Source organism: Balearica regulorum, chromosome 11, assembly GCF_011004875.1.
Source record: "Balearica regulorum gibbericeps isolate bBalReg1 chromosome 11, bBalReg1.pri, whole genome shotgun sequence".
Lineage (NCBI taxonomy): Eukaryota > Metazoa > Chordata > Aves > Gruiformes > Gruidae > Balearica > Balearica regulorum.
Window position 1 is genome coordinate 11,939,558 of NC_046194.1, and position 135,272 is coordinate 12,074,829.

At 51.6% G+C, this 135,272-nt stretch overlaps 3 protein-coding genes and 1 long non-coding RNA gene across 18 annotated transcripts; 1 reads left to right on the forward strand and 3 right to left on the reverse strand.

The window, feature by feature from the left end:
- Positions 1-4,375: 4,375 nt before the first annotated feature.
- Positions 4,376-6,029, reverse strand: LOC104633028 (thymosin beta-15A homolog). The gene is made up of 3 exons (XM_075763408.1): positions 5,879-6,029; positions 5,355-5,459; positions 4,376-4,873 (listed from the first exon to the last, which is right to left on the reverse strand). Exons 2-3 carry the CDS (start codon positions 5,452-5,454, stop codon positions 4,836-4,838), a joined length of 138 nt encoding a protein of 45 aa, XP_075619523.1. The 5' UTR covers positions 5,455-5,459; positions 5,879-6,029; the 3' UTR covers positions 4,376-4,835.
- A 4,939-nt stretch (positions 6,030-10,968) lies between these two features.
- Positions 10,969-23,878, reverse strand: PRPS1 (phosphoribosyl pyrophosphate synthetase 1). 2 transcript variants are annotated; one of them, XM_075763406.1, is made up of 7 exons: positions 23,499-23,878; positions 20,468-20,651; positions 20,044-20,142; positions 18,118-18,242; positions 15,466-15,639; positions 14,617-14,776; positions 10,969-12,981 (listed from the first exon to the last, which is right to left on the reverse strand). In XM_075763406.1, exons 1-7 carry the CDS (start codon positions 23,618-23,620, stop codon positions 12,889-12,891), a joined length of 957 nt encoding a protein of 318 aa, XP_075619521.1. In that variant the 5' UTR covers positions 23,621-23,878; the 3' UTR covers positions 10,969-12,888. The 2 variants fall into 2 exon arrangements, with proteins under 2 accessions (XP_075619521.1, XP_075619522.1); XM_075763407.1 differs by lacking the exon at positions 10,969-12,981 and adding an exon at positions 13,129-13,606 and having other exon boundaries at positions 23,499-23,784.
- A 264-nt stretch (positions 23,879-24,142) lies between these two features.
- Positions 24,143-27,774, forward strand: LOC142603355 (uncharacterized). Its single transcript, XR_012837274.1, has 2 exons — positions 24,143-24,662; positions 27,016-27,774. It is a non-coding gene; the product is annotated as an uncharacterized LOC142603355 (long non-coding RNA).
- A 12,693-nt stretch (positions 27,775-40,467) lies between these two features.
- Positions 40,468-105,916, reverse strand: FRMPD3 (FERM and PDZ domain containing 3). 14 transcript variants are annotated; one of them, XM_075763391.1, is made up of 18 exons: positions 105,638-105,916; positions 105,150-105,247; positions 81,773-81,893; positions 80,914-81,075; positions 74,910-75,067; positions 74,560-74,662; positions 74,143-74,188; positions 72,777-72,881; positions 71,608-71,715; positions 70,926-71,057; positions 70,257-70,376; positions 69,975-70,111; positions 69,028-69,151; positions 68,230-68,319; positions 66,520-66,699; positions 55,361-55,505; positions 44,734-45,555; positions 40,468-43,914 (listed from the first exon to the last, which is right to left on the reverse strand). In XM_075763391.1, the coding sequence occupies exons 5-18, from the start codon at positions 75,058-75,060 to the stop codon at positions 41,060-41,062; spliced, it is 5,118 nt and encodes a 1,705-aa protein (XP_075619506.1). In that variant the 5' UTR covers positions 75,061-75,067; positions 80,914-81,075; positions 81,773-81,893; positions 105,150-105,247; positions 105,638-105,916; the 3' UTR covers positions 40,468-41,059. The 14 variants fall into 14 exon arrangements, with proteins under 14 accessions (XP_075619506.1, XP_075619501.1, XP_075619503.1 ...); XM_075763386.1 differs by having other exon boundaries at positions 74,910-75,072; XM_075763388.1 differs by lacking the exon at positions 105,150-105,247 and having other exon boundaries at positions 74,910-75,072.
- Between the last annotated feature and the right edge of the window lie 29,356 nt (positions 105,917-135,272).

Consider the following 135,272-nt stretch of genomic DNA (forward strand, 5'->3'; position numbering starts at 1 on the left):
GTCAGGGTCAACCCACCACATGCAAAGCTGCTCCCACCTGCACCCCGCACTGGCAACAACCCAGACAAATGCGGGAAGCGCGGTGGGTTGTGGGGTGGCTCAGTGCATAACTCCCCAGCTTTATTTAGACCTGAGTGCTGGCAGGACCCCGGTCCTCACTGGTGCCCTAGAGGAGAGGCCAGGAAGCTCTGGGCGTTCCTGCTTCATCATTACTTGGGCTGAGCCCTTGCTGGCAGAGGATGAGTAAGCTCCTGCTGGTAAACCTGACCTCCTGGGCATTATCTCAAGAGCAGCAATAACTTCTCTGCTGCTAGGGAAGGTGTTGCAGCCTGCAGGCGAGTTTACCAGTGTGAGTGTCTGGAGATGCCTGGCTCGCTGTGTACCTTTACACTAACTGATCAGGGATGGTGGCTTTCCTGCCCCATGGCCATGGAGGCTGTCTGGCACTGTGCTGCTAGCCACTGCAGGATGGTGAGAGCTTGTCTGTTAATCCTCCCCGTGTCACTGAGTGTCCCCAGGGAACGGTCAACAGTGCCACATCGCACACCGTCCCACCCCATGGTGGCCTCCCATCAGCTCCATTCCCAAAGGACCATGGTCGCAAGCTCGCACACCACTTTCATTTCCCTGTTACTGCTCACTCTTCTGCTTTCCCCTTTTACAGCCAAACATGTAACTACCCACGTGCACTCGCACACATATGTATCCTCCCCAACAACTTCCTGCAGAGGTTTTCCCTGGCAGCTCATACTCCCTGCCCCCTCGCCTCCCCTCTCCACCACTGCCACCACGGGGTTTGAGCTCTATACTTGGCAGCATGTCCACGCAGGCAGGGGAGACCTGGTGGGGAAAGGCTGACCCGAGTGAGGCAGGGGCAGTGACACATTTTCTCCACGGATGCAGGGACTGGGTGGGGGTAACGGACCCACACATGGAGGAGCTGCAGCTTATGCTGGGACGCACAGCCTAGCTTCGCCTTATCCTGTTTGCTCTGGTGATAAACTCACACTTTCTAAGGGGGTGTTTGCTTGGACTGACTGCGGTGCAGGCTGGGGCTGGTGATTTCCTGCTATCCAAACGCCAGGCCCTGGTCACCGCCACCTCTCGGCTCTCACCACTTTCTGCTGCAGCTCTGGGGGCTGCCAGGTGGAGAGCAGCCAAGGGAAAACCCCAGCTGCCATTGTGCAAAAGCCTCCCTTGCACTGAGTGATCTATGCTGCAGATCTGTGCTGCAGAACACTCAGTGCTGCAAATCAGCATGGTACCGTGGGATGTGCAGAGGGTGCCACAGCCTGGCAGGGTGGGTGAATGGTCGGGAGGAGAGGGACACTGGGGTGCCTGGTGCGGGGCCATGCACGGGCTGACTCAGGCACCTCCTACAAGAGATGGGATTATGGTCCTCCACACAAGTGAATATGGGGCCAAATCCTCTTCCGACTGAGTCAGAGGGGATGGAGCAGGGGCAGACGCCCATTCCAGCTGCAAGCCCTGAGCTGAATTCACTCCATGCTGCTGATCACCAGGTATTTGCCCAAATTCCTCCTGCCAGCAACTGAATCTCTTCTTCCCTCCTCTGCAGCGCCAAAACTGCCCTGGGAGCAGCAGGATGGGTCCAGGTAGGGGAGAGGCATGGGTATTGTCAGAAGGAGCTGACACGTGTAACTTACCTGGTGCCTGGCAAGGGAAGGCAGCACTGAGCCCTGCCAAGAAGGCCCAGCTCCTGGGATGGCATCCTCTGTGCATAGGTGGCTGCTGGGGCAGCCAATGCTGCTAAAGCTGCCACATTTCTAAGGGACATCAGCCTGGCAGGTGTCCTGGCCTCCCACACCACTAGCAGCCGTGTGCCCATGCATGCCAGGGTGAAAAACAGAAGGTCCGGGGCAGGGAGGGAGGGAACGTGTTGATACAACGGGCTTTTCTGTAATGGCTCTCCCCTTTCCAGCTAATCCTCTGCTGGCAACAGGGACATTTCAGGCACTGAGCTGCAAAACGGCTTTCTCTTTATCCTGAGACCTGAGGATACAGGGTTTGGACAATATGTCCAGTACTTCCCTGTGCACCATTTTGGCAGGGATGTGGGTGGGAGAAGTGCCTGGGCTGCCCTCATTTTGGGTGGACACAGCCTCATGGGCCATATGCCCCACTGAGATGGGTTTACTGGGGCTGGGGAGCTGCCCCCAGCTCCAACCGATGTCCCTGGGGTTGGGCTGGGGCTGCCAGCCCCTGGAGTGGCTTCCTTGGGGCACAGATCTGGCTGTGCAAACACTTAATCCCATGTCTAAACCTGCATTGCTGCGTTCCCAGGGTGGCCACAGTGAAAAAGCAACCCAAACCCAGGTGCATCGGTGCCCCCGTCCTCACCCCACAGCTCCCCGGGATGCAGCAAGGTGGTGCCATGGGCCGGTTCCACAGGCTCAGGATGAAGGAAGGCTGGATCGTCAGCATGAAGTCACCAGAAACGCTGCCATTTGGGGCAACCAATGGGGAGTCGCAGCCCTTGCCCCAGCTGGCCAACCAGTCTGCTCCATAGGAAGGGGGCGTGCCGTCGACAGGCACCTGGGACACCTGGCACCCCGGGGTAAACTCTCTGCTGCCTGCATTTGCAACACAGGGCAAGGGGGAGGTTTTTGTGTGTACGGTGGTGCTGGGGACAGGACGCTCCTGCTGTGACCTTGCACGGGTCCGAGTGACTCAGGGAGAGATAAGTCGACCAGTGGTTTTCCATGTCTGCAGAGTGGCCCATTGCAGGATGACTAAGAGCACGCAGGAGGGAGAGGCATCAGGGCTGTGTCAGGAGCAGCCAGGGTGCTGCAGGCAACCACCAAGACCTCCCTATCCCTAGAAGCCCCACTGAGGAGAGGGGATCAGCTTTGCCACTTTGTGTCTCCATTCCAAAAGCTTCATTTGGTTTAGCTCATGCTCTGGCTTTTGGGAATGGGGAAGGGCTCAGGCTGGCATTACCTCTGGGTTTGATCTGACTCCCTGTCTGGGTGCATCAAGTGGCCAAAGGATTGCAAAGCCTCTCTGCAGGAGGGGAAAATGCTGAAGCAGCGAGAAGGTGCTTAACCACTCCCAAGCCCAGCTCCTGCTGATGTGACCTTTTCTACCTTCTGCTTTCACAGAAGGGTCCGAAGAGGATAGGGTGCTGTCCTGGGGACATCAGGGTGTTGAGGTGGAACAGCTGCCCTGGCATGTGCTGAGTTTGCCAGTGCTCAGCCCAGCACAGCAGCAGCCACCCCAGCTGTGCCTCAGCATCACTCCCCACCACCCTCACCTCACAGAAAACACTGCACACTGCCCTGACAGCACACAAACACCAACCTCTTAGCTTCAGCTCTTTCAATCCTGCTTTTTAAGGGGTAAAGGCAGTTGCAGCCACACAAGCAGCCTTATTTGCAGCCCTTGGCAGGCAGTGTGGGTGGAGGTACTAGGCAGATAAGCGGCATGTCCAGACAGGCACAACAGACCCCATGTTTGTCTCCAGGCTCGCTAAGGGCACTGGCCAAAACTGTTAGTTGGCAAGTCTGCCTCCATCTCCTCCATACACAGCCTGTTCAGTGATCTTGCAGACCAGGTGGAGGTGAGGAAATCTTGGCAGCACCCAGGAAGCCTCAGCATAGACCTGGAGGCACTATCAGACCCCAGCTCCCCCCTTGTCCACACTGTGCTGGAGGCTGACTGCAGGACATAGGGACCTCCACTTCTGCAAGGCAGGGCTAGGATCAGCCTAGGAGGTACCCAAGGAGTCTACTGCATTAATCCATCCTTACAAGGTTGCAAAAAGCTCCTTCAACCAAAGGCCGGGGCAAAGGTTGGCTCAAGGTGAAGAGAAGGGCTGTGCCAGGCAACAAGGGGAGAGCTCTGGTCTGAGAATTGGGTAAACAGAGTCAGCCTGGCCACAGCACCAGCAGGGCCCAGGCCAGCATCCACATTGCTGGCACAGCCACCTCCAGCTGTGCAGGCAAGGAGCCAGCCCAGTTCCACAACTGATGTTTTAGGCCAGGGAAACCAACTCCTCTGAAGGAGCCTTAGCCTTTAGGTGGGCGGGAAGGTCCAGGTTAGCCTCTACTTGAAGATGTACCAAGAAACCACTATGGTGGTGGGATTGCTGGTGGAACACAGCAGCCTCAGCCAGCTGAGCCCCCAGCACTACATCGGCAATGCTCCCAGCTCTGGTCTCCCCCAGGCCACCAGGAACTGAGCCCTATGCAAACACAAAGCTGTACTCACCCTGCACGGAACCATCCCATATAGCCCTTTGAGCAACACCAAACCACCACTGCTGCTGCAGCACCAGGCAGAGACCTTCCCATCCCCCAGGGCAAGCCAGGTTGCAGCCTGAACCTTTGTCAGGGAAGAAGCCACAATCCATAGGTAGGTCATTACATTTTTTATTTTATAATAAACTTCTCATTCCCCCTCCCAAGGAAGACAAAAAAAACCAACTGTGTGAGGCTACAGAACACTGTCAGTGAATAGTACATGAGACAGACCTAGGCCACGGGCCAGGCCAGAAAGGATCCCCACTCCTCAGGCAGAAGGGATCTGTCCCCAGAAACCTCCATTGCCCTTGCTCATCTGCCCACTGCATTAGAACAGTGTCAACAGGAGTCAGCTGAGCAGCAGAGATGGGGTTGGGTCAGGCTATCGATGGATTGAGAGGGGCACACTATGTTCCTCCCACCCACCAAAGCTGCCAGCAAGGTAGGACAGTAGGTTAGGTGATGCAGGTATTTTCTATATATGTACATGATATAAATTTAAAAAAACACCCACATTATTTAATTCAAAACAAAAAAATCAAGTGGTAACTCTTCCTGCCAGGCCATCTCACTCTAGGAAGACTTCACACATTCCTTCTCCTGCTCAATAGCTGCAAGAGAAGAGAGGTCCATTAGTGTCCGGTACTATTTTTTTGTGGAAAGATCCACTGGAAAAGGTTGCAGAGCAACCACTCAGGCCCTGGCACCCAGCTTTGTGGTTTGACCCCAACCAGGGTAGACACACTTCAAGTCAGACGGTGATGAGACACACACCAGTGACAGCAAGTTGGGCACGTGCCTTCAGCTCCCCTCAGGGAAGTCATGCCCCGAGGCAACAGCTTGGAATAGCCCTCCACACACCATTATGTCTGTTGCCCCAGAGGGCAACCCTTCACCTCTCAGTCAGCGGTCTTCTCTGGGTAAGAGCCTAACTGCCCCAAACTGCCCCTCTCCACCAGATGCCTCGGTGGCAAGATCAGTACCTGAGGACACCGGCTCTGCTAGCTGTGACCAATGCGTGCCTCCTGTGCAGCCAAACGCCAGGGCCCCACCCCGGCCCCTGCCAGCCCCTCCGCCTAGTGCTGCACTCACTCTCCTTCGAGGGCAGCGTGTTCTTCTCCTCCGTGTTGGTTTTCTTCAGCTTCTTCTTGTCGAATTTCTCCACCTCCGAGAGGTCTGGCTTGTCACACATTTTGCCTGCCAGACACCCCCCCGCCCGAGGTCAGCCGAGGTCCCCACGGATGGTGATGGGCAGACAAAGGCGGCCCGCCCCAGCTCCCCCACCCGGCCCCCGCCGCGGACAATAGCGCAGGGCGGGGCGCGCCACCGCCCCGGGCACCACACCGCTCCCCAGCTCCGGGCAGCCCCGCACCGTCTGGGCGGCCACCTGCGGCACCCCCCCCGGTGCCCGCATCCTCCGGGGGAGACCTCTCCGCCCTCGCCAGCAGCGCTCCCCGCGGCACGCAGCCCGTCCCTCCCCAGGACCGCCCGGAGCCCCCGCCCAGAGGCGCCCTGGGGGAGCGCCTCCTCGCACCAGCTCTGCGTGCGGACCCCTCCCCAGCGCAACCCGGACCCGCCGGCACGGCAGCCCCGCGACGAGAGAGCTGGCGCCCTACCTGCCGCTGTCCCTAGCGCTGCCCGCACGCTCCACAGCGCTCCGCTCCCAGGTGAGGTTAGAACAAGCAGTGTGGGGCGGTGCCTTATATAGCCCGGCCACCGCCCAGCCCACGCGCCCACTGGCCTGCTGGGAAGCGTAGTCCGCCCGCTGGCTGCTGCGACTGCGCGACCCCCGGGAGAACTGCCGCTCCCAAGGTGGCCCGCGGCGGGGGGGGGGGAGCGTCGCTGTGCGGGGCCTCGCGCCCGCGGGGATAGGGGAAACCGAGAGGCACAGGGCGCGGTCGGGGGGCGCGCGTGTCACTGCGAGCGAGCGTGTTAGCAGTTATAGGAAGCCACGGACACAGCTCCCACTGCCCCCCGCGCGCACACACTCACACCCAGCCCTGCACACTCCCACCGTGCGCACATGCACCTTTTGCATACGCATGCCTCCACGCAGCCACCCTGCATACTCACAAATACACACCCCACATCTGCACGCTCAACACATGCACACAGTGCAGAAGCACATACATGTACTACTCCCAGTTCTACACACACACCCCCCAGCATCACACACACCCCTGCTGCCACCCCTGTTCCCCACACCAGGGTGCCAGCTATAAGGGGCAGCAGGGTGGTCCCAGGGCCACTGTCCCAGCCCCAAACCCTCCCCAGAAGCAGGTGCCACACAGCCACGGGGGGCAGCTGCACCCTGCACATGTGCCCCGGGATGCACCCTGGTGAAGCAGAACTTGTTTGAGAAAACAATCCCTTGGGATAAAAATAGTACCATATTTTCACAGCTGTGGGAGATGCTTTGCCACCATGCTCAAATGGTGGCCACACTGGCTGCAGCCACAGTGCTTCCTGGGGAGATCCAGTCACTAAAGCAGCAGCATGGGTGCGCAAGGAGCAGACCATGCTCACAGGCAGAGGCTTTCGCTTGGCCATAGCAAGGCAGGGTGCAGAAAGCCTGCCAGCATATGCCAGACAGGCTGGGGTGCATGTAGAACAAATACCTTTGGGGAGAAAAAGCTGAGTGTAACTGCCTCTCTGTTGCCAGCTGGGCTGGGGGGCAGGAAGGGTAGTGGCGGTCCAGGGGACACCTGCATCCTGGCCCTCTGACCACGCCATATCCTGGTAGCCAGCATGCCTGGGAAGCCTTGTTGAAGGAATCAAGAAGGAAAAAACCCAACAACCTGATCCTCATGGCAGGCTTGCCAAAACCGTTCTGCAGAGTTCCTGTGTTGGTGTTGCAGTGAGCAAGAACTTGCTGTAGAGTGCCAGGGGTAGTACCTGTGCTGCAGCAACTCTCATATTCACCTCCACCTCTTTTTTTTCTTTTTTTGCAGAGAAAATCCCCAGCAAGGGGAAATGAGGAATCAGGAAATGAGGAAACATTTGCTTTGTTTTTTAGCCGGACGACTAGTGTCTTGGGAGGGCTTGGTGCTCTCCAGCAACAGCACGTCTTGGCCAGAGGTGACCCTTAGCAGCAAGCCCTGAGGACACAGGCACCTTCCTGTCCAGCCAGCAAGTAGGCTCTGAATTAGAGAAATGCCAGTGATTGGTATATGCAGAAAAGGCAAAGGCCAAGATCTAAGGCCAAGCCCTAAGATGTGGTTGCTACTCAGAGAAGTCTGGATGGCAAACAGCCCCCTAGGGCAGGGAAGTTGAGAAGAGGAAGAGGCTGCAGGCAAAGCCTCAGGCCAGGCTGCTCCCAGAGCAGCTTTGATTGGGGCTGTGGCCCCACAGCAGGGCCAGGTTTGGAGGGCACCATATAGCCAGGAGCAGCAAGCCCAGGCCAGGCTGCCTTCACAAGCATCATTCAAACACACCCTGCAGAGCTGCATCACAAAGCCCACCCCAAGCTGAGAAAGGTCTCACTTTTCCTGCAAAAGGAAACATAAACCACAACCAGTTTCAAAATGAAAGCAGGAAATCCTTTTTGCCTTTATGCAAATAGTCAGACAAGTGTTCTACCATGTGTTTACTCTTCAGCTGTGCCCACCTTCCCACCAGCTTCCCCCTTTCCCTGCCTGTTCTCCACATGCTTCTCCTTTGCGGATGCTACACAGTCTGCTGTAGCTTTTATCCCCAACAGGCAGCAAGTGCAAAAGGACCTGGTCCCCCCCCATCCTCCCAGTGCACAGCCCTCCACCAGCATCAGCTGCAGCCATCCCAGCCAAGGCACAGCTCCTGTGCGACATGTTACATCTCCTTGATGTTGCAGTGCTTTGTAAACCCCGGAGTCTTTGTCTGAGCACAAAGCCTTCATGGTGGCCGCGCATGCCACGGAAGGGGAGCTCCTCCTTCCCTGAGGCAGCCGCAGCCATGCAGGCAATGCCACGCTCCTACAAACCATGGATGGAGCAGCTTTAAAGCTATCCCTCCAAATTTCCAGCAGGCAAGGCATGGGGCTGCTGCTTAGGGAGCTTTTAAAAAAAATCCATCTTGCACAAAGAACAAGGAGCTTATATCCCAGCAAAAACTTTTTCCTCTGACTAATTTGCAAAGCCTCCCCTAACTGCACAACCTGCTTATTTCTCATGCATTTTGGTATTTCTGCTTTCAATAATTTGTAACAAAAGAACTGAGACATCAACAGATTGGGAGAAAGCAAAAACAGCCCTGAACTGAAATAGAGAACTGCCAGCCATTTTAAATTAGTTTTTTAATCTCCCAAAGAACACGACCGTTGGGGCTCAGATAGAACCTTGCTGATGGCCATTTCCAGGAACACTTTATTTTCTTCTACAGGAAGGAGGCAGGAGGTTTTCTCTATCTGATCAGAGATTTGTTTTGCCTCTTGCCTACTGATCCTCCTGCCTGCAGGGCACCAATGCAGCCAGCCAGGACCTGAGCTTTCAGCCACCACTGCCTAGCTGTGAGCCAGTCCTCCCTATTCCACAGGGCCAGTTTACTTTTTCCTGATAATTTTTAACCCCAGCCTCCTGCCAAGACCCTTTCCTTCTACTGGGGCCGAAGCAGAGCCCCAGGAAGGCAGCCAGCACACTCAGGCCTTTGTGTCTTACACCAGGGCTCATTGCTCCCATGGATTTTGCTGCTCCTTGCAGTTTAAAGGGTGGCTTTATTAACCCTTACTACTTTCCCATTGCCCAACAGCAGCAAAGCAAGCTGCTGCTTCCTCTAGATCAGAAACACCGACTCCAGGAGATGAGAAATACTCTGTACACTAGTAAGGCACAGGGAGAAGCAGCAGGACAGAGCTGATGACAGCAATTTGAGATTTGTCTTGTTTTGCTCCAAACAGCAGACAAGTCCTGTTGCCTGCAAGGCACCAATGGGAAGCCCAGCTTTCACAGTGGCTTACAGTGGCCATCCTGCACACTAGCTTCCGCTACCCAGGCAGGTGAGCTGGGCTAAGATGCAGGACTTTCAATTGAAGAGTTCTCTTCTACTGCTGCTTTTACAGCAGGCAAAGACAGTTACTGGCACCAGTATCAGCATCTGCACACCTGCAGCCATGTTCCAGCTGTGTCTGTAGCACAAGCTACAGCAGCAAGCTGCTGTAACTCTGTCCAGCTCTTCCAGTACTTCAACTACAAAAGCACAGTAAATTACTTGCTTGGGATTTTCTCCTGGGGAAGTAATGACTTGCTTTCTATGGTATTTCTTCAGTAGCTGTGAAGTCAGTCTGAGAAGACACCGCACAATTCACTTCCAGACTACCCTGCATGCTCTGTACCCACTCCAGCATCTCTCCAGGACGGGCTGGAGAATCACCTCCACTACCGCAGGTAACTCAAGATAGCACAAGCACTTCACAGCACGACTGATGTTGCTGGAACTGAACTTGCCTGGGCTAAGGGATGAGCGTCCCTGCATTATTCCCAAACCTGGAGGGCACTGGAGGAACTTGACTCCCTGCCATTCACACCTCAGGGGCTGGTTTCCTCCCATGGCTGCCTGGTACTACATCCATGGCTGTCCTGGCCAGGGAAAAGTACTTTTACTACATGCATGTGTTAAAGGCAGCCATGCTTACTCTAATAGCACAACAGTCACTTCTGGTCAGTCACTCACAATCTACCTATTGGCTTAGTAATTACAAAGTATTTTTTTTTTAATTTAGGGAAGAAGCTTTTGTAAAGTGTCCAGTCCTTCTGATCTGAGCGAGGTTTCCAGAGCAGAAGAGCTTTACCTCCTTAGGACAGTTCTCATACCCTGTGTATCACCCATCCTTTTAAAAGTACAGTGCTGTCATACAGCATTTTAAATCTGTGCGCTCCCCCACTCCAACCTCTAGGTTTTATTAAAAAAAAGAGTATATACACACCAATAGCAATGGTCACCTTTGTACAAATTTTTGGCTGCAAACCTCATGTTGTTTCTTCTCTAAGGAAGGTGAAGTCTGCTACGGTGCCCTGACATGGCACACATCACCCCTCTGCTATTTGAGGAAAAAATACAATAGTTCACTTCTCCATTTACCAGTACTGAAAAATGTTTTAACAGATGAATGACAGTAGTGATCCTCAGCAAAAGTCTACCTGAAGTCTTGTTTCCTGAAGCAACATTCAATCTAGGCCTGGAAGCCCATTGTAAAGCCAAAGACCTTTCTAGACCTGCTATCTCATATTTCTGACTTAATTTATATTTTTCCAGTCTACAATACACAATGAGAGAGGATCATGGTTTAGTTAGAACAAGCGCTTCTCAGGACATAATCCTGCTGTGTGTGATCATTAGTTTGTGCAAGACACTTTGCAATTCTCCATCTGTACTTGCTAAACTATTCAGGTTTTCTGCTACTTTAACATTATGTGAACAGATCTGCTCAGATACATAAGTTGAACAGTACAAGAGAAGCTGCATTACCACCTCTAACAATTAAGTCGAGGAAATCAGATACAGACAAAAGCTACTACCCACTAAGTAGCTTGGTCCCAAGCTTTTTCTTCCATGCAATGTGAGCATAGCCAAGCTGAACCTCACAGTCAGTCCTGCTGCAAGAGGGTTAAACCAGAAGACCTTCCAAGATCCCTTCCAAATAACATTACTCCATGATCCACTTTGCAAGTGACCCAACTCAGAAGATGCACATCACATTCGTAAGGTTTTTAGAAGCATTTATAGGCAGAGGCCATTTTTTTTAAAATAAAAGTTTAATTCCTTCATCAGGTCTTAAGTTTAAACACAAATGCTGCTGACAATCCTCACATGGCTGCTCTGATGTCCTGGCTCTTGGCTCTCAGGGTACTGGCAGTGTGGCAGCATGGGCTCCAATACAGGAGGCAGGAATCAGACTCTCGGTAGAGCTCAGTGGCAGGATGCAAAGCAAAGAAGCAAGAGACACACACTTTCCGGAAAAACACTAATTCTTACACAAAAAGAAAAACCCAACAGTATTAATGTTGTCACAGGACAGGAGTTCTAGGAAGGGAGAGAAGTCTTCAGTAAAAGGCACAACTGAAGAAGTATGCCCCTAGATCTTAAACAAGTCTTTCCGTTATTTCTACTTATACTGCAGCTCCTAGTCTCTCAAAGCCATGCTGGTTACTATAGCAAGTAATTTCAACTTCCTTCTTTTTCCCTTCCTCCAGCTCAAAAACAAATAAAAAAGGAGTGCTTATGAAAACAGAGCATAAAACAGCTTGGTCTATAACCCCCTAAGAGTCCAGAAGAGACTTACCAGTTTACCTTAGATTGTCTGGTACAGTTACTAAGCATTCAAGTTTCAGATGATACTTATTACATTTGGGAGCCTCAGCGGAGCTCCGGTTTTGGTATTTCTTTCAGGCACTTTGCTGCCTGTTAGGTTGGTGTTAAATCTACAGCTTTCCCAGTACTATGTATCACCAGCCTCTTCAACCCATTGCCGTAAGCACTCACTAACAGCATCAGACCCACTCCAAGGGCTTCTTCAAGTCCTGCAACCTCCTATGCTCCTTGTTAAGATCTTTTGCAAGGAGCAACACTTTCAAGACAAGGCAGAGTGACCAGGACAAGCAACCAGAACATGTTAGTAACTTACAGGACAACAGGATTGCAGGCAATGAGAGGCTAAGACAGCTGGACACAAAGCTGTTGTGTATTAGGTTACCCCAGCATCTGAGCAGGCACTTCCTAGATGCAACAAGCTACTATGGGATAAAGAGGCTCAGTTTACTAGTGTACTGGGGATTTGCACAGCAAGTCAAGGTGCAGCTATAGTACATGACAGCAGTTCTCTAATTGCCAGCAAGGCTAACAGTAAGCTGTGAAACTGAGGAACTGGTTTTAGCCTACACTAGAAACTAAAGCACACAACCACCATGAGTCCTCTACGTAAGAGGGAGAGGAATGCTTGTCCAGGATGCACCTTCACCACAAAGTTAACACAGCAAGGCAGTACTGCACAGACTATGCTCTCACCTTCACTTTGCTGTGTAGCGTGCTAAAGAGCATTTAAGTTCATCAATAATTAAGATGAATTCAAGTTTGCAAGCTACACTGATCTGCTTTGATAGGAAGGAAGCTGTAGCAGAACCACCTCCCAGGTGTCCCCCAGGGCTTCACCTAGGGTCCAGTTTGGCCAAGATACAAGACTTCCTCATCACTCATGAAGGGCTTCTGTCATGTATAGAGTGGTAAGACAGCCAGCAGTCTCTCAGGCTCTTGGTGTAGATCCAGATCAACATGTCCTAGAGAGCTCTACTTCTCAAACAATTTAGGGTGTGCATGCCAGATCATTTAACCCTTGCCCACAGACAAACCCTCCCCCCCAACCCCAAATAATAGTGGCAATTAGCCATATGTCAGTCCCGCTCTCCACAGATCTGCAGAATTCAGTCAATACTACTGATGAGCCCCAATGCACAGGGCTGCTGTTGGAGGCTGAGTGTTACAGAGATGAGCTTCCCCCTCCCCCAGCCTCCCAGTGTTGAAATCAGAGCCAGTAAGCCTGGCTTAAGCAGGAGGAGCTGTGGAGAACTGCACTGGAACAAGCAGAGTCTTCTACTGAACTTTAAAAGCTGAACAACTTTTGGTTTTAAAAAAAAGCCATACAAGCAGCAGCTGGCATCTGTTATAAAGGGACATGGCTGAATAGGTAGGAGACAGATTCCCCATTATGAGTCCTCCTGATGGCCTCTGCCAGGATCATTGAGATGTCAATCACCTGGAGGGGAAGAAAGATGCATCAACATCACTGAGAATAGATATCAAACCTGGAAGAACAGTTGGTAAGTTCAGAAGAACTTCAAGAGTAAAGTCATCACCCAAATTTATAACATGCCAGATGCAGAGAAATGACTTCTACACAGGATTGGGATTTAATTACATATAATTCTGAAGATATTCTACATATAGCACTAGAAGTATTATTTTGCTATTGATCTTTGTCACTGTCATCTTTCTTTGCTGAGACTCTCTAAACTCAGTTTGTTTACCCTAGGACTATCTTATTCACTTTGTGTAGGCTGCAGAGAAGTTACGGGAGACTAAATCAAGATCAGATCGCTTCCCTTGAGTCATGAGGTTTTACCATCACTGCCAGCAGACTAAGAAAGATGAAGCTACTGTGCTGCAACTCAGCTCCCAGTCGCTGTGCTGGCTCCACCTGGTGGGGTAATCCAGTTAAAAGGAGGGAAAAGCACCTCTCAATCAAACTCTAGCTCTGAATCCCAGCAGCTAAAGCATTTTGATATGCATAGTCTCAGTAAGAAGCACCATGTTCATGGTGCATAAAGGAAACTAAGTGAAATCCATATTAAATATTTTCTTTCTTCCAGACAGTTTGCCTCCTAAGGAAGGAAAGAAAAAAAATTAAGAGCTGCAGAGCGTGAAACTTATGACAAATCCTGTAGTTCTGTATTTCTCACTCAACATCAGATGTGTAGTGTAGAAGAGTGCGGCGTTATGTGAGAGCCTGAAAAACTACTCCACTGCAATCTTTGGCTACAGCTATTTACATACTGATTACCAGTTTAACATTTTGCCTACATTAACTGTAGTGTGTGGCCTGGAAAGAAGTTGAAGCATCAGACATCTTTTAGATGTGCTCAGTTGCAGGAATATCATCCAGAAGTTAGTGTTGAAAAAAAATGCAACTCAATAACAGTTGCAATCAGCTTAACTTGCTTCCAAATGCAGCTTAAAATTCACTGCAGCTTCAAGCAGTTGAGCTTCCTTTTCACCAGAACCCCAGTACCAGGGAACCTGCTACACTCATAACACACTTTCCAGAACTTCTCCAAATGCGTGTGTCCTATATATCTGTGCTGTGAAGCTAGTATTTAGGATGTCCTTGGCTGTGTGTATGCTATAGCAGTACCTGAAGCTTCTGATGGACCTATTATACCTGAATATTCAGGTAAAGCTTGCAGCTGTCCATTAATACAGGAAATCCTCAAGTTCTGCCTAGCTGAAGTTGTACAGCCAATTTTTTTCCTTCCAGGAAAGTCAGCCTCAGCTTGGGAAACAAAATGCCACAATACTTTTCCTAAATGGAAAAATCCAAGACAGAGTGACCATCAAGAGACCAGCTTTTAGCTTTCATATGGATGGCAAAGTGGTTTTGTTTGTCTCTCACAAGTTACTGTGTGGAGCTGGATTAGAAGGTGCATTTTATCATTGTAACAGGTCTGTTATCCCACAGCAATAGGAACGAGAGAACTTAGTCAACACTGTCACTGATTCCAGTGCCAATGACACTGCTGCAAGCACTAGACAGTATTACGGGGTTTTCCCCACCAAGAGGGCAGAAAAATGCTACCACCCTCCAGGAGTGACAGAAGAGAAAGTAGATGCTCACCTGGATTTTAGGGCACTGCTTCATCTTGTCCTCCTGGGGTATTGTATTTGTGACTACAACTGCCTCAAAACACGCATTGTTGATCCGAGAAATTGCTGGCCCAGAAAAGATCCCATGAGTTAAGATGGCATAAACTTTGGTGGCTCCAGCTGACACAAGCCTACAAGGGGGGAAAAAAGGAGAAGGGTAAGAAATTGCTAGCAAACATTAAACTGACATTAGTGCAGGGCACATGGTAAGTGTGAAAGGAGACAATGCCACATGCTTAGGGGACAAGCTACCTTTGATTCCACCCTCCAGACCACCACTGATTTGGAGGAAGAAAAACAGTTTAATGAGTACCATAAAATCCACCACAGACAAAGTATACATTGAAAAAAATATTATTCTTAGCCCTGGCACATTCAGACTAGATCATACAAATTGCCTTCCGTGATTTTTGTCAACACAAGGTAGCAGATATTTAATACTGACTGTTGGATATGCTAGTGTTTCTAGTGTAGAAGGCCTGAAAGATATCAAAGCTTGAAAAGCTTACTTCTATTAGAAATTCATATGTATGACCTTAAGCACTTAGTTCTGCCTAGCATAGTCAGTGATGGTCTAGTGGAAGGCATACTTTCAACATAAGCATTTTTCAAATAAAAAAAGACGCTATAGTTGTCTAGCTATTCCCACTGTGAGATCTTTAACAAGGCTTTTTACTTATTTTGTCTGACATGAGATAGAAAATCAAGAAACTGTGTTACTTTGTGAAACCTGACATGCAGATAATCTGATTAACTCATTACATAGCATCCACTAACAATAGGTTTCTGATTTAGGAAAGAATCAGTCAGCCCTACTCACTTGTCTGCAGCATGACAGATGGTACCACATGTGTCTGCCATATCATCTACCAGAATGGCCACTCTGTCTTTCACATCACCCACCAGCACCATGCGATCTACTTCATTGGCCTTCTTGCGCTCCTTGTGAATGAGGGCGAAGTCTACATTCAATCGATCTGCAATGGAGGTCACTCTGAAGAGAGAACAGTTTCCAAACAACATTTAATTCCACACAATAGCTTCAATTGAATCTTTTAAAACTACAAGCACAAACTGCTACTGCAGTAAGAGAAGCTGTCATCACATCTGTTACCACTCCCAAGCAGTTAATAGAAGATACTCTGCCACCTTAGTTTCCCTTCAAGCAGTTAAACTGCAATCTCTAATCTAATCTCTCCCAATGACATCAACAGATAAAACAGTCTTTCATCCTGACCACTGTAAATTAATTTGGATTTAAAGCTCAAACCAAACCTTAACCAGCAGGTTTGGCAAACTTGAAGTGATCAGAATGCTTGGGAAGTTGTTGTCTTTATAATACTACACTGGAAAGGTTTAAGTTCTGCTACAACAGGGATCTACTCGCACTCATAGAAGCATTCAACTGTCATGCATACAAGTGCTGGCACAAGGACAGTGGCAGGAGTACACATCCAAGTTCATCATTGCACATTTACTTTGGTTAAAGTGACCGCAGAACAACCTTACTAGAGGGACCTAAACTTTATATATTGATTCTGAAGAATAGTAGAGAGTTTAAAAGCATTAGGAGCAAGATGGAACAAAATACACATGCCCCTAAGAAAGTCTACGCTTGAGATGAGTAGACTCCTAGCCTCAGTAAATAAGATTCATCACCCTGGGAGTCCTACACAAGATCATTAACTAAACTCTTTACTGAAGTATTTAGTTCTGTGGTATCTCCATAAAACATTGCACTGGCTAAGACTGACACATTTCAGTTTAAGTGACTTTTCCAGGAGCTGGCTGACTTGGCATTTCATATACTGCATTATGCAACAAGCTACAGAAGCAGCTGAATATACAAAAGCTCTTGTCTAATACATGGGCCATAACAAAGCTACAGGAAGACATACAGCAGCCTGCAGCAGTAGTATCTCTTGGCTGTTTGTAATTGATAGCTTAAAACACTTTAAAGTACATGAATCAGGTCAGCATGCACCAACATTTTGGTGTGACGGTCCTGGATTAAAGAATACCTGTGTCCCCTTGCTGTTCACATGTAGCCCTTATACAGAAGCATTAGTTTCTCCTAATAAGCACCTGAGAACATTTTGAACTGTCCACAAACTGGCATGTTTATCTGCAGAAAGATGGGAGATTGTCATACTATCATAGTAGAAATGTACTATAAAATATGCTGCTGCTTTTTGGAAAGAAATCATCTATCTTTCTTGCTCTTAGGGAAAAGGAGTAGCAGCAGGAGGCTTAAATCCCAGCTAGATATTCAAATCAAGAGTAATTAAGTAAGAAAATACCTTAATAGACTAAGCTTAATACTGCAAAGAAAACAGTCTGGATAAAAATTTATCATTAACCAGCAACAGTAACCTTGTCTTGGCATAGGGTATGAGCTATGTGATTCCCTCCTTCAACCTGTATAATTATGCTTCTACAAAAAATTGTTGTACTCCAAGGGATGTAGTAATTGCACAATTCCTACCTATGCAACTGTGACTTTAGAAGCTACTTAGTTATCCATGTAGTCCAAGAAATCTTCCAAACATTTCCTAGACGAATATCTGATCACTCTTCATTAGCTGCCATAGACTGTTTTACAGAAGGCAGGCTGGCAGAGGGAACATTTGTAAGGCCCTGATAGCAAGTGAATGTCGCAAATATCCATCTCAACCCAAGCAGGGACAAACTGATAATGACAGAATGTTGAGGGAATGTCGAGGGAATGGCACATCCATCTTGGCCAAGGACAGAACCTGCGGAGGCAGGATACTGTCTTGTGAGCCCCCTTCCCTATTCCTGAAACATGTAGACAAAACACCATCTGTGTCCTGTGCATGCATGCCCGTGAAAGGCCATTACTCAGTCAACCCCAAAGCAGGGGCACAGTGAGACCCCCAAGACCCCCACAACCCACCGACTCATTTCTGGATCATTCCTGAGCACATGCTGCGCCTGCTCAGTGATGCCAGAGCCCTGCCTATGCGGAGCCTTTTGGGTTATAAAAAGAGGAAACACAAGCTCTCGGCACACGCCCACCACCTGAGGACTACAACTACAAGCAGAGAACATAACTGGATCCAAGGGTGGTGGTATCTTTTATCTCTCTCTCTTTTCCTCTCCATCACTCTCTGTATCTAACTTCATTTTCAGCACATTAAGATAATATCGTCACAAGTTTTGCTAAGCCATTACCTTTCGTAGTTCTGCTAAGTTTTAAGTATTGTCATAACTTTTGCCAAGCCACTATCTTTTGTAGTTCTGTTGAGTTTTAAGTAAATTTGTGGTTTGTTTGAACCTCTAGAGTAATTGTCATTACTCGAGTACCACGCAGAGAATTAAAAAGTTAACCTCACCCTAACCCACTGAGTGGAACGGGACAACATGTGTCTTAAGAATAAGGTCACAAGCACTCTCAGGAATTCAAGAAGATATAGAAGCAGCACCTCAAGCTAGCTGTCTGACAGCTTACCTCTTGGCTCCACCAGCATCTGGTGAAACAATGGTGCAGTTCTTCCACTCTGGAATATTCTCTTTGATCCATTTTAGTACAGCAGGCTCAGCATATAAGTTATCAACAGGGATATCAAAAAAACCCTGCAAGGAAGACAACAGGAACAGATGTAGCTGAATGTCACATTCCAAAAAACAGCTGGAAGAAGCCTTCTATATGATCAGGCATGCAGCCACAGCCTTTCCACAGCTTTCAGCTGTCCTTTCTACTTCCCTTAATGCAAGGGCAGTAGTCTTTGGGATACACATAATAGTAACATAAGAAGTCTTCAGAGCCAGAAATAGTTTAGCAGCATAAAGAACACTTTACATCTGACTCCTTCACAACATGGAACTAGTTCTGTCCTAAGGGGGTGCAGAAAACCAGCATCAAACACACTCATTTTCAGAGCAGCTAGCTGCTTGTTTACAAAGTCAATCTTTAAAGCTCGTTACCTACAGCTTGCATCTACAGGAAACCTATGAAAAAGGTTTGAGTAACATTTGGTTTTGAACTAACACAGCTAGTTCCACAACTTTAGTCTTTTCCAGCAGACTACTCCAGGTAAACCTCAAAGGTCACTAGAAGCCAGAACTTAATCCTGGTCAGGGTGTAATAGGCAGGAGAGCAGGGGCAGTTACTCTAGAGGAATGCTTCAAAGTATAGGAGTAACAAATCCTTCCTACAATCATTCCTTTTGCACTCAGCAACACAGCAACTACAAGAACCAGGTTGAAACCAGTCAGATGCTGGAAGCTTGAATACACAAACGCAATTATTCCATTAATCTCACCATTGCTGCTGGTGAAAGGTCAACCCTATGGCACAACTCCAAGCCTCCTATGGAAGAGGCATACCCCCTTGGGCTCTGCTCTTATTTCATGATCTTTCTGAAAGTCTTCTCAGCTGTGCCCCCATAGATTTTTTCCAGCTGAAACAAAGTATTTCTGGCAAAGTATGAATGGCTGCATTTTCAACTGTCAAAATGAAAGCCAGCCCACCTACTTCACCAGGCAATACACATCTTGGCCTTCTGGATTCAAAGTATTTGCAGCAACACAATAGATATCCTCTCCTCTGCCACATCCCTCTCACTGAGTTGGTTTCTTGGCCTCAGAGCACTTGCTCAAGGTGTAAAGAGACAAGACTGATAATTTAACAGCTTGCTGTCCCTCCTCTCCCTGGTATATGCTCTTGCCACTTCTCTTACATAGCTCTGGTCAAGACTTCAATCGCTCTGTGAGATTATTCTGTTCACTAAGCCAGCAAAACCCATGAATAATTTTCAATTCACCAGCAGCTTGGGAGAGAACCAAAACCAACTTATGTGGAAGGGTGCCACTGAATGGATACAAGTAGGACTGCCCATCTTGTCAGCAGCAAGCTATCAGATCACTATCCTGGTCAACTGAACCCTCACAAGCAGCTATGCCAGTACATCTGGGGGCAGGGCTAACCTCAGGGCAGCAGTATTATCAGCCACTATGTCAAACAGCACTGTTCACTTCTCCCTGAGAATTCAGTAAATATCAGAAAACTCTACTCAATATTTAAGAACACTCTTGATAAAGCCATTCTCCATCTCAAACTACTCAAAGGACCAGTTAAGAATACACAGTGTCACTGTGTGGCAGTGAAGTTGCACAGATCTTTTACTAGCTCAACATTCATTTCCACAGGACTCTTTATGCTTAGTCTGATCAAGAACAGCTATAATTTCATTTACAGATGAACCTGTTACCCATCTCCCCATCCTCTTCTGACTGATTCTGCAAGTCCCATCCAGTCCCATGTTCCCAAGTCCTGATCACTGCTATGTTGAGTGTCTTTCACTGAGAAAACCTGCAAGGCAGTAAAGAGGCTCAGATTGGAACAGGTAAGTACTTCCCTGATTTTAGCTCCTACCTGAATCTGAGATGCATGCAGGTCCATGGTGATAATATGATCTGCACCTGCCACAGATAGCATGTTTGCAACCAGCTTGGCAGAGATTGGAGCTCGACTCTAGTACAAGAAGAAAAACAATATTTAAGACAAGTTCAACTCCTTCATCAAGATGTCAAATGATTCACAAGCAGCTACTAAAAGGACTACTCATTAACACTGCATCTTTTCATCAACCAGTGATTACAGCTTGATGTATTTTCAAGATGAACTAGATCTTTATGAAAAGATAAATTTGCAGGCTGATGCCCTGAGGTTTAAAGAAATTAAAATAAGTTTTATCTCCTTGTCTACATACTCAACTTCATCTAATCCCTATCCAGCAGTCAGGACTTTCAAGGTGTGCATTCATCTTCCAAACAAGAACCTTTACCACATCCCTTACCTTGTCCTTTTTGTCCTGCCGAGCATAAGGGAAGCAGGGTATGACAGCTGTGACTCTGCTGGCTGAGGCAATCTTACAGGCATTTATCATGATAAGGAGCTCCATCAGATTGTCATTGATTTCACCACAGCCACTCTGCACAATGTAGACATCCTCCCCACGTACACTCTCGCCTATTTCCACACTGGAAACAGATGAGGAAAGGAGAGTTGTATCCAACCACAAATTAAAACACAGCCATTACATATGCCTGCAAAGCAACCAAGGGATCACATTCCCAATGGTCTGTGGGTGACAGTTTCATAAAATCAAGGGTGTTGAGCAAGAATACTGCTTATTTGTTAAGTAACTATTTTACATTGCTCACTGGTCAAATTTAATGGTTCAGTAAGGCTAAAAGCACTTAGCCTGTACTCTTGAGCTCAACACAAGCTGAGCATGTAAAACCCCCAAAACAGGCCTTGTTCTCCCTGAATCAGAAGTACAACCACCTCAGCTAAAAGCGGCAGTGTACAAAGGAAGCAAGGATGATGGCGAGTCAGCAAAGAAAGCCAAGCCAAACTTCTACCAGAAGCTATGCTGCAGCCAATTATCAGATTTAGACAGCTATTCACTGGCTTGAACAGAGATGCCCTCCAGCATTTCACTTTGGAAAGGCTTTTGGGGTTAATTTCCTCCTGGATGTAATGCACACTAATCCCTGCTGATGAAGGGACTGAATCAAAGCCAAAGGTCCTGTATGCTAGCGGCAAACTGCCAGCTTCAGCGCATGTACCAAGACACCTGCACCAGAGGCAGAGCTGGAAAGAAAGGAGTAGTATTAGGTTTAAGGTTTCATACAGCGCAATGCTGCATAAGGCCTTTTGTAGGAATGTACTGACTACTAAGTACTTCCAACATTTCAGTTTAGAGAAGCCTGCCACAGATTTGGAAGTAACCAGAAGTCAGTCTCCTGAGGACAAGGCTCTTCCATGGCTGGTTTCTTCTTGCACTGGAGGGAGATGCTCACCCACTCTGCAGACTCTGCCACATCAAACTCTAGGAACAAGTAGACAGACAATCATCCAACCCACTCCTAATGGCTTAATTTATAGAGCACCTTAGGGTAGATTTCCAATTTTCATATTTCATTCTCTGATCTTCCTCTTCTCTTCAACATGTTTTTGGTGATCGTTAGGTATTTATAGTCTTACTGCTCAATATCCATCAGCAAACTACTGTCATTTTTATTGCACGCTGACTTACAGCATACACCCATCTTTCACGAAGAATTTCAGCCAGCATGAGAACTTCTTGCTAGGTAAGCGTCTGAATTAATAGTAGTTAGTATGCAAGTGCCATCTCCAACTGTACTTATTATCAGTTATTAAATTGATTCAAGAAATATTTTGTACCTAAGTATCAATCAACTCTTCTGTTAAAACAATCTTGCTTTTTCTTGGAAGCACCTGCTATCAGTTTATTAGGGTAAGATGTCTATTAGGTCTTAAAGTCACATTACCTGCTGACATAAGAACCTGCTGGCTAGCCAACTGGATGGATAAGAGCAGTTAATAAAAAGCACTGAGAACAGTACGACGGCTGTAAATCAAACAGACTCTTTTTACAGCTCTCCTCTACAACTCTTTGTACTACCTCTGAAGTTTTCAGTTACAATCAATACCTATCCAATGGAAACATGATATTCTATGTCACATGTATATTCTGGATTCTCCTGGAAAAAATTACTGCCTCCAGGACTGGGTTGAGGCAATCGTTCAAGGTTCTTTGTTTTACACTGTGTGGTGTGTACATGCTTAGTGTACTTCTCTAAACCAAGCTTTAAGAGCTCTGAATAATTTTAGCCTCTCCTTTCTTTTAGCTTCTTCAAGTAGAATGGCAAGAAGACTTATAAAGCATCAAGACAGAAAACGAGACGAATCTTAGGTTTCAGAGCTTGAGGGAGAACACAGACTGCAAGACTAACTACATCAAGGGCTGCAAGGTGGTGTCAGCCTCTGACCTTTCCTGAATAATTTTATCAATACCTTTTAAGACTCTGATGCTCTTCAGAGTAGTTTAAAGGCACCAGCTACAACCTAAGCACAAAACTGTCAAGCCTCAAGTCACCACAGTCTAGACTGAGCATGGAAGAGACTGATCAATGCAAGTGAAACCCCAGGAGACGCATTTCCATCAGCTCCTAGCTTTGAGGGTAGTGGGGGCAAGGTCCAGCGGGTAAATTCTGTCACTCCAAACTCTGTCATAGCAGCCGGGTGACACAAACCCTCCCCTCCACGTGCAGGAGCACTGAGGTGCCGTGAGAACATTAAAACCGGTTGCCGGAAGCCCAGCACACCGTGGCACAGCCCGCATGGGAGAGACGCGTTTCGGCGGAGGCCGCTAGAGGCATTGCCAGGGCCGTGCAGCCGCCCCAGCACATGGCTCCCCGCCGCCAGGAGCTCTCCAGGGAGCACCAGGGCCTTGGCCTCTCCCCATACGAAAGCCTGCTACCCGGGGCTCCGCGCTCCCCATGGTGTCACGCTTTACCGGGCCAGATGTTTCCGCTCCCTGTCACCCAGCACTCGGTAAACCCCGGCCCGGCGCCCAGCGTCACGATCGCGATGCCGCCCCATGCGTTGCTCCACAGAAAAGGACTCCGGGCGGGGAGCTGCTCAAGCGTAGCCAGTGGCGCTGCACGGCGGCCCCTTGGCTGAAAAAGGTCCCCCCCCAGGGGCCCCTTGGGAGACCCGGCCCCAGCCCCATCTGCGAGCTGCGCAGAGACTGTCCGCAGGAGAAAGGGGTCATGTCTCTGGCCCATTAGGGCCCAGGCAGAAGAGCTCCGCGCTCAGTGAAGGTCTCCGAGCGTGGCCCCCGTTCAGCCGCCGCTCCCGTCCGCAAGGCCCCGGGCGCCCAGGCCACGGCCCCAGCGCCCACCCTGAGCCCCGCACTACAAATCCCAGCAGCCCCTGCGCGGCGGCTGTGCGGACCCCAGCGCGGAAGCGCCCCGTGGCCCGCCGGGAGCGGTAGTGCGGCCCCGCGCCCATCTCACCATGTCTCCTGGTTGCTGAACTTCTTCGTGACCACCTTGCCCAGCTCCAGGCCGAGGCGGTCGGCGATCTTCTGAGACAGATCCTGGTGCGAGCTCCCGCTGAAGATCTTGATATTGGGCATGATGGCGGCTGCGCAGCTCTCCTCCTCGCCGCTTCGCCTCGCGCCGCCAGCGACTGCCGCACAGGGACCCACCCGCCTCCTGCGCGGGGGCGGGGACGCGGCACAGTGAGCGCGAGCCACAGCCACCCGCGCCTACTCCGCCATTTTAGCCCTTCCCGCCTGCCGCGCGGGCTCTTTATAGGCTCGTCGCCCCGAGGACACGCCTCTGCGCGCTTCCCATTGACTCCGTGGCGGCCAGGGGCGGAGCCCTGCCCGCCCCCCGCAATGGCGCGAAAGGGTGGTGGGCGTGGCTCAGAGGTCTCCCTCCTGCCCCGCGACCGCCTCAACAATGGCCCCTGGTGGGGAGAGGGAAGGAGGTGCGCGCGGCCGCTCGCTAGCCCCTCCAAGGGGTAGGGCGGAGGGCAGGAGGAGGCCTGCGATTGGTTGTCGCCGGGCCGCCTGGCCTGCGGTTGGCCAGCGGGGCCGTGGAGGCCGGAGCTGGCCGACAGCCCTGACCCACGTGGCCCTGGGCGGGATGGGGAGGGAGGGGGAACATACGGCGTTCGTTGGTCGCGTGATTGGTAGTCGACCCCCTTCCAGCGGCCGTGATCGCTCGCCTCCTTCAGGGGAGGCCCCGGGGAGAGGCCGGGCGGGGTAGAGAAATATGGCTCTGCTCTCCCCGCAGGGTGCCGTGGCCGCGTACCCCAACCGCAGCGGATGAGGAGGTCTGCCGCCGCGGGACGAGGGTTACCTCAGCATGCCGGTGTGTCTGTGCCTGCTGGCTTCTTCCTCCACCGCCGCGGGATGTCAGGGCCTGCCCTGCGCTAAGCAGGCGTCACCTCGCTGGGCCGCACTGCTGCGGTGTAATGCAGTATCCCGGTGGCATGCTGTACGGCATCACCTTGCCCGGCTGCGGTACCGCCGTGTCACACTGTACAGGCGTCACCTCACCAGGCTGCTGCACCCTGTGTAGCGCTGCACAGGGCTCACCCTGCTGCGTCTCGGGCAGTGCTGCACAGCGTGTCGCTTCGCCATGCTGCTGGATGCTGCCTGTCGCACCGCGGTGAGTGACTCGGGGTGCCGCGGCACCGCAGTCGAAGCCCCACGCTGTGCTATAGCTACCTCCAAGCAAAGCCCCGAGTTGTGCGGTGGTGGCCTGCGGAGCCCCTGGCGTGGCAGTGCCCTACAGCAGCAGCAGCACGGGCTGGTCACCCACCGTTTAACATTTCTCTCTGATTTTCACAGCGAATATGTTCTCATTAAGAGAGTTGTAGCTTTTCCAGCACAAATAGAAGCCCAGGCGCCTCTGCTGCCTTATCAGCCGTGCCCAGACTGAGCCAAGCGGTTCGGACCAGTCTGTGGCTATTAGGTTCAAAGGTTGGGATTACATGTTGATGTTATCAAGTTGGAGCAAGTTTTTAATTTTTGAAGGATAGTGCTTATCTTCTTCACTTGAAGATAAACCTTTTGCTTTTTTGTCTTGCAAATTTATAATCTACAAAAATACTAATAATTTATTTTCTTTGGCCTTTCCTTCAAGTATGCTATGCTCAGTCTCTTCCTTTGGCTGAATTGTGAATTGATCCATTTCAAAAGTGAAATGATGGTAGCAGGCTTTATGTGTGAAGAGGTATTGACTTCTCACATATAAAGCCACTATGACTGGGCTCACTGCAAACTCAATGAGAAAAAATTAAATGATAGCTGTAATTAACATTTTCTGCACTTGACCTCAGAATTTGGAGCAATAGTTTCTGCTATTTATTTTTCTGTTGGAAATAGCCTTTGGCCACATTTCGAGATTAAAAAAAATCATAATCTTGGTGGATACTCTGAATTGCAAATACTGAGGTGTTTTTTTCTGTCTTCTGGATCATTGTTAAAACACACATGGGTACTATTTTAAGAGGCTGTTTTAATTTCTGAGGCTTTTTTTAACATTTATAATTGGCGTTTTGTACCTAATTAGTCTGTGAACTTTCAGCCTGTATGTGATTACATTATGCAGATTAATTTCGCTTTTGCAAAAATATTATTTAAAGGTTTTTAAATATACAAAGTAAGCCACAAACAGCTTCTTCAAGATTTGCATGCAGTCATGTAATTCCTACTCTTTTACTTGACTGTCTCATAGATAACAAAATTCTGTGATGAATTTGGCATTGATAAATTGTTGCTTTGAGTCCTTGAGAATTCAACCTGAAGAAATAATCTGTAATTCACAGAGGCTGGCCACCTTTTCTTTATTTTGTCTTGCAATTATCCTGGCCCAAAATGCTGCTGTCACTATTCCCAAAGGCCAGTAAACTAATGATTATGAAATCGTACTTTGAGGAGGTTTTCTGTAACCCTTTGTAAGGTGTCATTAAACTTGGAATTCACCTAGATTAAAATATATATTAATTCCCATACTTAGCATTGATGGGAATTGGAATATCAATGTATGATAATTTTGATTTTTTTTTTATGTGTAATTGTAGCAGCTTGTGAAATGCTGTGACATTCAGCAAATCCAAGGAATGGGAAAGGAAGAATACAGCTGTTTTCTTCTAATTAGTTGCTAAACATTACTCATTTTAATAACACAGAGGAAAACTTCACTATCAGATGGCTACCTGGTGGTTCCAGTGACGGGATTTGTGGATACCTCCCAAATTTCTAGCAGCCATATTCTTGCACAAAATCCACATCACTGTAACCACTGCCTACTAAAGACTCCTATACTTTTGTCTGGAGGACACCTAAAAAAAATCCAGCAATTTTGTTGGCATTCTTATATGGGCCTTTCACAGTTCACAATGTTTTTTTCAAATGATAGTTTTGGATAATTGCAAGTTTGCAATGGCTGTTCTGTACATATTTTTCAGTGATAAAGCTATGTAGTCTGAAAATAACTTCAAGGCCTCTCCTCCCTGCAAAGCACAGACTACAGAAGGTTTGTTGCTGCTATTGCAGTTTGAAGAATTTGGAAGATGGGTAAGTTCTTTCCAGCCCCCCAAATACTTGTTTCTGGTTTTGAACCATTTGCTTCAGTCTCGGTTTAAATTCCATTCCACTCCCCACCCCCGCAGCTCTTGAACGCAGAGTGTCTGTCTCCTGTGCCCCAACATCCCTGCTCCCTCCCAGTTTATTTGTGAACCAGGTACTGGGAACCCGAGGCTGAAGGCAGCAGAAAGTGAATGAAAACATGCGAATTATGCCTCTCACTGATGAACTCCTACAGAGAGGTAGAGTTTCCCCTACACAGGACTTTTGAAGTAGCATGTCTATTAGATTCCTCCTGGGATCAAAGAGATGGGATTTGCAGGAGTGAAAAATCTGACAAAAGATGAAATTAGATCTTTAATCCTGTAAATCAGGGACTAGCAACCTTTCATGTGTAAAATCAAATACTTTTTTTTTTCTTGCTGAGCTAGAGGCCAAGCATGGTTTCAGGAGCCCCAGGGAGCCAGTGGAAGCTGCGCCCCAGGAGGGAAGATTTTGTGGAGCTGCTGGTGGATGACACCTTCTTTTCCTCCAAGGCAAACAGAGACAGGGGCTGGATGCTGTGGCCACTCACAGTCTCTCCAGCTCTGCATCATCTTGCTGCCTTGCAGCATTAAATGGCCACAGGTGCCATCTAAGAAAAGTCCCTGCTACCCTTCAGTGTTTCAGCTACCACAATGTCTTTGTCAGTTAGACAAAATTTTGGTTATGAGGACAAAAGTCCACCTACCTTAGCAATTTATCACTATTGCTAGCAATGCTCTTAGAACAGGATAATCTCAGAGATTTGAGAAGCTCTTAATGCACCAAAGTCTTAGTTAAAGCCAAAATGTTGCTCATGAGGTTCCTCAGCCATAGCTTGCCTATCAGCAGCTTGCATTGCCATTAACTGAAGAAGGAACAAGGAGAACCATCTTTGAACAGGGAGGTGTTTGTCTGGTTCTTGGCCTAAATGGGATGGAGATGCTGTGTAGTTGAAAACCTTTGGCCTGTGAGTCAGGTTGGCTGTCAAAGGACACTCAGGAAGATGATCACAGCCTAAGTGAGGTTTGGGTGTGACAGTACATTGGAGTACCTCAAATCTTGTGTGGACACCCTTACTCAGAATTAAAGCACCTAATTCCAGATAGCTTGCTTCATTCTGAAAGCAAAATATAATAAATTGAATTATCTATTTCCAATCTAAAGAATTTTATTTCTTTTTGCCTGTGGTTTACAATGCGGACAAGCACAAGTTGGTTTTGGTAGCAGAAAGAACAAGCTCATAGCCTGAACTGCTATGTTCCCTCATGTTTTGAAAGTTGTGAAATAAATTACTGTCCAACTAAGGAGAACCTGAAAGCACATGAATGGCAAAACCCCCTTTTTATTTACCTGATTCTATATGCATTTAAGCAGCACATTAACACCATCAAATTTCATGGTGATGTCAATCAAGACAAGTAGCCCATGTCCCTCTGTTGGCACGTTCCTGCATACAATTGCCTCTCAATTACCACCAGCCACTTAAACAAGGATGCATTTTCATGCACAAAACCTGTGGCTCAGGATTGTTTTTTTCTTTCTGTTGCCTTGTGACTGCACTGCCTTGAAACCAGTTCTGTTAATGAATGGCTCTTGATAGGAATAACATAAGGCTTGGTCCCTGGCCTTGGTGGCTGAAAGAATAGTAGAAGCTGGAAAAAAGTGGAGAGCAAAAAGATAAGTAGAGGTGGAGAAGGGGTGAAAAGATGATTAAGAAAATAGAGGCTGAAAAAAAGTTCAGGCTGAAAAGGGTTGGGAGGCTGAAAAAGACTGAAAAGGGCAGGGAGGCCAAAAGAAAAGTGGATGCCAGAAAGGGGTGGGAGGACAAAAGGGAGTGGGAGGCTCAGAGGGAAGTAGAGGTCAAAAAGCAGTGTGAGACTGACAAGGAATGGGAGGCCAAAAAGTGATGTAGGGATTGAGAAAAAGTTAGGGCTGAAAAGGGGTGGAAGGCCAAAAAGGAGTCAGCAGCTCTTGGCGCTGGGACTCTGAGCACATGATGTACACAAGCCTCACAAATGTTTCAATAAGGCTGCTTAGCACCTGGAAGCTGCTCATGATGGCAGAGAGCATGTGGGTAGGACTCTTGTCAACGGCTGCTACACGGCAGCAGGATGCCCAAAACTCCTTGAACTTGAGAGCAAGCTGTTGATTGTACTCTGCCAGCTGGGAGATACAGAGTTTGCAGTCCTGGATGTCAGGGCTCACCACACACTGCCTCAGGATAGTCAGGAGCTCATTGGTGTCCAGCTGCACTTGCAGAAACCCATTGGGAAAGCTGTAGGCATGGCCTCGAAGGATGTTGATCTTTGCCAAGCTCCCCTTAAAGCTGGGGGTCCTTAAATGTTTCCTGGGTCTGACTGTCATTGGGACTGCTGCAGGCTGTAGTGCGGCCCCGCGCCCATCTCACCATGTCTCCTGGTTGCTGAACTTCTTCGTGACCACCTTGCCCAGCTCCAGGCCGAGGCGGTCGGCGATCTTCTGAGACAGATCCTGGTGCGAGCTCCCGCTGAAGATCTCGATATTGGGCATGATGGCGGCTGCGCAGCTCTCCTCCTCGCCGCTTCGCCTCGCCTCGCGCCGCCAGCGACTGCCGCACAGGGACCCACCCGCCTCCTGCGCGGGGACGGGGACGCGGCACAGTGAGCGCGAGCCACAGCCACCCGCGCCTACTCCGCCATTTTAGCCCTTCCCGCCTGCCGCGCGGGCTCTTTATAGGCTCGTCGCCCCGAGGACACGCCTCTGCCCCGCGACCGCCTCAACAACGACCCCTGGTGGGGAGAGGGAAGGAGGTGCGCGCGGCCGCTCGCTAGCCCCTCCAAGGGGTAGGGCGGAGGGCAGGAGGAGGCCTGCGATTGGTTGTCGCCGGGCCGCCTGGCCTGCGGTTGGCCAGCGGGGCCGTGCAGGCCAGAAGAAAAGTAGACGTCCAAACGGGATGGGACGGTCAAGGGGAAATAGAGGTTGAAAAAAATGTAAGGCTTGAGAGGGCTGGGGGCCCGAGAAAGGCTGCATCTCATGTGTTCGGGCCTTCTGGATTTCACTCCCGTCCCCTGACTCGGACTTCAGAGACCTGAGGCTTTTCTGTGTGGGAGCAGAAAACCCAACCTTTACTTCTGGGAGCAGTTCTACTGGCTGCTCGCTTCTGCCTCTGTCATTTGTTTCACAGAGATTATTTTTAGATAAATCCTCTCTCTGCTACTCAAAGCTACTTGGATGCAATAAGCACTGAATTTTTACTGAGTCCACAAGAACCCCCTATTCTTTCCTTTGTGCAGAACATCACTTTATTACAGGTATCCCATTGGGTCAGATGAGTTGTATTTAGGAATGAAGCTCACCTGTAGCACTGTAAACGCTACCAGTTACACAGGACTAGCTGAACCAGAGCACATCCACTAGTAAAAAGCACACCATTTGTCATGAAAAGGAGAAAACTTAGGGAAATAAATGGTATCTTCAAGTCTCCACTAGAAACAGTATGGACCTTGGGATGAAAAGCTCTTTAAAGGATTCTGATTCGTTCCTTTGTGTTCCTGATCTTTCTACTCAGCATTTTTACTGTGCCTTTCTAAGGAGTACAAGGATGGAGTCCTGTTGCTCTAGGAAGAGGTGAATATTCATTAGATTCAGAAATATTTCCACGTATTTCAAAAGTGGGATTTAGTGGAGCATTATAGAGCATCCTGGACTGTGTGTGTAGACCTGGTGCATGTCCCCAGCACTTTCATCTCTGTTCTTAGTCCTTGGCATGTGCAACAAACCTCAGAGAGGCAGCACTGGGATTTCTTCCCCTTTGAACACAGTGTGTTTGCTTTTTAATGACTTTATAGTCCAGCTGCAGAAAACACCCTCCCTCTTCACTCTGAATCTGCGGGCAGGTGACATCTTAGCTGGGCTGGAAGATTGTGCAGCAGCTGCAGTGGGATGAGGCACGGGCAGGTTCCTCGTCTGCTCGTGCCCTGACATGGAATTACACAGCCTGACGCAAACACCTTTGGAAAAGTTTCCTATCGTGTACCGACTGTTTTCACATATACTAAATGAGGTTGGGTGATGTAAATAAGCTGAGATACCTGTCTTCTCTGGCAGACTTCTCCTGTGTCCAATTAAAGTCATGGGTGTCCCAGCCAGCTCCATCGTGTCTGCCTATGCGATGAATTTGTTAGGATATTTTACACAGGAATCCAGACACTATGCTTTAAATGAGGTTAAAATTCAGACATTATTCATTTCTATTTGACTGTCAGCTCCCTTGGGCGTGATGAAAGCAGCAGTGGGCTCCAGCTATTCAGATGGCCCTGCTGTTGTATCTAGGGCTGCTGCAATTCCTGTGTAGTGTTGACAGGACCTTGGAGAGGATGGAAATCCTAACAGGAGAATGCGGCTGCTACATCACAGGGATTAGAGTTCAAAGTGCTGTAAACCATGGTGCCCAGTTGTTGTCTCCAGCTGACAATGACCAGCAAAGTCCACAGAGACAAGCGATTTTATCCAAACCTATCTTGGGACTGCTGCTTGAGTTCTGCTAATTTTCCAGCTCTTGCTTTTCACACTTAAACCCCTGAAACCCAGGTTTTCTGTTTTTCTCATGTGTATTAGAGGGACCAGCGATGGCCCAATTTTTGTTCCTTTTCTGTCCATTGTCACTGATAGAGCCCTGGTGAGGACTCCTTGGGAGTGGACCTAATTTAGAGAAACACTGGGAAGATACATCAAAAGATCCAGCCACTCCAGCCAACAAGTCAGCCTCATCAGGGGCACAACTGAAATGCCTCTATGCGAACGCATGAAGCATGGGGAATAAACAAGAGGAGCTGGAGACGTGTGTGTGCCTGCAAGGCTATGACCTTATCGGCATTACAGAGATGTGGTGGGATAGCTCCTATGACTGGAGTGTTGGGATGGAAGGGTACAGGCTCTTTAGGAAGGACAGGCAGGGCAGACGAGGAGGAGGTGTCACCCTCTACATCAATGACCATCTGGAGTGCATGGAGCTCCACCTGGGGATGGATGAGGAGCTGACTGAGAGCTTATGGGTCAGGATTAAAGGGAGGGCAGGGACGGATGACACTATAGTGGGGGGTCTGCTATAGGCCACCCGACCAGGATGACTGAGCGGATGAGGCCCTCTGTAGACAGATAAGAGCAGCCTCACATTCACAAGCCCTGGTCCTCATGGGGGACTTCAACCACCCCGACATCTGTTGGAGGGACACCACAGCAGTGCATAAGCAATCCAGGAGGTTCCTGGAATGTGTTGATGATAACTTCCTCCTCCAAGTGACAGAGGAGCCAACAAGGAGAGGTGCCATGCTGGACCTTATTCTCACCAATAAGGAGGGCCTGGTAGGGGATGTGAAGCTCACGGGCAGCGTTGGCTGCAGTGACCATGAAATGGTGGAGTTCAAGATCCTCAGGGCAGCGAGGAAGGCACACAGCAAGCTCCCTACCCTGGACTTTAGAAGAGCAGACTTTGGCCTCTTCAGGGATCTGCTTGGTAGAGTACCATGGGACAAAGCTCTGGAGGGAAGAGGGGCCCAAGACAGCTGGCTAATATTCAAGGATCACCTCCTCCAGGCTCAGGACCGATGCATCCCAGCAAAGAGGAAGTCGGGCAAAAACACCAAGAGGTCCCCATGGATGAACAAGGAGCTCCTGGGCAAAGTCAAACAAAAAAAGGAAGCCTACAGAGGGTGGAAGCAAGGGAAGGTAGCCTGGGAGAAATACAGAGAAACTGTCCAAGCAGCCAGGGAGCAGGTTAGGAAAGCCAAAGCCCTGACAGAATTTAATCTGGCCAGGGATGTTAAGGACGACAAGAAAAGCTTCTATAGGTATGTTAGTGATAAAAGGACGAGGGAAAATGTGCGTCCCCTCTGGAATGAAATGGGTGTGTTGGGTTTGTGTGGCAAGGTTTTGGTAGCAGGTGGGGGCTATAGGGGTGGCTCCTGTGAGGAGCTTCTAGAAGCTTCCACTGTGTCCGACAGAGCCAATGCCAGCCAGCTCCAAGATGGGCCCACCCCTGGCCAAGGCCAAGCCAATCAGCACCTTTGTGATAACATATTTAAGAAGGGGAAAAAAAAACCCCAGTTGGGAGGAAGTTTTTGCAGCCGGAGAGAGAAGTGTGAAGATGTAACACCAAGGTCAGTGCAGGAGGAGGGGGGAAGGAGGTGCTCCAGGCACTGGAGCAGAGATCCCTCTGCAGCCTGTGGTGAAGACCATGGTGAAGCAGGCTGTCCCCCTGCAGCCCATGGAGGGAGGATGAGGGGGTGTAGAGATTCCACCTGCAGCCCGTGGAGGACCCCACGCTGGAGCAGGTGGAGACACCTGAAGGAGGCTGTGGCCTGTGGGAAGCCCAGGCTGGAGCAAGCCCCTGGCCGGACCGGTAGACCCGTGGAGAGGGGAGCCCATGCCAGGGCAGGTTTGCTGGCAGGACTTGTGACCCTGTGGGGGACCCACACTGGAACAGTTTTCTCCTGCAGGTCTGCACCCCACGGAAGAGACCACGCTGGAGCAGTTTGTGAAGGACTGTAGCCCGTGGGAGAGACTCCATGTTGGAGCAGGGGAATGTTGAGAGGAGTCCTCCCCCTGAGGATGAAGAAGCAGCAGAAACAACATGTGATCAACTGACCACACGTCCCACGTCCCCCTGTGCCGCTGAGGGGGGCGGAGGTTGATGCCGGGAGTGAAGTTGAGCCTGGGAAGATGGGAGGGGTGGGGGGAGGTGTTTTAAGAGTTGATGTTATTTTCTCATTGCTCTGCTCTGTTTTGTTTAGTAATAAATTAGATGAATCTCCTTTCTAAGTTTAGTCTGTTTTGCTCATGATGGTAATTAGTGAGTGATCTCTCCCTGTCCTTATCTTGACCCAAGCCTTTTGTTATACTTCTCCTCCCCATCATGCTGGGGGAGGGGTGAGCAAGTGGCCACGTGGTACCTTGCTGCCGGCTGGGCCTAAACCACGACACCTGGTTACCCAGGATATGGAGAAGGCTGAGGTACTCAATGACTTCTTTGCCTCAGTCTTCACTGGCAAGTGCTTGAGCCGCACTGCCCAGGTCACAGAAGGCAGGGACTGGGAGAGTGCAGAACTGCCCACTGTTGGAGAAGATCAGGTTCAAGAATATCTAAGAAACCTGAAGGTGCACAAGACCTGATGAGATGCATCCGCAGGTCTTGAGGGAGCTGGCGGATGAAGTGGCCAGGGCACACTCCATCATATTTGAGAAGTCCTGGCAGTCTGGCGAAGTTCCTGCTGGCTGGAAGAGGGGGAACATAACCCCCATTTTTAAAAAGGGAAAAAAGGAAGACGCAGGGAACTACAGGCTGGTCCGTCTTACCTCCGTGCCTGGCAAGATTATGGAGCAGACCCTCCTGGAGACTATGCTCAGGCACATGGAAAATAAGGAGGTGATTGGTGACAGCCAACACGGCTTCACTAAGCGCAAATCATGCCTGACAAATTTGGTGGCCTTCTATGATGGGGTTACAGCGTCCGTGGATAAGGGAAGGGCAACTGACATCATCTACCTGGACTTGTGCAAGGCATTTGACACTGTCCTGCATGGCATCCTTGTCTCTAAATTGGAGAGACATGGATTCAATGGATGGACCACTCGGTGGATAAGGAATTGGCTGGTTGGTCACACTCAAAGAGTTGTGGTCAACGGCTCCATGTCCAAGTGGAGACCAGTGACGAGTGACATTTCTCAGGTGTCAGTATTGGGACCGGCACTGTTCAACATCTTTGTCGGCGACATGGACAGTGGGATCAAGTGCACCCTCAGCAAGTTTGTCAACGACATCAAGCTGTGTGGTGTGGTCAATACGTTGGAGGGAAGGGATGCCATCCAGAGGGACTTTGACAGGCTGGAGAGGTGGGCCCGTGCAAACCGCATGAAGTTCAACACGGCCAAGTGCAAGGTCCTGCACGTGGGTCAGCGCAATCCCAAGCACGACTATAGGCTGGGCGAGGAATGGATTGAAAGCAGCTCTGAGGAGAAGGACTTGGGGGTATTGATTGATGAGAAGCTCAACATGAGCCGGCAGTGTGTGCTTGCAGCCCAGAAAGCCAACCATGTCCTGGGCTGCATCAAAAGCAGCGTGACCAGCAGGTTGAGGGAGGTGATCTTGCCCCTCTACTCCACTCTGGTGAGACCCCATCTGGAGTACTGCATCCAGCTCTGGGGGCCCCAGTACAAGAAAGACATGGAGCTGCTGGAGAGAGTCCAGAGGAGGGCCACAAAGCTGATTGGAGGGCTGGAGCACCTCTCCTATGAGGACAGGCTGAGGGAGTTGGGGTTGTTCAGCCTGGAGAAAAGAAGGCTCTGGGGAGATCTAATTGTGGCCTTCCAGTACCTGAAGGGGCTGTCCTGGTTCTGGCAAGGATAGAGTTAATTTCACAAGGAGCCAGGACAGGTGACCCAAGCTGGCCAGGGGCTATTCCATACCATGTGACATCATGCTCACCATAAAAGGGGGCTAGTCGGGTAGGGGAGGGGCGGCGCAGTTTCGGCGTGGTTCCGGGACGGGCTGAGTGTCTGGTCGGTCAGTCGTTGGTTCGGTAAATTGTTCTCTGTTATCACCCATTGTTAATATTCGTTATCAGCACTGTTGTTGATTGTTTTTCCCTCTCCCTTGCTGTCCCATAAACTGCCCTTATCCCAATCCTCGAGGCTTTTGCTGTTGGTTTTTTTCCCGTTCTCCTCCCCATCCCGCTGGGGAAGGAGTGAGTGAGCGGCCACGTGGCGCTCAGCTTCCGGCTGGGCCTAAACCACGTCAGGGGCCTACAGGAAAGATGGTGAGGGACTGTTTATCAGGGAGTGTAGTGACAGGACAAGGGGTAATGGGTTTAAGCTGAAGAAGGGTCGACTTAGATTAGATGTTAGAAAGAAATTCTTTACTGTTAGAGTGGTGAGGCACTGGAACAGGTTGCCCAGAGAGGTTGTGGAGGCCCCATCCCTGGAAGTGTTTAAGGCCAGGTTGGATGTGGCTTTGGGCAGTGTGGTCTAGTGGAGGAGGGTGTCCCTGCCCATGGCAGGGGGGTTGGAACTAGATGATCTTTGAAGTCCCTTCCAACCCAAACCATTCTATGATTCTATGATAAGATTAAGGGAGGGAGCAGACTATGGGAGTGCAATGACCTCAGATGGTCACAAGTGCATGTTGTGGCTGAGCAATGCTCATAGGAGCCATGACAGCCCTGGAGGAAATCTGCGCCAGCTGTAATGCTACAGCAAGAAACCCAGGGCAAAGGCAGTATGAGAAGGGCAGTTACCACTGGCACTGGTCTGAGAGGGTGCGAAAGGGCAGGCAAACAACCTGCCACACTCAGGCAGATTGCTCTGGTCAGAAGGGATGGAGAAAAATTAATTGATGTTTCTGTGCACACACCCGCAAAACAGTATTGTCCTTTTCCAAGAACCATATACTTTGCTTTAAGTTGCTGGGGGATGGTGTCTTTGATCTGAGGAGATGCTGATGCTAAATGAGAACAAGACAGTCTGCAGGTAGATAAATGAGATGGACAGTGAAATAGGAACTAGATTTGAAAAAAAAAATTACTTCTCTGTGCTGTGTAACAGAGATGCAGTTTTTTGAAAAATCTGTGATTCAAAAATATTAACTAGAACATTTTACCTGGATCATTTTTTTTAAGAGTATTTACAAGTGCCCAACAGAGTGAGGCTGCAGGGACAGCACCTAAAAAGAGTACAGCAATAGTAAAGGCAGGGCTTCATCATCCTTCTCAGGTACGTACCTGAGAAGCTCCTCCCTTCACACAGGGACATTTGACTGATCTAGGAGCACCCATTGCCACCACTGTACAAATAATAGTGTGCTGTGAAGATGTAACTCCTTTCTGTCAGGGTGCTGATTGCCCATTAGATGGTACTAAGCATTGACTCTGAAATTACTAATTAAACTGCCTGCTGTCAATAATATTTTCAGGCTCTGGGGGCTGTTAGAAAACCTCTTGGCTTTTCCATTTTTTTGATCCATACCCAGCTTTATAAATAGGTGGGTTTCATCTTTGTTAGTTCAGCATGGGAAATGGTGTGATGCAAATTAAAATAACGAGCCTGGAGGCATAGAGAACGTGTGTGAGTCTCAACTGCTGCCGCCTTTGCTGTCTAACAACACATTCAACCCCTGTACAGAGAATGACCCAGTTCCTAAGTTTTTATGTGTTGGATCTTTATCAGACTTGGTTTTTATAGTTTCTGGAGGCTTTGGGGCACACAGAGGGCACACATCAATGCCTTCCTCCCTGATAAACAGAGAGCAGTTCATTGTGCTAGTCAAAATGTGTGCCCAGAGGGAATGGGATACTGGAAATGTCATCTGTAGCTAGGAATTTGTTTGCCTTGCTCAGATTTCTCCCTGGGTCTGGCATCACGCTTTTGCTGGGCTTTCCCCTGCACACACCAGAGCAGTCCCACAGGGCAGCAGAATCATCAGGCCACCAATGGCAGGTTGCATGATGTCACTTCTTCCCAGGCAGAAGAGCAAACGCCAGGCAGAGGCTGCGACTTGGCTGAAAGCATGCACTGAGCTGGTCAGTGGGTGCTCAACTTGGCTTATCCCAAAGGGATCAGGAAGGAGTTTGCTAACTGGGGGAGGGGGCGTTACCTGGCTCTCCCCTGCTTTAGGGGCAGGAGGTGTCCTGCAGGCACCAGGAAGATCACACTTTCCCCAGCATGGCCACAGTGCCCAGTGCCAGTGGTGAAGGGGTGAGTGCCACTGAAGGTGTTCCCCTCCCGGAGGGGAATTAAGCCAAAATGTCCATTAACAACACAAAACTGTGCCAAGTTCATTTCAAATCTGCATTTTTGCTGCTCCATGGCTTCCTTCATAGCCTGGTACTTAACTGCTGTGGAGTCCATTGATGTTGTGGAGTCCTTAAGCTGTGCCTTTCCAGTATGGAGATACATGCATTTCTATAGCAACAAAAATAGGTGGTGGTGGGGGTTTGCTTACAAACAGTGTTTTGTACAGCTAAGAATAGGCACATTTCCACAAAGTTCTTAAAAAAAAAAGACACAAATGCTAGTTTGGATATTAAGATTAATATATTTAATCTTTCTTGTTTGTAAAACAAGACATAAATTTGTGTATATATAATTTATATATTTTTATTTATATATACTATATACAGAGAATAAAAAATTTCTGTATTAGACTGAAAGATTTATGGAGGAATGATATAGGCATAACAGGGAGCTCAAAGAAACTCTGAATTTTGTAATAGATAATTCACAGGGAAAAGAAAAACACTGCTCCCTGTCGGCCTTCAGCATTGTAACAGGCTTTGTCCAGCACAGACTGAAAGCCGAATTGGCTCTTCCACTGTATATTTGTTACATGGTTCTTGAAAACAGGAGGCTGTTCCCCACAGCAGGATCCTCTCTGCCTTGCTGACAGCAACAACCAAAGTCCGGGACAGCCATGGGCCGGGGAGGTTATTGCACTCAGTAGAAGATGCGCACGTTAAAAGCACATTGTGCATTTCCATAACTCCTATGGAAGAACAAGAGATTTTGAATGTGTGTATTTATAAAAAAAAGGGAGATGAGAAGCAATTGATCATACAGAGATCCCTGATCATCCTCAAGCGCTGGGGCAAGCTGGCTGGGTTTGATAACCAGTCTCACTCCTGGTGCTGTGAGGCCGATGCCACGCTCTTCCCTTTCCAGCTGGAGGTGGGTGCGATGGGGAGAGGCACAGCGACCTCGGCAGGACCTGCTCTCCCCACGCGTGCGTGAAGTGCAGTGGGTGGCAGGGTAAGCGCAATGCAATGTGTAACCTTGCATTTTTGTCCTCGCTCTGTTTTGGAGGGTGGGTGACTGCAGTGAAGCACCAATTAAGGCGATCTGATTGATTAGGTCTAGAATCTAGACTGGGAGGAGGAGGGGAACTTTGGGATGCAAAGGGAAGTAATTAGGAATCATTTTACCATTCACCTGGAAGTGAAAAAAAATTCCAAAAACCCCAACTCCAAATAAATAACCATCACACAGTACTAAACAATGCTTCTTATTGCAGTCAGTCCGGTGGAGACAGGAAAAGTACCGCAACGCCCTGGCAAGGATGACAACTTCTTTGGCCGATGGCAGTAGCACTGCCTGGCTTGAGGGCAAGCCGTGGCTCACAGACAAAGCTAATCTGGGATTCCTCTCTAATGGACATGATGAAAGGAAATAGGAGAGGGTTTGGGCTGAGCCTTGGAGGCACGAACCTGACCTCTGGAGAATGGTGTGAAAGAGATCTCCTTTCAGCTGCTATCCCAGCTTCTGGCTTGCAATGGTAAAAGATCAATCTGGGTTCTTTGCAGGCTCTCTTAGCATGGACACAGCCATCCAGCAGAGGAAGGGGAACATACAATCATAGAATCATTTAGGTTGGAAAAGACCCTTAAGATCATCAGGTCCAACCATTAACTTAGCACTGCCAAGTCCACCACTAAACCATGTCCCTAAGCGCCACGTCCACATGTCTTTTAAATACCTCCAGGGATGGTGACTCAATCACTTCCCTGGACAGCCTGTTCCAATGCTCGATAACCATTTCAGTGAAGAATTTTTTCCTAATGTCCAATCTAAACCTCCCCTGGCACAACTTGAGGCCATGTCCTTTTGTCCTGTCGCTTAACACTTGGGAGAAGAGACCGACACCCACCTCACTACAACCTCCTTTCAGGTAGCTGTAGAGAGCAATAAGGTCTCCCCTCAGCCTCCTTTTCTCCAGACTCAACAATCCCAGTTCCCTCAGCCGCTTCTCATCAGACTTGTTCCCTAGACCCTTCACCACCTTGTTGCCCTTCTTTGGACACGCTCCAGCACCTCAGTGTCTTTCTTGTAGTGAGGGGCCCAAAACTGAACACAGTACTCGAGGTGAGGCCTCACCCGTGCTGAGTACAGGGGAACGATCACTTCCCTAGTCCTGCTGGCCACACTATTCCTGATAAGAGCCAGGGTACTCTTGGCCGCCTTGGCCAGCCGGGCACACTGCTGGCTCATATTCAGCCAGCTGTTGACCAACACCCCCAGGTCCTTTTCTGCCAGGTAGCTTTCCAGCCACTCTTCCCCAAGCCTGTAGCATTGCCTGGGGTTGTTGTGACCCAAGTACAGGACCTGACACTGAGCCTTGTTGAACCTCATACGGTTGGCCTTGGCCCATTGATCCAGCCTGTCCAGATCCCTCTCTAGAGCCTTCCTACCCTCAAGCAGATCAACATTCCTGCACAATGGGGGTCATCTGCAAACTTACTGAGGGTGCACTTGATCCCCTCGTCAATATTATTGATAACGATATTGAACAGAACTGGCCCCAGTACTGAGCCCTGGGGAACACTACTTGTGACCAGTCACCAACTGCATTTAACTCCATTCACCACAACTCTTTGGGCCTGGCCTTCCAGCCAGTTTTTTACGCAGAGAAGTGTACACCCATCCGAGCCATGGGCAGCCAGTTTCTCCAGGAGAATGCTGTGGGAAACAGTGTCAAAGGCTTTACTAAAGTCCAGGTAAACAACATCCACAGCCTTTCCCTCATCCACTAAGTGGATCACCTTGTCATAGAAGGAGATCAGGTTAGTCAAGCAGGACCTGCCTTTCATAAACCCATGCTGACTGGGCCTGATCACCTGGTTGTCCTGCATGTGCCATGTGACGGCACTCAAGATGATCTGCTCCATAACCTTCCCTTCACTGGTGCCAGACTGACAGGCCTGTAGTTCCCTGGATCCTCCCTACTCACAGGTGTTAAGCCCTTGCCTTTTGCACAGACAGTACCTGTGCCCAGGACTGGGGCACTGGTGCCTAAGCTGTAAGAGTAGAGCCTGCTAGGGTGACTGAGCTCTGCCCCAGGATTACGGCATCCTGCCCATGCCAGGACTACTTCCCAAGCCCTAACATTGCAGCAGGGACTTGCACCCCAGAGGTCCCTTCTGCTGCTAATTATGTTGCATTTGTGGGCCAGGAAGACCCTGGAGGCAGAAGAGCTGTTTATGTGGCGAGACACTGGTTTGGCTCCAAACTGCCCAAGTGAAGCCAGGAGATGTCGGCTCAGTTCCTGCTAACTCACTGGCCCACCACACATTGTGACAAAGGTCTTTGCACAAGTGAGGAGCAGAACCACATGGAACCAAACTAGCGTGGAGATGTGGTGACTGTGCCCCCCAAGTACCATCACTGACAAACCAGCATGGGAGAGCAAGCGGAGCAGCTGCTTGAGACCCCCGATGAGCTGGTTGCACAGCTTGTGACAGGGCATGAATTTACCTTTCAAAAACACCACCAAAACAACCATCCATTCTGCAGAGATAGAAGAGCATCTTGGCTACCACAAACCCCAACAGATGTGGGCCTGTAGACATGCATCCTCACCAGACCTATGCGATTTGAGAATCACTAGCACATGGCCTGGCACACACTGGCTTGTTGGTTTTTGTAGCTGGCTTACTTATTGATCAACGTCTTTAGGGATCGTGTGAGCGTGCTCATGACAGTGGCAACCGTGGCTGACTGGCGGGCGAGCTGCTCCACCGTCTGCTGGTGGCTCAGTGTTCTGGCTGTGGACTCCTCTGCAGCCTTCAGGAGGAAGGTGTAGTTTCTCACCACTTCCTCCACCTTCGTCAGCAGCTCTTGGCGCTGGGACTCTGAGCGTACAATGTACACGAGCCTCACAAACGTCTCAATAAGGCTGCTTAGCACCTGGAAGCTGCTTGTGATGGCGGAGAGCATGTGGGTAGGACTCTTGTCAACGGCTGCTACACGGCGGCAGGATGCCCGAAACTCTTTGAACTTGAGAGCAAGCTCTTGCTTGTACTCTGCCAGCTGGGAGATGTAGGGTTTGCAGTCCTGGATGTCAGGGCTCACCACACACTGCCTCAGGATAGTCAGGAGCTCATTGGTGTCCAGCTGCACTTGCAGAAACCCATTGGGAAAGCTGTAGGCATGGCCTCGAAGGATGTTGATCTTTGCCAAGCTCCCCTCAAAACTGGAGGTCCTTAAATCTATTTCCTGGGTCTGACCATCATTGCTGGAGGCTGTTGCATCTAGGACCTGAAGAGTCCTGCTCATGACTGGGACCATCTGATTGTCCAGCTTCATTCCTGGGAGTATCTGCATGGGGATGGAATAGGACAGCTCATCCTTCTCACTCCCGTCATCTGCAACATCGCATTTCCTGTAGTAGAAGCAGTACCGAATGGAGCAGCACTTCTCATCCTCCATGTCTTCATCCCGCAGCTCTGCAGGACTTGGATACATCTCCTCCTGGACAGAGAAAACTGCTGAACCCTTCTGGTTCTTTTTCTCCTGTGCTATCTGAACATAGGAGGGGTCAGTCACTCCAGAGGCTTCCTGGAATTTGTTCTTCAGAACAGGACAAAGGATGCTGGGCTCAGGCTCTTTCTGGGGACCTTTTGGCTTGGTTGTATATATGTTCTGGTAGATGTCAGAGGACAGGGATGTCCTATCAGTCTTATCTATTTCACTGACACTGTAGCGACGCAAGAGCTTCCTGTAGTGTGGAGCACCCATGCACTCCCCCCGGGAAGCGCATGTTGTCAAACAGGACATGCTGTTCTCTGGATCTGACCGGTAGTCTCTGGACTCTAAACTTGTGGATCGTATCCGCTTGCCTTTGGAAGGGCTGCTCATGCTTGTCAACCTAATGGCTTCTGCCTGCTTCTGGTCATTGGTAACTTTATCCCTCCCTTGCCTCTCCAGTTCTGGCATCACCAACTGGTTAGGGAGTGGCCTCACCCCTCTGCAAATCCGCTTGCAGTCACAGCTGCGCCTTTGCTCCCTGGACATCCCTGGGACTTTTTGCACAGGACTGCTCCTTAGCTGGCAGCTACAGCGCCCAGGGGCAGGAGGGTGCAGATACTCCTGTGGTGGGAGGTCACCTTTGCTCTTTGGCTTGAGCAGCTCTTCAAGGAATTCCAGCTCATACTGCTTTACCTTCTGCAGCTGGGCCTGCCGCTCGTCTGTCTCCTTCTTCAGCCGGGTTGGAAATGTTGCAGAGAACAAGTTCCTCAACCTGAAGGGAGCTTTTGGAGCTTTGGGTTTAGCTGGGACATCAGCATCTTGGTGGGTCACCTCCAGGACTTTTTCTACTTTTTTGGAAGGCACAGTGCTGATCTGCAGGCTCTCGGATCTGGGCACCAGCTGGATTGGCCCTTTGGGTTCCTCACTGGTGCTCCTGAAAGTGCTACCAGCTGATGGAGAGTGCAGATTGCTACTCTCAGCTTTTAAGCTTTTGGCTGAACTTTCCTGTTGCATTTTCTGTCCTGGGTTTGAAGGAGCTGTGTGTTTCTGAAAGACAAGGCTTGTAGCTTCTCCACCTGCCTTCTGACCTGGCTCTCCGCTTGCAGCTTTTGCTGGAGCATCTCTACTAATTTTTTGCTGGTAGCTTTTAGAACCAAAAGTCTTACAGGGCATCATTTCTTCACCTGCTGAGGCGAGGTGGAAAGCTTCAGCCTTACTGCCATGAGCTTCTTTAGGACTTGGAGAAACTTCACAGTGCTGCTGCGGAGAGAGTTGCTGCTGCTGACAGTTGCATAATGTTTCTGCAGTTTGTGGACCTCCTTTAAGTTTCAAAGGCTTGCTGCTGGCTGAGGCACAGCTGCTGGTGCCATTCATGTTCTTGTCTTCTTTTGAGGATGCTACCACTTGGGGAGCTGAGCCTTTTGCATTTGCCACTTGCTGCAGAGCAGCTGAAATGATGGCTGGAGTTGTGCCACTTTTTTGATCTAGGAGGAGCTTGGAGCTTGGCTGGACATCTTTGGGCATCTTCTCTTGTAGATTCTGTGCCTGCTCCCTGCTTGGGGCTGCTGTAACATGCAGAGATACCTCAAAGGCAGCTTTTGTGTGGCCTGCACCTTTGCATTCAGAGCCAGGCACTGGAGCCCCCCTGTTCTGCTCATAAAGCTGGGGGGTCAGTACTGGCTGCACAGCCATGGTGGAGCTCCGCTCAGCAGGCTGCTGCTCCTGTTTGCTCTTGCAATTGGTAATGTTGGGGCTTTGGTGAGAGAAAGCTGGCTTCAATGAAGGGCTTGGCTCCTGGTGGGTGAGAGGATAGGGTGAGGTGAGAACAGCCTGGGCAGCACAGCTCTGGATTCGGAAAGGCAAGTCCTTTCTGGCCAGGAGGTTTTCTTTGTTGATGTGTTGAGCAAGGAAGTAGGCTGCATTCTGATGCTGCTTCATAGCAGAGACCATCTCTGAGACATCAGTTAGCTCTGAAGAGTTGGTTTCATGGCCAGAATCCAAGGATGACTCAGGAGTGATGGCAGCCAGGACAATAAGACCTGAGGAGGGACACAAAGAAAACTCCATGACAACACTCACACCACACTGCTATGCCGAGGAGAGGGAAACTCCATGCTGCAGGAGCATGCCAGGAATGCAGGACACAGCATCCCATCAGAGAAACTTTAGTGATTTCACGCAATTAAGAGTTGATGCTTTTAAGAGAGATCACTTGTCAGCACTGAGCTGGCTTGCTAGCTCCATCCAACAAGAGCTCTTGGCCCAGGAAAAGGTCCTGGGAAGCTTTCCAGTGTTAGCAATAGCAGAGCTACAGGGAGCTGTCTAGAGCAAGAAGGAAAATCAGGTAAGAGCTACTCTGCCATAGCAAGTAGGGCAACCAATGTGGGGAGAGGGACAAAGGACTGTGCTGCCAGCAGGCTTATCCCAGAGACACCCATCTGACAGCAGGCTTGGCCCTGTGAAGGGCTTACACACTGCAAAACCTGGGTGGGAACGTGCGAAGACTAAGGGCAAAAGGTACCAGCTGAGTGGGGTCACAGAAGAGAGGAACTCATGCTCACAGTGCTGGTTTGTTAGTGCCTCACCCCAGCATCATGCTATGTGGACCATATGGCAGGTATGGGATAACCAAGAGACTCCTTCAGCCACTGTCAGGGAGAGGAGTCCCCCGTCAGCTTCTTAGAAATCTTCTGAGCAGCAACTTGGATGTTCCTGCTAGAGCCTGTTGCTACATCTTAGTTTTTACTGGAAGTTGTTCCACAATCACATATAGGACGGGAAAATGAGACTAAAGGGAAGGATGTACCATAGGAAAGAAAGGCTATAGGGAAAAAAGAAAGCCACAGCCGCTGAAATACCTGCTGTCTGCTGTGGTGGGGGATGTGGACAATCCTCTGAAGCAGCCAAGGCTTCCAGTGCCTGCAGGGTGGACACCAGGGCATCGTCCAGCTCTTGGGCATGGTCTCGGACTGTCCGTGGTTGCACGTTGTCTATCAGTGTGACAGGAATCTCATCATAGAGGATGCCACAGAGGTGCCGGCCTTGCTCCTGGCTCTGGGCAGCTGCACGGCGCTTGGGGTCGTCCTCGTCTGAGCTGTTGTCTCGGAAGCCGGGAGGGGGGGCGGTGATGGCGGGGAGCAGGGACGTCGTCTCATCTTCTTCCTCATCGCTCCCAGGAGGGGGAAGCGACATCAAGTCCACCATATTGTCCCAGGCACTGCCAGTCTTGCCCCCCTTGCATGAGGCCAGCCGGCTCTTGATTTTGGCTTGGCAGGACTCACAATAGAAGTGTGAGGCATCGCTCCGCAGGTGGGTGTCGATGGTGTGTGCCCTGGCCCTGCTCACGTGCCTGTCTTTGTTAAGGCCATCTGGGTCATACTCATTAGCTGTCCCATTGTAGCCTTGGCCAGAGCTTTTGGAAGTGGGGTCAGATTTGGTCCTGGGACGAGTTTCCTCAAAAAAAATCAGGTTTTCATTGATATCCCTCCTGCTCTCTCTTTCCTTCCTCTGCTCTCGCATGTGCAAGTAGCAAAAGCTGATGAGCTCTGAGTCCGATGCCCTGGCAGCTGGAGCCCCGGCTGCTCCGGTGCTGGTGGCAGAGCCACCCACCAACCCGCTCTCTTTCTTTCCTGTGTGCCCCGCCGTGTCTGTCCAGTATAGGTTGTGTGTGTTGATGTAATCTAAACCAAAACCACAACAGGCACATTAGCAGCAGCACCCAGAAGGGAAAACAGCATGAGGAAGCTCCTGCTCACCCTGGAAAAGCATCCATGTGCTCTCTGCCCTACAGCCCTTGGTGTGCTAGACTGCAGTGGGACACGCGTGTTCCCTGTGGCACAGCCAGGCCACCTGGCTGGCCTTTTGAAAAATCATCTTCTGCAAACCATTGGGCCTACCTTCTAGTAATGAGTGTAGGACGAAATGGGGCAGGAATGGGGCATCTACCACCTCTCTGGGCAACCTGTTCCAGTGTTGCACCATCATTGTAAAAATTTCTTCTTTATATCTAGTCTGAATCTACCCCTCTTCTAGTTTAAAACCATTACCCCTTAACCTATTGCTATAGGCCCTATTAGTATGCCTAGGGAGCACAAGCGGCCAGGAGCCCTGCGACCAGAGTGGGCAAATGGCATGGTGTGGCAGTTTGCGCAGCAGTTTGGCAGGAGGGCGCGCAGGGAGGGCACCTCTTCAAAGGAAGGGCATTTCACTGGCCGAGTGGGAGACTTGAAGCATGCATAACCCAGCAACTATCCACTGTTCTGTGACAGGTCAAGGACACCCATCCTACCTGACCCTTGAGGCAGAATGGTGGGCACTCGTCTAAGAGCAAAGGCTGCAGCTCCGGCTGGGGGGTCTGCACCATCTACCCCAGCGGTGGCCGATGCCTCCACCCAGACGGAGCTGCGGAAGGGAGAGGCTGCAGTGCAGACCTCAGGCTGCAGGAAGTGCCCAGACCTTTCTTTCTCCTGGCGCAGGGATAAGCAGCAGACCTGCCTGCAAAAGGTGTGCCCAGGTGGAGGACCTCCTGCAGTGGTGGCTGAGCTGCAGGAGGCAGTGAGAAGGCTGCGTTAACATCAGGGAGCTGAGAAGGAGTTAGATAGCTGGTTCCAAGCACAGTCTGCAGTAGACCTACAACTCATGGTCAAACAGCCAAAGCCTCTCCCACTGGCACACACAGAAGGGAGGGGGGCAATAATGCAGAAGAATGGAAGCTTGAGACAGCAAGGACCAGCAGGAGGAAAAGACTTCCCCTGAAGCCTGACGTGTCCTTGCAGACCTGCTTTACTGCTCTGCAGACTGAAGAGGAAAGACCCGTCACATCAGGAGAGACACGAGCTGAGTAAGGCAGCCCGGTCTGCTCCCCGTATAACAACCAGTGCAACTAAGAAAAGGCGACGGTTGATAGCAGTAGGCAGCTCTCTTCTGAGAGGTACAGAGGTACCCATTTGCTGACCTGATGCACTCCCTCGAGAGGTGTGCTGCTTGCTGAGGCTTGGATCGGGGAAGTCACTGAGAGACTACCAAGCCTTGTACAGTCCACTGACTATTATCCACTGCTGTTGTTTCACGTGAGCACCAGTGACACAGCCAGGAGCAGTCTGAGGAGTATCAAGAAGGGTTACAGAGCCCTGGGAGTGGTGTTAAGGGACTCTGGAGCGCAGGCAATTTTTTCATCAATCCTCCTGGTCAAAGGGAAGAGGTACAAAAGGGCCAATCAAATCTGGCGAATCAACAAATGGCTACAGGACTGGTGCCACAGCCAGGGGTTCAGCTATTTAGACCCTGGCACTCGCTTTGAGAAATCTGGTCTACTGGGGGCTGATGGGGTCCATCGGTTAGAGAAGGGGAAGAGCACCTTTGGTCATAGGCTTGCCAAGCTGATGAAGAGGACTTTAAACTAAAGTTGCCGGGAGAGGGGAGCCTCAATCCATCTCACTCCTACCAGTTTGATACCAGTGCCAGCAATAGATGCCCAGAGCCCGGAGAAGGATCACAGGTCAGCAGGAGAGCACCTGAAGTGCAGCACAAAGGAATTCCAGCCACTCCAGGCAGTCAGTCAGCTTCATTGGGGGCCAAACTGAAATGCCTCTATGCAAATACACGTAGGTGAGGAATAAACAGGAGGAGTTAAATGTGTGCACGCCTGCAGGGCTATGATCTGATTGGCATCATGGAGACATGGTGGGATGGCTCCTATGACTGGAGTGTTGGGATGGAAGGGTACAGGCTCTTTAGGAAGGACAGGCAGGGCAGACGAGGAGGAGGTGTCACCCTCTACATCAATGACCATCTGGAGTGCATGGAGCTCCACCTGGGGATGGATGAGGAGCTGACTGAGAGCTTATGGGTCAGGATTAAAGGGAGGGCAGGGACAGATGACACTATAGTGGGGGGTCTGCTATAGGCCACCTGACCAGGATGACTGAGCGGATGAGGCCCTCTGTAGACAGATAAGAGCAGCCTCACATTCACAAGCCCTGGTCCTCATGGGGGACTTCAACCACCCCGACATCTGTTGGAGGGACACCACAGCAGTGCATAAGCAATCCAGGAGGTTCCTGGAATGTGTTGATGATAACTTCCTCCTCCAAGTGACAGAGGAGCCAACAAGGAGAGGTGCCATGCTGGACCTTATTCTCACCAATAAGGAGGGCCTGGTAGGGGATGTGAAGCTCACGGGCAGCGTTGGCTGCAGTGACCATGAAATGGTGGAGTTCAAGATCCTCAGGGCAGCGAGGAAGGCACACAGCAAGCTCCCTACCCTGGACTTTAGAAGAGCAGACTTTGGCCTCTTCAGGGATCTGCTTGGTAGAGTACCATGGGACAAAGCTCTGGAGGGAAGAGGGGCCCAAGACAGCTGGCTAATATTCAAGGATCACCTCCTCCAGGCTCAGGACCGATGCATCCCAGCAAAGAGGAAGTCGGGCAAAAACACCAAGAGGCCCCCATGGATGAACAAGGAGCTCCTGGACAAAGTCCACCGGACCTGATGAGATGCATATGCGGGTCCTGAAGGAACTGGCAAATGAAGTTGCTAAGCCACTCTCCGTCATATTTCAGAGGTCATGGCAGTCCAATGAAGTTCCCACTGACTGGAAAAGGGGAAACAAAACCCCCATTTTTAAAAAGGGAAAAAAAGGAAGACCTGGGGAACTACTGGCTGGTCAGTCTCACCTCTGTACTCAGCAAGATCATGGAGCAGATCCTCCTAGAAAGCATGCTAAGGCATATGGAAAATAAGGAGGTGATCAGTGACAGCCAACATGGATTCACTAAGGGCAAATCATGCCTGACAAATTTGGTGGCCTTCTACAATGGGGTTACAGCATTGGTGGATAAGGGAAGAGCAACTGATGTCATCTACCTGGATTTGTGCAAAGCATTTGACACTGTCCCGCAAGACATCCTTGTCTTTAAATTGGAGAGACATGGATTCAATGGATGGACCACTCGGTGGATAAGGAATTGGCTGGATGGTCACACTCAAAGAGTTGTGGTCAATGGCTCAATGTCCAAGTGGAGACCAGTGACGAGTGACATTCCTCAGGTGTCAGTATTGGGACCGGCGCTGTTCAACATCTTTGTTGGCGACATGGACAGTGGGATCAAGTGCACCCTCAGCAAGTTTGTCGACGACATCAAGCTGTGTGGTGTGGTCAATACGTTGGAGGGAAGGGATGCCATCCAGAGGGACTTTGACAGGCTGGAGAGGTGGGCCCGTGCAAACCGCATGAAGTTCAACACGGCCAAGTGCAAGGTCCTGCACGTGGGTCGGGGCAATCCCAAGCACAAATACAGGTTGGGCAGAGAATGGATTGAGAGCAGCCCTGAGAAGAAGGACTTTGGGTTATCAAGCTGAACATGAGCTGGCAGTGTGCGCTTGCAGCCCAGAAAGCCAACTGTGTCCTGGGCTGCATCCAAAGAGGTGTGACCAGCAGGTTGAGGGAGGTGATCCTGCCCCTCTACTCGGCTCTTGTGAGACCCCATCTGGGGTACTGCATCCAGCTCTGGGGTCCCCAGTACAAGAAAGACATGGAGCTGTTGGAATGAGTCCAGAGGAGGGCCACAAAGATGATCAGAGGGCAGGAGCACCTCTTCTGTGAGGACAGGCTGAGGGAGTTGGGGTTGTTCAGCCTGGAGAAGAGAAGGATCCAGAGAGGCTGGCCTGCCAGTACCTAAAGGGTTCCTACAAAAAAGCTGGAGAGGGACTGTTTACAAGGGCATGTAGTGATAGGACAAGGAGTAATGGCCTTAAGCTGAAGGTGGATAGATTTAGATTAGATATAAACAAAAAATTCTTCACTATGAGGGTGGTGAGGCACTGGAACAGGTTCCCCAGAGAAGTCGTGGATGCCCCATCCCTGGAAGTGTTCAAGGCCAGGCTGGATGGGGCTTTGGTCTAGTGGAGGGTGTCCCTGCCCATGGCAGGGGGTTGGAACTAGATGGTCTTTAAGGTCCCTTCCAACCCAAACCATTCTATGATTCTATGTTCTATTAAAAAATCTGTCCCCATCTTTCTTATAAGCCCCCTTTAAGTATTGAAAAGCTGCAATAAGGTCTTCCCAGACCCTTCTCTTCTCCAGGCTGAACAACCTCAACTCTCTCAACCTGTCCTCCTCAGAGAGGTGCTCCAGCCCTCTGATCATTTTTGTGGCCCTCCTCTGGACTCACTCCAACAGCTCCATGTCTTTCCTGTGCTGAGGACTCCAGAGCTGGATGCAGTACTGTAGGGGGGGGTCTCATGAGAGCAGAGTAGAGGAGGAGAATCAACTCCCTTGATCTGTTGGCCATGCTTCTCTTGATGCAGCCCAGGATATGGTTGGCTTTCTGGACTGCAAGCACACATCACTGGGTCATGTTGAGCTTCTCATCCACCAACACCCCCAAGTCCCTCTCCACAGGGCTGCTCTCAATCCTTTCATCCCCCAGCCTGCACTGATACCAGGGTTGCCCCGACCCAGGTGCAGGTCCTTGCACTTGGCCTTGTTGAACCTCATGAGGTTCACATGGACTCACTTCTTGAGCTTGTCCAGGTCCCTCTGAATGGCATCCCATCCCTCAAGAGCTGTCAACCACACCATTCAGCTCGATCCCACTGTCTATGTTGTTGATGAAGATATTAAATACTACTGGTCCCAACATGGACCACTGAGGGACACCACTCATTACTGGTCTCCACTTGGACATCAAGCCATTGACTGCAACTCTTTGAGTGTGACCATCTAACCAATTCCTTACCCACTGAGTGGTCCATCCATCAAATCCATATCTCTCCAGTTTAGAGAGAAGGATGATGTGGGGGACTGTGTCAAAGGCCTTACAGAAGTCCAGAGAGATGACATCAGTAGCTCTTTCCTTGTCCACTGATGTAGTCATCCATGCTGGTCTCTTGTCTTCCTTTCCTGATTTCTTACACATGGGGATTGAGAGCTTTTGCACTCTATGGAAAGTGTCCTGAAAGATCTGCCAGCTCTGTTCTGCTGCCTTGTCCCTGAGGGCAGTTTCCCAGGAGGTCCTGTTGACTAAGTCCTTGAACAGATCATGGGCTGGAAGGGATTTTGGGTAATCAGCTTGTCTCTACCCCACCTCTGAGGCAGGAAAACTATAACTAAAGCATCCTTTATAAACGCATGTGTGATGGAGGGGAGCATGTTTCCATGGATGGCTTTGTATGAGCCACACTTGCCTTTGCCTCCCCACCTGAGTCCATGGGTCTGTAGAGAAAAGAGTTAAGCTCTGAAGGATACCATGTGTGTTGCCACCAAGAACAGGAGGAGACTGTTGATACTGAAGACAAGGGACTGTCTGAGTCTGAGACATCAGCCCCTCCCTCAATAAGGAGAGAAGGGAAGACCTGGAGGAGGCAGAAGGGAGAGGGGTGTACAGAGATTCACATGGTGGACATGGAAGACAGTCAGCTCAAATAAAGCCTGTGTGGTTTCGAAGAAGTTGACATGCCTTTTTTTTTCCTAAATTAATCAAATCTGGATTCCCATTAATAAAGAGCTGTTGAAAGTGTTTTAGTGAGGCCCTTAGGTGTGGCTGGGGTATTGCAAGGATGGAGGCCAGAAGAGCCTGGAGGGTGGCTGGAGAGGATTTAGAAGCAGTTGAGCTCCAGCCAGCAAAAGCCCTGTGATGCACTGCTGGAACAGGCCACCTCCTCATGTGGTTTTCTCCATTGTCTCCAAAATGATTACGTGCTATAGAGTTTAATCATATAAATTTTAGCAAGTTAAAGATTATAACATTTATGATAAGAAAGTATTGACCCTAAAGCTGTTTTTTGTGAGGAATTAGATCAATGACACCATGGTCCAGCAGCACAATTGATCAGTGCCCTTTTACAAACAACCTTTAGACATCATAAATATTGTCCTGTTCCTCCATCTCCCACCCGTCTCTCTTCTGGACTAACCACAACAAATTCCTTTAACCTTTCCCAACAAGTCTGTTTCCTAAATGTCTCAGCTTTCTTACTGCTCTGGGTTGGACTCCAGCCATGTCAGCTACCTGGGAAAATGTCTTGTTTCTGTGCTATGTGACAACAGCAGGGAGAGGAAGCAAGATCCTAGTAGCTTGCTGGGAGGCAGAGCTGGGCAGAACCAGAGGAAGGCTGGCCAGCACAGTAGGTACTGAGACATGGGGATGCTGGTGCTGCATCACCGAGCCACCAGCCATATTCAGAGGGCAATGGGTGCAGCCTGGCTGCATGTATGAATGAGGACTTTCAGCCTCAGTCTGCCAGTTCACACATTACATGGCAAGAAGGAATTGTTGTCACCATTGTTGCACAATGTTGGCCAGACCAAGCAGTTTTCCTCAGGAGATTGCTAAATGTAGTGCAACATTGCCTTTTGGGGAGACATCCATGTTGCTTGGCCGAGTAAGTGTCAAACACCCCCACCAGTTCCTTGTCCCTCGCTGCCCACGATCCATGCGTTGTTTCTGTCTGACTGACAGCTATTGGATCAGGCTAGCTCTGAAAGAGCCCTCTGCTCCTGCTGTTAAACATTTCCCTGTGACAGTCTCCCCTTGCTCCCTAGTGCAAGGCAAGGCAAGCAGCTGAAATATTGCTTGAACTTCTGGCCAGTGGTCCAGCCCTCAGGAGGGGCATCTGTCTGCATTACAGGTTGAATTGTGCAGCTGCGCTGAGAATGGCTGCCAGGGGGATGCAGGCTTCATCTTACCAAGTATAAATTAAATCCTAATTAAATTCATTAGCTCAACAAAATGGACAATTTGTCTCCCCAAACACACATTTGTATTATACTGTTCATCACCTGCAATGCTAAAATCCCAATCAAAACAATATCTCTCTCATTTATGGACATACTGGTACTCAGAAATGACAGCTGTGTGAATGTACACAAGGCTGCCACAGCTGGGGACATGCATTTAGTGCTGGGCTGCAGTGTGGCAGCATGGATCGAAGCAGAGGCTTTCCCAAAGCCAGACAGCTCTGATAGGTCATGCTAGCAGCCTGCCCTGCTTGGACAGCCTCACTGGCTACCCATTCTGAGCCAGGACCTGTTGCTGAATGGGGTCAAAACCCTAAAATCCATAGTCCAGCTGTTGGATGCTCTGGGGGAGAAGGTCCTAAAGAAGAACTGAGAAAGCAACCAAGGGCATCGAGCTACTTGGCTGACAATGGTTGCTGGTGGGAGTGGAAGGGGCAGGGAGCCGAACTGCTTGCACAGCTCCAGCATGGCGCAACCCTTCCTGCGGAGGGCAAGGATCTGGCATACAGCTCCACAGGGAAATGCTGAGAGATCAATCTAACTGACAGCATCCAGACAGAGCGTGCATTTCTAAAAATGTCTGCAGTTCAGCAGGAGGTTTTAATGGGCCTTAGGGAAGACAGATGTGCTCCTCTTCTAGGCAAAAAGCACGGGCCAGGGCTTGATTTTACATTTAAAATTCTGGCACAGCCTGCCTGCAGCCTGAAAAGTCAAAGCCTGGGCTAACTTGACTCATCCCAGTGGGGCTTTCTTATCATTCCTGCAGAGATGTGGTAATGATCAGCAGTCCCTGCTCCCTGTGATCTGCCTAGCTCCTGACAGCTCAGCCTACAGCCATAGTGAGACCAGAACTGTGAGCAGACTTTATTTTCTCAATACACACTAAATTCACTCTTCTGAAGGATGCCTGAGCAGCTGGGCTGAGTGTACTGGGTCTGCAGGGAAACTCTTCTGCTCCACTGGTCAAAGAGGTTTTCATTGCACCCCTGAGGACAGAGCAGGCCATCCAGAGAAGGGCTAGCTCTTTGGTATGAAGACCATGATTTCATTGCTCCATTGCTGTTCCACCCACACTGTGAATTCCCCTCACAGTCACTCCAGGCCCCTGCAGAGTGATATTGGTTGCTTGAGACTGTCAAGAAAAGGGCAAGATCTATTACCCCTTACCGCATAGGTTTGGACCATGCCCATGAAGAAAAATCTCCCCGAGAAAAAATCCTAGCTATTATCAGGAGTGTGGAAAAGCACCACTCGCACATGCTGAGTCATCCCCTGAGTGACCAGCAACTGTGGGCGCTGCCAGCCCCCCTCCAAGCCTTTGGGGAAATTCTAGGATGCTCTCCGCTTCATACTGCGTTTCTCTGACTCCCCACAGCCATGTGCCCCTGTAGCCCATCTCAGGGTGACATGACTCAGGGAAAGACGACTCTGATGATAGCCAGTTAAGTTGGAAACACCCTCCACTCATAGCAAAATGTGACTAAATGTGTTTCTGTAGGGCACACAGAGCAGAGAGCACAATGACAGCTGTCAATAAGAGGCACAGGTGAAGAAACGAAAGGAAACCATGCACATATACTTACACCAACATCACCTGCCAGATCCTTCCCTGGATTCACTGAGGTTGGCGCAGATGCTTTCCTGATGCCTCTTGTGACTGTGTCCTCCCACACGTGCTAAGCCCATGTTTAGGTGCCTTCCTCGGACCTCAGAGGCACCAAGTCCTTTCCCAAGGAACCTGCTAGCTCTCAGCACTTCTCCCACCTCCTCCAGCTAGTTCCATCTTGAGGAGGCAGTTTTGGCATTCTGCTAGCTAAACTGAAGACCTGTCACACTCTCTGGAGCTGCAGTGTCACTCAGGAGGTCTGGGAGCAACCTTCCAGAGTCAGCTGGGTTGGTATTTTGGCCATCTCCAGCCGCTGATCCTGCATTTTATATTTCCCTATATAAAACATATTCTATGTGAACACCTGCACAGACAACATGTAGCTCATGGTTGGCTCTTGTTTGAAATTACTCTTGAGAATCATCGATCATTTTGAGAGTGACTCACACCTGCAATCCATCCTCAAGGAACAGAGCATCGGTGCCTGGTGGGACAGAACCTGTCTTTAGCTGTTCTGGTCTCCTGTACTGCCCAGACCAGTCCTCTGCTCTCTGCATCAGGCTGGGCACCTGAAAAGCTGGGACACCAAAGTTTCCTTCCTGATTTAGGAAATCAGTGGAGCAGCTGTGCTTGCAGAGCTGCCTGTGCAGCCCAGACCCCCACTGATGAAGGCAGCAGTGTCCAAAGGCAGCACGAGTGCAGTCCTTGGCTGAGTGCATACACTTGCATTGGTCTCCTGAGCTGGGATGCTAGCCAAGGAGCGCATGCAGCATCCCTGTGGCAATGCACAGGCTGTTCTGCGAGGAGCCAGCATTTGGCTGGCAGCATTACAGGTCTTTTCAAATGGCACCTTCTGATCTGCTCTAGGAGCTGCCAGAACAATGCTTGCAGTGAGTGTTCAGGGCCCAAGCTGACACCGCAAGTCAGAGCTTATCCAAAATGAGGACTTGTCTCCCTGCTACTTGTTTTCTGGTTAAAAGGGAAAGGTTAAAGGCTGCTGGTTCTGCAGGGAAAATGGGAGCAGAGGGGACATGCCGGAGAAACCCTTCTCCCTTCTAATGCTGGAGAGCCCCAGGCAAAGGGAGGAGGAGGGGGAGGCTGGGGAAAGGGCTCACACAGAAAGCAGAGGCTGAAACGTACCTGCCTTGATAATCTGAGGTGGGGGCGTCTGGCTGGCAGCCCTGGAGAATATCATCTTCTTGGAGTCCACCAGGAGACGGCAGTAGCCTGCGATTAGGCAGGCGAAGTTGGTTGCTTCAGGCCACTCCATCAGCAACACCAGTGGCTGGAAAGCAAGAGAGGCAAAGCACATGAGGGCCATACAGCTCAGCTGACACAGGACCAGTGCTTCAAAGGGGTTGCACCAGGGCCCTGCACTGGTGTGACTGGTGAGGTGGCTGGCGCTTTTAGCACCCACACAGGAAAAAACAGCCAGGTGCATGTCCTTGCTCCAGATCACCAAACAAATCGCTATGCACAAGAAAGCACCTTGCTGCAGCTGTAATTCCTGCTTGCTGACTCCCCTAAGGATGATGAAAGAGGTGGAGCCCTGCAGGGCACAGGCTGTGCATGGCAGGGCCCCCATACAACTGGCTCCTGATCATTTGTCTGCATGCCAATGCTCTAAGCCTACCTGCAAACATTAGTTTTAACCATCAGGCCTTGGGGAGCTCAGGGAGTTTGTGGAGTCTCTAGCTGCCAGAACCCCCGTTTCATTGCAGGCACCACATCACCCTCCCATAAACTAAGACATCTGCTTCCAGCAAGATGCAGAAGGGGCAAAAACCCATTCCAGGCTCCACTCTGAGCCTGTGAATCTTATTTAAATCTAACCCTTTGGAAAATTAAATTTGTGCTTAGGAGCAGATGGTGTCTTCTCTTTTAGGAGAGCATTTATTAGCATGCTAAAAAAAAGGTCTTTGCTTTAAGAGAAGAAAAAAATCAGGCATGATCTGCGTGCCACATATAACCTCACTGCACAATCTAGCAGCAGACACTGCAACTCCCCAACTCCCGGCTTGTCCCAAGGAGAAGGTTAGCTAGTCTGGGGAAGCTGTGAGGTTGCAATCCACTCTTACCCACCTGGTGAGGTCCCATGCCCTGCTGGGACGTGCACTGGCACAGCTCAGTTGAGTGGTCCATGCTTGGTCTGAGCCTCCAGCACTGCTCAAGGCGGACCCGTGAGATGGAAAAAAATTTGACAGTGCCTTCAAAAAAGTTATTGCATGGCAGCTCTAGCCCTCATCTATCCCATGCAGAAAGCACCCCTACCTAAAGGACCTTTGTACCCAGGTACAGGGCTTATCTGAGGCAACTCTTTAGCTACTGCTGTGGCTCGGCTGCCTGTCCTGCCATGCTCGGTCTCTTGCACACTGACAGTCCTCCAGGACTCAGAAGAACTCGTTTACCACATCCAGGGCAAACCAAGCCTATTTTAAAAAACACTTAAGCCTATGCAGTGTGAAAAAAATAAAGCTAATTTGGTTTTCTTGTTTTATAACCACAGAAAGTTCCTGGTACCCACTGGCCAGTTCTGTACTCTGCTCAACACTTGCTTTTTTAAGCCACCAAGCCAACTCTGGCAAAGGAAGACCCAGCCTTACAGCACATCACGGTCTGGGCCATACAACGCAATAAACCTGGGTGTGAAACCATCAGCCCTGGGTAGAGCCACATGTGATCCCCAGGCCATGCCAGCCCCTGGCAGGGGCTGATTCCTCCTACAGCCAAGGTAAAGAAATTCCCTCCTTGGCTGCTGTGCAGGAAGAGAAAGGAGAAGAAATAGCCCAACATGGAAGAGAAATAACCCAACAGGCAAACGCGCTCTGCCCACTTGATGAGGTTCTTTCTGTGTCATCAAAAATAAACCTGAGATGACACAGATCAAAGGGAAAGTATCAAGATAGAGAGAGAGAAGAGATTCCCCACATAGCTCACAGGAGGCAGGCATGCAGTGGTGGTGGGGGGTGACACTTCTTAGCCCAGGTCCAGTCTTGACATAAGTGATGAAAGGAAACCATGTGTTCCAGTTCTGCTGTATGAAGCATCCTTAAAACAAGTGCCTTCTACACAGAGCTAAGCCTTCTTGGGTTTTTCAAGCCATCTGTTGAATAAAGAGATATTTGCGCACTTCCCTCCCTCTCTTATGCAGCAGTAGCGGTTTGAGTGCTAGCAATTAGAAAGGAAACAAACGCCAGGAGGGGGTGCTGAGTATCCACTACTGGGAGATTAAATGAAGAGGCCAAGGTGGGTTGAGAATTCCCTTTCAAAAGGAAAACTAGGGAGGTAGTTTCCGTCACATGCCAGAGATTCACAGCTAGCTCTTAGGGACACCAAGGCTGAGCAGCACAGCGTCATGGACCTTCAATGTCTCCCTGTCAGTGCTTGCTGTTCAGCCTGCAGTGCAGCACCACAGCTGGGTACCACTATCTCTGAGACTCAGCCCTATTTCCATCTTTGCTCAGATACCTCTGCTTCAGGATGCTCCCACCCATCCAGATATGGGACTGTAGGTTCTTGCTGACCTTGCTTCTTCAAGCAGCCCCTGGATCAGTCCTCCGGAAGAGGAGACAGATCTGAGACACCACCACCCCAAAATGGTGTTTCTTGCCTACAAATAAAACACATGCAATGCACCAGGATGCCATGAGCTCCCTGCCAGGTCTCCAAGCAAGCCCAGCCTCCAGACCAGCTTCCAGCAATCGGTGCATGGCATGCTGGGGTTAATTGTAGCACTCTTCTCCGAAGAAAAGGAATCTTAATACTGATTAGCATTAACAGCTTAGCGAGGGGTCTTTGAAACCATTACTCTCACATCCTGGCAAGCAAGCAGCATGAGAGTTCTTCTCTAATTGTCAAGCATTCAAATATTGTTATTAGGAATTAAATCACTTCAGGGGCAGCTCAAAGAAGCCCATGGCCCAGGAGCCCCCACTGCAGGGGCTCTGTGTCCTGCTGATGGATTATTGGCTGTTTAAAAAGATATTGAATGTGAGCAAAGCTGCTGCATTCAGGCTGTGTGTCTCCCCTTGCCTTGGTGGCTTCTCTGCTGCTCACTAACAGAGGTCTGGCTGTAACCCTTTCCCATGTGGGGTTACAAGACTGAATCTCTCTTCCACCCACCTAGGTAATTTTGCTGAGATTGCAGCAGCTCAGCTGCCTTTGAGACTTCCACCCTGCTGCCACATCTCCCTGAAAGTGGTCAACAGGTCTGAAAATGATTTGTGTGGTCAAGAGGCAAAGAGGCAACAAGATCACAGCAGCCTTGTTTCCTTGGGAAATCAGGCTACAAAGAGGAGGTGTCAGGGATGGCAGATAATGGAGATATTATTTTTAGACTTCAGCAATCTTGGTCACCCTGTTCCACGCAGGCAAGGCAAACAAGATCTCGTGGAGACAGCCAGGCACAGACGAGCTGAGCAAACACTGACTTTCTGAATAGTTGCATGAAAAATTTCCAACGAATGTTGCTAAGGGTTTTAGATGGTAAATTCAGGGCAGCTTTGCAGGGAGTTGCTCTAAGCGACAACGCAGGACTGTAGTCTGTGTGTTGGGCTTCCTTGTGATACCCATGTCTTGCAGCAAACAGGATTGACCTCCTTTCCCTTGGAAACTTCCTGGAAGGAGCAGTGAGGGCTCATGCCTGTGGTCAATACTGGCCTGGTCCCCAAGGGGCTGGGGCTCATGCAACATCCCTGTCTCCCCTGCAATTTTTTTTAACTTGCTGCTCAATCTCAACCAGACCTGACAAAAAGGCAGCAACCTGAAAGAGTGTGAATCTTCATAGGTTTTCTACACCCAGTGGTGTGGTAGAGCAGAGAGACTTCTGTGAGCAGCCAGAAAGCAGGGAAGGATGCAGCAGGAGCAAACCCGGTGTCATTCCTCTAAGACTTGCTCCCTGCCCCATCAGCACTGATGCCATGTCTCATGCCAAACAGCCCATCCTCTTCACTGGCGTGTTCTCGCTGTGACAGTGGTGAGGGCTCATACCCCAGCAGCCCAGAGGGCTCTGCTTCCCTGGCATGCCAGAGCAGCAATGCCTGTCTGATTTTTGTCAGGGCAGCAGCACCTTTGGGATGAAAGCTGGTTTTATGCAGAAGCAAACTTACTTGGATAATCCTACTGCTCTAAAAATGCCAAAAATCAGATTCCCAGTGGGATGCACAGGTAAAGGTTCATCTCTGACCTGTAATATGCCAATATGAAAAGAAGCAAATTTAAAAGAGAATGCTCTTTCTACATCTAAATGCATAATACCAGCCTGAAATTATTGATGTTTTCATCTTTCACTCATATTGGTTTTCTCGATTTTCTAGTCCCAATATGAAAAGGTCATTTTTTCACTTAAAGTTTCCTGCTTGGCAACCAGTCTCTCTGGAATGTAAAACAAAATACATTTATACTGGATAGGAGAGATAAGTTTTCCATTAGCTTATTAAGGGTATAGTGCTCTTTCTATTATGCCCTGCCTTTAAATCAAAACTCAGTGTCTTTCTGGAGGATATTCTCTTGTTCAGACAAAGGTGAAGGTTTCATAGAAGAATATCTGGAGGAAATTGTATGGCCAGGGTTATGCTAGAGGATCTTAACAATCCACATATTTAAATTAATTTATGACATGATCTATAACCTTAAACTTATGTGCATTTCCTTTTAATCTCTCCCTTTTATCATGTACTTTGGGTCTTACTCTTCTTCCTTTAATGTAGTGCAGTAGAAAGGTGGGAGATGAATTTACATAATTTATGTTGCCTGGTTTACTTGAGGTGCACTGCCAAGTTTATATTTAATAATATAGGCATCCAGGCCTAATGAGACAGCAATCAATTTTTCACTTTTACATTGACCTTTCCTTCCCTCTCTTTAAGCATTATTAACTCAGCTCTATCAATACCAGGCTGCTTGTGATTAGGACCATTATTTCCCATTTGCTGATCAATAAACCTCCTGTCTTTGTTAGCAGCAGACCTTCCGGTTTCTGCATCAGTGTCTCCTTCCTTACGGTTTGAGCAGCCACAATCTCTGCCGGATGAATGCCCTTCTTGTTCCCTGCTCGGTTGCACAAAATGTCACAGTGGGTGGAGATGCTCCTCTATAGGCTGCAAACTTGTAGGTGTCTCCTTCTCTCCGCTTTGATAGTGGTCTTGTGTCCCCTTGAGGTGCTGCTGAGTCCTGGGGAAGGCGCAGGTCTAACCTACACTTTTCCATCATGCCAGCCACCCTGGCCAGCTTTCACCTCTCCCCCCAACTACTCAGAGGGCTTGTGCTCTTCCCTGTGGGAATTTTGATAACCAGAGCCTGCCAGTGCTTTTGGCATTCTCTACGCTTCCTATTTGTTGAAGCAAGTTGTCAGGACTCCCATGGTTGCAGCACCATCAGGCTGTGCTCATGCCCATACCTGAGGCCTGCTTGTTTGGGGTTTTTTTTATTCTTTTTTTTTGTTTAAATAAACAAATCAAATTTGACTTTGCAAGCTTGGAAACTCCTCCTCTCCACATGTTGTCTGACTCTTGTGTTTCTGGCTGACTCCCATGCTTCTGGCTGGCTCCCACCTGGGTGCCTGCGGGCAGCACTATGGGTGGCGCTGGGGCTCGCACCACGCACTAGAAAGGCTCTGCAAGGGGGGGAAACTGCATCCACGCCTCCCACCCCAGGTACTCAGCCAAAGAAAATCTCAATTTCTCCCTCTCTCCCATGCGATGACAGTGTTTCAGAATGGCTTCATGCAAAAAAAAGATGAATTCAGCTTAGAGAACCAAAGCCTTTAGGTCCATCATCACTCCAAAGCCTCTCTCTTCATGTAGGAGAAATCTGATGGGCTTCAGTCACTGCTTGCATGGGAGTAACGCCGGCCTCGCCTGCCCTTGTCAGTTTGATGGCATTCCTCACCATTTTCAGACTGCAATTTGGCAAACACACGTACGGCACTGGCCTTGGCCCCCGCAGTGTGTCTCTGCCATGCTTGGCTAGGGGAAGCACCACCGGGCTTGGGGCCGCCTGTGGCCCCGCTGGCACCTGGTGCTGCCAGCTCTGGTGGGGAAGGCCTGGAGGCAGAGGGGCCACTATCCCATTGCCAGTGAGAGGGTGGCCGGCAGGACTTGGCCCCTTCCAGGGCAAGAGAGGAAGGCTGCACCCCAGCCGTGCATGGCAGCTTTCTATTTACATGGCAGGCTGGAAGCATGCCAGGGCCCCTGGGACACTGACATCAATAGCCAGATTCCAGGCACAGCAGCAGCCAGGGACCTTTCTGAATTAATTTTTCCTTTGTTTTCCTCTGTTGAATCTTGATCTCTGTTAAAGCACTGGCTGGCTGCAGGCCCTGCTGGGAGACATGAAGTCAATTACGCCAATGCCTTTGATTGAATTGTGCTTGGCGAGTGGCCAGATGCCATGGGCTTCTGCCCCGCAACCCGGCGCAGGGACGAGGCACAGCCTGGGACAGTTCCTCTGTTAAATTGCAGACATGTGTCCAGCCTCAGGTGATCCGGCTGCCACCCTGGGTGCTCCTCCTTCATTCCCACTCAGAGGGCTTGGCAGCCTTTTTACCAATGTCAAGACTATTAATAATAAAAAGCCCAGCGGCATATAGCTGTGTAAATCAGAAAGGAGAAATGCTCCATTTGAAAAGGCATTTCAGTAAGAACAAAACCTTTGCTTCTGCAGGAGCTGTGGAGCAGCACAGCCAGAGGTGCGACCTGGTGGAGCCACCTGGGTGGATGTCAGGATCTGGCTCCAATGTGCCCATGGAGCTAAGCAGTAATCCCCTTGCCTCCTGCACTGGGAAGCTTGGGTGAGCACAGTGAGCAGCAGCCCCTCTGCCTCCTCTGCACCCCATCAGTGCTGCCGGGCTTGTCCAGATGCCAGGCAGATGTTGGCACTGTCCTTGCCAGGATGCTGGGACGTAGAAGAGGACTTGGCAGTCCTGGGCTGGGGAGGAGGGGAAATGCATGCCTGGAAGCCCAAATCTGAGCTGGCTCAGAAGCATTGGCCGCTCTCAGTGCTGGTCCCAGCACTGCTGGGCAGATGGAGGAGAAGCCCCCAGGAGATGTAGGCCTGTGGGACCCCCAGACCACTGAGAAAAGCTGCATTTAATGCATAAAGATCACAGGAGACACCAAGTACCACTACCCTGTTCCCAGCAAATCTATGAGCTCTGGAATCAATGCTCAAACACTGGTAAGTCTGGAGCACAGGAGGAAGAGCAGAGAAGTGACAGCCCCAGCAGAGAGGGGACTTTGTCAGGTGGGAATGACCACGCGATCCTGCTAAATGCATGGCTGCAGCACAGCTGGAGAAGCACCATCCTGCCCCTAGGTGTGTGCTGTGAACTTTCTTAGCATTTCCAAGCAAACCTGCTCTGCTCCCTCCATGGCTGTGGAGGCAAAACCTACTCGTCTCCTCCCAGCAGCTCCCTCAGACATTACAGGGAATAAAAATCCTTCTTGGACCCAGTAGCAGAGGCCTGGAGGCTTTTGTTCCTCTGTCCTGAGGTTGTGCAGCTCCTCTACAAGGGCTCCTGCCAGCATTTGCTCCCGCCCTTGCCACCCTCACAGTGGAAAACAGCTAAAGAAAGCAAAGCAGAGGCACCAGCCCTGGGTTTGTATCCCAAATGGTCTGTTTTAAACAGCAACTGAAGCCCAGGATGGAAAAGCTCCAAAACAAACCAATTAACTACCCAGTGAATAATTTATAAGACAAACACAGTTTCTTTTCCTTCTGAACTAAATGCAAATAGTTTTCCATCTCCTCAAGCCTGCTTGTTACCTGAAAAATCTTCCCCAGCTCCTTCCTGGCAGGTACGTCTGAGCTGTGGTTGCAGGCAAGCATCAGATAAGGATGTTTGGGAGGTGCAGTTGGGGTGTGCAGACCTCCTGGCTAATGGCTGCTCCATGACCTGACCCCTTTTTTTTAACCTTTAGGGTCAACTACACAACATCAATAAACCCGGTGCTTAGAAATTCAAAATGGCCTTTCTGCACAAATCCCCTGTCACTGAACTTCTGCTGTTTCCACAGTAACCCAGCGAGCAGCTGCGATGGGCTGCTGCCACCCCACTGATTCAGACTGGCTTGACACGTCCCTGTCATTACCTGGGGAACACACTGGAGCTGCCCCAGTACCAGCACCCCTCCATGCAGCGCCAGGCATCCGGGTGTCATGGCCCCAGGGGGACACTCCCACCTGCTCTGCAAGCCACAGGGCTCCAACAGGCTTGCAGGGGTGATACTGATTTGAGTGCAGGTCCCCAGAGCAGTCAGGACACTACTTCGAGTACAACTCTGTAACAGTTCATGACTCATGGTGGAAACATATTTATTTGCAACCCAGGGCCTTAGCTAGCAACACGTTCAGTGCAATAGAATAATTGCAGAAAGCAGATTAGCACTGCAAGGTAATGATTTTTTTTGTCTGCTTTTCTTAGTCTGCCTCATCCATTGCTGTCCTGCATAGGATTAGCGTATGCCTCATTTTGGAGCAGACATTCTGGCTTTAAAACCCAGCACTTTAGATAATAGTTAAATGAAGACAGATAACAGCAGCCTCTGCACTGTCAGGGTGTTGTTGAGCCTGCTGAGATTCACAAATGGGATGCTCACTTCGCTCCAGGCAGGCAGAGGGGCTTTTGGTGGCTGTAGGCAGCTGCCTGGAATTTCTCAGGGAGATAAAGCTGCTGTCCATGTGTACGTGCTTGCAGGAAGTTGTATGTGAGCTGCCTTTCCTCCAGAAATTGGGAGGCTGGATAGAGGGGACACAGGAGAAAGTCTACTCCTACAGCAGGAAAGGGCTGGTGGTATTACAGTTAATTACTGCTGCAGAGCATGGTTGAGGGGAGTGGCACTGCGGGATCTGTGGAGAAGCCACGTGGGAATTGCCATCTGATTTATAGCAGATGGATGCAAGCATCACCTCAGCCTCCAGCACATCTGCTGCTCCTGTGGCCAGTCTCAGCCACGCACCGTACAGTGCCGGGGGGGGCATGGATGACTACCCTCCTCCATGCCAGGGAGGGGACGGCGGCACCAGAGGGGCCCGTGCACCCCACTGTGAGCTCGATGCACTCCTGGGGCTGAGCAGCACCACATGGAGCAGAGCTAATGCCACACATCTCCCCGCACAGTACTTGCAGCCAGTGAGATGGCCATGGAGCTACATGACAGCAGGAACATGTTGTGCTCTAAGTGCTCGCAGTGAGCCACGAGCAGTCTATCACAGGGTCGTGACCAGCCTATTATTAATGTATTAATGTCACAATTTATACACACATATCCGAGGGGTGTGAGCACCAGGAGGACCCAGAAGGGTTACTCATGGTGCAGACAATATCCCTTGGTTATACCTGTTCTGTAAGCAGTAGGGAGGAGACGCAGTGGGCTCCTGCACAGACCAGGTAGCTGGAGGGGTCAGGCAGGGAGGGCTTCCACCTGCCCACGCTGCAGTGGGGGAGGTTTGAGGGTTTTGAAGGGTAGGGACAGGCACAGAAGGACACCAGGACTTCACCTGGGCAACAACTGACCTCAGTGGTATGCAGAAGAGGCAATATTACAGATATATTGCAGTGGAACAAATACCCACTGAATTACAAATGGAAAAAAAAAGGGCTTCACCGATGAGGCTGTTGGAAGGGACAGCTGAAGCGGGGGGATGATGAGAGTGGCTCTGGCACAGGCAATCGGGGTGTTAGTGCGATTCAGCAGAGCTACTGGACCAGGCACAGTGGCAGCAGGAAAACAAACTTGGAGGAATTAATGAGCCTGGTGGGAGGAGGTGCTAAAATCCACCAGGAGTGGAGGCAGCAGGAGAATCCTAAACAAATCCACTGTGATTACATCTGTGAGGCTACATCTGAAATAGAGAGTGCAAGGAAAAGGCTGCAGAGAGGGCTGAGGCTAAGAGACCTCACAGGAGATGAGGAAACATGGAGGCCGCCAGCAAAGCAGCTCAGCTTCATCAGCCTTGCGTGGGGGGAAAGGGATAAATGTGGGGGCTGCAAAACTGACCTACAGCCAAAGGCTCAGAGGACTTGTGCAGATACGCCCTGTCTGTTGTGCAGCAGCACCTCCATGCCCCAAAGCAGTCACAGTTCCACTGTGCCAGATGTCATGGCACAAGATAGCCTCTGCCAAGCACTGCTCCTGTCTAACTTAGCTCAAATGTGATCCTAATTCTGTCCTGTTGAATTCAAGGTGGGAGGAGAAGATGAGGCTTGGCATTTATCTGTCAGATCACTCCCTCTCATCTCTGTCCTTCCCCGCAGGGCAGGGAAGAGCTGGGCACGGGGAGGCAGTGAAACTGAGGGTGCCCTGGAGCAGGCACACGGCTACCTGCCTGCAGGTCTGCCAGAGACATGTCCTAGCTTATTAAAAACCTGAGCAAAGGGCAATGGAAGATCTGCTTAGGATATTGTGATTGCTGGACCAGACACCAAAGAAGTCACTAAAGCTCTTACTGTATTGCTGAGAGTCCTTCTGAAGGGTTTGGGACCCAGGAGAGACAGGAGACTGTGAAGGGTGAGGAGGGGTGGTGGGGCCTGACTATGGGGATCTACTACCAGAATTGCACCACACAACTAGCAGAGGATGGCAGGGTGATAATGCTCAGGGCCTAGGAGGGCACATATGCTGAGGAGTGGAAAGACTGCTCCATGGGCTGAAGGGGAGGGTGATGGAGGCAGCTGGCAAGGTACCCAAGGGGTGGCTTACTGGAGTCAGGGACACCCATGCCCATCCCTGGGCATTGGCTCAGTGATCTCTTCTCACATTCTGAGCCTGACACTCCCCATCCCATCATTTCCAGTTCATTCAATGATCCTGTGTGGCTTGACAAGTTCTGAAAGTGCTGCTAACACACAAAACCCCATCAGTCCCTTCCAGTACCTGCATCCAGTCCAGGTATGGCCATGGACCGCTTCTCTCCAGCTCTGTGCAGAGGCAAGGTGCTGTCCTGCCTCCAAAGGGCCCTGCTACCTGTCTGGCCTGTGTCATCCCACTCTGCCCTAAGGACCCTGCCTGAACTGTTGGGTAGGTGTTTGGGTCATGGCCAGAATGCCTGCACCACGCATCCTCAGCATTAGTCCCTGCTCCTATAGCACAAGGAGCCAGGCAGGCAGGGGAAACGCCGCAGACCACGCGCCCTGTAATGGCAATGTGAAAGGGGCTTTTAAGTCCCTAGAAATCTCCAAGCAGATGCTCCAACATGCACTTGTGTCCTGAACCCACTCAAAGGCAAGCACCAAACCCGCAACAACAGCCTCCACACTAGCCCCACTTCCCAGTGCCTGCCTCCACAGCACTCATGTCTACCTTGGCATCCAGGATGCTCGTCTCCACCCGGGCCACTCCCTGGTTCTCCCTGAACAGCTGGATCTTGCTGACCTTGCTGAACTCCGACAGCACCGTGGTGAGGTTGGTTTTCAGGTCGATGACGTGGCTGATGCCATGCCGGGGTCCCACCAGAAGTGTGGTGGCTGGCTGCTTCTCGTCCTGGTAGCACGAGCACATGGAGAAAGAGAGACAGATGGACAGGGGTGAATAAACGCACCCTGGGGCTGCATGGACTACCTCTGGCTCTCTCCGTGGAGCCCAGCCTCGATGTTGGCAGCTCAGCCAGGTCCCAGATGGCTTTTGCAGAGCAGCAGGTGAAGCTGGTGCCATGAAACCCCCTCCCTGAGCCTCTCTGCAGAGCTGGGAACAGTGTGCAGGATGCCAAGGCTATTTAAAAATAAAACACCAAACTGACTGTCCACATGAAATATTCAGGCCTGCTGGTGTCACTACAGTAAAGTAAGAACGTGTTACAAATCTGCCTGATCTGACATTGCCTCTGAGAGAAGGAAGCAGAGGATGGAGTGAATACATTTTAGAAAAGAAGAAAGACTAAAGCCTTGACTGAAAATAGAGATCTTTCTTGCTCTGGTCTGCCCAGGAAGGATGCTTCAAGCCAGACCTGGAGGTGAAGAGGAGCTGGGCAGACCAGTGCAGAAGAGAATAAGAGAATACTTTTTACCACTTACACATGGTTCAACTCCTAGGCTGGTTCAGAGTCATTGCTTTGGTATCAGAGATGGAAAAAGACAGGGCACGCACACCAGAGGTGAGTTGCCCAACACTGCACACCCAGGCAGTGTCAGAAATAGGCTCCAACTGCTCAGCCATGGCACTGACCAGACACACATGGTTCTGCCTTCACCGATTTCCTACAGGCAGCCCTTTGAGCTGCAAGGTGAGGAGCTCCAAGGTGTGGTGGAAGCAGAGTAGATCAAAAGCTGCAAGAGATGGAAACCAGGAGGCAAAGCAAGGGAAGCCAGGGAAGTGCTGAGACCTTGGGTGGGGGTAAAGGGAAGGATAGCAGAGAGGTGACACTTACATGGAGACCCCTGGATGGGGAGGTGAACGAGAGGGATGGAGAGGTGAGCCAGGCAGCAGGGAGACTTAGCGGGTCCATTGTTCTCCTGTTTGGCTTGGTGGCTTTCCTCCTGCCGTGGAGAAAGTGAGGTGGCTTGGGTGAGGGGTGGAGATGCCTCTGATGGAGATGAGGAAGGTGCGGGCTGTGGCGGTGGCAGCTTCCTGAAAGCTGCCAAGCAGCAGCTGGGCTGGACCACTGCTGACAGAGATGGTAAGGCCAGCTGGGCTATTCCCTGCGTAGACAAGCAGGGAATGTGGTGGCCTTTGCCAAGGGTGGCCCTCCTCTGAGATGGATGGCAGGATGCTGCCAGGGCAGGACCGAGCTATAAGGATGTGTCTGAAACTACTCTGACTTCATTGAGCAGGTCATCTTGTTGCCCAAAAGGCTGGCAAGAGAAGAGCCGACCCTGACCCTGCGGAGCTGAAGATCTGACCTACTGTCAGCAGAGGCTCTTAAAGTTTTTCTTGATGGGCTTGGACACCAGTGAGGCAGAGCAAGAGACTAAGGGAAGTAACCTCTGTGGGAGCCACATCTCCCCTGGCTCTCCCCTCCAGTGCACACTCAGGACCAGGGCCAAGCACCTCCCAGCCCATCCTGAATTACCGTACCAGTCCCACTGTGTTGAAGAGGACCCCAGCAAAGGTGGGCAGCTCATTCAGGATCCTCAGGTACTGCAGCTTCGCCTGGGCCATGGAGACCTGACAAAACACATCACACAGACGATCACCACCAGCACAAGGGGGAAGAAATGCAAGAGGCTGGCACAAACTTAGGAGCTCCCAAGGAGGGGTGTGCAGTGTGTTGGCGGGCAGCTCGGGGCATGGGCTGTGCTGGCAGTGAGCCTGGGGGCTTGACATGGGATGGAGGGCGTCTCTACTCCCCTGCTGTCCTGGGCAGATGCTGGGAGGTTAACTCAGAGCAGAGGCACAGCCAGGGAGGAGCCCAGACGCTTGATATATACTTCCCCTGGGGGATGTATAATCCCCACAGAGATGTATAACCTTCCTGGGGGATATATAATCCCCCTGGAGAGCTCTGACAGCTGCAGTGACTGAGGCAGTGGCTCAGCAGCCTCCTCCAGAGCTTTCCAAGCCCAGAAGCAGAGATAACGATAAACACAGGCTTAACTGATGTGGGCCGTGTCGGCCAAGCTGAGAGCTGGCTTTTGGCTGATCTCACCCCACTGTTCCTCACTGCAGATCCTGAAATCCAGGGCAGTTCTTGGAAGTGGATTCAGGAGAGAGAGCAGCTGCCTGGCTGTCACCCCAGTATTTATCTCTCATCCAAGGGGACTTAAGCAGCAATAACAGGAGGCCCTGAGCAGCCAGGGACAACAGGATGGCCAGAGCAGAGGGCACAGTGACACCCCACCAGCAATGAGCTGTGGCCACGCGGGTTGGGCTCACCTTGGTGCCGCCAGGCTGGTTCTGGTGAGCTTTGAGCTGCTGCGAGAGGGATTTCCGGAGGCTCTTCTCTTTGATGAGCTGCAGGAGCGAGGGGGGCAGGAAGGGCTCCAGGCCCCACTCCTTCCTGCAGGGAGGGAAGCCTGCCTGAGTAGCCAGGCCAGAGACCCCACCAATGGCAGAGAGGGCCAGACACCAGAGATGCTGCCCAGGAGCATCCTCTTGCCATCAGAGGGAGCCGAAGTGGCACCAGCACTTCCTTAGTGTCACAGCCGAAGCAGTTGCAGCCCCCAGTCTGGGTCCCCAAGGGGATGGGACTTTGGGCTGGTGTCACAGCCACCAGCACGGGGCTGGAGAACGCAGCAGTTGCAGGCTCTGCAGCTGAGCCCAGCTCCCTCTCACCTTCATGTAAGGTTAAGGGATGCAGGGCAAATCCCCAAGCTGCTTTTGGGGTCCTCCCAGGGTGCCATCTTCCCCCTTCTTACCTGTGCACACCAGGCAAGGCCAGCCTGCACAGATGGACTCTATGGATTTAAGACCATCGGGAGCTGTAGGAGAGCTGAGCCAGGGCTGCACAGGTTGGTGATAGGCTGAGATTACACAGCCACAGTGCCTTCTCCTTGCCTTGGATGCCACGCAGAAAATCAGCCCAGGTTCCCATGGATATGATCCTGGGCTTGCAGCAAATATCCCCGCCAGCCCTGTCAAGGCTGCTGTGCACAGCATGTCAGTGTGTATGGGTCTTACACAGCCCCGTGGTGGGACCAGCGGCTGCGTGTCACTGCTGCCAAGCCTGTGAGCCACTGGCCAGCTACAGGGAGGCTCCCAGGGCATCTCATGCTCAGCACCCCGGAACATTGCTGGGAGCACCCCAGTTACACAGGCACTATGAGCAGGAGCATAGGGAGGGGACACAGGAGGGCTGCATGGGGAGAGGGAGGAGGACTCACTCCACGTTCTTGAGGGAGACTTTCTGGCTGGGATGGGTGGCTGAGACGGTGATATAGATGTGGAGGGCAGCCAGTCCCAGCAGCATCTCTGGCTTGGAGTCTGTGCCGAAGCGCTCTCTGATCACATCATTGCGGCTCTGCAAGAGGGAGGAGAGGTGTCCTGAGACAGCCACAGGGACAAGGCACCTGCCACCTGAGGGGTGCCTCCACAGGGCCCAGCCTGGGCACATGCATGGGCCATGAGCACCATCAGGTCCCATTTCCTAAGGATGAGTTCCCTACCTGGATGTACAGGTACTCGAACGCTGCAGGATCCTGGCGCAGCAGCTCCACTGGGTCCTTAGGGAAGAAGCTCACACGGAAGAGACATCTCATGCCATGGTAGTGTGTCCTCTGCACAACCTGTGGCAGAGGCAGAGGGGAGCAATGAGTCCAGGAGCCATATATATTTGCCTGCAAGGCAGGAGACCTCCTCTCCTCTCCAGTGCAGGAGGGAGATTTGATTTCTCTCCTCCATGCACCACCTGATCCTTTCATCCCAGGAACAGCCTAGCCTTCCTTGGCATGACTGTTTTGCCTGGTGCTGCAAGGATTTATGTCACCAAGGCTAACACTTCTTCCACAATCCCCATTTTAATCCTGATCCCATACAGCACCAGCTTCCTGGCTCCCCCGGGCAGGTCAAGAATGTTCATGAATGCTCTATGCAGCTGCCCAGGCTGGAGCACAGAGCATCTCCATGGTTCTGTGAGGGTGGGATGGGTAAAACCCTGATCATCTCCCTCTTTGGCCACCCTTTGCAACCCTGAGCCCACAGGACCATGCCAGAGGCAAGGAGAAGCTGTGCCACCCCACAGCACAATCCTGGCCAAGCCCCATGCCAGTGGGAGAAGAGCTTCCCTGTGCCCCAGCCATGGCTGTCCCAATGCCCTCCCGCAACCATCAGCTTACATGGGCCAGCGGCTGCTTGTCCTGGAGCAGCAGGAACTGGTGGCTCTGCTCCGGGCTGGAATACTCCAGGACCAGGGCAAAGTGTTCAATGTGCCTCAGGGACAGGCGGTCCTGCAACGTCACCATCACGTCCTGCAAATGCCACAGACAGGCTTGGGTGCGAGACACTGGCTCCATCCCAGGGTGGGAGCTGGCACCCCACTGAGAGTCCCCTCCTCCCTGGCATCTGGGGCTGTGCCAGTGCAGGATGAGATCCTGCAGTGCTGAGAGGGGCCACAGAATGGTACACAGCCACTGCCAGGTGAAGTGACCTTGCAACAGGTGGTGACTGGCAGTGAGACCTCCAGCACCTTGGGTAACACTGCAGTGTTTCAGAGCGGGGCTGTAGGGAGCTGGCCCCTAGCAGAGGGACTTGCAGGAGCATCCATCCTGGCGGGAGGGCAGGCTCACAGCAAGGAGAAAAGCTAGGAGTGGGAGAAAGACAGCAAACCCCCATCCCTGCCAGCGGCAAAGCATGTTGCCTGGGGAGGCAGAGGGGCTATCTATCATGCAGTGGCAGTTCACAGCCAGCCAAGTGCCACTGCAGTGTTTGTGCAAAGAACCAGGAGACAAGGAAAAATGGATCGAGCAGGAGGGAGGAGAAAAGCATCATGGTGCCGTGGAGGGGAGCAGAAGGGCCCACCTTCACGGTGGTTCGGCCATCGAACGTGAAGGATTTGATCTGCCCGTTCTCCAGGAAAACCTTCAGCACGTTGGGAATGAGGAGGAGAGCTTCTTTCTTCAACATGTCCTGGCACGTGGAGCCGGCAACAGGGAAGGCGAAGAGGATGGGGGGCACAGAGACGGAGGGAGGGTGGGTTAAGAGAATGAGTGTCAGTGATGGAGCGGTTATGGCATCCTCCACTTCTCTGGGCTTATGCACTAAGAGGCACATTTCCCTTGAAAACACAGCATCTCTGCCGAGCCATTGAGAAGCGCAGAGCTGGAGCAATTCAGAGCTGCCTGACAGATTAACCTCCCCAGCTCCCAGCAGCTGCAGCAGGAATGGAGCATCCCACTCTGGCACGTCCCAGAGCTGTGCCCATGCCTGGCAGCCTGTCCTGCCTCCCACCTGGTGTCCCAGAGGGGACGCGATGGCCAGGGTGGCTCAGAGCCAATCCCCCTTTCCTGACCCATAACCCAAGCCTAGCCCACCTCAACCTTGCACATGTCCTGTGCAGGAAGTTGGATGAAGGATGATTTTATTTAGCAAGAAGCATTTCAATCAGATAATTACTGAATTGATTTTGCTTCGAAATAGAATTTGCTAGAAGCACTTTACAGGGTGAGGGTTTATTTTGGTTTGGTTTGGTTTTGTACGCTGCTTAATAAAACCTTTCTGCAATTAAGAGATAATTGCACTAGGCTGGAATGCTACTGCAGTGTAACAGCTTCCATTGCCATACAGCAGTGCTCTGGTCACCCTGTCCCATGCATGGCCACTCCTGTGAAGCCTTTGGCACTGGGTTGGAAGTCACATACCTTCCTTAGGGCATGCACTGGCACTACATGGATGTCACTCTTGGGTGCCCAGGGGGACTCAGGTGGGACTAAGTTTCCAGGGCCAGTTTCTAGGGCTCCATTGAGATGGAAGTGCAGAGGACGGTGGCATGTCCCCCCAGCACTGACCCAATGCCTTGAATGTGCCCAAAAGCATCTATCCTTTGGGGCTCCCAGGGCCAGGGGGCTGCTCTCACCTGTGGAGCCCAAATCTGGGGAGAGAAGGCCTGTGGCCCCCAGCCACCTTGCACCCCATGGCCCCGGATATGCCTCAAGGGGGTGAATCATGGAGGAAAGCAAGGCAGGACTTACTGGGTCCGTCTCGCCGACTGTCACTTGCTCTGAAAATCGGACCTTCACCGGGTTAGACCTTAGCTTCGCCTTCTTGGCTGCACTGATGAAAGCAGATTTGGGAGACTGGAAAGAGAGCACCGGGTAAATTACCTGGTTGCCCTCAGAGCCGTGGCGCAGGGACAGCCAGACATGGGGCCCAGGGAAAGCCTCTCCAAAGCCAGCATGACAATGGGGAGTGGGCAGTGAACCATGAAATGGGGGCATGGAAAGTAAGTCCCCTTCGCTGTGGTTATTCAGTGCTGCAGGCAGGGCCAGACCAATGAGCAGCAGCCCCTGAAGTTACTCCAGCACCCTCAGCATAACAGGGGAGGCTGCAGCCCCAGCAGGCACATGTGCCTGGTACCCACTGTGTAGGCTGAGCTCCAGCAAACATGAGCCAGGGCTTGCTTGGAGGCACCAGCACTGGTTCAGATGGGAGAGAAAAGCCCCTCAGATGTGGATCTGCAGTCACAGGGAGGAGCCGGGTGGCTGGGAGATGGCAGGACCTCAAGCAACCTTGTGGGACTTTCGGGTGGCAGTGCTGGGTGTCAGGGAGCCTCTGCCTGCACGTGTCCCAGCATGGAGGTGGTTGTGCCACAGAGCTGTGTGCACCTGAGGGCACTGGTCCTGCCCTGGCTGGCAGCCATCCAGGGCCAGGAGAAAAAAAGCTTTTTTGGACCCCAGCACATGCCCGATCTTGACAGAGCAGCGCTGGGCAGTGGCATCTTCTTCCCAGAGAGGAAGGGAGCACAGGGGAGCTCTCACACTTATCTCCCTCACTGACATCAAAGGGCTCAGTAAAGCAGAAATGATGCCCTGCCAACACCACCACCGGCACGATGGTTCAATATGCTCCAGCGCCATGGGTGCCAAGCCCCAGTGCACCATCACCACCCGGTGCCAGTGCCACCACCAGCTGCACTGCTTGGGGCCCGCAGCCTGGCACTCCCATCTCCCCAGGGACTCCCTGGCAGAGCCTGCTGGGAACAGCAATGGCACATCCCTCACTGCGGCCTCTGGCATGACGGGTCACTTCATCAGATGTGCCTGATGCCCTCAGCAAACCATATGGGTTTGGGGACATTCTTCCTCCCTCCCTCCTGCAAGGAAGTAGTGATGAGGACAGGGAGATGGCTGTGTGCCCACACTGACTCTGCAGGCTGCAGCAGCTCTAGGACCCAACAGCTTGGAAGAACCTTGGGGTAGTGGGACACCAGTCCAACACCTCAGTTTTGCTGCCTGAGTGGTTCCCTGGGGCCTCCAGGGACCCCACCTTGGTCTCCCAAAGGGCTTTTAACCCCTGTCCTGGCTCCCCTGGGGCTGGCCATGGCCCCGCTGGTCTCACCTGGTGGGTGTGCAGGACTGTGAGGATGATGAAGTCCTTGGCCTTCCTGTGACAGAAAAGACAAATGAAGGTGGCTGGAACCTCACAGTGGTGGACCTCAACCCGTGCATTTGGCTATTGAGAGAGCACATCCCACCCTCCCCAGCCCAGTGGTGGCTGGGACCTTTGTGGGCTCCTTGGGGTGCTTGGTAATATGGCTGTAGGTGATTTCCTGGTGCTGCCCACCCCTTGGCCAGCTGGGAACTGGTATGGCACTTGCTCTAAGGCACTCTCCCTGCTCAGGTTGAGGCTTCCCCACACCAGCAGTGACAGCGAAGCTTGGGGGTGTGCATTAACACCCCAAGGCTGCAGCTGGGGCACAGCAGCCTGGCATGAGCCCCCTCCACAGAGGTGATAAGGGACAAGCGTTGTCCTCACCTTACAAGCTCAATGAATCTCTCTCTGGGGGCTTCACTCACATCCTCATCGTTGATAGCCAAGATCTGGTCTCCTGGCAGAAGTTTATCCTCTGAGGGGCCGCCTGCAGGGAGAGAGGGTGAGGGCCAGCCCAGGAATCCCGGGGCTGCACGGTAGGGGGGAAGCAGGAGGGTACCAAGCACCCCCAAAGTGTTTGCCCTTGTATGTGGCTGTGGAGGGCACCCTGCAGGTCCATGGGAGGGGACAGGAGAGGACAGGAGCCCAGGGAGGGGTCCCACCAGCAGTAGGTACCGCTGTGCTTCCTGGCACCCTGTAGCCATGTCCAGGGACCCCCGCACCGCACACCCTACCTGCTGCCACCGAGCGCACAACCACTGGCCTCTCGCTGCCGGCCACAAAGCCGAATCCGTAGCGGGGGTGGCGCTGGACTGTCACCTGTCGGAGTGTGTCCGAAGGCAACTGCCCACATTCCATATCATCGCCACCACAATCCTCCGGCATCACATGGCTGTGCTGCAGAGTGGAGGGGCAGGCTGTAATGCACCCCATCACGGCAGCCCTCCCCACTCACCCCAAGCCCTCTGCAACTTGGAGGGCAGCCCCACTCCATCTGCCTCCTGCATTGCTGGTGGCACTGCAGGTCCCAGCAGCTTGCCAGGATGTCCACAGCTCCCCCCGCAACCCTCCACCTCCCTTGCAAAGCAGTGCTGCTCAGTGCCTGTCCTTGCCACAGCACCAGCAGCTCGGACAGAGGGACATTCATGGAGATACTCCCCAAGGGTAAATCATGCTATCCTCTCCCAGCATCTCACTGTCCCATCCCTGTCCCAGCATCTCACTTCATTAGATGTCTCACCTATGTGGGATAAAATCCCTCTGGCCATTACCTGAGGGATGTCACAGCCGTGAGATTCAGAGGAGATGGCAGCCCTGGCACAGCCAGAGTGACATCTCTCTGCCCATTCTGCAAAGGTTTAGGAGCAAACTCAAGGGCTGGCTTTTTCACACCACATAACACTGCTGCATAATATCAGAGATAAGTGGAAACAAGTTCAGCCAGTTTAAAAACTGGGATTAAGGCAGGCTCAGCCATGGCTTCTGGCACTACAACCAGTTCTCTGCTGCCAGCCCTGGGACTCCTCGAAGCACTGACAGTCAGAAGCTGGGAAGACCCAGCCCAGGGCAAGGTCATGCCAAACCTGCCCTTGGCATCCCAGAGCAATGCCAGCCATGGCTCCGGGCTGCTCAGCAGGGCTGTGAGCCTGCTATTGGGCAGCAGTCTCAACACCATTGGGATGGCAGTGGAGGGCAGCACAGACAGATGGCAATGTGCACGGCCACAACCAGAAAAACAGTGATGAATGCACCATTGTTTCTGTGCTGCTCATTGCTTGTTCCTGTCCAGACTATTTAGCCTGCTTAAGAAAGATCCTTCCCGACCTTTTGGCAACACATCAATTGTTCTTTCTCTTATCAGTTTAGGATTTGACGCATCATCCATCTAATGCAATCTGTCTGCATTTCTGACACCACACCATTTCTGGCACCCGCTACAGAGTGAAGAGGGATGTCTTGTGGGGCCAAAAGAGGACAGGAGCTTCTTGCAGCTCTGTGCCAGCACACACACAGCTTTGGGCTTGAGCACATCACTGCCTGGAAAGACAGTCCTGTACCTGCTCTCCAGGTGATCTGTCCTGACATCCTTTAAGGGAGCAGGGTCTGACCCCGTCCCTGCTGCCTTGTCTCTCATGGCAGCCAGGAGGGCTCTGAGCACTGAGCACCTCCACCCAGTGTCAGGGATACAGTGCTGGTGTGGATGAGCTGTGCTCTGTGGTGATGGGATGCCACCACTGCCAGGTTCACCCTGACCCATCGCTGGTGCCCAGCCAGATAGGTATCTGTGACTTTCCCCTCCCTCATGCAGCAGCACATGGCTGGAGAAACAAAACAGTGAGACCTGGGGAAGGGAACTGCTGAGCAGCAGAAAGGTGCAGGCATCTCCCAGGGCAGGGGGGAGTCCCACACCCATCAGCGGTCCCATTGGGGGTGCAGCACCTGCAGCTGTGGGGTGCAGGGCCCGCTCCATCACCAGGAGAGCACAGCTGCAGGGAAGCGCAGGCGAGACTGTCTCCCCTGTGACTGGCTACACGCTGCCTCATTAGCTGCTCTGCTACTCCCATGAGCATTTAAAAGAACAACAGCAATGACAACAACAAAAAAACCACACGATTTCAGCCAATTTTCTCAAACAAACCTTATCCAAAGCCATTGTCTGTGGCTGAAAAGGGGATTGAATGTAGCATTGCATCTCCACATGCCTGGCACGGCCAGGGAGAATGCCTGTTGTATGCAGGGATGGAGCTGGCTGCAAGAGACAGCAGAGCCGCCAAGCTGCTGGCTTCCCAGGGGAGACCCCTCCTTTTCATTCCCCTCAAACTGCCTGCAGCAGCTCCAGCCCCCACATCTAACAAGCCCCATCAGTGTATGAACGGGAGGATGAACTGTGAGGCTCAAAGCACTGGGATGCTTCAGAGACGTGGCTGAGCTCAGTGCAATTGCTCTGGGCAAACCAAGGCAGGTGTTTGCTCACCAAGTCACAGCCAAGTGGATGACAAGTCCCAGACTACAGCTGCCCAGTTAAAGCTGTTGTGTCTCCAGATTTGTCTTTTTGTGTGCAATTTGGGAGTGAGTCTCACTCCTCACGGAGCCTGTGGCCAAGCCACTACCCTCCAATGACCACCCAGGAACAGCAGCATCTCGAGCAGCTGAATTACCATCAGAAAAGGTTAGTGAGGAAATCTTTGCAGCTTAAATGGACAAAAGGAAAAGAAAGCACACCTCATTTCAGCCACAACCAGTCTGCCGTCCAGCATTAAAAGGAAGAGAGGAATAAAGAGCTGGAGACTTACAATAAAACTCTTTTACCAGGCTCTTAAGCTGCTCCTCTCCTGATAAGACTTTGATGCTGCAGAAGCATTACCAGGAAATTAAATAAAAGAGGACCAGTGTCCTTGTAAGCAGGACTTATCCACTCTAGAAGAAGCAATAATATGCTCAGTGGCAGGTACAACATGCCTTCTCCAGGCTGCAGCTCTGAATGTCCTTCCCATGGCAGCTCTCCCATGCTGGGCTTGGGGCACGACATGTGCTCGCCCTGGACCAGAGCAAGAGCTCAGAGAAGATCATCGGCAGCAGGTAATGCTGTCCCTAACACTGGTAATTACAGCTCGTCTGCACCCGAGGACTGCAGGAGCCATCGCTTCCCGAAGCCTATTTTTTTGTTTTTCCTCTTCTAATTCCCAGGCAGAGAAGTGCGCTGGGCTGAAAAATCTCTCGGCCTCACTCTCGCAGCAGGGAACATGAAACAACCCCTGGAGCTCAGCAGCTCTGCCCGGTCAGCAGCACCCAAACCCAGCCCCATCCCGGGCTCAGCAGCCAGTGATCCAGGTCACACTGCTTGGAAAACACCTGCCACCCCTCTCAGTGGGCACAGACCAGCACTGACCCCATCCAACCACAGGGAGCCGATGGCTGTTCATGTCCGTGTCCCCACACTGCCTATGTCCCTGCCTGCTGCCCGCCTCCAGCCCAAGAGGCTGCACTGCATCCTCTTGTGTCCACGGGGATCACCGTGGCACAATGCCGCCAAGACACAAGGTCATTGGAAAATGGCTCAGCACAAGGTAAAAAGACTCACCAGGAGAATACCCTGTGCCTACGAGCAGCAGGAGCCCACCACAGATGTGTCCCCGTGGGAGGATGTCTGCTCCTCACCCAACTCTTCATGGTGTCTCGGCCAACATGGCATGAAGATATCCCCTGTCCTGGGCCTTGGACATTTATCTTTTGTGCTTAGAGCTCTGACACCAATCCAGTCATGCTCTGCCGCCCAAGGTAAGAGAGACATCAGCTCCATCTGGTCACCCCCCACCACAATATGCTGCCAAGGGATGTGTCTTCAGCTTCCTGAGCACCTTCAGCTCTCTGCACGACAGAGCAGGGCTGAATCCAGAGCCCTCACTCCTCCCCAGATGGATAAAGGCAGAGCAAGAGTTACTCCAAAAGCTGACGCATAGATTTTTAATTTCCTACTGCAATAAATCTCTGCTCCCTCTGAGAAGTCATTTTCTCCCTTTGCTTCTAGAGCTGACTGACCATCTCTGCTAGTGGGAAAACCCACCAGAACAAACCAGTAACACCTGCCTGGGAGCAACAATGGTCTCCATATACCCAAGACACTCGTACCATTTCCAATTGCCTTTAAACAGGATGGGACCAGGTGGAAGTACTCTCTGTAGCTGAAGAAGAGCTTACGGCTGAGCCCCAGGATGGGGAGTGGTTATGGAAAGGTCTCGAGGCTTTAGCAGAGGGACACTTTGCACAGACAGTGCTGCAGGAGTGGGTGCCAGCTCTTCTCCCATTTCCTCTGGAGCCGTGAACACCCCGAGAACAAACAGAGCCTGTGGATTCCTGTCTCTCTTGCTGCAAAACTGTGCCTGGCTCCTCCATCTGCCAGGCTGCAGTTGGCAAATGGCTTGCAAGGCATGTGGGATCCTGAGCACGTGTGGCAGCAGCAGGAAACGCTGGGGAACGGGCCAATAAGTGTTTTTATGGGGAGCATATGGCAGCTCCAGCCTCGCATGCTGGTCTCTATCTCAGATGGAGCCCACAGGGCTTCCAGGGTGCGTGGGGACCAACGGTGGGAACAAGAGCAGAGTGGGCAGAGCTGGCTGGCACAGGTTCCACCGTGATGATGTGCATCTCTGCTCCATCAGTACTGTGCATCTGTGCCCAGCAAGCATCTGGTTACCTTGGAAGATGCCTTTTTGGACCACATTAACATGTCAGATGTCCCCAGCGAGGGCAAACAGATGCTGTATTTCCAGACTACAGTGAAACTGTCAGACGCACAATAAACAGGGAAGCAATGTTTGATGGCCCAGTAACAGCTGCCCTTGCTTTGGAAGCAGTTAACAGCTGGCTGAAGTGAAGAGGGCTGGACTGAGGGGTGCCAGCCTGGTTGAGACCAACATTAAAGTCAGTAGAATGACCCAGGCCTTCATGGCTGAAGTTCTGCATGGACCCAGCCTGGACAACTGCAGCCTGTGTGCAGCTCTGCCATATGGCCCAGGACGTTACCCTCTGTGCTCCAGCTCAGATTTCCTGTCAATATTAGGAAGCAATTTAAAATCAGTAGAGCTCTTCAAAAGGGTTAGCAAGGGTTAGCTTTACTGTTGGCGCTGGGTCTGTCCTGAGCTGGCAGGTATGCCAGGTACACTGCTAGTACAGAGGTCAGGTGCCAGATGTCAACCATTCGAGGGCAAAAATACTCTCGGCTTTCAGTGCAGGAACAAGCAGACGGTGAGCAATGTCCCCCAGCACAGCTGGAGCTGAGCTGCTGGAGAAGCCAGCGAATGGCTAAAGGCAGCTGTAAATAATGAAGCAGCAGCCGCAGCCTGGCTCCAGGCAGTAGCCACAGCTCTCTGCTGCTCAGTCTGCAGCTTTTTAAATGGTCCTGGCATCTCAGCTAGAGATAAACACAGGCAGAGAGTCAGGGAGGGATGGGGACCAGGTGGAAATCTCAGGACCTGTGGTACCCCAGGGGTGGCAGAGAGCGATGGAGAGGGGCTCAGTGCCCCACCAGCAAGGAGTGGGACCGGTCCGACCTGGTGCTCAGAGCTGCATTTTGGAGAGTGAGGGGCCATTCCCAAAGTAATGCTGCTTATTAACAGAAAATGCAGTGTGAGCATGGCTCACAAAGACCCTGGCCCCCAACATCCAGACACACTCAGGTCAAAGGAAGAAACAGCTTCTGCACAGCAAGAGACTGTCCTGAAACAAGCCCTGTGAGACATGGCCAGAAGCACCACTGAGAATCTGAAGCCCAGCCTGGATCACACCTTCCACAGGCAAACACTCACAAACATCATCTTCCCATCTAAGACCTGGGCTCTCCAGCCTGAAAAGGAGAAGAGGAAGAGGGACCATGATGGGGCCCCTAAAACCAATCATCTGACATGAGGCAGGGAGCTGGCACCGCATGAGAACTGGAGAGAACCTGTGGAAGGAGGTTTAACACTTGGAAAAGGCAGGACTTTGCCACCCAAGAGCCAATTAATCCCTGGAGCTCACTGCCACAGGTTGCTGGGGAGCCTGTAAATTCAACTGGGCTTGACAAGAAATTTTCAGCTACTAAAGCCAGAGGCCTCCAAAATTCCCATGCTACAGCTTGCCAAAACCTGTGAGAATCTACACCAAGAAGAGTCTGATTGGGGTGAGCCCTCTCCCTCAATACGCAGCAGGAGAGAGGACCTGAGCCCACCTCTCTGGCACACCAATGGGGCGTGTACCCACCTATGCGTGTCAGGCCACTGGCATGGGCTCCCCGAGGTGCGTGTGAGCGTGGCAGAGATGGGACTCTGCTTGCATGTGCCCAAGTGTGCCACTGAGTGCCTTCAGGAGGCAGCAGGGCTCCAGGGCAGGCACTCAGCAGTGGCGTCACGGGACATCAGGTACCTGTGGGAGCAAAGGATGATGAGTGTGAGATGATGAAGACCTCCAGGGTGCCTGCACACACAGCCTGGCCATGCCCACACAAACTGGGGACAAGCTGGGGTACTGTGCTGTCTGAATGCCCCCCAAAGACAATGGGTTGCCTCATTTACATACACTGTTCTCCTATAAATGCAAATTGTTTTTACCTGGAGGCTTCAACCATTTTTTCCTCCATTTTTCCCTATGATTTTTGGCTGTTTAAGGGATTTGTTCTCCCCAGATGAAGCAGCACCTTGCTGAGGATGAAAACAAAATCCTTTAGCAACAGGGTCAGGCCCAGAAGTCTCATGCTGCAGCCTCACCCAGCAGCAGGCAGAGAAGCCGCTACCCCTGGGCTGCCAGCAAAACTGAGCTAGGCTGGAGAGCCTGGGCCAGATGAGAGGGACTTGGTACAGGCAGGGCTTCCCTCGCAGAGCTCTAACAAATCTGCCTGCAGTGAGAGAGGGATGGTGAGAGAAAAGCCCATCTCCTCTCTAGTGCATTGAGCACGTGCCCTGAGCATGGACTGCAAAGCCACACCATGGGACAATTTTTTTAGAGTATTTTTCTTTCCCTTCAGGGGTGCCCAAGCACCTGGGCACTAATCTAGGACCTCAGAGAATCTGTTCTCCAGCCCCTCCTCTGCTACCATCCACTGCAGTGACTATGGCCAGGTTACCTTGGTGCTGTCCTCCACAGTGCTCCACCAGTGTCAGCAGGCAGGGACCCCCCCCTTCCCCAGCTAGGGCAGGGCTGGGGAAGGCGTTACAGACTCAGAGGGATTTTTATCTCTGCGAGGACTATAGGAATACAGTAAACAGACAGTCAACACTGGGCTAAAATGAGATGAACACATAAGAGGATTAATCAGAGATAAGGAGCGATGGAATAAAATCCACAGCACTTTTCTCCCTTATTTGTGTGACACTTCAGCTGTGTGATGAGGGCTTGGAGTGACACCAGTTCCCCACCACAGCCCGGCCACTATCCACCACTCAGCTACTGCTGCTGATTGAACCACTCAGCTCCTGTGTTCCCTAATTTTAACCTGGGATACATCTGTGTTGTATTAACTTTGCTTTCTGGTGGTACTGCAGACAAACGGTCTCGGCCCCATGGGGAGGAGGGAGCTTACATTGGGCGATGGGTGCCAGCCCCCACTGCTCCTGCCCCTCTCATGCTAGCACAGGCAGCTTGAACCCAAACTGAGCCTTTCCTACAAGAGACCGCCCAATGCACACAGCATGTCCCCAGAGCCGCGCGCTCCTTGGGGAGAGGGTCTGGCTGTTGTACAGCATGGCAGCTCCTTTCTGGCAGCTAAGTAGCAGGAGCATGGCTCCCTCCACACCTGCCTGGGCATGAGGCAAGGGATCCCGTAGCTGACCACCTTGCTCCAAAGGATTTGCAGGAAGATAAATTTATTGCTGCATACAAAGTCCAGAGGAGAGTTAAATAAAGGGGGGAGAGTTATGGATCCTTTACATCCCATTAGCGAGAGGGCACAGTCTGCATCCCCCCCCCCCCGCCCCGATGTGGCAGTGAAGGAGGCTGTCAGCCCTTCTCTCCCAGAACCACAGAAAGCTTTCATTTGGGCCCTCATGAATCCCAGGACTTTCACTCTGGATTTACAGAGAGCAATTTGCTCAGCTGATGACTTGCTGGTGGTTTTCGGGACTGCTATCTCCACCCAGAGCAGCGCAGAGCAGAGCAGGGAAGGGACCTGTGGGAAGGGATGTCAACAGAGGTGGCAGGACCACAGAAGTGACAGCAACATCCCCCACCCAGATGGCTGCATGACAGCTCCCGGGTGCAGAGGAAGAATGAGTTGGACACAGTGAACTCACCCAGCACCTCCCAGTATGGTCCAGTGACTCATGGCTCAGCCCTACCAGCCTGTGCAGGGTGAGAGCTTGCCTTGATATAGAGGTGGCAAACTCTGGAGCATTTCTGGCAGCACAACATTGGTGAGAAGGTCCCCCAAGACACAACAGAGCTGGCCCATGAGCTTGCCTGTGTGGCAGCAGGGACTGTCCCATCAAGCTCCCGATACTGTCACCAGCCTTGACCAGAGCTACACAGGAATTTGCTTATGGGAGATGACAAACATAGCATCATTGGGTCCCCCTCCACCCCTGTCTTTTCTGGGAGCCCTTTCCATGCTCTGAGGCTCAGTAAAGCCCTTGAGTTGATGCCAGATGAAGGCAAAACCATTAAAAAAAGAAAAAAGCAAAGGAGCAGGGGGAGCCTTTGAGTGTGATGCTTTCAGCCTGGGGCTGCCGGCATTTCTAGCAGAGGCTTAATTTACACTTCTTTATAATCTCTTTATAACTTGCTCTGAGCTCTGCTGCCTGCCAGCATGCTGCTGGGGGCACAGGGCGAGGAGAGGACTCTGCAAGCTGCAGCAAGTGGGCTTGTGAGTGCAGCACACTTCACAGGTAGCCAGGCCCATGTGTACTCTGTTTTCTACCTGTGTGTGTACAAACGTTGCACCAAACCAGCAGCCTCGGGAGACGGCATCTCTCTGTTTGTTGACATGAGACACACTCATCTCACCAGATGTACAACTCCTCGCCCACAAGTCACCTGGGGAAACAGCGCAGGCATGGGGATGTGGAGCTGCTCCTGTGGCAGCACGACCTAACATCTGTGCCTCAGGGTCCCCATGGGATGCATGCAAGCACACTTCCCCATGGAATGCAGGCACTTGGGGTCCCTGTGGGATGCAGGCATACCAGATGGGACCAGATCACCAGCAAGAGCGAGACACTCATTACCCACATGCTGCGTGGGTGCCTCCTGCCATCGGCAGCTTGGCTCTGTCTGTGCCGGCAGGCACTGCTCCACGGCGCCATTGCACTCCGCACATACTATGGTGTTTGGAAAGCATCGGTAATGCAGAGAGACACCCCGATAGGTTTCTAAACCAGACTAAATGATTTATAAATTATTGATGTCATGAGTTTGCCTCCCTGTCAGATGAAGGGGAACAACAGCTCAGGCTGCTGCTGGCAGGCGAGCAGCGATGGCCTCAAATGGAGCTGACACGATGGCCACGTCCCATGCACAGCTCCCGATGGAGATGCTGGTGTGGCTGCTGCTGAAGGCAAACAAAACAAAGGGGCTTAGGCTCTGAAAACCCATCTCCTCTGGCAATGGATTATGTTGTTAGATTGTTCCAGTCATTTAGAAGAGTGTTTGGATAAACGAATTTACACAATTTAGCCCTTGGTGCCAGCAGGTTCATAAGGAGAGCCCCTCTGCTGCAGCCTATTTTGAATATGCAAATCAGCCATGCACAAGGAGATTCATTTTGTAAAGTGCAAGCTGAAAAAGTAATGCCAGTTCTCATTCGTTTCTGGCTGACATTTTATTTAATTCATTTATTCATTTGCCCCAGCATCCCCAGCAGCAATAACAACCACCTCTTCAACCTCCTATAACTCACTGTGAACAGCTTTCCTGGGAGCCAAGCCAAGGGTCCCAGCACCTCAGCGAGATTTAACTCTCCTGATCCCTCTGGGAGCAGCCTAGTTCTCTGCCTGGCAGATAATGAGCCCTTGGGGCAGAGGTTCCACTGACAGCTGTGTCTTGGAGAAGGCTGATTGCGGGTGAAGGTGTTCCAACAGCAATCTGCCCTGAGCTGTTCAATGGCACATCCCCAGCACTGGGTCCAGGAGCTTTTGGATGGTGCCATGTCTTCCAGCACCGATTGATAACCCCAAATGGACAGAGAACCTCCAAACCTCATCTGTCACGCCTGACCCTTGAAACCTGAAACTTCTTCAAACCATTGGGACAGGAGCCCTCTGAACTCCTTAGAGAGCCTGGGCTGCAGCCCAAGCCAACCCATGCAGACTGAGTCTGTGCTGCTCAGACCTTCCCCAGGCTCCATGGACCCTCAACCAGGCATTTTGGCATGCTGTACTCCGAGACGTGCACAAGCTCACAAGTGAGAGAAACCCCAGGACCCCTCTTGCTGTCTGGCCTGCTTGGGTTTGTCTCGCTCCCTCCTACCTCTTTGCTGTTCGTCTCCAGAGCCCTGCTACGGTGCTCCCAGCTGATCTGCAGGGGCTTCAGCTCACCATCCACTGGGCTGGAGTCAGTGTCTCAGCCCTATCCAGGGCAGGTACAGAACAGGTCTCAGTGGCTGTGCTCCCGGCACTCCCAGACCAGGCTTGCAGGGCAGATGCTAAGCCTAAATGAGCTTTGCTGAGAGGAAAAACCCCTCTGGCAGAAGGGAAGGGGGATGCCCAGAAGGGTGTCTCAGCCCTGCAGAGAAGGGGACAGGACTGCAGGGAGGGAGTTAGGCAGCAGGGCAAGGAGCTGCATCTGGGAAGGGAGTGTGTGCTCAAAGCAGCCAGCTGCCCTGGCAGATCACAACTGGCACAAGTCTCCCCACCAACCACACTGCTCTCCTCTTTTTCTTTTCTTTTTTTTTTTTTCCCTCTCCTTTTCTCCACTTTATCTTTTTGACATGTTCAATGATGCTCCTGCAGACTGAAAACAATAAAGACAGAGTTTCAGCCAAGGCAATTGCAGAGCTAAATCAAAGCTAAAATAACCTAGGCACAGAGCAGCCGAACAAAGACATCTCAGCGAGGAGACACAGAGCAGTGCAGGCGCCCTGTGCCCCTCCACAGCTCTGACTGTCTGGCTGGCCCTCATAGGGAACATCAAGTCCTACCCATGAGCTCAATGTGCCTTGATCTCCCCTGCACACCTACCATCACCTTCTGGCCTTGGTAGTATCATTTCCCTCTTCCCAGGGATGCAAGCCCCCATCCCGGTGCAAAGCTGGCCCTCGCAGCTGCAGCTGAGTAGGTACCTGCTTGCCTGGCACGCCAGCTCCCTGTTCTGCATAGCAAGCACCAGCTTTTGCTTTCCTGACCTTACAGCCCTGCAGAGCAACCCAAATCTTCCAGGCAGCATTGTTTGGGTTTTTTTTCCCCTACAAATGCTACTCTGCTGCTACGTGAAGGAGCTGGGAGGGGCGGACAGATGGACAGAAAGACAGGTGGGGAGAGGTGGATGATGAGCTGATTTCTGCTGAGCGAATACCGTATCTGGACTCTCAACAAGAAACAAGACACAATCCTCAGCATGACTCAGCCTGGAAGCACATGCTGCTTCCCAGCCCCACCACCGGGACCAGTGTGTCCCTGTTGCTCAGCCACTGTCCCACGAGGGAGCAGCCCCTGGCTGCTGCTCCAGCGCCCACCCCAAAAGCATTTCATGGCCAGGACAGGTAGAGCCAGGCAGCTCCAGAGATGTGGACAGGCTGTGCATACCAAAAGGCAGCCAGGCAAAACGGGGGTTGATGCTCTGCAGGGCGAGCTGTGCGTGGCTCTCACAGACCTCCCGAAAGCAGCTGTCAGAGCCTGTCTTGTTCCAGCTCCCTGCCTCTCCAGACATGCCAGTAATTCTGCTTTGCTGTGAGTGTTCCCAGTTTGTTTCTCTCTGAGACTGAAAGGGTTTGAGAACTGGGAGCCTCACTGCTCTTGGAGAGCATCAAGAGCACGTGGCAGAGCAGAAAAATGGAAGGCATGGGACCGCAAGCATCCCCCTGGCTGGGTCTGTGATGGCACCTCATGCCCCAGAGCTCCTGACAGGGTGACAGTGGCCCGTACAGGATGCTGCTTACATCCTGGGTCAAGTTCAGGGGGACAGGGAAGGCAGCAATATGTCCTGCTCCTGTGTTTTACATGTGAAACTCCACATCCGGCTCCAGGGTTAACTGTGGGGCTGGGCAGGAGCGCCTTCTCTGGGTGAGCCCTGCGTGAGCATCTCTAGCCCCTTCCTTCCTAAAGCAGGTTCCTGAGCCTGGAAGTCGCTACCCCAGCCCCAAGGAGCTGATACCATCCCCACCTGCTCCCCAGCCAGAAGCACTGTATGCTGCAGCAGCCATGGCTCACCCAAGTGGGTGCAAACCCCCTTGCTGGACCTGGGCAGGGGCAAGCCCCAGAATAGGGCATGGCAATGCTCAGCTCCTGCCAGAGCCCTGAATCTTCTAAGGGAGGTGCATCACCTCCTCAGACCAGGGGGATGTCAGACTCCCCTCCTCACTGCCCTCCCCCCAGCCAGCTCCATCTCTCTGGAGGATACAGCCCAGTGCCGATTAATGTGGGGCTGAGCATCTTCCTGAGGACATGCAAATAAAACCACAGCCCTTCTCACTCCTTAAACACTGGGGGAAAGAGTTACCCACGCTGCCTGCTTATGACAAACACTGTAGTGTGGAAGCCAAAGAGTGACAGCTCTGAAGATGGCACGTCAGCTCTGACTGTCCCAGGAGGACCTGTCAAACTGTCACACAGCATTAGCTGCAACAAATTACTGCACAGTGCCCTGCAACCCACACCACCACGGGGCTGTGGCACCCCTGCTATGCTGCAGCACGCAGAGCCCCCAGCATGTGGGAGTGCTGCCTCCCCTCCATTACCTATCTGGACAGCCCCCTAAGCCAAGGGGCGCCCGCCACCGCTTTTGTCACCTGGCCTCTTGTACGTCTTCTCCTGCAGCGGGATGCCCACAGACTACTGCCCACAAGCTTTGCAGACCGTGACGGACCAATGGCATCAGGCTGAAACAACCAACTGGCTGCCACTGGAGCACCTGGAGCTGGGGCTGGCACAGGGGGCAGGGGGCTGGGGTTGTGGGTATGGCAGGGGGAGTGATGGAAGTCCTGTGTGACAGCCCCAGGGCACCTCACACCCATACTGCAAGAGCCCTCCAGAAACATGTCCCCAGTGAGGAAGCTGGTGGTGACATGGAGAGCTCAGGATGGGGCAAAACAACTCCTCACGCCAGCCCTGGTGGGGCTGGCGGAGTCCCCTGGATGCAGCCCCGCTCCACGTTCCCTCCCTTGCCACACGCTATCTTCCCGTCTGTGCCTTCAAGCCACTGCAGTGTGAAATAAACAGATCTGCTACTTTGCTTTTATCGAGGGGGATTGAAACAAACCCATTTTGTGGCAGGTCGAACCCACTGCTAGGCAGCGGCCAAGCCTCGGAGGAGAGGTGGCACAGCCCGGCACAGCAGTGGCAGCTCTTTAAACAGCCATGTCCATTGACACCGGCCACGTTACCATCCAGAGAGCATGGCAGAGCCAGAATCTACGCTGCTTCTCATCTGCACGCGAAACCACTGCCCATGGTCTCCACAGCTGTCACCTTGGCACTTTTTGTGAATGATAATTTGTAACTGCTGGCAGGAACACATAATATGACTTGGTCTGTCCTGAGTCATAAGAAACGGAAGGGAGAGCTGAAGCTTGGCCTTGGGAGCTTGCCGCCTCTTCCTCCGCCTGCTCAGATTGATGCTTTGAGGCAGTGACCAGCTCTGGGCAGCTGTGAGGCTGGGATTAAGCACCACTGGCCGTTTGGGCACCAGCTGGACTGTGCATAACACAAGGGGCAGCTGCAGTCCCGTGAGGCCAGGCCAGAAACGCCTCTCCTTGACATTCCTAGTTTGGCTGAGAGCATCAAAATCACCTTCCAGAGATGTGGACAAGGAGTCACCAGGCCCTGCCGCCTCCTTGGTGAACTCCAGGCACAGCTTCTTCCATTTCCTACTTCACTATCCAGATTAAAATCCTTCTGCTAACCTATAAAAAAAATGTAATCAAAATGATAACAACAACAATCAAATGCTCTCAGCAGATGAGCCAGTTTGTCCTTAATACCTCCTGGCTGCCAGCAGCTTGTTGTCATGGGGAGACAGGAGCTACAAGCTCTGTCCTAGGGCTAGGATGGATATCCAGCTGGGGGGGCTTCCTCCCAAGGAGTGGGAACAGACAATGTGGGGGTTCAGCTCCAGCCCTGGGGTTCAGCGATGACAGCAGCAGTGGCCAAGCCTTCATGGGAGGGGAATGTTTTTCATAATAGCCCTACATAGTGAAGCACGAAGGATGGAAGGCCACCAGGACATGTGGAAGGAAGGCCACTAACCTGGGAGAAGGTCAGTCACAGACCCTCAAAATCTTGCAATTCAGAAAGCCACCTGCTGGGCAGAGATGCCCTGCGAGAGAAGTGCATGCAAGACCTCAGGAAAGAGGAGCTGGGCTCCAGGCCCACCATCTTGGTGCTAAATCCAGACAAACCAACCTCTCCCCCTGCCCATTAACTAGGCATGATAATGGGCTCTCTGCAAGCATGGGAGGGGGTCACGAGGAGGTTGAAGGGCAGCAGGCAGCCAGAGGAAGGTAGACCTCTCCTCACTGAACATGCTGGGATGCTCTGGCACCCTCTCGGCACACAGCTAGTCAGCTCCTCCAAGCTGTGGGGGGGGAGGGGAGCCTCTGGTCATGCCTGACTGCTGGCAGGGAGCTGCATGGGTGCCAGGGGGGAAGGAGAGCTCACAGACTTCCTGCACTAGTGCTTAACCACAAAACCAGTTATCCTTGTTGCAATTAAAAAGGAGGAGAGACAAAACCCTCTGACCCAGAGCATCTGCAAATCCTGGAGCCAGTGCCCATGGCAGAGGGAGGAGCAGATCTCCCAGAGGCATAGCTCCCTGCCAGCCAGTTCGCACACTGGGGATGGATTACACAGCAGCACTTTCGGTAACAAAGTGGTACCACAAATTTGCAGGACAGAGACGAGATGCTCCCAAGTCCTTGGTCACCTTCTTACAGCCCTGCCAGTCCTGCTGCTGCAGACGTAGTGGTTGAGGTATATCGGAGGCTACAGACCATAAGTCGCTCAGGGTCTAGGGGCAGTTTCCAAATGGGTCTAGGGCCACTGAGGCAGAGATGCAGTGTTATTAACTAAGAGATGGTTCCCAGTCTCCCTGGAGCTGTGGCTGGGGACATCGCTTACACCCTGTGTGAGACTGGGAGACTGGAGACTTATCTGGCCCAGCTCCTTCATGGAGAGGCAGGAGCAGGGCTCTGCAGCCAAATCACACAGAGATTGGAAGACCCACAGGTGTTATACCTGTCCTTTGCTCTTCATGCCAGGCAGAGCGATTCCTGTAGAAGCAGCCTGCACCGAAGCTTGGATAACAAGTTGCTACCTTTCAGCAGAGGAGCCTGCAGGAACTGTGGTTAGCACACATGAAGTTCAAGCCATTTCCACAAGGACCCTCTGTTGAACAAGTGCCAGGTGAAGGAGCAAGTGCTGAGACGCTGTCTTCTCAAACCAGCCTGGGAGATGGATCTTTCCTACATGCCACTGGCTCTCCGGCTGGATGCCAGCATGATTCCTCCTGACCACATGCCCCAGCCTTGCTTTATTGGTCCTGTAAAACCCACACGCAGTGGCTCACACATGCCAGCATCCCTGCTGACACCTCATTTGCAAGAATATTGCTGGGGGCAGGTAAACACAGGCAAGTTATTAGTATCAGTGTTAGCGGAGACTATCTAACTTGGATCTCATCCTGCGCGAACATGCAGCAAGGGGAGGCATTGCCATAGAAAGATCTCCTCTGAAGAACTGAGACAAAACAAACCCCAACATCCTCCTTTTACAGAGCCAAGGGATGGGAGCTGAGACCAGAGCATCCAGCTTCTCTCCTGCAGCCACAAGGTCTTTTTCCCTCCCCAGAGGAACCCACAGCTCCAGGTTGGCCCCAACTCTCCAGGGAACATCTTCCCTCACCCACCTGAGGCCTGAGTCTCCTCTGGGACTAGAGGATTTTGACTAAAGAAAGCACTTTTTTGAAAAAAAAAAAACCCCAAACAAAACCAAAACCCAAGACCACAGCATTTTATTGCTGTTAAGCATCAGTGAGGCACATGCTGTGCTGTGTTGGCTGGATCTTACAGACCTCCAGGTTGACAATCACAGCTAACAGGGTGGGGATGCTGCTCACAAGTTCTCTTCTCTGTGTCCCCACCCCAGGCAAGACCAGGTATCTAATGCCTTCTCAGAAACGTCTCTCTAATCAGTACGGTTACAGCAGGGCAGACCCAAGGCTCTTCTTGCTCAAGTTCTCTGTTCAGCCAGTGGAAAGAGAAGTCTCACGAGAGCTGCTCAGAGGTGACATGGCAGCAGCCAGGAGGAGAATTACCAGCTGCTCCAAGCACAGAATACAATTCCCATTAAAGAGAGGGAAAAAAAAAACCACCCCAAAGATCAAAAACCAACCAAGCACCAAACCACTTCAAAGCGTCCTCTGCCTAACCCAAAGAAAGGATCCTCTGCCAGTGGTTAGCCCACAGCCTGGGAGATGCTCCCAGTGCAGCCTCCCCCCACCCCACATCCCATCCCCTACCCCTGCTCGTGAGATGGTAATGAGCTGCATCCCGGGGGGGCTGCAGAAAGAAACCTCCATGGGGTCCATGTGGTCTCTGAGGCAAGGCATTGGGTGCAAAGTGCTTTGAAGCCCTACCTCATGTGGGAAGTATCACCTGCCTCACCCCAGAAGGAATCAAAGTGAGGGGTCTGCAAGGTGTGGGGCAAACACTGCTGCAGTGTGCCAGCACCCCAGGCTCACTCAGTCCTGGGTTTGACTGCCTGGAGATGGGAGGACCCTCCACCAGAGCCGGGCACTGGGGCCAGATGAGAGCTGCCAAGGAGGAGAGGGCACGTGCTTCCCCACCACCAAGCCCCTGCACCGCACGCAGCCAGCTACTGTGGCCAGAGCACTTCGGCAGGGAGTCGGACCAGGAGAGGAGCCATGAGGGGTTGTTAACTGGGCATCTCTCTAATGGGAAAGGGAATTAAGGGCTTCTCATAGAGACCAGCACTGGGATCCAAATTTAGCAGCATTGTTCCTTGGGGAATGCAAAGACAATGTTAACTTCTGGGAGATTAAACCTAAAGAGGATATCAAACTAGCAGTGAGAGAGGAGAGGCCAGCATGATAGGAGGGACAGTGATTACAGACTTACCTGCCAGCCTGATGTGAGATTTTATATAGATAAACTGAGACTTAATACAGCCAGGGAGACAATCGGTACTGGGGCAGGAGCAGCCTCCACTATCTGGCTGATGGCAGTGCAGAAGCAAGGCCTGGAGGGTGGAGCAGGCAATAAAGAGGAGCTGACTTTGCATGGCAGAGCCACGCTGGGAGCAATGCCGGCATAGGGGAGCAGGGACAGATGCAGCATCCCACTCCCACCCAGAGAAGGATGGGGGGACTGCGCAGCTCAGCAGACACTGAGATCGGTGCTGTGAAAAACCTCAGCCCCTGCTTAGCAGTCAGGTCAGGCAGCACCAATGCTGCCTGGATGCCTGGAAGAGGATGCTCTTGCAGTCAGAGAGCACAGGGATGGTTTAACCTCTGCACTGCAGGCCAGGCTGGTTTCTGCATTGCTGCCTGTCCCAGATCCATAGGCATCCCAGGACTTGTGGACAGCTCACATGGGTTTTGCGAGAGCAAGACAGAGAAATAATTCAAGACTAGAAGAGACTCTGCTTTCCCATGCTTAATGGGCAGCAAACTTGAGAGCCAGCTTGCAAGCCTGCGGAGAACTGGCTGGCTGCCTCTCCTTGTCTGGGGCTGTGAATGACTGAGCCTTTGGAGCTGGGCATTTCCCTTGCTCGATGCCACATTCCAGCCAGCAAGCAACTGCCTCCTTGCAGCCTTTCGAACCTTTGCCAATGCTGGGCAAGTCCAGGCTTTGCTGCTTTCTACTCCAACGCAAGCTGCCCAGTTTGCCACCCCAGATGCAGGCATCCTGCCCCTCAGCCAGCCACTTCCCGGCTCTCCTTGGCAGAGCGGGAGCACGCACACCTCACCCAGGTCCTGGGGACAAGGACCTGGGCTCCCTGTTCAGCTGTTGCCGTTTGGAGACATCTCCTCAGTCTCTTAGAAACGCTGCCACGTGGGAGCTGCTGCTCGGGGAGTGAGTCATGCTGCTGGGCGGGTGAGAGCAGCAGGCAGGCATGCCAGGCACTGGCCACTGCTCAGCCCCCGAGACCCCCTGCTCCCCTGGGTGCCGTGTCACGGTGGCACAGGGCAGAAAGCCAGGGTGTTCCCACAGAGTGGCACCTCCCGTGGCTGGGTGACAGCCCCTGCCTCCTGTCCTGCTCCACTGCTCTGGTAGCTGCTGAAGTGCCACAAAGCGTTTCCCAGCAGCTGCTTTTCCATGCCATGACATCAGGGAGAGAGGGAACAGCCCTGTGAAGGCAGTTCCTGCAGAGGTGGAGACCCTGTGTCCCACTGCATGGAGGTGTGCAGCATGAGAAAATCCTCCGCCTCTCAGCTCGGAGGTTCTGGGGCTAACGGGAAACTGAGGCATGGGGCAAGGAAGGGACTTGCAACAAGAGATCACTGATGGTGCAGGAGCCTGTGGGCAAAAGGCTCCCCTGAGCCTCCTTGCCCTGGGGGACGCATCCCTGGAGCCACAGCACAGCAATTCAGCCACTCCCCTTTGGGGACCATCTCCTCACCTGGCCTCAAAGATAGCACAAAGCTCCCCAAAAACCGATGGAATGATAAGCATCTCTTCTGAAAGGGAGCAATTACCACAAAATACAGATTATGCAAATACCTTGGTTACCAAAACGATGCTCCCTGAATGCTGAGTAGGAAGGAAAAGAGCTATGGAAAATGAAAATTTGTTTAGCCAAGAGCAGCATCATGTCTCTTCAAAGTGCTGAGAGGTGAAAAGGGGCATCCTTGGGCAGAGGGGCTTCAGGAGGCCACCACAGCCCACTGACCATCACACCAGGGGCAGAGACAGTGCTTGGCATTTCCCTTTCCTCCCAAAGCACTTCAGAGCCATTACTATCGCTCTCCTTGGAAGATTAAGACAACCAAGGCACAGAAGGAGAAGGCCACTGAGACCCAGCATGTAGAGACAGAGGTTAAGATGCTGCTGCCAGGATGCCTCAAACCAGGCACGAAGTGGGGCACCCTGCTGCTTCCCATTCCCCCACGAGTGCTCCTGTGCAGCTGGCATTCGCTGCTGTGGTGTGATGGGTTGGACTTGCCAGACTCAGCTTCACATGGAGAGGAGGTGTTGAAAGAGGCAACAAGAGCATGGGGCTGGGGAAAAAAACTACGTGGGCTACTCAGGATGGGCTGGGATGGCAGCAGCCACTATGGCAGGCAGGAGGCTGGTTAGGGGAGGGCTAAGGGGGGACCTGTGAGTCTTGATTCAACAGGCAGGGACTGCCCTGCCTTGGCACATGCTCCTTGGCACAGAGGCAATGGTGTTGCCAAGGCCTGACATTACTTGCTTGAGAGGAGAGGGGCTCAGCATGGCACCCACTGTTGCACAGTCCTGGCTGTGCTTCTCTGCTCTGTGTTTCTTCCAGTCTCATCTGCCGCCACAGTGGGTCAGTTTTGCACCACCAAGCCCTTGAGTGGGCTGCATAGCTGGTGCCAGAGCCACAAGGGTGAGCATGGTTACCCTGCTGCTGAAAGCAGAGCGGGCCACAAGTGTGGTGCCACCATTGGCGGCAGCAGATGACCCTTGCAAAGCTGTTTCAGCTTTGCAAGCAAGGCAGTTTTGGAAGGATCTAGTGCTGATTTGGAAGGATGGAGGGTGATGCATGTGAGACAAGGGCCATCAGGCAGCACAGCAGCGGCGGCACATTTCACACCTTTTCCCTGGTGCAAGGTGGGTCTAACAGGGACAGCTGATACAGGGACAGCTGATACTGCTGTGCCATAACCACGTGGCAACCCTGAGCAGGAACAACAGCTTCTCACATTGCTAAAGCCACCAGACCCTTACACGAGTCTGAGCTCCTGGCACGCTGGTCCCTGCCCTGCGCATGCTCACCTGCCTGGCAGTAGTCACTCGCCAAGTCCCACTGATGTTGCACGGGGAGGAAGGACAACTCATGACACAGTAAATGCCAGCAGAGCCAGTCGCGCAATGCTATTTCCTATCCCCATGGAGCAGAGAAACCATAAGTCAGCAGAAATGCTCTTCGCATTGTCCCCATGCTCTGATGCCAGGCAGATTTATGGTAGCAGTGCAGGCACTGCTGCACTTGTCCTGCAGTCCAGCATCACCCTCCTCAGCCAGTGGCAGAAGCAAGTCCCCCAGTGCAAGCGTCTCTGTGGGCAGCACTGGTGGCCCCCTCCCACTGCCAGCACTGTCTGTCCAGAGATAGTGAAGCATCTCCTCTGGTGCTCCAGGGCGGGTGGGGACCCAGATTTTGTAAAGTCTGCTTCATGGAGGAGGAGATTCTGGACTGCAGCAGGCCAGCCCCATCTTGGCTGCTCCTGATGGTACAGCTGTCCCAGCACATGGGACCCCACACTGCAAGGCAGCCCTTCGTGCTTCTGGTGCTGAGGGAAGACCCTGCCCTCCCTCCTCTTGTCACAGCCCTTCTTTGGCCACCTTTCCAGCACAGTTGGTTTGTGAACAGCCTGGTGCAGCTATTGCACATGTAGGTGGTGCCACATGTAGACTGGTGGTATCGCTTGCCCAGGAGGTATGTGGCTCCTTCAGCTGCTGCCCTGGTACAGGTGGGCACCCCAGGGGCTCAGCCAGCATGACAAAGCCCAACCCAAACCAGCATCAGGAAGAGTTGTAATGTCAGCTGAGCCTTTTCCATTTCCAGCATGAAATGCCTGTCTGAGGGCCAGGACTTGACTTTGCCTGCTTGGACCATGACAGCAGCTACCTCTTCAAATCCATCTCCAGATTTTGAGTACCTCAACGATATCTGCAGACTCCAGGAGTTTCTTCCCATGCTCAGGGAGAGATGGATGTCACTCCCAGTTGGTCCGCAAGCCCCTGCTCGGCTGACCAGCCCCTCCCCTACCTTTCCCTTGGGCAGGTCTCCACCACGGAAAGCCATGTTTGGCCTCTCAGCACTTCTGCAATGCTGGTGTTTGCTCACAACAACCTATGTGTTGGACTTGCTGTTGATCAGTAAAAAACCACCTCCTCCTTATCTCCCCCCGCCCCGTCCTGAGCTCATACCACCTCAGGAGAGAAAGTTAAATTTGTGGACAAGGTGAGAAAAGCCAGATGTCTTCTGCTATGCATAACCACAGCAAAGAGCACAGGCACTTTGCAGATCCCCCGTGACACCAGTAATCCCACCTGCTACCAACGCAGCTCCTGACTTCTCTCAATTAACTCCAACTCTCTTACTCTTTCCCAAAATCAAGCATCCTGTGCTCTGCTGGGAGGCAAGGGGCTTGCTAGAAATGCCAGTCCACCCAGCAGGACTAACCTCAGTTTCTACCCACTTCAGGTGGAACAAGCCTGGCCTCGACTGCTACACAATGGAACAAGTGACCGGGTGGCAGTGCCTTGTCTCTCCTCCCTCCCATCCAGCACCCCACTCCCGCCTGCCTCAGCATCCTGCAGGCTGCTCCACCACCTTCCTCCCCACCAGCAACCCTGCTAGGCTGACCCCAGCACCCTAGCCCTGCTGCTGTGGCATCCCTGCATCCAAACCAAGGTCTGGATTTGAGGAGTTGCCGAGCCTTTATCTTAACATGGAGCCTTAATTCACCAACTGTGGGCAGCTGGAGGCAGGGAGGGTGGCAGATCTGTTTGCAGCATTGCCAGTGCTGTGAGAGCAGGACACTGCTCCAGCACTCTGGCACTGCATGGCTTCTCACCAAAGATGGTTTATAGAGGAGTGTGCAGATCTGTCCAGTGGGATCGGAGCTCCAGCCTCTGGTGCAGACAAGGCGGACTTGTTCCCAGCTCTCTGTCACCTTCCAGCCACACTCACTCACTCCTTCTGCCAAGGAAAGAGCTTAGCTTTGGGGATCAGAGCTCACATCCTGGTGAGCCCACCATGGGGTCTCTCCTCTCAGGCTCAGGCTCCTGGGAGCTCAGAAAACCTGAAAGGAGCCCTGCTGATGATGCTGGCCTCTCCCACTGATGCCAACTGGCCGTAGGGAAGCATCCCAGCACTCCTCCTCGTGCTTTTATGATGGGGATGAAGGCAGAGATCCTGCTGTGCCTCCTCCTATGAACATACAGCAATGCTACAGGGGCCTTCTGCAGACAGCCAAACCCCTCAGCTGCCCACACCCCACCGATCTCCCCAGTCCAACAAGCTGTAGCAGCAAAAGGAGCATTTCCAGCTTGTGCTTGTAAAGGAATGGAGAGAGCAATCTCCACACTGCTCCCCATGGAGGGACAGATTCGTTCAAGTGCCTGTGGACAGTGCCTTCCCGCTGCTCTCTCCACCCGAACGCAGCGCTGCATGGTAATTCTCAGTACTGACCAGTCCCCATTCTTTGCATGGGCAAGCCCTGCCATTGCAGCCCAAAGTCAACGGGAGCAAGCAACAACAAAGATGAAGAGAGGGGGGGATGGATGCTCAGAGATGGCTGCAGACAGTGACGGAAATGGGCGCAGGATGCAAGGGAACATTGAAACAATGGAAATAAAAGAGAGGCAGAGCAAGGAAATATGACCTGAAAGAGCAGTTAAGCCTCCAGAGAGGAAACGCATGGCAGGGCATGGAGCGGGGCTGTAGATCAGCACAGGCAGATCCACCCAGTGGCCTTCTCCCACCTGTTCCCAGATGAGCAGCACTCACTGTAGGCTTAGCAATGCCAGGGAACAGATCTGCTCAGAAACGGTCCAAAAGCTGGATGGAGGCCTGAGACGCTAGTTCTTTAGAGCAGGGACAACATCTTCTGCATCCTCTGCATCTGTCCCAGTGCCCAGCTGAAGAGCTGGCAGGACAGCAGTGCCTTGTATCCTGCCCACCCGCAGCACTTGCAGGACCAGGCTGGGAAACAGAGCTGCCTGCAGTCTTGCCGAGCCTCTGTAGGCATTTCAGCTGAGACATGCCTCCAGATTTGTTATAGCACTTACAATATGAGTGATGGCAGAAGGATATTGGCTACACCACATTGGCTGCCCTTCCCACATCCTTTTTAGCATTGCTCCTTTTAATAACTCCAGTTAATATTACATGCCTCTACCAAGAGTCCTTTTAGACCAGCATCCTCCGAGTTGCTTGGAAACTGTTTGCTGCAACAACTGAAAGCTGCTCTTGGGAGGGCTCGATGCCAGCCTGCTTCCTGGCGCTGCCAGTGCTGGGAACCTGACGGAACAACCATGCTCCCTTTCCTGGCATGTGCTGGGAGACGAAGGAAGCTGAGCTGAGATGGGAGCAGCTCCAACACGCACCAGGGACGAGAGAGCCAGGAAAGGCTCGGGGACCGCAGGGCTTGTTGGAGGACTCGGAGATCGCACAGCTGCGCTTTCAAAACGTTCCCGGCCAGAGGGTAAGGGCAAGTTTCCAGACCAGTGTGCACAGAAAACGTGCTTGGCCTCGCAAGATTTATTTGACCAAATCCGGACACCGAATTCAATCATTAAGAAGGGAGAGAGGGTTTTGCTTTATGGGCAAGTCTCGGTGCAGCCTTAATGGTGAAGTCATTTACCGAGACCTCCATAATACTCTATGAATAATTAGGTATCTCTCCCAATTTATGGCTTACCATAAAATGCTGCTACAGTTTTGGAGACTACTTTTTTTATACTGTAGCAATGACAAAAAGCATATTTTATTGCAGGAATGGCAGCATAAGTATATTTATCCATTGGCCACGATTCTGTGGTATACTTTCCTCTCTAATGACTGTACAAACATACATACATCCCAGATTTATACCCGGATTTTCCATACTTTGCCTTTTAATTTACATAATATGTGAAATTTTCTACATAAAATGGAGAAGAGCACTGAGCCATTCCTGCCAACCCACCCGCCTGATTTCAGCGCTCCCCTGTCTCGCACTGCTCCCATTTCCCTGCAGTGACAGCGCGCCGGGAATCCTGCAACCACCATTGGGATCCCACCTTTTAGCTCAGCACTGCCGGGGAGAATGAAGGCCGAGGGGAAGGTGGGTGAGGACCCCAGGGCCAGCTCAGCGTGGGAATCCCCAAAAGAAGAAACGTGAGGGGAGCAGGTTCTGCCAATGCTGGTGAAATGCATCTCCAACACCATCACACCTGATGCCTTCCTCCATCACCCCAGTGCAGCACTGCGGGGTTTTTTTTCTTTTAAATATTGTAGAATTAGAAGTCTGGTTGGTATGAATATGTAACAATGCTGCTTTATTAATAGCAGCTGCATTATCAGTTCACTCCCTGCTATTGGCAGGAGATCTGGGACAATATGTGGCTTGAAAACTAAAGAGAAATGCAACCTGCAAAGGCAGCGGCAGTGGGATAATTTCATTCCTTTTCCCAGTGAGCAGGCCAGGCCGACACAAACACAACAGTCACTGATGCGTCACCATTGCTCTTTCTGCCTGGTCACAGGAGCAGGCACTGGGACAGCTCTACAGCATGGATGGTCCTGAGCACACCACACAGCCATCTGCAAAAGGACTTCCAGCCAAGGCCCCCAGCACAGGCAAGAGACACCCCTTCAAGCTGGGGAGCACAACAGCCAGCTTTAACCTCTGCAAATTGAGGTCATTCAGTACAGAGCATCATGCAAATCTCCCTGGCATGGGTAATAAACTCCCTTCACAGTTTGCTTTCCTTACTCCCCCCATCACCACCCTGGAGGCTTAAATGAAAACAAGATTACAAAGGAGATTGGATTGGACATATTTCTGGTGTGCTATTTTAGCTGTAAATTATGCCAGCTTCATAAAACCCCAACTGTTCTTTCCTGCAATCCCTGCATAGATTGGCTTGCTAAGATCAGGTGACCGGGTGCTTGCTGTGGGCAGACATTGTCTGGAAAAATGCTTACGGGGTCCAAACAGTAGCAGGATGCTATAGTGCTACATACATATACATACACACACACACCACAAAAATATATGCACTTACACATAGGCATGACAGCACCCAAGAATTTCCCATGCCTGTTGATTAACTGAACAGTCACACACACACACACACAAGTCTTCCAAGCCCCTATCCGCCAGGCTTCGATGACCTGACCCTATGGATCATCTGTGCTGTTTCAGCTGCGTATGCCAATGCAGCTGGTGCTTTCCGCAGCCTTAGCTAATCCCAGGAGACAGCAGAGCATCAGGCAGCACAGTCCAAAGCAAGGCTGGACACAAGGTATGGGACATGGGGCCACATGGCTCTGTCATGCTGCATGGGGTGAGTGTGAGTTAGCATATGTGGCAAGGTAAGGCTTGCTGCTGTGGCAGCCGGAGGGCTCTCAGCCCTGGGCAAGGCTGGGGAGCAGGGCTCTGCAGCACCAATGCAAAATGGCCAAAGCCTGAACTTTGCTATGACAAACCTGGCAAGAGGTTTTGCAATTCTTCTCACGAGCATCACTGCACCTTGGCTGTGCTCCACGACCCTGGAGGACAGGGTAGCCAGGCTCCCAGCACATGGTGCTGCTTCAGGGAAAGTCTAGCAGTGCTACCCAAAACTAAAAGGACAACAGCTCAATTCACACACAACTCCAGTCCCCAGCCTCTCTCCTACAGTGCTACCAACACCCACTCCCCCCGCATTAGGGGCTGCCTCCACTACAAAGGTGCGCACAGTGCAGGCAGCTAGGCAACGGGAAACCTGAGCAGAGTGCCACGACTCCAGCTGCTGCAAGCACTCTGCCACCTCCAAGGGACAAGAGCCACTCTGAGCCTTGAGGAGACAAAGCCGGTGAAGGCCCCACAGCCCATGGGAACCCTCCTCCACTCGCTCCCTGTTACATAGGGGGACACTGCTCGAGAGCAGCAGCACACTTTGCCTTTCCCCAAGCAGACATGGCAGTGACCCATCTCCACTATCACACTCCCACTGCTCCACCTGCTCAGAGCTGACCCTGGTCCCACCACACTTCCCGCACGTGTCGGCTCACAGCCTGCACCACCAGCCTGGGGAGCGACACAAAGGAAAACCCTCTCTGGCAGGACAGGTCCAGCCCGTCTCATCCATCTTCCTCTCCAGCTGGCCCTTCCAGGCAATGCTACAGCAGATTTCATTTCGCACATCTAGCCCAAGTCTCCCACATGAGAATCCCTGCAGGGTCACTGACCTGCAATTTGCGGGCAGACATCTACACATCTTCTCCTAAGGATGGATACAGCATCCTACCTGCAAATCAAGAGGCAATGCAAGCTGGCAGAGGTGTTTGCATTGCAACATCATGTATTAGGAAGAAAGGTGCAGTGGTCAAGGCAGCACAATAATGCTGGACATGTGTGAAAAGGTTTGTACCCAAAGACCTTGGGGTGCCTCACCTTGCTCTCCGATGGGGAGCTGCACCTCCCTCATGTGGACACACACGCAGGTCCACCTGCGACAAGCCATCTCCGCACGTTACACTGTGCCTTTCACCACTAGGACCTGGCACGGGGCTTGTCTGCATGTGTATGTATCTATCAATACAAAACCAGGCTTCCTAGGCAATCAATAATACTATTTAAGAGATAAATCTCACTATTGACTGGCTGCTGAGGCCAGCTCCTGATTAATTTAAAAGAGAGGGAGAGAACAGTGGGGGAGTTCAGAAGTGTTCCCAACGTCACTGGGCATCAGGCCTGCATGCTCAGGCTGTGCAGGCAGGGATGGATTGGGCTGGGGATGGATTGGGCCGTCTGTCTCCAGGTTACAACAAGACGAGGCTGTGCAGGGACCCGTCTTCTAAGGGGGATGCAACTCCACTGCCAAACACCTCTGTGACCTGAGACCAGAGCATTGGGCCTCTTTAAACCCAGTAGGGACCATAAGGTACTGCTAGCAGACACATGCTGATTTTTACACAGCTGAGGATCTGTGCATCCTTGGGGAAGAAAAGGCTCATCTGTGAATGCATATGAGCACTCGCTGTGCCATGCACAAATTAAAACTGGATATTGCATTCCCTGAGTCCAGCTGTGCCTGTGCCGGATTTGAGGCTCCTCTACCATCCCGCACCCAGCCTTGGTGTTTTGATCATTACTTTGAGTGGGTCAAGAAGGCTTGTTGGCTGCCAAGCCCTCAAAGGTAGCTCCTGGCCACCATGTCTTTGTCCTGGCTGCAGGAGAAGTCTCTGCTGTGGTGCACGCAGGGCCTCCCCCAACCCCCCTCTGGCCCTCCATTTTTGGGAAAGGACAACTCCCACCAGAACAGGTCAGAGCAGGGGATGAGCAGAGCTCACCCAGCCTCACAGGGGAAGACTGTGAAGGAGCCATCCCTCTCCTCCCTGTGGAGGAGAGCCACCCCTTACAAGCATTCAAGGGAGAATGACAGAAGGGAAAGCACTGCTGAACCCAAAGGACAGTACTGCCATGCCAACAGACTGTCACTGCACTGCCATGAGATAATATTCAGCCAGATCAGAGATTTCCAGCCCTCCAAGCAACAAGGATCTGAATAGACTCCCAGCAGGAGCCACAGAAGAAGAAAGACTCTGGTTTAGGTAGGCTGGAGCAAAAGGCCCCATTACATCAGCTCACCTCCCTCCTCCCATCACAGGCTCTGAGACATCACCCAGCGATGCCATGGCTGAGCCCTGGGAGGGGAAGGTGGCATTGAAAAGCAACTCAGCCACGGGAGATTCAGGCTACTTTCTGCCCCACAGCAGGAGAGGTGGGAGCAGGCCTGCTGCCCAAGGCTCCAGCGATGGTGGGGGGCTCATTCGGTGGAAGACCCCCAAATGATCTGAGCCTTGTTCCAGCCAGGCTGGAGGCTCAAGGCAGCAGCTGACTTGATCATTATATGAACACTTTTTTCACTACAGAAACATGGTGCCTATGAGCTGGAGCTGCCCTGGCAAATGACACTGAACTCATGGGTACGGATTGGGAGAGAGGCTTGCTGCTGATTTCAGCAGGAGAGGGGAAGGACCGGTGCTAAGGCAGAGCTGAGAACTTGAGGCTTTGTCTTTCAGTGCCAGGAAGCAGCTGCCAAGCAAACCACAAAAGCATCTTCCTGGTATCATGGGGCTGCAATTGAAGGCAAAATCTCAGCTCTGCAGACCCACGGGCAAGTCGCAGAGCCCTGCTCCCCACTTGCCCTCAGCACACAGGTCAGCTCCCACGAGCTCAGGCGGTAAGACAAAACATGTAGGTGGCTGGTGCAAACAGCGCCTTATCTCCTGACTGCTTCCTGCTCGGGGACTTCTCCTGTGCTAGACTGGGCTTTTAGGCATCAGTTCAAAGCTTGAACTAGCTTACTTCAAGACAGAAATGAGCTCCAGAGCTTGCTACAAGTACACCGTTGTTCACTGCAAGCATCAGGCTGCTCTCCTGCCTCAGAAAGCTTGAGGCCAACGCGTCTCTGTCAATCCTAACTCATCAGGTGGGACCTCTTCCCTTCCCTGGTCTTATCTCCAGCGCATTGCTCCTTGGCTTACAGAGAGAGGAACCAAGCCTGAGCCCATTTCACTTGCATCCCCAGCATTCTTCCCCCACCCACCACTGTACAAAGAGGATGTGGTTTTGCATCTGCTCCACAGGCCCTTCCTTAACAAGCGATCCCAAATCCACTATGCTGAGAAAGCCTCCTGGGAAGCCGTGTCAGCTGCTGGCAGCCAGCAGCATTGGCCCCTGGGATGGGACTGGGAACTTCACACTGGCACAAGCCGCAACAGCCAGGGCTGTTGCAGAGACAGCCCTTGGTGCCAGTGGTGCTGAAGCCCTGGGAAGAGGCAGACATGCTCCAACCATGGGGCGCTAGCAGCTTGGTGCTACCCATGCTGGAGCACACAGCCAGGAGCACCCTGTGCCCCCTTCATGGATGGGTCCCGCAGTGATTGCCTGCAACAACACTGAAATTGGGGCTTCGAAGCAGTGCTGCAGCAGAACGGTGGCTGTTACTATGCCAATTAAGTCAGCACGCTGAACTACCAAACTGGGAGAGCAGCCATGCTACTGGAGATGGACCCACACCAGGGTGCCCCAGTGGGCTGCTTTCCCCCATGGGCTCCTGCAGCAGCATGGCACAGTCCAAGGAGCTCAGCCGTTCCTGGCTGATGCCCTTGTCAAGCACCAGGCACTCCTCGGTGCATGCAGCCCCCAGAGCCTGCTCCTCACCCCACCACAGCCCCTGGAGCCCACTCCCCACCCCACCGCAGCCCTGCACCGTCACAGCCCAGCTCCAGCCAGCAGCTGTTTACAGACACAAGTGCCAGCTCATCCCCACCTCTCTGGTGGCTGCGTGGCAATAGCCACGCTGGAAGGAGGCAGACAGCATGTTAGCAAATGCAAGGGAAAGTTCAGCACTGGGGGGCTTAGCATGGCAGCAGGTCCTCAGCGAGCAGCCAGAGAGCAGGAAGCTGTAGGCTCAGCTGCACACCAGTGCTGAAAGGCACAAGGAGAGGGCACTGTCTGGGCAAGCAATGACCGGAGGAGCAATCGGAGCAGTTCCTTCTTTAACAATAATAATAAAAAAGACTGTAGAGAAAAAGAAGGAAAAGATGGTTTTTTGTTTGCTGCTCAAGTGTGGCGTGAACTCCTTGCTGCAGGACAACATGGATACCAGCAGCTCACACAGGGGTATGGATGAGTATGGAGGGCTGCTAAGCAGAGGGAAGCACCCTGCCCAGGGCTCTGCGGAGAACAGAGGCAGTGCCAGCCTTCCCCTGCTGTTAGCACCTGTCTCCACCCTGAAATGGGCCACAGGCTCACCCTCCCTGGGGCCTGACCCAGAACCACTCTTGCCCTCAAGGCAGTCTTGTGCCCAGCGAGGCTCTCACACACCAGAATGCACATCCCACATCCCAGCCCGCCCTGGTGCAAACCAGCTTTTCTCTCCTCCATCCTTCCCTTGTAGACATGGGGAAACTGAGGTACGGGAAGGTGGAAGATGTCACACAGCTCACTGGTTGTGATGAGAGAAGAGAAAGATGTGAATGTTTTCAAATTGCTCTTCCCCAAAAGCAAGCCACATCTCTCTACCAGCCAAATTGCTCTAGAGCAGGGAAATGAGGGAAAAAACCACCAAACAAGCCCCAAGCCAGAAGCCAAGTGTGTTCATCTCTGTTCTATCAGCTCAATCAGCCACAATCTGTGACAGCAACTGCCACGATACGGGGCTAACACCGAGAACATCGCCACCCGGGACAGTGCCAAGGTGACCTGGGGGGCAGCGGCGGAGCTCCCTGCCCTGCGCTCCACTTTCTTTGCGCAGCCTTGTGCTGCCTAGGGGCCCGGAGATGGGGAAAGCCATCTCAGGTGAGAGCAGTGCTCAGCAGCACTGAGCTGATTCAGATCATGTGAGCCCCTCAAACCCGATTCCTCCTCCCATGCATCATGGCACGTACCTCCTGGAGATACACCATCTGGGGGCCACCGAGGCTGCAACAGGGAGATGATGCTGTGGGATGGCCAGGGAGGGGACACCCCATCACCGTCCTGGTGCCTGCAGAAGGCCACATGCATGTATCCAGCTGCCCTGGCTGCCCGGGCTCTCACAGGAGGATAGGGTAGAGCCCTGCTCCAGCATCTCCATGCTACCAGCAGCTTCTGGGCACCCAGATCCCAGGAAGCTAGCTGCACATCCCTCCTGGCACGCCGTGGGAAACACAGAGCCGCCTGGCACTACGGTGTTAGAAAGTGCTAGGGATGAGACGGCAGGCCTCCTGCCTCCTCACAATCACCTTGCTCCAGCTAGCGCATCCCCACGGGAAGCCAGCTTAACTCCCGCAGACTGGCAGCGCCTCAGACGGAGCGCAAGACCGACGGGTCCCCCTGCCGCCGTGCCCCACAGCACCCCAGCAGGCACCCCTCGCCCCCCGGGGCAAGGGCTCACCTGGTTCCGCCGCCGTCGCTCCCTCCGTAACCCCCTGAAGCCTCAGGCGGGCGGTGCGGCGCGGCGGGCGGGCAGGGCAGGACACCCGCAGCCCCCCGCCGCTGCCGCCCCCATGGCCCGCCGCTGCTGCCGCCGCCCTCAGCGCTCAGCCGGGGCGCGACGTCTCTGCTGCCTCCGCTCCGCAGCGCCCGCCCCCGCCATGCCGGCCCAGCTCGGTGCTCCCCGTTCCCCCTGGCCGGCCGGCGGCGGCGGGCGCTTTGCGCGGCTCTGCGGGCCGAGGGCGGGCGGTGTCGCGGGGCGGGGCGCGGGGCGGGCGGAGGCGGGCGGACCCCTCCTGGGGAGCCGGCGGGCATGGCCCCTCTTTGCCTTCCGGACGCGCCTGGACGGTCGCTTCGGTGGGTGCCGAAGGACCGGAACTCCATCAGCGGTCATCGGAGCAGTCCCTCGCCCACCTCCTCACGCCTCCGCGGCGTGCGCTCCTGCTCGCCGCCAGCCCCATCCCCAGCCGAAGCATCCCTCCGGTCCCTCCCGCTGGGTCTCCCCCCCTCCAGCCCCGCATCACTGGAGACAGCCCAGGCAGGCCTGCAGGCAGAGCGGCTGGCAGTCACCGCAAACCTCCGCTCTGCTCCCTTTCACCGTCCAAGTAGCCCGGGTGCCTTTCCCACCGCTGCTGGGTGCTGAGCCAGCCTGCCCAGGCACCCACCCGTCTGCAGCGGCGGAGGCTCCTTCCCCGAGCACCAGCCCGTTTCAGGGCCATGGCTGTGCCTGCCCTGCTCTGTCTGCAAGCCCCTCTGCCTGTGGCACTTTTCTTTGAATGCCATTTGCCATTTCGTCATCCACTCACTCATCATCATGAGACCCTTCTGCAGTACTCCATTAGATTTATTTTTTTTTAATTACCTGTAAACATTATGTATGATGTGCAAACATTGACACCTTACTCTTCATCCTCTTTTCCAAATGCATGGGATTGTCTGCTTACCCATCCATAGGTAACTCCATGGTAACCTCCCTCCCAATCTGGAGAAAAAAAAAATCAACAAAAGCTCTTAAGGAAACTATGTTATCAATGCATAAAAGGAGGTTTGTGTGCATTTCTTATTAAAAGATTGGGAAACGAGGGCTGGCAGGGAAGTTACCATGGATTTGAGGAATTCAAGTTCACTGTTAGCTGGCTAACATCCTCAAGAAATAATAGATTAACATATTATATATTAATATAATAGATTAATAGATTTGCCAGACATGAATTCCTCCTTTGAAAATCTCACTTCCATTATATTATTTTCCAAATCTCCCTTTTCTATTCTTTTTCAGAGAAAAAGTTTTCACACAACTTATTTGCTCTGCACAGAAGTTGGACTTGTCTGTAGTTTCCTGGCTCTAAGCTTTTACAAAAATTGCAGTCACACTTGCTGCCTCCCATTTGTATACCAGTGCTCATCTCAGCAGCAGGGTACCTGGCCCCATTCGTAGCTCAGTAGCTCCATGCTACTTCCTTCAGATCCCTTAGGGAAATCCTGCCTGATCCCAGCAATCCCTTGCTCTCCATTATTTCATCAGTATTTTCCAAAAGCTATTTTGACATTTCAGTTTGAGAGAGTTCTTCAGATTTATCTGCCATAGGAAAGGGTACAGTATGTAAATTTTCCAATATCCTCCATGGCAGATACTGATGTAAAGAAATTAATTTCAATTTTATGCAATGTCCTTATCTCAGAGCTTTTTGCAGCCACAGAAAACCAACAAGCCAGCACAGCACTGACTGCCTTCCTTCTAATGATGTTGGCATGGTCTTCATTAAACGTTTTTATGCCTTCAGCATGTCCCACTTAAAACTTATCTCATCCTAGCGGTTTACACTTACCTCACCCAAATTTATGTCCTCTCCTATTTTCCTTGTTTGAACACAACATGCACCTTCTGAAGGCTGTCTCTTGACATCTAATTGTCTCCTTTACACAGTTATTTTAAACCTGTTGGTATTTTTCTGGCCCTTTACAGGTACAGCTATGAAAAAAATATTTCCAGAATGAAGATTGAGAAGAAGATATAACAAAGCTCAAATGTTTTTCTAGATTTTAATGTCAGTATTTATTCCATAAAAACCCATGTCCTCTCTCTACCTGCCTGTACATGAAGACATCCCTCATGAAGGATAAGCTGTTCATAGCAGAGTATTAGGATTTGTTTATTTGTACCCACCTGGTTATATATACCTGTCACTTTTTCTTTCTTTCAGTTTGGATGCTGGTATAGATCCTGCTTAAAAGCAGGAGCTAAAAGTGCCTCTGAGCAACAGTATCATCTGTGAGAATTTTACTCTTTCAGCTGCTTCTTTGGCCAAATTTCCTTATTTTTGCACAGCTTGCTTTCCAGAAGGCTGTTCTGCAGTTGGTGTTAGGTGAGAGTTGGGAAGTGGTGGGAAACTGTAACACATGCAACTTACTTCCCTGTCCTGCACACTGCTTGGGAATGAAACACAAAGTTCTTTCTCTTCCTTGGGTACCTGAATAGTCGCTCTGGGAATATTCTCTGCCCTCTTCAAATTTTTTAAGGCTCATTGCCAGGTACAGTTAATTCAGAGACCCTCCTTTGGCATCTCCTAATCTCACAATGTGACCACCACATACATTATCCATTTCTTTGCCCATGCTTCCCATGGATGCTGTGGGCTCACCGGCAGTGCTGGTACAGTGCCCCACACTGCATGTCCCCAGCTCCTTGCTGCAGGAGGAGATAAAGCCCACTGGGTTCACACTGCAACATTTGCCATTCTTCCACACTTCTGCTCGGTGCTGGATTAGCCTCTCATTAATTAGCTGCTTTATTGCCCTCCTCCCAGGGACTCCCACTGATGAGGGGTTTCACCATTGAGTGCAATACTGGAGGAACATCAGATGACACTCTGCTGAGGCTTTTGCTAGTCAGAAAGAACGGCAGAATGGAGGTAAGACCGAGATGACAAATGTGCACCACAGAGCTCATGGAAAGCAAGAAGCAAACTTCAAGGGGGCTCTTGTTCTCCAAACACACTGCATACCTGCAGGCATGGCTACCCCAGAAGTAGAGGCTTGGGTAAAGGAAGATGACACCAGCATGTGACAGAGGTATCATGGAGCCAGTGTGCACAGCCACTGATCAAACCAGTGATTCTCATGGTACCAATTGCTGTTGTAGGAATGCCTGCCCTGGTACAACTCTCACTGCCCCAGGAGAAGCACACAGAGGAGATCAGATGAGGATGGAAGGTGAGGAGCACAGCAAGTGTCACACTCATGTAAGGGGGACAGATGAAAAAAGGATCTGCACATACCTGGGTTTTCTCTCTTCTACAAGAAAAACAGAGCAGGCCCCTCCTACTCTGTCCCTCATTCCAAGCCAGAGAGAGTAGCAGAAATCACGACTACCTGATGGCTGTTTGGTAGTTGTCATAAAACAAGCCTGACAGTTGTCAAGCTAGATCCTTGTTGCCTGGCTATAGCTGCACTGTCACGACATGGCAGAACTCTGGCATGTGTCCCAGCCTCAGCCCTACCTACTCAAGGCTGAAGAGTCCTCAGACTCCCAATCAAACAAGGAGCTGCTTACCCGGGCAAGAAATGAGCTCAGCCAGGCACAAGCCCTCTCAGTGGGATTTGGGGATCAGTATTCAACCCCAGCAGCACTGGGAGCTGCAGTAGGAAGGGAGTGTGTGCCTGCTCCCGGCTCAGCGGGAAAGTCAGAGCGTTGTTGGGGTGATGGTTCAGAGTCCCTCTAGCTGGGTGTTGAAGGAAGGCTGTTGTGGAGTAAACATCCCATTAATCCAAGAAAAAATAAAATGAGCTTGCAGAGCCCAGTGGGGTGGGAAGCAAACAGCTCTATTAAAGCTTGAGAGCAAGTAGTTTACATAAGCAACAGGCTCACCAGCTGAGAGGAGAGCAGCAGCATAAGGGAGCAGAGCTAGGAGCAGGGGGAGACCATTGCCTTTTCCAAAGGGTTTGTCACCAGCAGGCAGGGCACACTAGCACCTGCAATTATTTCAGCGGACTATGGAGATGCTCCTTTGCGTGGGATGCCAAGGAGACCGGCAAGCCCCGGGCAGCCCAGAACTGGCAATTTCAAAGCTGCAGCTGTGAGGAGGCTTCTCCCTTCTCCTTCCCTCTGTCCAAAGTCACTGACAGGCAGTGAGAACGTGAAGCTTTCAAGCCACAAGCTCCACAGCTTTCACAGCCAAGGAACCTGAGGCACACACAGAGCCAGGCTGAAGGGACTCGAAAGGCAGTCCTGCACCAGCTGAGGACTAGGAGTCCCCGGGGTGACATAGTGACTTCTGAAGAGTCACGGGGATGTTTGGTAGCAGCATCCTGCTACCCTGCTCACAGGAGTAAGATGCCAGTCCAGGCCTGGGAAGGAAAGTTCAACAGCGGCCATGGCATAGGGACCACCAGCCTCTAGGTCATCATTTTCCTGCCTCTCTCAGATTTGTCTCTGCACATGCCCAAAGCCCATCTTCCACTACACGTTCCTCAGCCCAGCCTCTCCCTCTTCTGAGGCCCCAAAGGCCTCAATTAAACATGCAATTAGAAATGCATTCCAATTACAACAAAACAACCCTTCAAGCTGGAAAAAAAAAAGAGCGTTCTTCACACAGCAATTTAGCTAGATGAGTGCAAGTTTGCATGCCCACAGGAGCTCAGTGAAGGCAAAGTCCAATATTTTCAGCAGAAGATGGGTGATTTTGTCTGTAAAGAGTTATTTTCTTGTTTGGCAGAACTGCAGTACAGCCAGGGGCTGACTCCTGCCCCAGGAGCTGTATGTGCTCCTGCCCCAGGCCTCACATGCTTCCTTATGGGGTAGCATCTACAGCAGCCCAGCCACTGCCACACAGGTGCCTCAAGGCTGCCTTTACATGGGACACAGCTTTGGGTGCAAGGCAATGGGCACTCACTTCTGGTGATCACAGCAAGGTGGAGGTTTTGGCTGGGTCTATACAGTAGTTGTCAGCTCAATGCTATTGCTATAGGTGTGCTAGGGAGCTTTTCTGGTCCAGACAGACTGGGACAGCCCTGGATTCACATCTCACACTCCTCCCAGGACAGGGATGCTCTGTACCAGGGATGCTGAAGTCGCTCAAATTTGGGCCAAATGAACAGAGTAGAAAGACAGGGGTTTGACAGGTACCGAGGATGGCCATTCCCCTGTGGATTTGTCTCTCAGACCTAAAATCAGCCTCCCTTGAAGATGTCAGCCTGAAGTGAAGCTTTTTTGGGAGGGGACACTCAAAGTCTCCCATCTGGTGTTATTAAGGAGTCATTAATCTTACACAGCGGATTTTTTTCCCCACCATGAAGGGCAGGATGTGGGGTTTCTGTCTTCCACTCAGTTGCTGATTTTCAAGAAACTTGTCAGATATCATCTTTGGGATCTCAGATTTAACCTGGTATCTGGTTTCACCCCAAAGCTGAGGGTAGGCCAGGGGGCCAAGCATGCACAGTCAGCATAGCCACCCAGGGAAGCCAGGTTGAGAGAGCATGAACTACCAATGCCAGGAGCACGCAGCCCAAAGCCCCAGCACAGAGCAAGCTGCTCAGCTGGGGCTCCAAGCCCAGCCCCTGCAGGGATGCAGCACCCAGGAACAGCACCTCCTTGGTGCTGCCATGGGTGCTGACCCAACAGGAGGCCCCAGCAGGATCAGGCTGGGTGCAGGAGAGGCGACGAACACTGGCCATCTGCTTCCTCCTGCAGCAGCAATTAGAGTAGAGAAACGCCAGAGCCAGCCGGGGAGACAGCAGCTCTCCAGCTCCTCACCTGACTAAATTGGTCTGTCTGCACAGAGCTGCTGGGGCTGCCAGTCATCTCACCCAGCCCCTTCCAAAAGCCAGCGGCAATGGGGAATGGTGCTGGGAAGATAAATGCCTTTACTAATTGGACCTGTTACCATGGATTTTGTTGTTGTTGTTGTTTTCCTTCCAGACTGTGGTAGGAGCTTGCTGGGATTATGAGGGATCTGCCAGGTGCTCTCACCCATGCTGGGATGCAAGACCTGGAGGACAAGGCCTTAAAGTATCTTAAAGAGCAAATTCCTTTGCCCATGCCTTTCCCCATGCCACCTACAGGGAACGAAGATCATTCCCCCAGCAAGGCTCGCTGCAGGCCAGGTGCTCCCTTGGCAGGGAGGGCCAGTAACCTCTGCCCCTTCTGTGTCACATAGGGCTTGGACCTCATGGTATTACTGATCCTGCTACAAAGAGCTACAGGGGCTTCTCCCCTCCTCACTCCTCCTGCTCTTTCTCCCTGACGTTCAGCTAGTGGTAAAACAGAAGAGGCTGGATCTCAAGGAGAGAATAAATAGCTTTGATTTGGCTGTGGAAAGGAGATGGAGGCATTTACTAGAGAGCATCTGACAGCTTGGGGAGAGCAGACAGAGCTGGCTCTGGAGGAGCTGTGGTAATTAGAGTCTGTGTTTGCACTCACTCTTTCATTTAGCACCAGAGGTTGCCATACTCGAAAGCAGCCCTGTCACTACTAGATTACAGGGCCGAACAGTTCACACCCCATCTTGCTGAGATGCTGCTGCCCCAGCATCTCATCACCACTGCCTGCTGGGAGACGTGCTGGCAGTGCCCAGCCTCCAGCTCTGCCCCTTCCCCACTGCACCCCAGCACAGCCCCAGGGTACCCTGCGCCCCAGCTGTGCTACCCCCCCCAGCACCTACTGCGAGCCAGACAAGGAGCATGCAGCACAGAGCTGAATTACCATGGCACGTACACTACTCATTCAGCAGCGATTTACCTCCATGATGGCAGGCTTGATTCATTACCCTTCTCCTCATGCCCTGTTACTGGCGGAGCTGGCAGTCAAATTACACCTTCTGCTCCACACTCCTGCATTCCCTTACTGTTTTCTGGCCAAACTCTGCTGCCTGGTGTTATTTTTAGCTCTCGGGAGCTCTGATCTTTTTCTTAATGGGACATGTATGCTACAAAACGTGCATAGGCAGATTGCTCCAGCCGCGGCCTTGCGTGGGGAACTGCTGGGCAGTTGTCCATCTCTCCAGGCACAGGGAGGGAACAGTGGGTCCTACTGCAGCAAGCACCCCGGGCAGGGACTGGGATGGCATTGCTTTGCCCCTGTGGCTCTCTTTACACAGGGCTATGGCCCCAGCTAGGTCTCCATGCTGCTGGCTGTGTCCAACACGTTCCTACTGCATCAGTTACCTGTCATTGGATCCAGAGAGGTCAAACTGCTTTGGTCCCTCACAGAGGCTGGGGAGGTCATGTGCAGCAGGGAGGTACTACAGGGGCACCTCGGTGGTGTCTCAGAAACCCCCTGAGGCATAACCAGACTGAGGTACATCCCCCAGCCCACCCTGCTTATTTACGATGCTAATGTATAACTGCTGGAGCAGCCACTTGCCAGCCACCAGGCTCTCCTCTCCAGGGGTGGGGGAACTGCTGCAGTTCCTCCATTTCCAGGCCCTGACTTCTACCCGGGTAAATCAGGCATACAGGAGGATTTGGGCTTCTTACACCTGGGGCTGCTGGATTGATCCAACATGCCCCAGACCAGAGCACCTCCCTGGAAGTCTCTGGGTGCTGAGCAGTGCCAGAGAGCAGAAAGAAAGAGGCAAATCAGTCTATTTATTGAAGTACCTAAATTAGGAGGTGGAAGTCTAATTTTAGGTACCTGGCGTTGCGCTTCAGAGTGATGAATTAAGTACTGCAAGGGCTTGGGTGTACATTGCTCCTTTCCTAATGCTGTGGGAGAGAGCCTGTGTCTGGGGCTGGGGCAGCACCTCACTGAGATCAGCCCTTGCTGTCAGCCTGGCCCATTGCAGGGGCACTGGAGCTGCTCAGACGTGCTGTATCGGAGCAGGGACCCCATAAACCCTAACCAACTACTTTACAGCCTGCTTTGTGACTGAGCCCTGATGTGACTCAGCAACAGGGGAAACCAAGGGCTATAACCACCCAGCACATACTCTCCATTGAGCAGCTCCCTGGGGCTGGAGACACCTTCAGATGAGCTGTACCACCATGCCCCTGCAGCAGAGCCAGGCATGCTTTGTTAATGCTAATGAATTAAGTCTCCCAGCACCCAGCGAGGAGAGGAAAGCTGAGCTGCTGTTGCACTGGGAATGAAGCTGGCACACAGAGGTACTGAGGTCAGGGAGATAGTGGGAGCAGAGACCTCTACCACCCTCTGCATCCTAGCTGAGGACAGCTACTGCTCCCACTCCACACCACCTGCGGGAGGACAGACCCTTCACGTGTTTTACCTTGCTTCATGATCCGCAGGAAGCAGATTTGCTGCTCATAACCTAGCCAAATCCCAGACCTCTGCTGCTGGATGAGATCTCCACCCTGACCTGTCCCACAGGAGAATCCCAGGGCCACTTGCAGCCACCTCAGGCAGCACAAGGAGCTTGAAACCATCTTGTGGCTTGGCAGAAAGATAAATGGAGAGCAAAGCACTGCGCTGGCAGATTGCTGCTCAGCAATTGCCCCTTGGAGGACACCTTCTCTGCAGCTCTGCCAGCCTGCTGCTCTTGTTCAAGACAAGAATCATCATAATAATACAGTGAAACCTTATTTACTGTCCTCATCCCAGCCTTCTAAAGTGGCCATGGGCATAGAGCAGACCACTTTCCTTCTATACTAACAAGACCACCTCAGTGGCTTTTCTGCCACAGCACAAATCAAACTTAAATAAACATGGGTACTGGTCAAAGGCGGTAAGTGGTGGCCGGGCAAGAGCCGGGAAAGAGGAGGACAGGTGTGGCCAGGAGTCTGGCTGGCACCCGCAGACAAAGGTCTGGCCCTGAGCAAGGGATAGCCAGCTCAGCAGGGTGGCCACAGGCTTCAGCTGCTGCTGGGGAGTGATGGCACGTTCATCCATGTTTTAAATGGTCCCATGGTTCAGCTGGGACTGAAGGGCAGCTGCTGACAGACACCAGCAGAGATGGGGAGCACTGCCTCGTGCTGAGCACACACAGACTCATCATACATGAGCTCACTGCTGGCCATTGCTTTGGGGAAGCCTCGGGCACAGCACTGTGTCCATGCCAGGCAGCCAGGAAGCCCTGGGATGTACACCGTGTCCCAGGGACATGTTGGGGCAGAGTGGGCTCCCTGGGGCCAGGCAAAGCTGTCCAGGCAGGACATCACCCCCAGGCAGATGCCAGGAGGGTGGAGAACCGGACAGGCAGTGCTGCCTGTACCCAGCCCCAAAGGCTTTCTCCCAAAATAGGACTCATTGAAACCTCCTTTTCTGGAAGGTGCAAGTGGATCTGTGGCTTCAGAAAAGGCAGAGGTGAAGGCCCCACTCTCCCAGCCATGCTCTGGTCCCACACGGGGCCATGATGATGAGACAGGAGAGTGGAGGAGCAAAGAGGCACTGAATCATTGGCAGGCATCGAGAGGCAGGCACACGCATGTCACACCACAGTGTGAGGATGGGAGCTCATCCTGTCAGAGCTGTCCACCAGGGCAGGAACACTGAGTTTTGCAAGATCATCTCAAGGCTGCTGATTTCCTCCAAGGAGCTTCTTGGCCCAAACCTCTTCAGTGTTAGAAATGCAAGAGCATTTTCCTAATCAGCCAGCTCCATCAGCACAGGGGACGCCAGCTCCCTGTCAGTTTGGTATGACGCAGTCTCTCAATTACTGTGCGCTAACCAAGGCTCCACCAAGAGCCTCATCAGGAGAGAAAATTCCCGATAAGAGTCAGGGAAGAAATATTGGTCCAGAGAAACACTGGTGCCCCCATCTAAGCTAGGTTGCTGTGGCCACAGAAAGAGCACCTCTGGCTCAGCTGTTTGGGTATGGGGCAAAACTGCTCCTGAGTGGATGAGCAAATTGGCGTTCAGAGGGCAGAGATACCCCTCTCCCCAACCCCACAGGAGGGGACCCCCAGCCCAACCCTGTCTCAGCGTGTCACCATCCCTGCTGGGCTTATTGATTTGTCAAGGCTCATCCCTGAGATGCAGGATGCGCATGGTTGAGCCATCCTTCGTGGGTTGCCATGGCAATGTGAAGCACTGCCACCTCCCTATCCCCGTCCCTGCTGTGGAACAGCAGGGTGCCCAGGCAGCAGGTTTCCCTTGGGGCAGGTTTGGGGCTTGATGTGTCTCCTGTCACACAGGTCTGTGGTGCATCCCACATTCTCCATCCCAGCAGCGCAGCCGCAAGCAAGGGCTCAGCGCTGGCTGGCCTCACTCCCAGTTCAGAGAGCCGCTGGAGTTGGAGAGGTGAGGGAAGGAGGTGCTGGGGTGAGCTAAGTGGTTTCTTTCCATTTCCTTTCCTTTCCGTGCTTTTCTCTTCCCCTTTCTTGCCTTTCACAGCCTTGCAACTGGACTAGCTCTGCTCCCATCAGATGTGCATCAGCATCACCAGGACACAAGCGGGCTTTGCAGAGCTGCGGACGGGCCTCAGGAAGACAAAATGCTCTCATGCACCAGAAACCAATTTCTGTTTGAGCTGAGACAGGAGGAAGTGAGACGCAAGCCATCAGCTGGAAAAGAGAGCTGCTGGGCTGCTGCCGGCCTGCCCATGCTTTCTCCCTCCAGCCCGTTAACAAGGAGGATTTCCTCCAGCAGTTCCCCCTCCTTGTGTGCCCCAAAATGCAGATGCATCTTGGCTAGATGTGATCAGAGGAATGGATCTCATCCTCTGTATTTCATGGATGGTTTAAAGGGTGTCTGACTTGCAGAGCTGCATGCAACTGCCCTGGAAGGGGTGGCCTAATGCCACATGGCTGGAGATGCACTGGCAAAGCAGGGAGTGCAGACTCTCTTTCCTTCCCCAGCCAGAGGCGGGGGCAACATGCAGCCTGAGGTGACATCCCCTTCCTCAGCCCTGGGCTGTAGTAACATGGTGTACCACCTGCCCATGGGACGGTGACACTGGGCTCCTGAGGGTGATGAATTATTCAGCGTAGCCGCTGCCTCCCAGTTGCCTTGCTCTGCATGAGCCGCACTTCATGTATGCCTGAGCTATAGCCATTGATGTACTCAGCAGCTTTACATTGGGGAAATGGGAAAAGCGCTTTGACAGGTGGATGGAGCTGACGTGGATCACTCCCATAATGCCAGAGGAGCAGATGCTGCCAGCATACACCTGGTTCACCCCCCAGTGCCCAGCTTGGTGTGGTCATAGAAGGTATGTGTGCAAGAAGCTGGGCTGTCCAGCCTGGGGCAGTGCTGTGTGGGATGGCACCGGTGCAACCAGGGAGCCCTCCTGCCCAAAGCTTCCTTGCCTCAGTTTTGCCTTCCCCTGTCCTCAGCCTTTTCCCCATCTGTGCTACCCTGGCTGGGGGCAACCATAAGTGCAGTGGACACATGCCTGCTCCATGTTTTCTTATCCCTGGACCCTCTCTGCTCCCTCCCCTGACCCACACATCTCTTTGGTCTCTTTGGGCTGCATTGGTCCTTGGGAGATGCTCTGCTGGGATGCCCATTCATTGCCACTCCAGGTGTTCAAATGCATGTGTGTCCTCCCTGCCTTTGGATGTGTCTTCACCCTCATGGTGGATACCGATGCTCCTGTGTGCCTCCCACATAGCTGTGGGCAGCAGGGCCTGTAAGCTTGACTCCTGTGCCTGCTGAGCATCCTGCTTGCACCACAGCAGCTGCTGAGGCCCTGCATAAATGGCCAGGCTGCCATCGCCCTGCAGAAGCTGTACCATGCTGCTGTCTAAAAACAAAATGGGCAAAAAGGTTTTGGCTCTGCAGCACACTCCCAAGGCTGTGCAAGAAATGCTTTCATGATAGTTGAAGATTCAATGCAAATAGGGCACTGAAGGCCAAAGGCTCTTGTAGCACAAAAAAGACATTTTCTGAAAGAAAGAGGTGATCATACCAACAGAGATGGCTGTTTATTTAGGAAAGCTTAAAACCTCAGAAATCTCTCACTCCTATTGCATCTAACAGGCCTATATATAAGCTCTGCTATAACTTGCCTGTCTGGGGAAAATAGCACATTTACAACATGTATCTCTAATGTTGGTGTCTAAACAACCACAAATCCATAGCCAGAGAAAGTGTGGTGGTGAAATTTAATACGATTCAGCCAGACCTCGACTTGCAGTTGGCATGGAAGGGTGCAGGAGCCAGCATGGTACAGCTCCTGATGTGGGCAGCGCAGCCACAGCCCTGGCAACCAAATTCTCCCCAAGTGAAACCAGAGGCTGCCTGTGACCTTCCTTATTTTAGTTGATGTTGCAATGAATTAAACATGTTTTCATATAAAAAATGAAAGATCAAGGATCAGCAGTAATAAATCCTCCACACTTATTTTCAATATTAAGCTGGTGTATACACAGGGCAAGCGTGATAATTAGAGTCCTGTGGTGATTTATTTGGAGGGAGGAAGTGAAGGCATCCAGATATTGGCATTTTCAGTCTTGGCGCACATTTGTGCCCCAGTTCCCCGCCTACATTTTAAATCCCTCCATGGTGGAGACCCTGCAGGGGTGGGAGTGCTCCTGGCAGTGGGACGTATGTGTCTGGTGTGTGCAATGAGCCTCTAGTTCCAGGTGCTCTCATGAATCAAAGGCCGCCAACATGAATCAAAGGGCAGCAGGCTGAAAGGATGTTTCTGGGATGTATCTATCTGGGGTCAGAAGTGGCCTTTGCCTGTCCCAGAAGGACTATAGCTGTGTTCCCAGGGGGCTGGTGGGAGTAACATCACCCAGGAAGGCCCCTTCACTGACAACGGGGAAGGGGGCTGCCTTGGGCAGACCTCAGGAGACCTTGAGCTCATGCAGGCAGCTCTTGGACAGGGGAGTCATTAGTGTTCCTGGGGTTTTGCCTCTCTGCCCCTTGCTCAAGCACTCCCCACTTTTGGTGCAGGGACTTCCACCCCACCATCCTCAGCAGCATCCCCAGCCCCAGGAGCGGAGCATTTTCCTGGGCCATTTCCCAGGCTCAGCGGGGCTAGCAGTAGGCATCTGCATTTCAGACATGCACTGCAGAGAGGAAGCCATGGTTACACACATATTTATATTCCCAGCAGTCATTTTCAGAGTTGTTATAACTTTTTCCTCTCTGTTCACCTTTTTGGATAGGAGGTGGCAGTTTTCTCAGCATGGGTGTGAATCTTTGTGGGCAGTTCGTACCTTTTTGAAGGCTGGAGAGGACTTCTCTCATTGGGGAAATGTGACTGCAGGCTTTCCTCCCCAGCCGTTCCTGCCCAGCAGCAGCAGGCAGTGGGGCTGTGAAGTGTGACAGGTATTCCTTGGGTGGCAGGTGGGCTTTTGCGCGGTCTGTTGAAAACCTGCAGATTCCCCAGCAGCTGGGTGAGGCTGTGGGCTTGAAAACATATGAAGGGGGAAGGGACCTTCAGCTGGGCTTGCAAATATCTGGAAGCTTCATGCCAATGATTCCATGGCTCAGGAGCTGCCCCATCCCTTGGCAGCCAGAAACCACATGTGAGCAACTTTGTAGATGCCTTTGAATTTTCCTCAGGAGGTACAATCCCCTCCGGAAATTCACCCTGCACATGTACAGACTTCAGACACTTTATCTTTTTCCTTACCCTAAGCAGTAATCCACAGATGCCTCAGGTCTGTGGATCACAGCAGATCTGAAGAAAGGGGAGGCTTTTGCCTCCTCTTAACATGGGAAGAAGAGGAACATCAGTAGCTGCTCAAAAGCCGTGAAAGCACAAGGTCCATCAGTTCATGCAGTGGAAAGTGTGGGGTTTGCGGGAAGCACATGGTTTGCACTATTGCAGGTCCCAAGCAGGGAAGTACATGTGTACTGATATGTCACTGATAACAGGTCCTGAAAGTCCAGGGGATCCCACACCTCGTGTTTCAGGGCTTGTGGCAGTCTCTAATGCCTAGAGGTCAACACCAGAGCACAGGTCACTGGAGCACAGATGCTGCTCAGGCTGGCTTTGCCCTGCCAGGGCAGGCAGCGGGGTGCCAACCTTGCCACCTCAGCCCCACTCCCGCACAGCAGCGACCCTGTGCCCACACCAGCGCTGCAGCCCTGTCTCCTCCTGCAGCAAAACTACTTGCATTGTGCTCTTGCAATCAACATTATAAATGCCCTGGGCTGGTGCAGGCTGTTGCTGCCCCAGATGATCAGCACGAGGCTGCTGCTGTCCCGATCCCACCAGCACAAAATGCTATGGGTTCTCACTGTCTCACCACGTGTCTCACAATGTGTTTTTTTTTTCTTTCAGACCTCAGCCTCCAAAATCACAGGACTGCACAAGGGACTGAATTTTTAATATAGTAATTAAGGGTTAAATTTCAAGATCTCATAAACACCCAGGGAAGCTTGAGGATACATACCTAGAAGCAGAGGATAAGAATCCAAAGGCTGGTATTTAAAAATGAAAGTATTGGGGGTCTCAAGTCAATCCTACTGTATTTAAAAGCCTGATTCTTGAAGGACCACTGCTTGCCACAAAACCACCTCTGTGCTTGGTGTTAGTGCGGCACATGGTGAGAAACCCTGGCAGAGGGGTGCAGATGCCCCACTGCAGTGAGGGCACAAGCTGCTGTAAGCACTGGGGTGTCCAAATCTTCCCAAGGGAGGGCTGGGGCAGGAGGTTAGAGCTTTCCTCAGCATGGCACTGAGGAATAGTAACTTGGCATAATTCCTGCCAAGGGTGAATCACTGCAAATGTTCATGGGGAAATGTTCTCAAGGCTCCTTGAGACCTCACATGGAAATCCAGAGCAACCCATCCTTTATGAAGGGGGAAGTCCAGTCCTGAACCATGTTGCTGGTGCACCTGGAGCTGGATGGTGCTAGGTCCTAAGTTAACTCAGAACAAGAGATTGTTCCATTCCTTAAAGCAGTGGCAGCCATAAAGAAGGTCCAGAGGATCCTCGCTTTTTGGACAGTGCCTGCACGGCTCCCTGTGGCAATATCCTGGCTGCTGCTTAGAGGAGGAGAGCTTTCCCTGCCCTTGGAGGGTGGAGCTGGGAGAAAACCTTCCATGGCTGTCCAGTGGAAGAGACTACATTTCTTCCAGATTTAAAAATTCTCAATAATTCCCATGACTCCAGGAGCTGGGGCTTACTTCAGCCACTTGATATCACAAGACTGATGCTTCCAGAGCTGGCAAAGGTGTGCATAGCTCTTAAATGTCCTGCCATTAAATCACAGTCTCCTTCAGCTTGTCTTAGTAGATCCAGGGCACTTGGCACTGCTAGAAGCCCAAGGCAGAGCACTGCAGCAGCACAGAGAAAGAAGAGGAATACATTACTTTTAGCTGCAAAGCATTTGTTTTTTTCCTCTTTTGCAGCCTCTTTAGGCTGAAAACAGTCAGAAACAGCCTATTGCAATGAACTCCCCATCTAAAACTTCAAATGCTTGTCATCAAAATAGAACCTTATCTGAGATCTTACAAAAATACACGGGTTGGGTCTGTCTTTCCAGCATGGAGGAGGTGAAGCCCTGGGCTGAGCAGAGCCGACCCAGGGCAGCAGGGAGGGCTGCTTGAGCAGCCGTCATGTTTAGCTGGGAGCATCTGTCCATAGCCTGTTACTTGACATGCTAAAAATGGAGAGAGGTGCCTTTTGATGTTCCCTTTGAATCGCTCCTTTCTCTTCCTTCTCATTCCCAGAGGTATTTTATTGGACTTCATAATAAAGCTGGAGGGGGGCAGAGGGGGAAAGTTCTTTGAGGTTATTGTAAATGAGCGGAATCTTATCATCTGTCTGCTTCCTTTATAGATTTAACCCTGTAATCTTATTTGCAAGCTGATAACCAAGTGTTGGAGTAATCAGTAGGTAATCAATAACTGAGAGAGGCTCCTTCTTGATCTGCAACCATTTAAAGTCAATCTGTTTCATGTGCACACAAGTGTGGAAGCTGCTTTTGGGTGGGCAAGGCACTGTCATGAGAGCCCAGCATGGTACTTCCATGCAGATCAAACCAAAGTCCTGACTGAACCCAGTCCTCCTCCCAGGAGTTCTCCCTGAGCCACCAGCCTTGCCACAAATGGAATCCTCAGCATGAGCCACGGTTTGGGGGTGGGTTACAGTCAAACCCCTCCCCAGTGTGCATCCCTTCTCCTGCCTTGAAGCAGGGTGGAGAGGCCATGGTTACCACCTCTCCTCTCACTCAGCCCAGTGCAAATCAGGAGCAATTGTTTCTGAAACACAGTTACGTGCTTCTGCTTGGAGAGGTGGACCAGTCACTGGATCCATGGGAAGCTTGGGCTGACGTGCTGGGGAATGCTCCAGCCACTGCCTGCTGCTAATTAGCATGAGTGCTCTCCCTTGGGATCACTAATCTTATTGGGTTTTGCTGCCCTCGTCTTTCACATTCAGCTTTGCCTTTCATTTACCTGAAGATGCTGGCAACCCCAGGGCACTTTTAATTAAAAATCAATCAATCAATCAATCTAATTTTTAAGAGGGCTGCAGGAAGGGTGGAGAGAAGACTTGTCATCTCTTTGTTAATCTGTAGTCCAGACATGGTGAAAAATCAGGTGGCTAAATTCTGATGTTCCCTTTCTTGTGACCACCCCAAGCAGAGGGGACTGAGACATGGATGCTTGCCCAACCTGCCTACCCACTGCCTCCCCCTCAAGTTCCCATGCTGGCTAAGGGACAGTTGGGAACTGTGCCTGCTGGGTCCTAGCCTGTTGCTGCCTTCCTCTCACTGCCTTCTGCTCACTCAGCAGTAGCATTCCCCCCCAGCTCATCCATCATCCCCAATTAGCCATTAGTAAAACCACCCATTTGTGGGGCTGCAGCTGAAATGAATTGTGTTAGTATTCCAACTACTGCAATGAATGGCCTGACATCGAAACCATTTTGGATCACAGGGAGAAAGCAATCAATTATTTCACTCCCCTGCCTGCTGGCTAGCACCCAGGCATGCAGGGCTGGAGTACTCTCTGATACCTTAACGGCATTTTAAAATTCTGGTCAAAAAGTATGGTGCATTTCAATCCACTCCATGCATGGCAAGCACCAAAAGGGTGTTATTATAAACCTCATGGCTGTCCCTGGCTGCTATCTGGCCCTGCCTGCCTGTCCCTGCACCCCCACTGGGTCCCTCCTGCTCCCTGCCCAGGAATGCACACCCCTGCTCCCCTGCAGCCGCCTCCTGCCTCGGGGAGCACTGCAGATAGTCCAGACTCCCAGGCAAGCAAGGGAAAGGAGAGTAATTATGTGCAAAAGGAAGAAACTTAATTTGAGTGCCCTGTCTCTCAATTCACTCACCTAAGGCCATCAAGTTCCCAGCACCAGTGGGTGTCTCTTGCTCACTTCCCTATCTCATTGTTGTGGTTTAACCTCAGCTGGTAACTGTACGGGGAGGAGAATGGAAAAAAAAAAAGATTTGTGGGTTGAGATAAACACAGTTTAAATAGGATAACAAGGAAGATAATAATAATGATTACATATATATACTAAAAAAACAAGTGATGAACAAATATATACTAAAAAACCAAGTGATGCGCAAATGCAATTGCTCACCACCTGCAGAGAATAAAACACCCCTGATGCCCAGCCTGTTTCTGAGCAGCGATCCCATCTCCTAGCCAGCTTCCCCAGTTATATACTGGGCATGATTTTATATGGTATGGAATATCCCTTTGGCCAGTCTGAGTCAGCTGTCCCAGCTGTGTCCCCTCCCAACTCCTTGTGCACCCCCAGCCTACTTGCTGGTGGGGTGGTGTGAGGAGCAGAAAAGGCCTGGCTCTGTGTAAGCACTGCTCAGCAGTAATGAAAACATCTGTGAATTATCAACACTGTTTTCAGCACAAATCCAAAACATAGCCTCATACTAACTACTCGTATTGGGTTTACATGACAATTTTTTGGTAGCGGTGGCAGGGGGGGGCTACAGGGGTGGCTTCTGTGACAAGCTGGTAGAAGCTTCCCCTGTGTCTGATTGATAGAGCCAATGCCAGCCGGCTCCAAGACGGACCCGCTGCTGGCCAAGGCCAAGCCCATCAGCAACACTGGTAGTGTCTCTGGGATAACATAGTTAAGAAGGGAAAAAAACAAACTAGTCAGAGCTTTTGCAGCTGGAGAGAGGAGTAAGAAGATGTAGGAAACTCTGCAGACACCAAGGTCAGTGCAGAAGGAGGGGGAGGAGATGCTCCAGGCACAGGAGCAGAGATCCCCCTGCAGCCTGTGGTGAAGACCATGGTGAAGCAGGCTGTCCCCCTGCAGCCCATGGAGGGAGGATGAGGGGGTGTGGAGATTTCACCTGCAGCCCCTGGAGGACCCCACGCTGGAGCAGGTGGAGACACCTGAAGGAGGCTGTGGCCCCGTGGGAAGCCTGGACTGGAGCAAGCTCCTGGCAGGACCTGTGGACCTGTGGAGAGAGGAGCTCATGCCAGAGCAGGTTTGCTGGCAGGACTTGTGACCCCATGGGGTACCCACACTGGAGCAGTCTGTTCCTGCAGGTCTGCACCCCATGGGAGAGCCTCACGTTGGAGAAGTTCATGAAGGACTGTAGCCCGTGGGAAGGACTCGTGTTGGAGAAGTTCCTGAAGGACTGTCTCCCATGAAAGGGACTCCATGTTGGAGCAGGGGAACGATGAGAGGAGTGCTCCCCCTGAGGATGAAGAAGCGGCAGAAACATCGTGTGATCAACTGACCGTAACCCCCATTCCCCTTCCCCCTGTGTCACTGAGGGGGGCGGAGGTTGATGTCGGGAGTGAAGTTGAGCCCAGGAAGATGGGAGGGGTGGGGGGAAGTGTTTTAAGATTTGATTTTATTTCTCATTCCTCTACTCTGTTTTGCTTAGTAATAAATTAGATGAATTTTCTCTCTCAGTTCAGTTTGTTTTGCTCGTGACGATAATTAGTGAGTGATCTCTCCCTGTCCTTATCTCGACCCACAAGCTTTTCATTATACCTTTTCTCCCCTGTCTAGTTAAGGAGGAGGAGTGATAGAGCAGCTCTGGTGGGCACCTGGCCCCCAGTCAGGGTCAACCCTCCACAGTATGATGAAGAAAATTAACTCTATCCCAGCCGAAACAGCACACATGTATAAATATAGCAGCAATAATTACATAAGGGGTCTTTGCCTTCTCACTGGTATCTCATGCTGCAAGGAGCACACACAGGCAGACGGCATGGCATGTGGTCCTCTGCAGACCCTCCCAGCCATGCCAGGCAGTCGGCTGTAGTGTCTTCTGGACACATGCTCTCCTGCTGCTGCATGAAACACTCCTCCCACATGGGAAATGGTGTGAAATGGCTTCAGGCACCCGCCAGCTCCAACATGATACAGCATGGCTGGGCTTGCCATGGGGGAAAGCATCCTCTCTGCTAGATGCAGGTCACTCAAGGTCAAAGGAGCGACTGGAGGCGATGGTGATGTATCTTAAGGCACTGTGTCCTCCAAACACTGTCCCTCTAGACAGCTTGAAAGGACAGAAAGGACAATTTCCCTGTCTGCTGCCTCAGTTTCTGTGGTGCTGCTGAGAGCAAAGCTCTTGGTGTTGGAGCCAGTGTTTGCTGAGGATAACTTGTTGCAGCAGTTTCTGTTCCTGAGGCTGCATGTAAAGAAAAACAACAGGCTGGGACATGCTGGGGCTGCCCCTGGTTCCCTTCAGCTATTGTAAAATCCAAGGAATAATGATTTCAGGGCAAACAATCCAGTTTCCTGGTTTACAGCACTTATATTCAGAAGAAGTCTCCAGCTCATCTGGATCCTGAGCAGACGCTTGCTCCCCTTGCTGAGCTCTGTCTTTCACCACCCATGAAATAGAGATGTAGAGCTCATCTCACACTCACATAGTAAGGTGGATGCTCAGCTGATCGCTCCTCTGCTCTGCTTGGTGACTGTGTATGCCTTAATGACTTTGTATGTGCTTGGAAGACTGTTTCACTCTATAATGATGCACAAAGCTAAGGAAGTGTCAAAAATGAGCTCAACAACAAAGTAAATGCTATGGGCCGTGATGTTCTCCTTGACCCTGTGTCCCAACTCAGCTGCAGTGGCAGGGCTAGAGGATAACTTTCAAATCTTTCTGTGAACAGCATGATTGCATGGCTTTTCTCTATGCAAGTTTTGAGAAGCAGACTGAATGGAAAGTACCAGCTAAATACAAGCTCTGATTTAAAAGATAAGGGATGGTAGGTGGTTTCATTGTTTGGGAGCAAGGACCTCCAAACTGTTCACTGAAAGAGCACAACCAGCCCCAACAGAGGCAGTAATTAAAGGTAACTGTAGCCCAAAGCAGTTACAGCACTAATAAAGCAATGAATGGAGATTATGCTCCCCCTGCTGCGACTGTAAAACATGCACTCTTCAGCAGCTGGGCATCTGAGGGAGCACCTGGCTGCAATTGCACTGAAAGCACTAATTGGAGAGGAAGATTTCTTCTCTCCATCGTTGCTCACGGGCCAGTAAGCCAGCCTGAGGAGCAACCGCACGCGGAAGGAGGGGAGAAATGCAGATGCTGCAGCTGGAAGGAGACTAGAAATCCAGAGCTTGCAGCCTCACTCACAAGCTTTTTCTCCAAAGTGCCATCCAGAGAATGCCATTTTTGCCCAAAGGGTGAAGAGGCTCACATCAGCACCAGCTTAAAAACACAGCAGCCTCCTAAGGATCTGTGTGCTCTGGGAAGTCATTCACCAGCCACCCCAAGCTCCCATGGCAGGGCCCTGGCTGATGGGCAGCAGCACAGTCCAGCTGCCAACCACCTGCCCTTCATCAGTCCAAGCACCCCCATGTGAAGAGCGATTCCCAGCCTCCTGGCCAAGAGGGAAAGCATTTCTTGAAGATGTAATCTTCACTGCACTCACTCAGCCTTATCAGGTTTTGGAGTGGGCTGCAGTAGTTAAATGAGGTGAACTGAAAAGATTTAAGAGGCAGCAGGAGGCCTCTTGAAGAGAATGAAAGGAATCATCTACAGCGATGGAGAGAAGAGACAGCGCCTGAACAGGTAAGGAAAGGAAAGCTCTGACAAGCAGTGAGCCACAGCGCTAGTTAGACACTTGCAGCACAGGGCATGCTGTGCATGTTTCACGTGCCAGAGTTGTGCTGGCAGCAGTGGGAATCCCACGGCTGGACGCAAGTGAAGTGTGTCTGCCTGCGATATTAGCCTCCTACAAAGGTAATCTTCCACCCCATCTGCAGGTCCGGAGTCCACACAGGTCCTAAGGTACTTGAGTGAGGAGGACTGTCCCTTGCAACTCCTCTTCAGGACATTTGGTACCCTTTAATTGAAAGCCAGTCAGCTTTGACATAAAGATGGCTTCTTCATGCAGAGTGAGAAACACCTCATCAGTTGCAGTGGGTACGTGTCCCCAAGCATGACAGGACCTCAGTAGACACAAAATGGCTGGATGAACAAGGAGCTCCTGGGCAAAGTCAAACAAAAAAAGGAAGCCTACAGAGGGTGGAAGCAAGGACAGGTAGCCTGGGAGGAATACAGAGAAACTGCCTGAGCAGCCAGGGAGCAGGTTAGGAAAGCCAAAGCCCTAATAGAAATTAGTCTGGCCAGGGATGTCAAAGACAAGAAGAAAAGCTTCTATAGGTATGTCAGTGATAAGAGGAGGACGAGGGAAAATGTGGGTCCCCTCCGGAATGAAACAGGTGACCTGGTTATCCAGGATATGGAGAAGGCTGAGGTACTCAATGACTTCTTTGCCTCAGTCTTCACTGGCAAGTGCTTGAGCCACACTGCCGAGGTCACAGAAGGCAGGGACTGGGAGAATGCAGAACCGCCCACTGTTGGAGAAGATCGGGTTCGAGAATATCTAAGGAACCTGAAGGTGCACAAGTCCATGGGACCTGATGAGTTGCATCTGCGGGTCTTGAGGGATCTGGCGGATGAAATGGCCAGGCCACTCTCCATCATATTTGAGAAGTCCTGGCAGTCTGGCGAAGTTCCCGCCGACTGGAAGAGGGGGAACATAACCCCCATTTTTAAGGAGGGTAAAAAGGAAGATGCAGGGAACTACAGGCCGGTCAGTCTCACCTCCGTGCCTGGCAAGATTATGGAGCAGGGCCCTCCTGGAGACTATGCTCAGGCACATGGAAAACAAGGAGGTGATTGGTGGCAGCCAGCACGGCTTCAGTAAGGGCAAATCGTGCCTGACAAACTTGGTGGCCTTCTATGATGGGGTTACAGCGTCCGTGGATAAGGGAAGGGCAACTGACGTCATCCACCTGGACTTGTGCAAGGCATTTGACACTGTCCTGCATGGCATCCTTGTCTCTAAATTGGAGAGAGGTGGATTCGATGGATGGACCGCTCGGTGGATAAGGAATTGGCTGGTTGGTTGCACTCAAAGAGTTGTGATCAACGGCTCAATGTCCAAGTGGAGAACGGTGACGAGCGGTGTTCCTCAGGGGTCGGTACTGGACCGGCGCTGTTCAACATCTTTGTCAGCGACGTGGACAATGGGATCGAGTGCACCCTCAGCAAGTTTGCCAGCGACACCAAGCTGTGTGGTGTGGTTGACACGCTGGAGGGAAAGGATGCCATCCAGAGGGACCTGGAGAGGTGGGCCCGTGCGAGCCGCATGAAGTTCAACAAGGCCAAGTGCAAGGTCTTGCACGTGGGTCGGCGCAATCCCAAGCACGAGTATAGGCTGGGGCGAGGAATGGATTGAAAGCAGCCCCGAGGAGAAGGACTTGGGGGTATTGATTGATGAGAAACTCAACATGAGCCGGCAGTGTGTGCTTGCAGCCCAGAAAGCCAACCGTGTCCTGGGCTGCATCAAAAGCAGCATGACCAGCAGGTCGAGGGAGGTGATCCTGCCCCTCTATCTCGGCTCTTGTGAGACCCCACCTGGAGTACTGGGTCCAGCTCTGGGGGCCCCAGTACAAGACAGACATTGAGCTGTTGGAGTGAGTCCAGAGGAGGGCCACGAAGCTGATTGGAGGGCTGGAGCACTTCTCCTATGAGAACAGGCTGAGAGAGTTGGGGTTGTTCAGCCTGCAGAAAAGGCGGCTCCGGGGAGATCTAATTGCGGCTTACCGGTTTCTGAAGGGGGCCTACAGGAAAGATGGTGAGGGACTGTTTATCAGGGAGTGTAGTGACAGGACAAGGGGTAATGGGTCTAAGCTGAAGGAGGGTCGATTTAGATTAGATGTTAGAAAGAAATTCTTTACTGTTAGAGTGGTGAGGCACTGGAACAGGTTGCCCAGAGAGGTTGTGGAGGCCCCATCCCTGGAAGTGTTTAAGGCCAGGCTGGATGAGGCTTTGGGCAGTGTGGTCTAGTGGAGGGTGTCCCTGCCCATGGGAGGCGGGGGTTGGAACTAGATGATCTTTGAGGTCCCTTCCAACCCTAACCATGCTATGATTTTATGATTCTATGAAAATTTAGGCCTCTAGACCTCTGCTAGCCCTCTTCTGCAGAAGGTAGCAGTGTTGTCCCTGTTTCACAGCTAGGGAAACTGAGGCACATCAGCTCCAGGATAAAAGAAGAAAACCTCAACAGTGAAATCAAAGGAATCTAGAGCAGCAAAGGGACAAAACACATAAAGGCAGTTACAGCAGAAGGGATGCTCCTGGAGGGCACCAAGAGCCTGCAGCTCCAGAGTGGCTGTAGTATGCAAGGGGTCTCCAGATGCTGATGGGGGGGTCTGTGTTACACATCCAGCAATGGCTGTGACCTGCTGATGAGCAGAGCCTGGGAGAAAGGAGCCAGTGTGAACACCCTTGAGGCTGCTGCAGTGTGCCTAGCTCCAACCTCACCCACCACAGGGAAGCAGCAACCTCCAACCACCAGCATTTTCTCACCCCAGCCCTGCTCCTCACTCCCCAGGCTCTCCAAGCATTGCTTTGGTGCTCTGGCCACACAAGGCATTGGGTTGCTACCTTGGGGAACAGGAATGACTGCTCACCCCTGGCCCACAGGGATTTTCAAACACAAGCATCACCTCAGTCCCTCCCATACCAAGGTACATAAAGAGGCTGAAACAACTTGAAAGCCAGGGCAGATACCATGAAGCCTAGATAGCAGGTAGATACCTCTGTAGACATCTAGATCCCCTTGAAAATTTGAAACTGGCTTGTGAGTGGGATTGGGGTCTAAGAGTGCATAAGCAGCTTGAACTGAGTAGCTTGCCCAGAGGAGGCTCCCAGCCAAGGCAGGAGCTGGAGGCAGATATAGCGAATCCCAGAGGCTTGCACTAGCCTGGAACTTCCCTTCCAGCCTGTGGGACTTTGCAACCCCTTTCCCTGTGTTCTCAGCCACAGTTTGCCTCCTCTCCCCTCCCTGCATGAAAGCTGTACCCTGACATCAGCAAAACTAAGTATGTGTTCAGGAGAAGAAAGCAAGATTGATTCGACTCCAAATGCTGCTAAATGCTGCCAAATGCATAAAGCCAACACACTAGGAAAAATAAGGCAGGCAATTTTATGCTACTCACTTTCAGCAACAGTGACATTAGGTGTTATTTGATACAAGAGAAGAGCCAATATTTCCAAACTGAAGGGCAATTATTTAAACCAGTGTCTTTAGAGAATCTGGAAGTGGTTCAGACCAGGAACACTGGGGAACAGCTTTTATCTCAGAATAGTGTTTATTGAGGGCCCAACACGTTTCTTGATGGTTTCACCCTAGTCCAGACTTTCCATTTAAAGAAAACCTTATGCAAAATTTCCAAAAGCAGCATTGTCCTGACTTCTCTCTGCCATCTGTAACCATCAGCTGGATCTGTGCTAAAAGCCAGTACTGAAAGCTTTTGCAAACCTGTATTTCCAGCTAGGAGCAAAAAGAGCCCTGTTGACCTCACCAAGCGTGAGCTCTGGAGCCCCAGCCTAATAACGTAAATGTCAGTCGCTGAACCTCCAGCCGGCTTTTGTGGGGCGTCTCTGCACTGTAATGCAGTGCCAAGATTTTGAAATATTAAAAGAGGGATTAGAGTCAAAGAACAAAATTACACATCTGACGGCCATTTTCCAATACCCTCAGGGTTTGGCTCTGACTGCCTGTAATGTAAACCAGTATGGATTTATAGCAAACCTGCCCCAGCACAGGCGCCAGTGCTGGCAGGGAACAGGAGGTGGCTCCTGCTCTGTCCGACAGCCCGTGTCTCACCCTTGCCGGAGGGCAAGCTCATGTCCACAAACTCCGACCCTGTGCAGGTCTGCTGCCGCGCTACCCCTTGCTAATGCTGGGTCCCCAGTGGTGTTCAGAGTCCCCCTCAGCTCCCTCCCATTTCAAACAGGAGGTGAGGCTTTCAGGGCTTAGAGTTCCTCACAGAGCCTGAGGCAGAAGAGAGTGATGGATGAAGGCTACCCAATGCCAAGCTATTGCTTTCCCCATAAATCCATTCCATTTTGCCACAGGACTAGCCAACAAGCCTCAGCAGGAGACTGCTGTGGGTGCTTGTAAAAAGCCCTAGTCAGTGCCTCAGTACATCCACTGGCACCAAACAGCTTTGCAAAATTGAACTTCACAGACCCGACCTGCCAGAAATGAAATAAAAAGGCTCTACCAGAACAGCAGAGACTGAGAGCAGGCAGGAAAACAAAGCAGGTACATATGGGAGAGATGCTGAGATACTACAGGCATGGAAATCCAATTCTTGTTAAATTGGAAAAAGGCAGAGCTTTGAAGATAATACTGATAGGGTAACAGCTCTCAAACAGAGATGAGGCTGCAGATTGGAGATGCAGAAAGGCACTCGTGTGTGTACACATGGGCATGTAGACGAAGAAGTTTGAGAGAGCCCGTAAGTGTAATACTGGAGAATATGGAAATTAACACAGAAAAAAAGCCTGGGAAATTCAAATAACCAGTCCCACACAATGGGCTGAATGCACCTTGAGCAGCAAGCTGCTGAGTACTCTGCAGCTACATGAGGGAGGTGGGATGCCCAAAACATTGGGAGCAGCCATTAGGATCACTCAGCTTCTGAAGCTTTTTAGGAGCTATTTTTGCAATTCTATGCAGTTATTCTGCAGGATGTTCAGCCTCCACCCTTCCCCAGAGAGGCTCATCCTTTTCTCTTGGCATAACCTCTCCATTTGTCTGAGGTGGAAGCTGGAGGTCACAGTTACCAGGAGTACAAAGCCCAGGGCTGTCGATGGCAGTCAGAGTCATGGACTGCTGCAGAACAAATGTGTTATGGCATGAGCTCTGCTAACAGGAGAAGAGGCTGTGAGTGAAGAGCTCCTGCTGGGATAGGCAAGGCTGTTTCCAGTTTGCCTGTCACAGCTGTAAACTGGTGCTGCAGGTCTTACATCAACCAAGGGAGCTGGTATGGTTGAAGGGAGGGAAAGATCTTAATCATAGTGTGTCCCACAAGTCAAGAGGCAAGTGCTTCTGATGATGTTGAGAGGGAGGAGAAACTAATAGTGGCAGGATATTGGGATAGGAGATGGACAGCTGCCTCAGGGAGGCAGGAAAGCAGCTTTCAGTATTGCGTGCATATGGCTTGGGAATTTCAAAGGGAGCTAAGGGCATACAGGTCTATGTCTTCCTAATCCTAACTCTTTTAATCCTACTTCTCCTAGGAATGAATCACGAACAAACCCCAAACAGCTCTTCTGTTGGCCCAGGTGAATTTACCACAAGAGCTGGTAAGCTTTGCTCTGCAGTCCTGTCTCAGTGCCTACATGGCCTGTGAGCAGCCTTTAGCAACCATCTCACTGACTGTGGTTTCTGCCAAGTATCTCTTAGGATGGATTCCTTCACTCACAAAACCCTCACAAGTATTTTTGACACTAGCTCTCCCACAAAATTATTACTGCATAAATAGTCACTGTTCTCTGCTTGCAAGTATTTTTGTGTCCAGAAACTTGTTGACTGAAGGAAAGAAGGTCCCTGCAGCCTCGACACCAGTCCCTGAACTTGAAAGCATGACTTCTGAACAGTGCCAGACCTTCCCCAGCCTAATTAGGGCTGTCTGAGTAAAAACTAGTCCTTCCCTGTGTGGCCAGATGCTGCATTGTGCTGCCCAGAAAGCAAGCAAGCAACTTAGGGCTGTACTGACAGAATTCCTAATGGAATAACTGAAATAATTCAATTAACATTGCAAATTGACTAACTGTATTTGGAGCATTGCTGTAACTGAACAGTATTTGTATTGTCCTCACAATGTGGACAGGCACAGTTGCCTTTCAACAGGCAGAAGGAGACAGATGGCGCTAATGAAGGGCAGAAGATAAATGCAAGGTCACTAGATTAAGTGCTCTTCCTTTTCTGGCTAGAGAAGAAAGTCAAGCCACTGTGATCCCGTTGCCTTTAAAAGCCTAAGTAATAGAAGAGACTGCAGGATTGCAGGAGTATGCTTTACTATTAATTACTTTTTATTGAAAGTTCACAGCCCGCTTGGCATTGCATCACCAAGAGGGCAGCTGTGGTCCTTGCCCAGCTAGTCCGTTATCTTAATCAAATGCTTCAGAGTTCAGACATCAGCAGCAGATGGGGAGCTAAGACTTCAGGAGGAATTTCTGCCTCCCTTAGCAACCTGAATGAGCCTGCAGCATCAGGCCAGAAGTCAGGAGACCAGATCTCAGTAAGATAAAACAGAAAACATTCAGTTTTAGATTGCCTCATTTGTTGCGCTAGGTGTAGCTGCATCTTGAGAGTCTGCAGGACTGAGACCAGTGAGGATGCTCTGGGTCAGTGAAGTTGGCAGTTAATTTACCACCCATGCCACCCCCATTTGCACTGCAGCCCAGTTCTGGGGAAGAGCATCCAAACTGACTGCCCCACTATCTGTCAAGTTTGACTTAAGCAAATCCGCTATACTCGTCTTTCCCTAAAAAAAGAAATTTTAAAAAAATGGTATTGCAGTAAACATAAAAGCCAGTATCTCCTATTTACCTGTTAGTACAAGGGCTTCAGGTGCTGCGTGTTTGTCTTTCCCTTGAGGCTCAAGCTGATGACTCAGCCTTGGGAGTGCAGGCACTTGGGTTTCAAGGATTAGCCTCTAACTAAACAAGAGCTGCAGCAAACAGCTTCCATTGCCTGTATTGGAGATGATGGGTGTTTCCTGGGAACCCAACTTTATCATGTAGCCTAAGGTGCTGAGAATGGGGAGGCTACAGCATGGTTAAACTCCTTCAAGTCTGTGAAGTCACTGCAAGCATGATGCTCATCACCTCTAGCTACTCTGATCCGAGTTCTTTGCAGCTCTGTTACAGTGCCACAAATCTGCTTCTCTCTTCCTCTCCGCAAGCAATTTCAGTTTGTTTTCCCACTCCCAAAGCTCTCTAAGCAATTTCAATTTGTTTGGCAGATTTTTTAATTTTTTTAAGAAAGAGGCAGGTGATACTATTGTGCTATTTGCATTTCTTCTCTCCCTTCCACTCTCAACAACTTCTGAGCTTGTGTTTAATTATTATGAGACCTGTACAACTCTATCAGTGTTAGCTGGAATGATGTTTTTTACACCTTGCATATCAACAGCAACAACTGGATGGAAAATAAACACACTGATGCTTGTACTGTTGGGGAAACCAGGATGCTGATTTCAGGCTCTATCAGGCATCTGAATCCATGCGGATGACAGACACGTCCTGCTCTGATCACCAAGTCTGTATTAGATTCTCCTACATCCACTGCAAGACAAATTCATAGAAACTAGGCTTTGTTAACTCAGTGTATTGCTCTCATTTGAGGCAAGTTGTCCACACACGCAAAGTTGACTCAGTTTAACTGTACCTGAAATGCTTTTGAAGGTCTTTTCCCAGGTAGCCATAGCCAGGAAGGAGCATGGGGACCCTCTCTGTGTGGGAGTGCACTGTTAACAACCCCAGGGTCTCCTCCAGCCTGTGACTTGGGAGGGCAGCTGCCATGGGCTGCCTGCATCTCAGCCCCACACTGCCACTTGGGTTTGCAGAAGGAGAAAACAAGAAGCAGGTCTGTTCCTTTGGGTGCTGAATGTCTTGCTGCAGACCCGTGGCAGAGTAAGCCACAGAACTGAGTTCTGGCTCCTTTTCCTTCAAAGCATACAGCAACGCAAGTATGAGAGGGAACAAAGAATGTCCTTGTGACTGGAAAGCCACATGATGGTGATGAGTCTGGATCGGACTCATAGCCCAAGCAATGCTGTGATATACCACACTGGCCTGCTCTGCCCGCACAGGCACGGAGGCAGAGCTTTAGCATTGTGTCCGTATTTACTGTAGGACCCCATTTTCCCACCCCAAGAGCAATCCCAAATCTAGGGGGAGAGTTATCCTTGCTTACTGTAGCAGCTTGTCTTCTGATTCAGATCTTGCATACAAATTCATTCCCAGCTCTCTCAGGGAAACGTTACCAGTGTTTCCTCAGTTGTACTTGGGCTTTCTGTGTACTTTGGTTTTATCAGGTGTTTGAGTAAGAACAACTAGCATTAGGTTGCTCCGGAAAATCCTGATGTGGCAACTCCCAATAAGCCCAGAACACACACAGCAGCAGCATCATAGGAACGACCTGAGTAGCGCTCTCTCTGCACACTCTCTTTCAAAGCAGGGACCTGCATTAAACAACAAAAGAAGCAAAATCCCTGCAGTGGCACTGTGTTACACTAATGCTGGTCACCTAAAGCTGACTGGTACTTCCAATAAACATTGGAAAAATCTCTGCAGGTTTGAGGAGCCATGCCCCAGACTTGGGGGATAGCAGGTTCTCATTGCCTCAGGAAGGTCCCAAGCAGATTCTCATCAAGAGCTGTGTACTGCAATGACTGATTCCTAAACTCACTAAATGCAAGGCAAGAGTTGGGCTGTGCCAACATACTGCTGATTTGCTGGAAAAGTATATGTTTTGG

Excerpts from the sequence above, each read along its gene's own strand:
- LOC104633028 (XM_075763408.1), bottom strand. The coding sequence starts at position 5,454 with ATGTGTGACAAGCCAGACCTCTCGGAGGTGGAGAAATTCGACAAGAAG. Across the intron at positions 4,874-5,354 it reads CACGCTGCCCTCGAAGGAGA|CTATTGAGCAGGAGAAGGAA; the intron begins GTGAGTGCAGCA and ends CTTCTCTTGCAG.
- PRPS1 (XM_075763406.1), bottom strand. The coding sequence starts at position 23,620 with ATGCCCAATATCAAGATCTTCAGCGGGAGCTCGCACCAGGATCTGTCT. Across the intron at positions 15,640-18,117 it reads GATGCTGGTGGAGCCAAGAG|AGTGACCTCCATTGCAGATC; the intron begins GTAAGCTGTCAG and ends TTCTCTCTTCAG. Across the intron at positions 14,777-15,465 it reads ATCTGTCATGCTGCAGACAA|GCTTGTGTCAGCTGGAGCCA; the intron begins GTGAGTAGGGCT and ends CCCCCCTTGTAG.
- FRMPD3 (XM_075763392.1), bottom strand. The coding sequence starts at position 75,060 with ATGCCGGAGGATTGTGGTGGCGATGATATGGAATGTGGGCAGTTGCCT. Across the intron at positions 74,663-74,909 it reads TGTGCGCTCGGTGGCAGCAG|GCGGCCCCTCAGAGGATAAA; the intron begins GTAGGGTGTGCG and ends CTCTCCCTGCAG. Across the intron at positions 55,506-66,519 it reads CGAGCATCCTGGATGCCAAG|CCACTGGTGTTGCTGATGGA; the intron begins GTAGACATGAGT and ends CTTGCTTTCCAG.